The 144,179-nt window shown below is 45.0% G+C and overlaps 1 protein-coding gene across 1 annotated transcript; it reads right to left on the bottom strand.

The window, feature by feature from the left end:
• Nucleotides 1–35,363: 35,363 nt before the first annotated feature.
• On the bottom strand, nt 35,364–107,128 carry LOC309870355 (supervillin-like; the record flags this gene model as incomplete). The annotated part of the gene is made up of 26 exons (XM_082742488.1): nt 107,019–107,128; nt 105,204–105,261; nt 99,459–99,550; nt 92,492–92,549; nt 92,225–92,376; nt 89,247–89,880; nt 76,938–77,018; nt 73,831–74,727; nt 73,578–73,584; nt 71,786–71,833; nt 71,168–71,245; nt 61,799–61,946; nt 57,923–58,012; nt 57,746–57,832; nt 56,151–56,322; nt 53,897–54,069; nt 51,982–52,137; nt 50,550–50,686; nt 49,787–49,934; nt 49,521–49,666; nt 47,825–48,000; nt 45,643–45,787; nt 45,091–45,367; nt 39,003–39,154; nt 36,214–36,319; nt 35,364–35,575 (listed from the first exon to the last, which is right to left on the bottom strand). Exons 1-26 carry the CDS (start codon nt 107,077–107,079, stop codon nt 35,364–35,366), a joined length of 4,491 nt encoding a protein of 1,496 aa, XP_082598614.1. The 5' UTR covers nt 107,080–107,128.
• Between the last annotated feature and the right edge of the window lie 37,051 nt (nt 107,129–144,179).

The following is a 144,179-nucleotide window of genomic DNA, read 5'->3' as shown; positions in this document are numbered from 1 at the left end:
GTGCTGTGCCCACTTTTCCTTACTTCTCTGAAGGGAAAATAGAGTGGTGATTGGAGCTTGGTTTCTGACTTGAAGAAATGGGAGACAAGAGATTTGAAAGAGCAGGGTTCATGCTGACTTGGTGCTCCGTGCCCAGTGAGTGAGGGTTTGAAGCTTGGACTGGGGAGCATTGGTGTTCAGGGGTATATTGTCTGAATTTCCCACACCCAGAGTCACTCAGCTGCTCTGCCTCATCGGACCCGTTCCTGCCTTTTGAAGGGCAGCTTGAAGGTAGCTTGAAACCCGAGTATCTGAGGAATGATCTGGAAGGCACACGTGGGCGGGCCTGTGTAGACAATCCCAGGGAATTCTGTAGCTGATGATGAACACGTTTCTGAGACTGGAGTTTCTCTGAGCTTCTCTGTAAGCAGCACTGAGCTGGGGAGGAAAGCAGTCTCTGGGTCATAGGAGTCACTAGGTCAGCAGGTGTGAGCCCGGCAGGGTGGTCAGACTAGATAGATGGGAGGTTGTGAGGCCTGGCAGTGGGCCTTTGCTTGTGATGGGTGGACCAGCCTGCTCCAAGAATAGGACTCTGCTCCCTGGCCATCCCTCCTGCTGCAGATGTGATACAAAAATTGCTTCCTGTTGGCTTCTCAGGCCTTCATCTCAGCAGGGGCCTGATGGGAAGCAGCTCACAGGCAGTATTATGGACTCTTGCCCTCTGTTCCCCTTGCTTCCTTAGCTGAGGCACTGCAGGTCCTCTGCCTGGCATCTGTGAAGTCAGCCAGCAGCAGCACTTCTTCTAGAGCCACAGCCCTGAGAAATGCTCCCCTTTCCTGTGCTGTGTGCAAGAGGCCAGTTTTCATTTGGAACTGAAAGCTCAGCTCCTGCCATTAGGTTCCAAGCCACACAGCACACCAGTGTCCTTGATGCTCTAGTTCCACATGGGCCTGACGTGCAGGGCTGAGACTGAACATAGGGGGCCTGCTGCTGGTTCCTTCATGAAAACTGCAGCAAAACCTGGTTTGTGATGACGTTCCAGGAAAGAGGGACAGGTGCACCCTTCTGCCCCAGCACAGGAGGATCCTGGATGTCAATCACATCACACAGGTGGCTGGTGCAGGGAGGAGAGATTTCTGTTTCCTGGACCTCTGCCAGAGGGAGATTTGGACCCTGGGATGCTTCTCTGCTCAGCTTTCTCGGATGAGCACATCAGGCAAGGGGAGGAAGTGTGTAGTCACCTGGGATCGAGGAAGGTATCTGCCTTCAGGTTTCATGCACAAGTGGATCCTCTTATGGCTCATTTTCCTGATGGTCTTCAGGGTGCAGTAGGGGGACCCATTGTCCCGGGCATCTTGGCTGTGCAAGAGCTCTGGTCACCTTTTCTCACAGGGCTCTGCACTAGGAAACCATCCGAGTAGGCCTTTGTTTCTCCCTTGCTGAGATGGCCTGGTGACTGTGATAACTGTTCTGGAAATAGAAAGCAGGAGACAGGGCTGGAGGGAAGTGTTGCTTGCTATTCACTTAGGGGTTGGGTAGACATCACTACGAAGGTGATGCTTGGGTCAAGTTCTAAAGAAGGTGAGTGACATCTCATCAGGAGCCTTCTAAATGGAAAGGAAAGCATATTCAAAGGCCCTGGGGCAGGAGTATGCCTGGTATGTCCAGGACCAGCAAGAAGGCCCTGTGGCCACAGGAGACAGCTTAGGACATGGCCAAATGGAGGTGACAGTAGGATGACAAAAATCCATTACAGGGCCATGACCTCATGGGACTCTGTTTCACTGGGCCATCCTGGCTACACTATTGAGAACAGATGACATAGGGTTGAGGATGGGCAAGTGAGGTCAATGATGAAGTGTTCTAGGAACTTAGGCAAGAGATGGGCTTTGGTGTGGACCAGACAGGTGGCCTTGGAAGGAATGGTTAGTCCCATTCACGGTACCTATTGAAGATGGAGCTCACAGGATTTGCCAAAGGGTACGATATTGGGAACAGGAGAAAGGAGGAATTGGGGTAACTCCCAGCTCTTGTTGGTTGTCTTGAGCAAGGTGAAGGAGATTTCTGGGGGAAGGAGGTAGTCCATGTTCCACCTGCTGAGGAAATTGCCTTTCACAGTGGTTCTGCTGATGTTTGTGTCTGGGAGAACTTTGAACCTCTACCCTCTCAACAACATTCAAGCAAGTCTCCCCCACTTTTCTCAAAGTTCTTGGTAAGATACTTGGCTTACTGAAAAGATCTACGTTATTCCCCAGCTCCAGTAGCAGGAAAAAACCTAAAGAGGATTTCCCTCTTATGAAAAAGTCAAAAAGTGGGCATCGCATTCAGCATCTGTTTTGTGGGAAGCCACTACAGAGGCGGCGTGTACCCCAATCAGCTCCTTCCTGGGCACTGCTCTCCGCATCCAGCCACCAGCACTTTGAATTGGGTCTGTGAGCATCTGCTGGGCTTTATCTCCATTTATTTTGGGTTAGGATGTTGTGTGCTGAGGCCTAAGAGTCAAAGAGAAGGAATTTTTGGAGTCTGAGCACGCTCACTCATTTTTCTATAGAAATGAATGGTAATTCCCTTTTCAGTTTACACCATTTCTGCTGTGAAGGGTTTACTAGGAACCTTGTACTTTCAAATAGCCTGGGAGTCTGTACGCCATCCTGCGGGGGTAGCTTTAGTCTCCATGCTGCACAGAACATTCCATGACTTGCGGATTTTATCACTCAAACATGGCACCTTTGACCACCTTCACCCCTTTCCCCCCTTCCCTGAATCTGATGACCACCAATCTGTTGTCAGTATGTATGCGTTCAGTACTTCTTTGATTCCATGTGGAAAGTCCATGAAGGGCCTCGGGTGTTGGTCTTTCTCTATCTGAGTTACTTAGCATAATGCTCCCAAGGTCAATGTTTCCATGTCTGGTTATTGTGAATAATGCTGCAGTGATCATGGGCAGAATCTCTCTTTTTGAGTGAGTGTTTTTGTGTTCTCCAGAGAAATACTCAGTAGAGCAATTACCAGGTCATGTGGTAGTTGTATTAATTTGAATTAATTAATGGATACTGCACCTGTATCCATTCCCACCAACAGTGCACAGGGTCCCCTTGTCTACACCCTCTTGACCACACCTGGTGTCTGTCTCTGGGATGATTGTTGTTCTAACAGTTGTGAGGTGACAGCTGATTGCGGTTTTGACTCATGTTTCCCTGATGACAATTAGCAATGTTGAACAACTTTTCCCGTGTCTGTTGGCCACCTGAGTGCCGTTTTTGGAAAGTATCTATTCACATTTCTCCCCAGTTTTTATTCAGTTTTTGTTTAGATTTGAAGGAGTGTTTTGTGTATTTTGGATATTAGCCTCTTCTCACACGTAGGATTTGCAGATACTTTTTCTCAGTGGGTAGGTTGCCTTTTAAGGGTTTGATAGTTTCTTTTGTCATGCAGAAATTTCAGTTTTATGTCCTTACACTTGTTTATTTTTACTTTTGGCTTTTGGTGTCTGATGTAAAAACTCTTCACTAAAACCAATATGGAGAAACTTACTACTTGTGTTTTCTTCTTGGAGGTTTACGGATTCAGCTCTTATGTTCAGGTCATTCATTCATTCATAATTTTTGTGTGTGGTTTAAGACAGTGATCCAGTCACATTCTTCTGCATTTAGTGTCCACTTTTCCCTGTACCATTTACTGAAGACACACTCCTTTCCCCACTGTATATTTTCTGCTGCTATGTCATAAGTTAAGACCATACATGTGTGGATTAGTTTCTGAGATTTCTTTCCTGGTCTGTCTTTCTTTTCTTTTCTTTCTTTCTCTCTCTCTCTCTCTCCCTTTCCTGGTTTCTTTCTTCCTTTCTATCTTTCTTTACCTTTCTTTTCTTCTTTCATCTCACAGTTTATTTGTAGGGAAATTATTTTTCCTGTCAGAATATATGCAGTGTGGACTTCATTGGTGACATCTTCACACTCTTTCTTAGGACTTTTCTCTGATGTCTGTGTTTTTGTAACTGACTAGCTGGCTCTATAGCTTTCAACAGGTTGAACATTGGAGCAGAACTACTTAAGTAGTATTCTATTCTTCCATCAGACACCAGATTGTGTCTGGTTGTCTCCTTTTGTGATGTTCTCAGTTGTGATGATGGATATCTATATTTCCTTTTCTGTGGTAGGTTTAGTAAAGTGAATTTAATGTCTCTTAAAAATGTGATTCTAAATCATCCTTATTCTATAATATATTTATAGAAAACAGTGTGTTTAAGGAAATGCATTTATTGGAAGCAACGGTTGGCACAGGACATAAATGTTACTAATTCCCATTCAGAGTTAATAATTCTATCACAGTTAAAATTAATTATTTTTATTAAAATATAATGTATTATTTGTCCCTGGGGTACAGGTCTGTGAATCGTCAGGCTTACACAGTTCACAGCACTCACCATAGCACATACCCTCCCCAACCACCCTCTCCATATAAATATACTTTTAATATACTAATGAATAAACTTTGCCAAAAGTACTATGATTATCAGCTTCTGAGCTTTCTGTTGTGTTCCATTGACCTGTGTGTCTGTTTTTATGCCAATCCCATACTGTTTTGATGACAACAGCTTTGTAATGTAGCTCGAAATTGGAGTGTGGTGACTCTAGGTCGCTCAATCGCTTGTTTGTCTTCTTTCTTTCTTCCCTTCTCCCTTTCTTTCTTCAGTAAGATTATTTATTTATTTGTTTTTACTTAGTTTACTTATTCATTATTAATATTTTTCTTTCATTTCTTTTTTATTGTGATCATATAATGTGACATTTGTTTCAGGGGTACAGGTTTGAAGTCCTTCAGTTTTACACAACACACAGTGTTCACCACAGCACATACCTTCCCCAGTGCCCATCCCCCAGCCACCCCATTCCCCCAACCCACCTCCCCTTCAGAAACCCTCAGTTTGCTTCCTGAGATTAAGTGTCTCTTATGCTTTGCCTCCCTCTCTGGTTTCATCTTGCGTCCTTTTCTCCTCTGTTCCCCCTATGATCCTCTGCCTTGTTTCCTAAATTCCACATATCAGAGGGATCATATGATAATTGTCCTCCTATGATTGACTTATTTTGCTTAGCATAATTACCCTCTACTTTCATCGATGTCATTGCAAATGGCAAGATTTTATGTTTTTTTTTTTAAGATTTTATTTATTTATTTGACAGAAAGAGTGATCACAAGCAGGCAGAGAGGCAGGCAGAGGGAGAGGGGGACGAGCAGAGAGCCCGATGTGGGGCTCAATCCCAGGATCATGAGATCATGACCTGAGCCAAAGGCAGAGGCTTAACCCACTGAGCCACCCAGGTGCTCCAAGATTTCTTTTTTTGATGGTCGCATATCATTCAGTGCTATACCATCCATCTGTCGATGGATGTCTGGGTTCTTTGCATACTTTGGCTTTTGTGGCATTGCTCTATAGATACTAGGGTGCAGGTGCCCCTTCAGAGCACTACATTTGTATCTTTGGGGTAAATACCCAGGAGTGCATTTGAAGGGTTGTAAGGTTGCTCTATTTTCAACTTCTTGAGGAACCTCCACACTATCTTCCAGGGTGGCTTCACCAGCTTGCATTCCCACCAATACTGTAAAAGGGTTCCTGTTTCTCCACATCGTCACCAACATCTGTCATTTCCTGACTTGTTCATTTTAGGCATTTTGACTGGGGTAAGGTGTATCTCATTATGGATTTGATTTGTATTTCTCTAATGTCATGGGATATTGAACACTTTTTTATGTGTCTGCTGGCCATTTGGATGTCTTTTTGGAGAAATATCTGTTCATGTCTTTGGCCTATGTCTTGATTGGATTATTTGTTCTGTGGTTGTTGAGTTTGGTAAGTTCTTTCTAGATTTTGGATACTAGCCCTTTATCTGATATGTCATTTGAAAATATCTTCTGTCGTTCTGTTTATTGTCTTTTGGTTTTGTTGACTGTTTCCTTTGCTGTGCAAAAGCTTTCAATCTTGATGAAATCCCAACAGTTCATTTTTGCTTTGGTTTCCCTCGCCTTTGAAGATGTGTCTAGCAAGAAGTTGCTCTGGCTGAGGTCAAAGAGGTTGCTGCCTGTGTTCTCCTCAAGGATTTGGATGAATTCCTGTCTCACCTTGAGATCTTTAATCTATTTTGTGTCTATTTTTTGTGTATGGTATAAGGAAATGGCCCAGTTTAATTCTTTTGCACGGGACTGCTCCATGTTCCCAGCACCATTTATTGAAGACACTTTTTCCCCCCACTGGAGAATCTATCTTGCTTTGAGGAAGATTAGTTGACCCTAGAGTTGAGGGTCCATTTCTGGTTTCTCTATTCTGTTCCATTGATCTATGTGTCTGTTTTTGTGCCAGTACCATACTGTCTTGAGGATTGAAGCTGTATAATAGATCTTGAAGTCTGGAATTGTGATACCGCCAGCTTTGGTTTTCAACATCTGTTTGGCTATTCTATGTCTTTTCTGCTTCCATAGAATATTGGGGATTATTTATTCAAGTTCTGTGAAAAATGTGGATGGTACTTTGATAGGGATTGCATTGAATCTGTTGATTGTTCTAGGGGGCATAGACATTTTCACAATATTTCTTCTTCCAATCCATGAGAATGGAACATCCCCCCCCCCCTTTTTTTTGGTCTTTCTCCATTTCTTTCATGACTATTCTATAGTTTTTTTGAGTACAGATCCTTTCCCTCTTTGGTTTGATGGGTTCCTAAGTATCTTGTGGTTTGGGGTGCAATTATACATGGGAAGGACTCCTTAATTTCTCTTTCTTCTGTTATATTGTTGCTGTGGGCAAATGCCAGTGATTTCAGTGCATTGATTTTATATCTTGTCACTTTATAGAATTTCTGGATGAGTTCTAGCAATTTTGGGGTGGAGTCTTTTGGGTTTTCCACAGAAAGTGTCCTATTGTCTGCAGATGGTGATAGTTTGACTTCTTTGCCAGTTTGGATGCCTTTTATTTCTTTGTTGTTGTCTGATGGCTGAGGCTAGAAATTCTAGTACTATGTTGAACAATAGTGATGAGAAAATGGGCATTCCTGTTGTGTTCCTGACCTGAAGGGAAAAGCTCTCAGTTTTTCCCCATTGGGAATGATATTCTTTGTGGGGTTCTCATAGATGGCCTTTATGTTGTGGAGGTATGTACCCTCTATCCCTCCCTGATGAAGAGTTTTGAACAAGAAAGGATGTTATAATTTGTCAAATGCTTTTTCTGCATCTATTGGGAGGATGCTATGGTTCTTGATCTTTCTTCTATTAAGATAGTGTATTACATTGATTGATTTCCGGTTGTCGAACCACCCTTACAGCCCAAGAAAAATTCGATATGGTCATGGTGAATCATCCTTTTAATGTACTGTTGGATCCTATTGGCTAGTATCCTAGTGAAAATTTTTACATCCATATTTATGAGGGATGGTGGTCAGTAATTCTCCTTTTCGGTGGGGTCTTTGTCTGGTTTTGGGATCAAGGTAATGCTGGCCTCATCAAAAGGGTTTGGAAGTTATCCTTCCAGTTCTATTTTTTGGAAAAGCTTCAAAAGAAGAGGTATTAAATCTTCTTTAACTGTTTGGTACAATTCCCCTGGGCTCTTGTTTCCTGGGGGATTTTTTTTTTAAAAGATTTTATTTATTTATTTGACAGAGAGAAATCACAAGTACACTGAGAGGCAGGCAGAGAGAGAGAGAGAAGGAAGCAGGCTCCCTGCTGAGCAGAGAGCCCGATGCGGGACTCGATCCCAGGACCCTGAGATCATGACCTGAGCCGAAGGCAACGGCTTAACCCACTGAGCCACCCAGGCGCCCTCCTGGGGGATTTTTGATGATTGCTTCAATTTCCTTGCTGATTATGGGTCTCTTCAGGTTTCCTTTTCTTCCCGGTTCAGTTTTAGTCATTTCTGGGTTTCTGGGGATGCATCCACTTCTTCAAGAGTGCCTGATTTTTTGACATAGACTTGCCATCCTATGTTCTTATGTTTGTTTGTATTTCTTTGGTGTTGGGTGTGATTTCTCTTCATTCATTTGATATTTTATTGATTTGGGTCCTTTCTCTTTTCTTTTGGAGAAGTCTGGCCAAGGGTGTATCAATCTTATTAATTCTTTCAAAGAACCAGCTTCTAGTTTTGTTTATCTGTTCTACAATTCTCTTGGTTCCTACTTCATTGATTTCTGCTCTAATCTTTATTATTTCTCTTCTCCTTCTAGGTTTAGCTTTCTATGCTGTTCTTTCTACAGTTCCTTTGGGTGTAGGTTGTTGTGTATTTGTCTTTTGTTGCTTCTTGAGAAAGACTTGTAATGCTATATACTCCCCTCTTATATCTGCCTTTCCTGCATCCCAGATATCGAACAGTTGTGTTTTCTCATTTGTTTCTGTGATTTTTAAAAATTCTTCTTGAATTGACTGGCGGACCCATTCATTCTTTAGTAGGATGCTCTTTAACCTCCATATATTTGAGTTCCTTCCAACTTTCCTCTGAGACTGAGTTCCATTTTCAAAGCATTGTAGTCTGAAAATATGCAGGGAATGATCCCTATCTCTTGGTACTGTTTGAGATCTGATTTGTGACCCAGTATGTGATCTATTCTGGAGAACATTCCATGTGCACTATAGAAGAATGTGTATTCTGTTGCTTTGGGATGGAATGTTTTACATACATCTGCGAAGTCCATCTGGTCCCTTATGTCATTCAAAACCTTTATTTCCTTGTTGATCCTTTGCTTAGATAATCTGTCCATTTCAGTGAAATGTGTGTTAAAGTCCCTACTATTGTTGTATTATTGTCCACATGTTTCTTTGATTCTGTTATTCATTGAGGTTTGGTGATGGTAAATATCTTTTCATGGAACCATTGGCCATCAGTATTTCTTCCTTGGAGAAGTGTCTGTTCATGTCTTCTATTTTTTAACTGGATTGTTTGTTTTTTTGGGTGTTGAATTGTATCCATTCTATACATTTTGGACACTATTTCTTTATTGCATAGAATATTTGCCAATATCTTCTCCCTTTCAGTAACTTGTCATCTTATTATAATTACTTCTTCATAGTTCTTCTGCTGAGCAGAAACTTTTTATTTTGATATGTCCCAGTAGTTTATTTTTGCTTTTATTTCCTTTGCCTCAGGAGACAGTCTAGAAAAATGTTGCTTTGGTCCATGTCAAGAAGTTACTGTCTATGCCTTCTTATAAGATTTTTATGGTTTCAGATCTTCCACTGAGATCCTGAAACTTTTAAGTTTATTTGTCTGTATGGTGTAAGGAAGCAGAGTAATTTCATTCTTTTGTGCATAGCTGTCCAGTTTTCCCAACACCGTTTGATGTAGAGACTGTCCTTTTTCTTTTCGATCTTGCCTACTTTGTGGAAGATTAATTGGCCACAATATTGTGGCTTTATATTTGTGCTTCTATCCTGGTCCTTTTGTCGCTGTGTGTATTTTTGTGCCAGTACCATACTGTTAGGATAACTACAGCTTTGTAGTATAACTTGAAATCTGGAATTGTGGCTCCTCCAGCTTTGTTTTTCTTTCTCAAGATTGTATTGGCTGTTCAGTATCTTTGGTGGTTCCATTCAAATTTTTAGGAGTGTTTCCTTAAGTCCTTTTTGTTTAACTTAAATTCAGCATATAATAACATGTCGCCAACATATAGCACATCATTAGTTTCAGATGTAGTGTTCAATAATAGATCCGGTGTGTATAACACCCAGTGCTCGTTGCACCATGTGCCCTCCTTAATGCCCATCACCCAGTTACCCCATCCCCCATCCACCTCGCCTCCAGCAACCCTCAGTTTGTTTCTCTAAGAGGAGTGTCTTATGGTTTTTTTCCCTCTCTAGTGACTTCCCATTCAGTTTTCCCTTCCTTCCCCTCTGATCCTGTGTGGTGTTTCTTCTATTTTACATGTACCGATTGTCTTTCTCTGATAGACTAATTTCGCTCAGGATAATACCCTCCAGTTCCATCCAGGTGGATGTGATGCTAAGTCTTTATCCTCTCAGATGGCTGAATAATATTCCATTGTAGATATGAGCCACATCTTCTTTATCCATTCATCTCTCTGTGGAATCTGGGCTCTTTTCTTAGTTTCACTGGAGTGGATATCGCTGCTTTGAACATTGCGGGAGAGGTGTGACTACTTTTCACTCAATCTGTATCTTTGCGGTAAATACCTAGTAGTGCAATTGCTGGGTCATAGGGCAGCTGTATTTTTAAGTTATTGAAGAAACTTGATGACATTTGGCAGAGTGGCTGTCTGAGCTTGCATTCCCACCAGCAGTGTAAGAGTGTTCCCCATTTGCCACATCGTCGCCAACATTTGTTATTGCCTGCCTTGATAATTTTAACCACGCCAACTGTTTTAAGGTGGTATCTCATTGTGGTTTTGATTTGTATTTCCATGATGGCTTTTGATGTGGAGCACTTTTTTGTGTGTCTCTTGGGTGCTTGTATGTCCTTTTGGTAGAAAGTTGTGTTCATGTTTACACCTATGCCTTAAGCTGGATAGAATTAGTCCCAGAAGCATGGAAGATGTGATCTGCTTAGTTGTGGAGACCTTCAAGGACATTTGAATTAAGCACAATTGATTCAAGGACAATTAATTCAAGGACATTTGAATTAAGGGTAGAGTTAAGGACAGTATCAGGCTCAGGCTTTGCATTCAGTATAGTATGAAAGTATAAATAAATAATTGGTTCTTCTCTGTAAAATACTCTAAGAAATGGTTCAAGATTTCATTCAGATTTCTCCTGTTCTAAATCCATTCTAGGGTCCCAAAAGGTATGATTGATAACTTTGTTGTAGGAACACCTGCTTTGGCCAGATTCTCTGGGGGAATTCGAGGCAGTCCTCTGTACATGGTCCTTTAAAAAAGCCAACCTAGGTTTAGGGTTGTGGCCTAGGATCATGGCAAATTCAGTCTGCCAACTGTATGGCAAGACTCCCAGAGCGCTGTGTTGAGGGCTTAGGTCAGGGGGAGTGTCAGGCTCCAGGCTGGTATGGAGTAGCCTCAGGTGTGCATGCTGATTCCTCATGCTCTGAATCACTTCCAGAGTTCCAAACGACATGGTTTCCTTCTGGGTGGCACGCAGAGTCTTCTGAATTGCTCAGGTGTCCACAGTACCTGGCGCTTTGGCAGAGGTCTCTGGGGACGCACCCCTCCAAGCCCAACCTAGGGTCAAGGTTGGGGTCACATTTAGGGTCAGGTTTTATGGTCACATGTTAGGATCAGGGGTTAGGGGTAGGGGTAGGTTTAGGAGTTTGCTAGGGTAAATTTACTTGCCTTTTAATACAAGATGTCCATGTTTAAATAAGACATTTTAGAGTATTTTACAGTGAGTAAAGGTTAGCATGTAACCCAGATAGTTAGGGAGAAGAACTAAATGTTCGAAAGCAACTCTTAAGACAATATTTCTTGCCATTTATATGGCAAGATAATTGAATATAGATAATTGAAAATAGAGTTGCTTGTCACTTTTTTCACATATGGGTTCACTGGCCCTGTCTTTCTAGTCTTGGCTGAAAAACATCTTCTTAATAGGCTTCCTTAATGGTTCTCTCTGAATAGCATGGCTCTCTTAGCCCTTAGCCTGCATTCCTTCCTATCGTTAATCTATTCATTATATCCCACGCTAGGACTAAACCTGTACATTTGCACTGAGTAGATACTCCAGAGTTTATTTATTAATTGAAAAAGTGTGATTTTCTTTTTAATCAAAAATATCCATGTTTTATTAGTGAATTTTTACTGTTTCAGAATATATTTGGAGAAATCTGTTGCTCCATGAATACACATCTGTCAAGGCTGTGGCATCCTTATGCTCTGTGTCATGCTTCCCTGAGCTAGCTGGGGCACTCATGGCCCATGCATGAAGCTCAGCTTCAAACCTTAGGGGTGAGTTCTGTGAAGGGCCTGGGGAGGCATCTGGGGGACTTGTGCTGCTGGACACCACCGTGTCATCTGGGGCCAGATGGGATGTGAGCACCCCCTATTTCACTAGCTTTTCCCATCTTCGTCTACCCTGTGTCATCATGTGGGTTTCTACCCACCATATCTTTGCAACAGACTCTGAGATGGCCTATGGCTTGGGACTCCATTGACACCACAGAGTCCTGTTATAACCAGTTCAGAGGGTTTTGTGGCACTGACGTGACATTTGTTTGCAGAATATGCTCCACGAAGAGTCCCATGAGATTCTGGGAGTCCAGGAAAGATAAATGGGTGACTGTGGCTCTAGCTAAAGCCACTATGGGGATCATGCTGGAGGCCACCAACATCGCAGGCTGGCTCTTTTGCTGATTTGCAATATGACTTGGGAGAGTCACTTCCTTGGAGTTTCAGGCTCATCATTTCTAAAACAAGGAAATGTTTTTAGATTAACTGACTCATTCAAGACTATGGAATGAACTCCTTGGAAGTTCTTGGCAGTCTCCAAGATGGATTCTATCTCAGGAGTTCTGACTCCCAACCTCCCTGCTCCCACTGACTTCCCCATTGGACATAATAGCTGTTCCATGGAAATTCTGCAGGGCAGCATTGGACTGGCAGGTAGTTCAGGGTGCGCCCCCCAGGCCGTCTGATGTGGCTGAGGGGTCGTGAGCAATTCTGAACCCAAACCAAAGTTTTGGCTGTGCTGTCTTACTTGCACGAAATCGCAGTGCCTGGATCACGGCTTCACTGCAACAGCTGAGCTGGCTTAATGAGGACTTTGCCCAGGACACTAGTCCCATGACACTGTGAGGGCACTCGGAGTCCACAGTTAAGTCATGCAATGCGACAAGTAATTCTACATTGGGGTAGATGATGCAGAGTATAGTTTCACAGCAAACATGAAAAAAAATTTCAGTGACAGAATAGTATGTAGTTAAATGTACCGTATGGTATTGCAGTGACGGCTAAAGTGAACGAAGAGGACTGAAAGGGGGGTGGGAGTTCCAAGAAGCAGGTTGAGGTGGTCAGCGGGGAGGGGCTGTCTCGTGGAGGAAGGGACCAGGAGGCTAGTCATGGGTTCCAGCAGTGGAGCTTCAGGGTGTGTGCTCTGCCTGACCCACGACTCCTAAGGCCACTGGGGGGCATTCTAGCTCCAGAGGATCTACAGACTGCATATTGGCCTGAGCAGAGCCTCAGTGTTATGTCTTCTTGGTTCTTGGGTGTGGCTCTACTGTGCTTCTTTGAAGCTGTTGGTGCTTTTATGTTCCTCTGAGCTGCACTATTTTGTGTGGGTTCAGTACTGTTAGTTGACATGAGTTCTTCCTGAAACCAAGTGGAGTAGAAGTCATCCTTGTTTCCTAAGTAGACCTGAATAGTTTCCACAGGACTGGCCTTTTCCCAGGCCACTGGGGCTTCATCTGCTCGCCAACTCCAAGACTTTAGAAAACATTTTTCTATTTTTAACAGATTGAAAGAATGAGTTTGGGTTTTAAAGAATTCAGCAAAGTCCCACTTTTCATAATCTATAAAATGATGTGTAAACATTGAATGGACAAGGTCTGACAGAACGAAGGAAGAATTGGCTTTGTACTGGGGTTTGTGCCGCTCTTTACTCACTGTTGCTCCCGTGTGGCCACTCTCCAGATAGCACATGGCCAAATGTTTTCCAGTTTACCAGACTGTAAGGGCATTAGGACAGAAGAGGGTTGGTCCCTGAATTCCTTAGCTCGTTAAAAACCGTCCTCTAATTTATGAGCGATCTTCTAAATCAAGTGTATCTTAACTAGATATTAGAGTTAGGCTCAAGGTCACATTGCATACATCAACTATGGACAGCTTTTCGGATGTCAATCTTAACTGCCTAAGGTGTTTTATAAAATGGGAAAGGATATAGTCACCAAAGCACTGAGCACATTACCTGTCGCAGGAAATAGGTAAGGAAACATAATTATTGTTTCATCTCAGCTGAGGCAAGGGGCTGGTCCTACAGGTACCTGGCAGGTAGCACAGGTACCCGATACCACACCCAGCTCAGCACATCCTCTGCTGTGGTCAAGGGCAGCAAACAGATGGACCAGGTGCAACTGTGACTCCCTCCTGTCAGGCATGGCTTGCTTCCGACAGGTAGAGAAGTGGACCAGCTCACATACACATGACATGTTCTTTGGTCCTTGCTATCAGACTCCCTTTTCTTTCACCCTGGTCCTGAACCTTTAGCTCCTGTGAGAACTTGGGTTTACAGGTTTCTGGTGACATTTCAAAGCGTAGATCTGTGTTGCCTTTGTTCCCTGTCCTTGGATCAAAGATGAAGGCAGAAAAAGTCATCATACTCTGAAAGCAACATAAAGACATATCAAGTGTACTCTGTCCCCGGCACCTCGACATGAAAGCAACGGCAAACTATGGACTTCATGTTCTACCCAGTGAGCTTTAGGGACTCCTGTATGCATGTAAAATGTAATTGTACTGAAAACACATCGTTACCAATCTTTAGCCTTGCAGAAGACAGTTTAGGGTCACTGCACCTTGCCTACCTTTTCATTTCCGCTTTGGCCAATGCCTGGTCACACTGACACATGTAGCCGTACAAGGGCACATCTGTGACATCCTCTTGGTGCAATCCCAGTCCCCCCCACCCCTTGGTCTGGCCAACTCTGCACACCCCCAGTCGTCCTGAGCCTCCCCTGGAGTGACACAGCTGTGATCATCCTCCTGGATCATTCCAGGTCTCCCTGCCCCCAGGTCTGGCCAATGCTGCACACTCCCAGGCCTTCCGAGTGTCCCCTGTCATGGCATCTGTCACACAAGACTGTCATTTATTTTCTCTCGGTCTGTGCTTTCTGCATGAGGTAGATCTCTCTCACAGATGCCTGTCTGCATGACAGGTGGAGGAATGCTTTCGGGATCTTTTGTCCTGGAAGAGCAGGCATCCTTCAAAACCCTGATGGCCAGGGGGAGTCTCTGTCCCTCTGTGTGTCCCCAGCCTCTGTGGAACATAGCGTCCAGGATGAGGGATTTGGGAGTCCTCACAGATGAAGTTTGTTCTCTGAAGGTGGCCTCCTTCTGAGATCATCATGGAACCCCATTATGTGGCCGTTCCTGTGGGACAGGAAGCACAGAAAGTACTGTACTGTGTTCTCCTTGCACACTGTGGCTAACATAGAGGAAATATACACTCACACTCACAAGTTCACACTTACACCTCCGTTTCTGAGCATCACGATCATGTAAAATACACTGAATTCCCACGGGCAGCAGACATGTGGACGTGCCACTCAAGGTATAAATACAGGAGGATGGAGATGGAGTTCTGGCTAAAAGAATGGAAGTCCTTGCCTCTGGGGATGAAGAAATTTGATTTTACCCAGAAGGCGCTACATTCCACTCAAAGAAGTGACGTGACTATAGGATCTTTGGGATCAGCACAGACTTTTCTGTAAAATCTTATGTAAAGATTTTCAGGTCAGTGTTGCAATCCATGTGGTCTCTCTGACAGTGACTCCACTCTTATATTGAGGCTTTAAAGCAGTCACATACCGTCCACACCAAATGTTCCAGCCTCATTTGATTGACCGAATACAGGGGGTGGTCCCATTTGGCCCTTGGGAGTAGTTTCCCACACCCCAGATTTGCAGCATGGTGGATGGTGGGGGGAGAGGGCTCTTCTTTTCCCGTGGCAGTTGGGAGTACACTGGGATCTCTCCTGGCAGACCCGGCCCCTCCACTTGAAGGGAAAAAAAGATGATTGTGGGATTGGCTAACAATTAAGTCCGCAGGAATTCCCCCACATTTCTCTGTAGGCCTCACTTGCCAAAAGATGTTTGTCTGTGGTTGAATTCCATGTAGGTATTGCTTCGCTAAGTATGCCCTTATTGTCTCGCGGGTATATCTGTGGGTTATATACCACACAGATGGTCATCTTGTTCAGGCCAAGACCATGAGCACATTGAGGGTTCTCCAGAGTTAGCAGAGATTCTAGCATGTGTGGGCCTCAGGACAATTCCAGTTCAGCCCTCAGCAATGTTATGGAGCCCCTGGCTTCCTGGGTCCTCGTTGGCTCTGGCACAGGCTTGGCCTAGGCCACTTCTGTAGTTGTGATGGAAAACCCCTGGTCTGGGTGGTCCACCCCATGCCTGGCTCTGCAGGCTGACACCCGAGGTCCTCCCACCTCATTGGCTTGGACCAGGTCACATGCCCGTGGATGAGCCAATCCCTGGAGCCAGGGAGTGGAGCAGTGGAGACTGGCACATGTTGTTAGGACCTCTGTTGTAATGATTTTTCTAATGGCTGGGGTGGTAAGATCTTCTAGGATGCATCTGTTAATAAAATGATTATTAATTTCTGATAATACATGGGTCCAAGATGCTGGCTTAGCACCTCGCACCTCAGTCCCAGCACCTCAGTACTACTTTACTACACTGCAGAGGCGATGGCTGAGAATGAGCAAGGTGGTTGGAAACTGGTCTGGAGTGCACAAGGGAAGGGGGTGTGTGTGTAGGGGATTGGGGATAATAGCTCTGGCCAAGCTGTATCTCCAACTTACCTAGGTTCAAGAAGGTGCAGGGAATCCGTGGTGTTTCACCTTCCATCATTTTGCAGATGAAGAATATGGCTTTTCCGTGGACTATGGCAAGACTTCTTCCAAGTATCTCTAGTTGATACAGAAGTCGGGGAGAGCAGAACCCTCCATCTGCTAGGATAGGCGTGAGAGGCTTTGTGCTCTCTAGAAGGGGTCTGGCTTTTGAGGGCTCACTGTGAGCCTGCATGCAGGACTAATGAGGGCATTTCATGGTTTAGTTCTAAGGATGGAGTATTGGAAGAATGTGGTGTCCCATGTAATACTGGGAAGAGGACAGGTCTGCAGTTCACTGTAGAGTTACTTCATGGGAGTGGTGGTGATCTGCAGTATCTGCCTCATGAGATGTCTGTCCTTTATTGAGTTCTGGGTGTGCTTTCTGGAACTGTGTTCTAATGGCTGGGATTTCCAAGGAGTGGGATTTTTTGGCATCACTGTAAGAGTTGGTCCACCAGGAGTGGGCAAGTCCCTTTCTGCTGCTGAGAATTGTGTCTCTAGCGGTTGGAGTGTGTATTACAAACCCTAGAGGTCAATGGTGAGGTGGTTACAGTGGTGAGCCTGCTATTGTTATTGATGATTTTTTTTTAAAGGTTTTATTTATTTATTTGACAGAGAGAAATCACAAGTAGACGGAGAGGCAGGTAGAGAGAGAGAGGAAGGGAAGCAGGCTCCCTGCCGAGCAGAGAGCCCGATGCGGGACTCGATCCCAGGACCCTGAGATCATGACCTGAGCCGAAGGCAGTGGCTTAACCCACTGAGCCACCCAGGCGCCCCTGTTATTGATGATTTTTAAGGGTGAATTCCATAGGATGAGATGTTAGATCTTATGGTTAGGGATCCTCATTAAGTACCCAGAAAGGTGCTTTTTCAGAATTTCATATTAGATATCTTTTTTATTACTTCTAATAGTCTTCCTCGTACTTGGTGTTCCAATGAGCAGTGCATTACAACATTGCCTGCATTTTACCCGTGTGTTAATGGGGATTTGAGAAAAGAAAATGTGTTAGTGATTCTACAGATTGTACACTGGAACAGCCAAATAGTGAAATTTTTTTTTTTTTTCATTTTTGACACAAGGTAGGATGTATCCTGCTGGGATTCTTAATTTAAACCAGGAGAGAGGATCCTCTTTTGGTACTAGTTTTGAGTACAATAGGCCTTCCTAGGGAACATTATCAGATTCTGTTGGAAATTTGGTCTTTTTATTGTGGAAGAATCAGGAGTCAACCAATTTTTGTCTCCTGTTTCATTTTCTTTCTTTCTTTCTTTCTTTCTTTCTTTCTTTCTTTCTTTCTTTCTTTCTTTCTTTTTTTTTTTAAAGATTTTATTTATTTATTTGACAGACAGAGATCACAAGTAGGCAGAGAGGCAGGCAGAGAGAGAGAGAAGGGGGGGGAAGCAGGCTTCCTGCGGTGCAGGGAGCCCGATGCGGGGCTCGATCCCAGGACCCTGAGATCATGACCCGAGCTGAAGGCAGCAGCCCAAACCACTGAGCCACCCAGGCGCCCCTCCTGTTTCATTTTCCATGAACATTTCCATGATATTTGGTTTCACACCTCTACCATTATGAAGTCATCCCAGCATTGGCACCAGTTCACCCTTCTCTGCCAAGGGGATGTTTGGGCCAAGATGAAAGCCGTTTCTGGGTGACTGGTAAACTCTAGTACCAGAATTCTGTCAGTAGGGAATTACTGGAATCCTAAGTTCCAAACCAGCTCCTGACAGCAAACGAAATATATTTCAGATTTAGACATATCAGAGAGAAATTTTGTGTTTACAGTGAAAACTGAAGAAAATGTGTCATCACTAAACCTAATGTTAACTCCTACCATTGATGCTGAAACCTAACCTGACTCTATAACCCAAGCTGGAACCCTGAATCCTAAAACTGAAATTGAGCCCAAAGCCTGGACTCTGAATCTGAGTCCTGGATCCAAGCCCTGAGCCACAAACCCTAACCCTAAACTAGAACTCTGAGTCATGAACCCTGATCTGAAATCCCAGCATGAAGCCAACCCCCAAATTTGACCTTGAACTTTTTACCATAAGCCCTGATACTTAGACCCTAAATCATAAACCTAAAGCTCTAAACACTAACTGTTCCCTTGCTCCTCACTCTAAATCCTCACCCTAATCTTAAACCCTCTCCCTGATCTAGAATTCTGACTGAAACCTGAACCTGAGCCCAAATTCCAACCCTTCACCACACTTTGCTTATGCATTCGTCATTGATAGATATTTACAGTTTCTACCTTTTGATTTTTGTGAACATTGTTTAGGTTGAGGGCTAGGGTTAGGGTCTTGGATTGGGGTGAGGGCCAGGCTTGAGAGCAAGTTTAGGTCTGATTGTGGGTTTGCTTCAGGGCCAGTGTCATGTTCGGTGTCACTGTTTGAGGGACTGTTGTCATTCCATATTGTTTCCAAGTCACTGTTCCTTAGCAATTTTTGGAAAAGCTGGGGGTATATTGGGCTCCATGCAGCTTGAATTTCCGGAATGAAGTGGCTTCAGCTGGACCCTGGGAGGGAGCAGGTGCTTCCATTGAAGGGTGAGCTCCCCTAGTCCTGCACTGCCCCCCCTCGCCAGCAGAGGGCGCAAGACCCCAGCTCCTGCCCTGAGCCTGACCTGGGCAGCTGCACTAGGGACAGGAGCCCAGCCTCATCAGGGCCTGCTGGGAGACTTCTGGAGGCACTGGAGTCGCTCCCACCCTGACAGAGGCCACTCCCGCCCTGACAGGACTCGCTGTGGAGGATGTGGGGTCGCGTCCACACTTACAGCAGTGCAGCCTCCTCAGGACCAGCCTCTGGAGGAGAAGGTGAGGAGAAGCCACCTGAGCGGAGACAGGGAAGGGGGTGTGTGGTCTCAGGCTCCCAGGGAAGAAGGGCAATCTGTGTACACAATGGGGCTTCCATGGTTATGTGTGCGGTGACGTGGCCTCCCGCAGTGCTATGTGCGGCTGCGGGTTCTCCCCTTTCTAGGCTTGGATGTGCGCCCCGGGTCCCACCTCTGTGTTTGGGCACATGCGGATTTGGTTCCTGGGGTTCCTCAGACTACAGTCAGGGAGCGGCCTCAGTGCTCGTCGCCCCCCACCCTGCCTTGGCCCTGCGGGGTCCTTCCCATGTCCACACCCGCTTCAGGGTTGGTCCAGAGTCTGGAAGTTCAGGAGCGACAGCGTGGACTCTGTAGACAGCTTTGGGGAGAGGATGTATATTCCCGGTGTCGGTTCCTCCCTGAGCACAGAGTGTTTCCCCAACTCCGTGTGTCTCCCTCCATGTCTGTCATCAGTGTTTCACGGCTGTCAGAAGACAGGTCTGTCACCTCTTCGTTCAGGGAACTCCTGGCTTTTTGGTCTTTTGGATGCAGTCGTAAATGAGATTGTTCTCCGTAGTCTCTTTCTGATGGTTCCTTTGGAGCATGTAGAAATGCATGTGATTAGTGTATATTGATTTTGTTCCTTGCAAGTGTCTGGAATTTATGAGTTCTGTTTGCCTTGAACTCAAACTGCCAGTTATTTGACCAGCCAGATGGGTTTATTTGGGAAGAGCAGAGAACGGCAGTCTGGGCTGAGCTAGCTCCGGTTCCATCACAGGCAAGTGCAAGAAACAAAGGAGAGGAAAGTTATTTCATGGAGAAGGAGGAAGAAGTTGGGAGGGGTGCTTGGAAGGAAAGTCCACTGAAGAGAGGCGGGGGTTCGGGGTGATGGAGGATTCTCCCCGGCTGAGCTGCAGGGATGGTGATTTCTGGTAGATGAACCTCCAGCTTCCCCTGTGGGGCCTGGAAGGGATGAGTCTCTCCTGTGGGGGATTCTGATGTGGGGTCTGTGATGGGCATTGAGCGGCAAGTGCCCCCTTCCACCCTCCCCTTCTGGAGTGCCTAGTCCGCTTTACTGAGGCTTCCCTTCATGCTAACATGTGGCCTCCTCCAAGGGTGAGTGGCCTCTGCACGGTGGGTGACCTGGATCTGGGAGGGCTTGGCCTTCATCCCGAAGTCCGATGTCCTCTCTGCTTCTGTGACTTTGTGCTAACATGGATGTTTGGGAGAGTCATTTACTCTGCGGTGAGTTCAGAGTGCAGGCATCTTGTCACAGCTGCACACATGCACTTTATAATTTTACCTCTTACACTTAAGCCTTTACCTTATTTTGAGTTAATGTTTATATGTGGTATTAGGTAAGGGTCCAGTTCCATTCCTCTGTGCGTGGATAGTCAGTTGTCTGGCACCCTTTGTTGAAAAGACAATTCTGTCCCCCCAGTGCAATGTTGACCACCCTTGTCAAAATTCAGAGGACCACAGGTGAAGGGGTTTATTTCTGGGCTCTCTATTAACTCCTACTGATCTGTATGCATACTTATTTTTTAAGATTTATTTATTTATTTGACAGGCAGACATTGATCACAAATAGGCGAAGAGGCAGGCAGAGAGAGAGGAAGAAGCAGTCTCCCTGTTGAGCAGAGATTCCCAATTCAGGGCTCCATCCCGGGACCCTGGGATCATGACCCCACTAAAGGCAGAGGCTTTAACTCACTGAGCCACCCAGGCGCCCCTGTATGCATACTTTAAAAATTTTTTTAAATTTATTTAAAAATTTTCAAATTTAAATTTAATTTATTAACATATATGTAGTATTCTTTTCAAGGGCTATGCATACCTTTAGGACAGGATCACAATGTTTTAGTTACTGTCGCTTTGTATTAAGATTCAAACATTGGAAGTATGACCTTTCGCCTTTGATTTTCTTTTTCAAGATTGTTTCGGCTGTCCTGTGGTCCCTGAAAATTCCATATGACTGTTAGGATTAGCTTGTGTGTTTCTTCCAAAAGGCCTTTGTGAAATGTCTTGGGAACACACTGAATCTCCACATTGCGTTGTGTACTGTTGCCATCTTACCAATAGTATGTCTTTTATCACCGTGGGGAGTCCTCAGACCGATGTAGGGTTCTGTTACTTTCTCTCAGCAAAGTTTCGTACTTTCCAGTGTACAAGACATGCACGTTGATTACCTCTATTCCTAAGCATTTTGTCAATGTTGGTGTTTCCTAAAATGGAATGGTTTCCTTAAATTCCATTTTGGATGATTCATTGCGTGTGTATACAAATGAGAGATTTTTGTGTATTGATATTTTGTCCTGGAACTTTGTAGAATTAGGGTATAAATTACAAAGGTGGTGGGTCGTGCACAGAGCATTAAAGTTCTGGACAGTCATTGCCTTGGGGTCCATCTCGTGGGTCTTGCTGGCATCTGGGAGTGGTTATGCTGGAGGGGTCATTGTGGTGCCAGTCAGGTCTTTGACTCTTTGACTTAAGAGATGAGCCTGAAGGAGGGAGGTCATCGGTTAGGAAGGTCAGAGTGCAGGTGGGTAAAGGCCTCTTTAGCTCAGAGAGCGGGAAGCTTCAGGCCCCTGCAACACACCTTGCCCTGTTCATTGCTTCCAGGTTCCTGGTCGTGAGTTCTGGCCTTCTAATGAACTGGTGAGGTAGTAAGTAACACGTTTCCCTGAGTTCCATGAGCCGCTATTAGAGCAGACTGCGAGCAGACTCTTAGAACCTGAGTAGGAGATTGTGGGGACCTCCGATCTGTAGCCCATAGCTCAGAAAAATGTGTGACCTCTCTGCCCAGCCACTGTCTGACCCCTAAGGTAACAGCATAGGGATCCAGTGACCCCACACAGCAAAGAACACAGACTTGACAAAGATTGCTCAGAAAAGTCACTGAGCCAACAGTAGCAACTACAACGAGCAGCCAGAAGGAGGCCTCGTGTAAGGAGGGTCTGATTTCAGAATGCTTCCATGAAAATATTCATCGTCACACCCTGAACTCATCAGTAGGGCCAAGTCCTCAAGCTGGGGTTCTGGTAGCTTCCAGGTAGCTTCAGGTTGCTTCCCAGGAGAGGGCAGATTTAACCAAGGTCCGGAAGATGGGATGGGCTTCCTGACTCCCCATCACCACCCCCTACCCAGGGCTGCAAGAGAGGACAGTTTCCTTCAGCCTCTCTTAAGGTCCCTGGTGGGGTCTGGAAATTGACAAAGAGAGGTGAACAGAGGAAAGCAGGCAAAGCGTATTGATTTTTTCTGGTGGGAACCTCATATGAACATGGAGACCAGCAGAGGTGACTGGAGCAGGCGGCTCTTCTCCCCTTTAGACAAAGAAGCCATGGATGTGGGAAGAACTGAGAGAGACAGGGGTTGGGACTAGGGCTGGTAAATGATGAAGAGGTAACTAGGAAGATAAAGGTTCAGTTAAGCAGGTTTGTTCCTACAGCCTTTGGGGCCCTGATATCTTCCTTGACTCTGGTGAGAAGCATGTCCTCCCTGCGGTCTGGGCAGAGCAAGTGCCACATGGGAGTTTTCTGACCTGCTTCAGGGAAGAAGGGCTGATGGCTGGGGATCCAAGGAACCTTTCTGCTTCTGCTCAATGCAAAATTCTTTCCGTTTCTGTGTTGCCAAGGTGCCATATTTGGGGTAGTGTGTCCTGACCCTCACCGGCCTGGCACTGTGCTCCTTCTCCTCCTCGTATCCAGGACATTGGATGTGCTGCTTTGGAGATGTCCCAACCCTGGGGCCGTCCCTTGTCCAGGGAGCACCTGCCTGCAGGGTTGGGGGGGTGCCTACGACTTCCCACATGGGTGCCCGGTTGCTATGGGTGGCCACCCCTCCTTGGGGAGATAGTGTGAGAGTGTGCCGATCTTACTTCAAGAAACTGTCTTCATTCCTGCAATGTCTACCCGGTGGTGGGGTCATATAGGAGTTCTAATGTTAGTGTCTTGGGGAAGCTCCATTTCTTCCCACCATGGCTGTACTAACCAAAGTCAATTCTCGATGATTTTACCTAAAGCCAGAGATTTTTCTAGAACCTCACCAGCAGAGAACATGAGTACATTTTCAAGACCTTGCTAATTATACTAACCACAGGAACAAACTGATAACTCAGAAACTATTGAAATGAAGAACTGGGTCTCCTTCTCCCATGTCTGGCTAGTGCGCTGCGCTCTGGCTCGATCCCACCTCAGGCAGCTGGAAGGTTGACCTCCCAGGTCGGCTGCCACTGAGATGGCTACTGTTTCCAGAAATTCTTCGGGGTGTGGTCGGTGTTGCACACCTGTGCACGGATCATGTTGGCGACCTCTGACAGTGGAGCCACAGGTCCTCCAGACATGGTCCCTCCCCTGTCCCCCAGTGGAGCCATCACACTGAGGGTTTAATGGGACAGGAGCTGCCCCCAGGGAAAACCACCCGAGATTCCCACTGTCCCTACCTGACCTCCAGATGCTACTCAGTTACTCCTGAGCTTCTGGTGTCTTCCTGGGACCCTGACCTGGCTGTTTTCAGACAGCTCATCCAGTGGTACCCTCACTTTCTGGGATGGGGATTTGCTGGAGTCTGCAGTGTGTCAGGCTGCCTCACCTGGATCGCTTCTTAAAGGTACATCGTCTGCGCCATCTGAGGACCCAAGACGGTGGGTCTGTGGCCTGGAGGGTTTCTGAGCAGAGCTGGTGGGATGGGAGGGCTGTAAGGCCCAAGTCAGGTTTCCAGAAAGCTGTTTGTGGTCCCTGGCATCCTAGCAGTTTTGAATCAAGCCCTGAGATCTTTAAAATGTCAGCAGTATCACAGCGTGGGCCAGAAAATCAGGTCTCCGAGCGCCTAACCCCACCTAAACTATTGCCACTTTTTGCACTTGAGCTGAGGACAGAGGATTTGGAGTCGGGGTTTGAGGGGAGATTGTGGGCCAGATTCTGTGTTTGGGGACACAGGCCATCCAGAAAGCTTGTGCTGAGCCTGAGGAGGGGGCCTGTGTGGAGACCCCAGCTGTAGACACTGCTGTCTGCCGATGCCCCCTCAACCTGCCCCAGGGCACCTGCTGCTGGGGGAGCACCTGGCCCTCTCTCTGCGTCAGTGGTGCCACCTCCCCTAACAGTCACCGGCAGCCCGCAGCCTAGGAGAGTGGATACTGCAATGATGTCCAGCCCTGGGGACAGATCCCCTGTGTGTGGGACATGGTCTCCCAGCAGGGCTGAGTGCCAGGCCCCCACGGTGCTCGCTCTCCTCCTGGGGGCTCAAGGTGGCACATCCCCAGTCAGGCTCCCTGGGCCCAACTCCTCCCCTTCTCAGAGACCACCCCTGGCCCAGGCTCCACACGCTGGGACTGCATCAGGTCATCTAGACCTTCTGGACTCGTGCTCCCATGGCCGTGACATGGGCACAGGCTGGCCTCACAGACTCGTCAGAGAGGACCCAGTGCAGGAAGATGCAGGCCACTGCAAGGGAGATGCCAAGTGACCCCGAGGGAGCACACAGGCCTGCACAAAGCATGGGGCTCTTGGAGCCCAGTGTGCGATGTGGGCACCCAGCCAAGGGGCACAGGAAATCCTGGCGAGGGTGTCCCGGTGGGGGGAGATAGACCACCAGAAGCTCACAGGAGAGGCAGGAGACAAGGAACATGACAGAACAGAGCTTCCCAAGGAGGTCGGTGGAAGGATCAGAGGCTCGCAGAGACCCTGGGAACACTCGGAGGCGCTGGAGATGTTGGTTGAAACACTGTCATTTGGTCAGAAACATTGTGTCACAAACCCACAGTCATCGCTGGATGATTTACTCTTTGTTGCTTGTAGGAATCAGGGAGTATAGAGCCATTAGCACTCATGGTGCATGAAGTCTAGGATGTATTTACTTTTCATCAATCTTGGGGACTAGATTTTCCTAGAGGAAGTGCTAAGCATGGGTCTCTCCATTGTTTTCTTTGTGCAATGGGCCTCTGTTTTAGGAGCAGATTCCTGGTGCTCATCACCACGGCTAGCCCTGAGGCCTGCCCCATCACCTCCCCCAGTGGACATGACCACGTGGGCTGGGGTGCTCCCTGATGAAGCCCCAGTGCTCCTGTGGCCCCCAGATCCTCTGCTGGATGCAGGAGGGCATGAGAGAGGGAGGGGGAGAAGGGAGGGAAAGGAGATGGAGCGGGACAACAGGGAGGGGGAGAGGAGGAAGGCAAGGGAGGGGTGGCCGAGATGGGAGGGGGGCAGCGAGGGGGAGGGCAGAAGTGGAGAGGAGGAGGAAGGTAGGGTGGGGAGGAGGAGGCTTGAGAGGGTTAGAGGAGCACAAGGGAGGAGTGTCAGAGGGAGGGAGGGAGCATGAGAGGGAGGGGGGCAGGGTGGGTGATGCAGTGGGGAAAGGGGTGGAGGGGAAGGAGCAGGGGGTGGGGGGATGACGAATGGGAGGGTGAGTAAGTGGTGGGGGGAGGGAAACCCCGAAGCCAGGTGCACACATCAGGAACCATTATTTAGGGTGAGGTCGGAGGGCATCACAGCCCGGGCCCGGGATGGTGGCACTGGGCACGTCCATCTGTCCTCTCGGTGCTGGGCTTCCTTCTCCTTGGCCCTTTGTCACCCTGGATCCTCTCCACTTCCTCAACAACTCCGATGTTCCCAGGAGCAGGGTGGCAGGAGGGGGTCCCAGGAGGTGCTTTCTAGATCTCGTGCCCCCGATGACTCTGGGACAGTAGCTACAGGACATTCTGCCATAAGGACTGGGACTGAGGATCCCACCAAGTCCTAGGGCGTTAGCGCTGTTCCATTCCCGGTCTTTCCCCCACCATTGCGCTGAACACTCCCGAAGGTACATCCGTGAATGACCGCGCCAGAGTGGCCGGTGAGTACCAGGCCGGGCATGACTAGGTGTGGCTGCACCTGCTGCCCAGGATAGGTGCTGCTCACTGTTCCCAGTCACCCTTCTCTCCAGGGGACCTGCATCGACCTCCCGATCTTCACCTTCTCCCCAGGGAGAGAGAAAGCAGCTCAGGGGTGCAAGCATCTGGGCTGGAAGAGAAATGGCCAGGGCTTTGGGTTCAGGGTCTCCTTTGGGGAAGGAGATATCCTGCAGCAATGTTCTGTCATGTGTGGGTAAACACTGGGAGTGTAATTATACTCATGACGCGTTTAATTGAAAACAAGTATTTTATTTTTAAAACGAATGATAAATAGTATACAGAACATGTAAAGACAAAATCAAAATCAGTATGTAGCAGAAAGGAAAAATGTACACGTTGGGCACAAAACGTTCCTGCAGGTTGCCAGGGTCGGGGGATAGAACAAAGAGTAACTGTTTGTGGAGCAAGGCTGTGGGCACCAGAAGGGGCTCTGGGCGCTCCTCAGGAGGAGGAATAGGGGGAGGAGCAGGGGCGGATTCCAGAGCAGAGGCACAGGTGTTGTCAGGGGCAGGATCCATAGCAAAGGCAGGCCCCAGGACAGGGGCAGACCCCAGCTCTTCCCGGACAGAGTCAGCCTCGCTGTGGGCAGGTTCCCAGTCACCTGCTGGCTCCGGGTCTCCTCCTGAAGTCCCTGCAGGCACCATCCCCGCCTCTGGAGCTGTGGATGCAGGTGGGGCCGGCTCTGGCTCCTCCGACGGAGAGCCTATGACAGGAGGAAAGCGCACCAGCATGCCTGTCTCTCCATGTGCTTTTGCAGAGACAGAGCTCAGCCCAGGGCCTCCTGGAGAAGCCGCAGCCACGGAGGAACCCTCACCGGGACATCTCCCTGACTGCGGTCCGCCCGCTGCGAGCTCTGAGCCCAGGCCTGGCTCCTGGCCCCACACCAGCCTCTGGGGTCTCCTGCCCTTGGGGCCCGGCACCGACCCACCCGCAGACACCCACGTGCCCCAGCCCCGGCCTTCTCACCCTCAGGCTTGGCCTGCATGGGCTCTGGCTCCTGGACCACACGGTGGTGTAGGCACGCAGGCAGTGTCAGCGGCCTTCCTCCGGAGTCCCCAGTCCCTGCTTCTGCAGAGCCCGGTACGGTCACTCTCCTGGTCAGGGAGATGGAGCGGGTGTCCGCCAGCCTCCTTCCTATTTCATCGTCACTAGTGCTCTGCACAGACAGACCCCGGGAGCCAGCCCCGACCGTTAGAGCCCTGCCCAGCCGTCCTCACTGTCTTCCTGCCCACCCCCCTGCCGCTCCCAGATCAGACCCAGACTGTGTGTGCACAGCGCCACACCTGGCACAGGGACCTATACCTGCAGGACACGGGGTGCACCCTGGGGGGAAGCTACTGTCCCTACTCTCACAGGAGGCAGCCTCCCACGCCCACAACCCACCCAGCCAGCCTCGACCTGGGTGTGACCATGAACTGCCCACCGGGCATCTGACCCCTTGTCAGCCTGTTCTTGAATGGGGTGGGCGCACCTCACTAGAGCCTTTATACACACACACACACACACACACACCCACACACACACACACACAAGCATGGGGAGGGACCTAGCGCTGCACAGGTTGAATCAGAGCATGTGGGGCTGGGGGCTGGCTCTGGGCCTCATGGTGTTACCTTTCTCTTCCTTTGGCCAAATGGCCAGAGCCATCGGGGAGCCTTAAGACAACATCCCCAGTGAGGGAAAGCATGTGCAGGGCATGATTTCTTCAGCTTGCAGCCTCCACATGTAGGAACACAACAGAACATGTTGCTTATTCAAAGATCCGCAACAAAATGAGCTGGGCGGGGGGCTGTCTCTGTGTGTGGGTGCCTGGTTACCTGGGTCCCCAATTGTGTTGGGCTCTATTGTGAGGAAAGTGAGGTCACCACTGCCTGGGGTCTGCTTACCAACCACTTCCTCCCACACAAGAGCCCCGCCCGGTGGGTCCCCCTCCCCCGCGTGCTCAATGCTCAGCCTCTGCTCCATGCCCCGTCCATACAGTGACAGCCACACAGCCCACCCACAGCACCTGCGAGGCCTGGGGGCAGCCAGTGTCCCCACTGTGAGGATACAGGGCTGGGTTCGGACTGGGTTCCTGCTCATGCCCAGGGCTATGAGTCTGGACAGACCCTGTGCTTCTCAGGGCCTCCCCTGCTCCCCGACTGCCCAGTGGGGGCTTCTGGTTTCTACTCCTAGGGACGCATTCAGGGGTAGGACCTCCAAATATGTTCTGTACCTGCTCTCACAAGAGGCTGGTACGCACCCGTGGGATGCAGGGATGAGCAGGGGGCTGGGCGGGGCATAGAACACAGCTCAGAGGGGCCTGGATCTGCTCTGGGGACCAGGCAAAGCCACCCTCCTCCTGCCTGTCTCCCAGCCCTGTGGGAAGGTTGCAGTGAACTGATTCCGACCTTGTCCTCTCGTGAGTCAGACTTCCAGGGAGGGACTCCCATTCGGTTTAGGCTCAGGTCCCAGGGCCTCTTCGGCACCCATGTGCTGGGCAGTCCCCACAGTGGTTCTTGGCAATTCCCGAATCCTGGTCCCACATCCCTGTGGAATTCTCTGCCCTCCGGGGGGATGGCCTGTGTGACGGCGCTCTCAGGACTAGACTAGGGCGAAATCATGGGCTATTGTTCCCAAGCCAGTTGAAGAAAGTCTTTGACTTCTCCTTGTTCCCTCTCTTGTGTTCTTTCTCTTGTCTCTGCCTTCTCTGTGTGTCTCCCTCCGTCTCTCTCCCAAGAACAGGATCTGGGAGTTCTGTGGGTGATGTAAGAAACCTCAGAAGACTCCCTTGTCCCTGTTTCTCTCTCCTGTCATGTGCTTCGTTCCTTCCTAAGGCCTCCTCACCCTGACCAGAGCCCTGACTCTGGAACCTCTTCCAAATGGGGACACTGAGGCTGCCACAGTATGCAGGGGGGCGGTTCCTGAGCTTGGTCCCCAGACCAGCGGTTCAGTGCTCTGCCTCATTCTGCCAAGCCAGGTCATCAGGCGGCCGAGTCCCCAGGCTGTCCTGTGCTCAGAAGGACCTCCAGGGAGTACAAAGCATTTTCCCAGGACTGGGAGCACAGTGGGTCAGGGATGGAGACCCAAGGCCAACAGACTTTTCTACAAGCCTGCGGGACCCTAGGACATGCCATCTCTGCAGCCCAATTGACAGAAGAGTAAACTGAGGCCCTTTGTGCTGAAGCCCCATCTGGACTTGGGCATGGGGGCGTTATCTCTTCCTACTTCCAGTGGCCCAGGTGGTGATGGACGCCAGAACCCAGACCCTTCTCCCAGTGTCCTGGCACCCCCTGGCCCTTTGGGGAACCCCCAACCATCAATCTGGCCTGTCTCCCCTCCCCATGCTATGGATCTGGGTTCTTGCCAGTGGTCCTGATGCCCCTGTCTTCCGGCTCGGCTCTCTCTGACCTCTTTTTCCTTGCCTCCTTGTCACCCACCTCACTCCCAGGATGTCTTCCCATCTGATCCCCATCTGGTCAGTCTGAGTGGTGTGTGTGTGTGTGTGTGTGTGTGTGTATGTCCGTCCGTCCGTGCAGGTGTACATTTCTCCACCTGTCTGGGGATGTTGAAGTTCATGTCCCCACATGGGACAGGGTGGGTAGCTATCCTCAAGAATCTGTGGGGCTCTCACCCCCAATGCAAACCTCATGGGGGGGGGGTTGGGGCTGCCCATGGCTGGAGAGCATCCCCGCTCCTTGGACTCTTTACCCCTCATTTGTCCTAGGCATGTCCCTGCCTCTCTTGACCCCACGTTCCCAACTCTCCCTAAGGGCTGGACATGGAAATGCTTGAACTTGGCCACTCCTCCAGGGGTAGGTGGAGGACAGGTGCACCAGGCCTCCCTCCCGAGAGGGCCAGTTGAGCACAGGGGCCCTGCACACAGTACCTGTACCATGAGCCAGCCCTGCTGTGCACATGAAAGAGACCCATGTCCTCACCTGACCGGGCCCCCACATTTCCTCATCACCACCAGCTCTGTGGCCCCAAAGTCCTCTGAGCCCCCGAATCATGCTCATCCTGGGCAGCAAGGCTCCGTGTACAAGGTCAAGGTACAAGACATCTGGGTATGCAAAGGTCACTGAATATCCCTCATCCAGGGGCCAGAAATGCATACTCAGTCCCAGGGTCCAGCTAAGTGCAGGCCTGTCCGCAGCCAGTCTTCCCTCCAGCCCCAGGAAATCCAGGAAAGCCAGCCCTATGGGGCCTGGTTTCGGGTCCTGGAGCCCCACAGTGAGGAAAGCTGATGCGGGACCGGAGCTGGGAGAGGACAGGGGGACTGTCCCTTGGGGCTATGGCTCCCTGGTCCCGCAGACTCTGTTGTGTGCTGGCCCCTAGGGCACCCAAACGCCAGCTCCCAGGTAGGCTCTGGGGAGGGAGACCAGAGTGTGGCTCGTACTATGTCATATGTGTCTCTCTATCCTATAGCTACAGCCTAGCCCACCAGCTGCACTCCATCTCGGCAGTGCAGCAACACTGAGTGGGCCAATTGCTGTCCATCCATGTACACGGACAACATGCTAAGGAAGCACCAGAGGTGATCCTGGGTAAAGGGCCTCTGGCCAGCGGGACTGGTGGCTTCAGCACCCTCCAGCAGGCCCCCTTTCCCTGGATGGGAATCCTCCTGGCGTCTCTGTCCTCAGAGCTCCCTTCCTGCTGGTTTCAGGCCCAAGGAAGGGACTGTGGTGTGTCTTAGAAGGCTCCACCCCAGCCTCCCTCCTGCACACATCTCTGCTCCCCCAGAAGCAGGGGCTGCTGCTCCCACATGCCCTACACAAGGCTGGTTTAAGGCACTCGTTCTCTCCAAGGCCCAGCTCCTCTGGCTCTGTCACATACATGTTGGCCATGGCTGCCTGGCTGGGCCAGAAGTCCCAGGAAAGCTCTCCTTCCCCAGGATTAGGGTTCATATTCATGGCCAGAGAAAGAAATCCCATCTGTCCTCTGCCAGAGAGGGTGAATTCCTAGGCCGGTTGGCCCTCAGGTGCCTGAGGACATGGGTGTCCCCTGGAGAGAACGGTGATGGGAGGCCCATCTGGGTGAGCAGCGCCCAGCCCAGGCCGCAGGTGCACCCATCTCCTAGCCATGCTCGTACTCAGACTCACCCCAGGAAACTCTGGCATGATTTTTCACAGATGTATTTTCAGGAGTGTTCGCCACTGTCCCCAGCAGTGCGGGAGAGAGAAGGGAATGCACCCATACTAATGCCCAAGGAGATGGGGGTGTGTGTGTGTGATCAGTCAGTTAAGCCGCTGAATCTTGATTTTGGCTCAGGATGTGATCTCATGGTGAGGGACTGAGCCCCATGTAGGGTCTGTGTTCAGTGCAGTGTGAGCTCACAGTTCTCTCTTCCCCCCTCCTGCCTCTCCCACCAGTCTCGTGCCACACGGTCGCTCTCTCTAAGATAAATTAATGAAGTCTTTATAAAAATGGAATCATACAGAGTGTACTTTTAAAAAATCATAAGGAATCCTAACATTGATTTTGCCATTTTAAACATTTTCAGTATAAAGTCCGGTTTTGTTAAGTATATTTACACTGCTGTGAAACGTGTCTTGAGAATATTTCATCTTGCACATCTGAAATTCTGAACCCATTAGTATATGCTTTTCATGTAGAAAGCATTTTTCTTTATTTATTATGTTCAGTTAGGCATCATCCAGTACAACTTTTGTTTTTGATGTAATGTTCAATGATTCATTAGTTGCATGTAACGCCCAGTGCTAATCACAACACGTGCCCTCCTTAATACCTATCACCCTGTTACCCCGTCCTACTCCCGTCTGTAGCCCTCACTTTGGTGCCCAGAGTCCAGACTCTCTCATGGTTTGTCTCCCTCTCTGATTTCTTCCCATTCATTTCCCCCTCCCTTCCCCTGTGGTCCTCCACACTATTTCTTACATTCCACATATGAACAAAACCATCTCCGCCAGACTTATTTCATTCAGCATAATCCCCTCCAGTTCCATCCATGTCAGAACAAATGGTAGGTATTCATCCTTTCTAATGGCTGAGGAATATTCCATTGTATAGATGAACTACATCTTCTTTACCCACTCATGTGTTGAAGGTCATCTTGACTCCTTCCATAGTTTGGCTATTGTGGACATTGCTGCTGTGAACATTGGGGAGCAGGTGTCCCTCCTTTTCACTATGTGTGTGTCTTTGGGGTAAATACCCAGTAGTGAAGTTGCTGGGTAGAAGGGTAATTCTATTTTTCACATCTTGAGGGACCTCCATACTGTTTGTCAGAGTGGCTGCACCAGCTTGCTCTCATCCTCGCCAACATCTGTCATTTCCTGACGTGTTCATTTTTGGCCATTCTAACTGGTGGAAGGTGGTATCTTGTTGTGGCTTTGACTTGTGTTTCCCTGAGGCAAGTGATGTTGAACATTTTGTCATGTGTCTGTTAGCTGTTTGCATGTCTTGGAGAAATGTCTGTTCATGTCTCTGCCCATTTCTTGATGGGGTTATTTGTTTTTTGGGTGTTGAGTTTGAGAAGTTCTTTATAGATCTTGGATATCAGCCCTTTCTGTGACATGTCATTTGCAAACATCTTCTCCCATTCCGTGGGTTGCCTCTTTATTTTGTTGACTGTTTCCTTTGATGTGCAGAAGCTTTTTATCTTACTGAAGTCCCAATAGTGCATTTTTGCTTCTGTTTCCCTTGCCTTTGGTGATGTGTCTAGGAAGAAGTTGCTGTGGGTGGTCCAAGAGGTGACTGCCTATGTTCTTCTCTCGGATTTTGATAGATTCCTGTCTCACATTGAGGTCTTTCATCCATTTTGAGTTTGTAAGAGAATGGTTGAGTTTCCATCTTCTGCATGTGGCTGTCCAATTTTCCCAGCACCATCAATTGGAGAGACTGTCTTTTTCCATTGGGTATTCATTCCTGCTTTGTCAAAGATGAGTTGACCATAGAGTTGAGGGTCCATTTCTGCGGTCTCTATTCTTATACATTGATCTACGTGTCTGTTTTTGTGCAAATACCATGCTGTCACAGTTTTGTAATATAGTTTGAGGTCAGGCATTGTGATGCCCCCAGCTTTGGTTTTCTTGATCAACCTTTCCTTGGATGTATGGGGCCTTTTCTGGTTCTATACAAGTTTTAGGATTGTTCCAATTCTATGGAAAAAATGCCTATGGTATTTTAATAGGGAGGGCATTGAATGTGTAGATTGCTCTGGGCAGCACAGACATTTTAGCCATGTTTATTTTTCAGATCCATGAGCATGGAATAGTTTTCCATCTTTTTGTGTCTTTCTCCTTTTCTTTCATAAATGTTCTGTAGTTTCTAGAGTATAGATCCTTAACCTTTTGGTTAGGGTTATTTGAAGTTATCTTACAGTTATTTGAAGTTATCTTACAGTTTTGGGTGCTATTTTAAGTGGAATTGATTCCCTAATTTCTCTTTCTATAGTTAAATTGCTAGTGTATAGAAAAGCAACTGACTTCTGTGCATTGGTTTCATATCCTGCCACAATACTGAACTGTTTATGAGTTCTAGTAATTTGGTGGTGGAGTATTTTGCATTTTCCACATAAAGTATCATGGCATCTGTGAAGAGGCAGAGTTTGACTTCTTTGCCAATTTGAATGCCTTTTATTTCTTTTCGTAGTCTGATTACTGATGCTGGGACTTCCAGTACTATGTTGAACAATATTGGTGAGAGTGGGCTTCCCTCTTGTGTTTCTGACCTGAAGGAAAGAGCTCTCAGCTCTTCCCCATTGAGAATGGTATTCACTGTGAGCTTTTCATAGATGGTTATGAAACTGAGGACTGTCTCCTCTATCTCTATACTCTGAAGACTTTTAATCAGGAAAGGGGCTGTATTTTGTGAAGTGCTTTTTCTGCATCTCTTGAGAGGATGCTATGGTTCTTGTCTTCTCTTTCATTAATGTGCTCTATCGTGTCGATTGATTTGCGAAAGTTGAACCACCCTGACATGTAAGGAATAAATTCCACCTGGTCGCAATGGATAATCCTTTTTATGTACTGTTGGATCCTATTGGCTAGGATCTTGTTGAGTATTTTGGCAATCATGTTCGTCAGGGATATTGCTCTGTAATCCTCCCTTTTGATGGGGTCTTTGCCTGGTTTTGGTCTCATAGAACGAGTCTGGAAATTTCCCCTCTGTTTCTATTTTTTGAAAGGGCTTCAAAGGAATAGGTATTATTTCTTCTTTGAATGACAGCCTTGCTGGATAAGGCATCCTTGGCTGCATGTTCTTCTCACTGAGTATCCTGAATATGTCTTCCTAGCCCTTTCTGGCTTGTCAGGTCTCTGAGAACAAGTCTGACATTATTCTGATGTTCCTCCTTCCATACATAAGAAGCCTCTTCCCGTGGCTGCTTTCTGGATTGCTTTCCTGGTTCTAAGATGTGCAAGTTTTCCATTTGGAATTCTCATAGTATATTTATAGAAGATTTTGTATTTTCTATGTGCACCCTCATATTATCTGTGAATAGCCATAATTACCCCCTCAATTCTTACTCTTTTTGTTTCTCTTGCCTTATAACACTGGATAGATGCTCCAGTGCAATGTTAACTTATGTAGTATTGTTTGAAGATTTTAATATACCTTTCTCCATATCTGATAGAAGAAGCAATGAAACATTGGTAACAAATGTAACCTAGTTGACATATCTGGAACATTACATGTTAAGTAGAGAATACATTCTTTTCCAGTGGTCCTAGGATATTGTCCCAAGTAGATGAAATGTTGGGCCATGAATCAAGTCTACACGTTTTAAAACCTGAAACTAAGTAGACTGGATTTTTAGACCACAGGGGAATTGAGACATAGTCATAAGGAAAGAAAAACAGGAATTCCCTCAATGTTTAAAAATTAAATTTGCTACATATCCTAAGGCTCAGACAGGGATCACAAGGGAGATTCTCAACATTTCCTGCATCAGAGCTCACAGACAAGGCCTCGCTATATGTGAAGAGCAGTAAAAGGAGCTAGACAGTTCAGCCTTAATTAAGTCAGGGTTCTGCCTGCCTGAGCCACACGTGGCAGCCTTGACCTGTGGTCCCCCCACACTGTTTGGAACGTCAGAGGCAGCTGACAAGGTTCATAACTACCCCCTGCTGAAGTCCCTTTAAGTATACCTGGGCATCTAGGGGCTTCTATGGGTGGGTCTCCCCTCCGGCCTCAGCCCATGTCCCACAGGGAAGCCCCTTCTGGAGAGGCCCTCATGCACAACACTCACTGTTCTTTGATTTTATTTGCTGCAGTCCTTCCAACCTCCTTCGTGTGGGCTTGGGCTTTGCATCCGTGCCACCAGTAAATGAGGGCTTTGTTTACGTTGAGGACAACCATGGAAGTCCTGGACCTCAGGCTACTACAGTGACAGGCCACTTCCAGCAAGTTTCCTTCCATGGGCACTTCTCCTTGCACACAGTACAGCCTCCACTCGCCTGCAGGGGGCACCAGCGGCACAGAGTTAGGCCGGGTGCTGCCGGCACAGCTGCCCTCCTTCCGCAGTCACCAGCCAACACAACCCCCCAGTCCGGCCCAGCCTGTGGGGAGCAGCAGCCAGCCTCCTGGTGGCCCAGAAGGGACAACTTTTTGGAGTTAGAAGCGGTTTATGATGTAGAAAGACCATTTTTACAAAATTTGTAAATACCCAAGTAAATCCTATAACCGGCATCGACACTAAGCCCTTTCTTTGTGGGAGGGGCAGGGATGTTGGCTAACCCAAATCTCAGCTTATAATGGACAACCCACTTAACTTTCTTCTCAAGAAGAGACAGAGTCATTGTGAGAATTCAGTTTAAGGTGGAATCATCTTCCAGCCTCCTACATGCAAAGCCGTATCCTGATGAAACTCCACAGGACTGCGCGTGGGGGGTGGTGGGGGGGGTGGGGGGTGGTGGGGAGGGTTGGGTTTCCACTATGAGCTCCCCATACAGCTCATTTGCAAGGCCAACGTTAGGAGGCTTTCAGGAGTAAAGACACACCTATATAAAAGGAAATTAACTCTGGCCCCACTTTTATATAAAAATATCTTTCAGGAGAGGGAGAAAATACTAATTCCTACAGTAAAGTGACTTACTTTGTGCATTTTCTTCCTCCTCCTCCCGTCTCCCAGAGTGCACGACCATCCCCCCTTGGAAACACTGCAGAAAGCAGGGGGGCTCCTTTCCCTGCAGAACCTGGACCTTCCAAGGTAAACATACTCCAATAAGTAACACGTACTGGGTTTTCAGAGTCTTAAAAATAATACAGGCCTATGGTAGAAAATCTGGAAAATATCAAGAAGTGCAAACAAAAGCCAGTGATAATACTATTATCTGTCTCCAGATAACCACCATAGAAATTTTACAGCCTAGCTTTCCTTTCCAAGTATTTTTCAGATATATGTTTTTCCCAAGCAAAAATAGGACTGTTGTTTTATCACTTTATATTGATTTTCTTCGCTTGATGTTTTTCGGTCACCAAAGGCTCTTGAAACGTGAGTTTTGACGTTTTAATGGTATTCCATGGTGGAGATGTAACATGACTGATTTAAACACATTTTAAACAAAATCTGCTTCTCAGTAAGGAAAACGACTGATCACTTAGTAATTCGGAAGGGAAAGAACAGTCTCTTTTGCCACTGTGCCCAGAATCCACTCACGGAGCCATGTGCCTGCTGACCCCAGACCGCAGCCTGCCCCTCGCCTGTGAACCACCATGTTCCAGCAGGTGGTAGCTGCTTAGTAAACCTGTGGGTTGACTCCACCCACTCTCACTTCTGCTAGACCGTTTGCTTTAATGGGAGACTGCTGGCTGAGCCTGGCAGTTGGGGCACACTGAAAGGTAGGAAGCATTTCCCCACCAACTGTTAACCTGCAAATCTCAGGGCCTGTTCTGCGTAATTAAGTGCCATTTTGCAGTAGTGTTTCATAGGTCCGAAATGTTCTTATATCAACTGGCTTGACCCAAAAAAAAAAAAAAAAAAAAAAAAAGCAATGCTCAAACTCGAGAGGTTAAAGCTCAAAATTCTAAAGGGGATTTTATAGGCATGATTAAAACCTGGCCTTTACGAAAATTAAAAAGGCAGTTGAGATGATCCATAATTAAGAATAAATTAAAATACAGTGGTCTCTAACAATTATTTACAATTATTATATGGTCTACAGGAGGAAAGGTATATCTTTTAGGGAAGAGAAGTGACTCTTAGGAAAAGCTAAGTGAGTGTTAATCTATTTTGGAGAAAATTCCTGTTCTCTTCCCTTTTTTTTTTTTTTTTAAATTTTTATTTGTTTAGTGTTCCAAGATGCATTGTTTATGTACCACACCCAGTGTTCCATGCAATACATGCCTTCCTTAATACCTACCACAGGCTCACCCAACCCCCCACTCCTCCCCTCCAAAACCCTCAGTTTATTTCTCAGAGTCCACAGACTCTCGTGCTTCGTCCCCCCAACCCTGCCCACCGATTCCCCCAATTCACTTTTCTTTCCTTCTCCTAATGTCCTCCATGTTATTCCTTATGTTCCACAAGTAAGTGAAACCATATGATAATTGACTTTCTGTGCTTGACTTATTTCACTCAGCATAATCTTCTCCAGTCCCAGCCAAGTTGATAAAACTTCATCTTTCTCTTCCCTTGTGCTATCATTAACTACTCATTTAAGACCGTGAAGATATTTGTACATGGTATCATGTTCTCTCAAGACCCCATGGTCAACTCTTAATTCCTAAAGGATGGGACCTGATGCAAAGATAATCTGAACATCAAAAAGAACTGTTTACAAAGTCTTGGCACTGGTATTACACAGGCCCTGAGGCTATAATGGTGGGGAAGAACAGCAGGCACTGTCTCTTCCATGCTTGTAGGAAAAGGCAGATAATAAATAAGTAAACACAGTGTGTTCAAAATGTAAACGAAATGACAAATTGATTATGTGGTTTTAAGTAGTGGTAATAATACAAGTGCTATAAAACATAGTAACAGGACAGAGAATGGGAAGGGATTTGGATAAAATAGGTGACATCTGAACAGATCTCAATCTTCTGAGGTTGAAAGTTACTATGGAAATAGAGGAGATTGTGGGAAGGGGAAACTGTGCAAAGGCCCTGGGGTAGGGAATGGCAAAAAAAGGCTAGAGCAGCCCTGGCCATGGTGAGGGTGAGGGGTGATGTGGGAGAGGTGTGTAGGACCAGACACGAAGGTGCTAGCAAACCACCAGGAGAATGCTTTGACTGCAGTCCATTTGTGATGGAGGAAAAGGGAATGACATGATCTGACGTGATCCAAAACATCACTCAGGCTGCTGTGAGGAATGCAGATGATGGCAATACTAATTTTCATGTTAATCTCTGATATTTCCTTAGGATAGATCTGTGTAAGTGGAAAAAGTGATCAAAGTTTATGAGAATTTTAAGGTCCCTGAGCCAACCTGCTTTCAGGATGGCTGTTTCAAGCTATCCTTCCCAATGGAAGCATCCTGCTGAATCCTTACCTGCCCTGGATCCATTCTTCACAAAATCTCTACCAGTTTTAGAAGTGGAAAATAGTATCTCTTTGTTCTGTTTACAATTCCTTGAGTATTAGTTAAGTGGAAACTTAAAAAAAAACCAAACCCACCACTCACTGGCACTCTGTACTTGATTTGTGGATTTACTGTTTGCAGATAGATCTCGTATAAGAGCACATGACTGCTGGCCAGGCGGTGGAGACATGATTACGGAAGCCCAGACTGGAATCTAGGGGAGCTGGCCAGGACTAAACGTCGCTTGTGTGATGCTGTCTTTGTTCACTGGACTGGCTCTTCAGGGGGCCAGACCACACCCCCTGGAGTTCCCCAGGAAGGCCAAGACTCTCCTCCATGGGAGCAGCCACTTTCTAGAACTTACCTGGGCACCCCTCTCCTCATCCAGCTCCACAGTCATCAGAGCTGACGTGCCCTTCTCACTCACGGTCGACTGCCGGCCTTGCCAGAAGAAGTAGACACATTTCTCCTTGCCAGCCACCCGCACTGAGTGTTCTCCCTTTTGTCGACTTCCCGCTGCAAACATACAGAAACCAAGAGGGTGAGGTAAACAGCTGAGAAGCCAAAAGAAGAGCAAATATATGGCTTTCTTCTCCAGGCTCCGTGAGGACAAACTGTGAAGAAATAGCTTTTGGCCACGGGGCTGAGGAGAAAAACCATCTTTCTTCTAGTTAACTGATCCCAAACCTCCAAACTGGAGAAAAAAATGATCTTGCCTTCTTGATACCCTGAGAAAAACACCTGTCATCCTACAGGAAGGCAGATCACTCCAAGTGTGTGACAGAAAAAAATGGCGGCTGCCAGAGCAGGCCTCCCAAAGACACAAATGCGTTTTCCATATCATGCCATTTTTTTGGCATAAGATTAGCCAGTAGAGAAAAGATATTAAAAACAACAGCTGGGCCAGCTTTAAGCACAAAGGGAAAAACTTAGTCTGTGAAAATGATTCAAGTTAAAAAAAAAAAAACACTCTGAATTTTCCAAGTTCTGTCAGAAATGGAAGAGCTCTATTGCTGACATATCACTTCCATAAACGAATCTGGGATTTCAATTCTATCTGTCCCCAGGATGGCAGCCAGGATGGAGTGCCTGCTGTCCTTACTGTCCGCCACCTCCCAGGCACATTGGTCAACATTACCAGCACCCAGGACACAGATCTCATGAAAGAGCAGGTGTGGAAAGTTCACTGGTCAAGTGGTCATTTTAAAATGGCCATATTTCAGACCTCGCCTCGCTACTTTTAGGTTTATACTGCACTCCAGACTCCTCTCATTCATTCATTCATTCATTCATTCAGCAGATAGTCACTGAGCACCTGCAGAGGGCCGGGGCCTCTTCACAATACCAGGATAAGCAAGACACACAACCCCCTGCTTTCATTCTGACCAACAGATGAGCAAGACAGTTTCACAGAGTCCCAAGTGCTCTGAAGAAGACAGACAAGGGTATGTGACCCAGGGCAGGGTGAATACCGATGGGATTCCCTATTGAGGAAGGCCCCTCTGAGAAGGTGACCGATGACAAGATGACAGGACCTGCAGGCAGACCATTCTGGAATGAATGAGGTCAGGAGACTAAGCTGTTACCTCAAAATGCCTGCCTGGGTGGTCCCAGATAGTGGTGGTCCACAGGGGAGAAAACAGTTATAGCCCCCACGCTTGTTGAAAATTAAAGATGATAACTGGATTCTCTGTTTCTGTATGAACTCAATTTTTCTCACCTCTGAACCCATTTATAACATCACAGCTGTCTTGGAGTTTGAAGGTAAGAAGAAAGCTCATTTATCTTAAGTTCTTAAGAGACCAGGGCCATATTTATTTGATTTTTTGGCCCTTGAGCAAAGCACTCTATAAACCATTTTCTTAAATGATTATAATACTCCTTATAGCACTTTGCCTAAGCATGGCTTTTAGTGCCATCTTTTGTGGACCTGAACTGGTCAAGCCCATGTATTTCTTTTTCTTTTTTTTTTGAAATTCGAATTGTTCATGATTCTTTTTTTTTTTTTTCAGCGTAACAGTATTCATTGTTTTTGCACCAGACCCAGTGCTCCATGCAATCCGTGCCCTCTCTAATACCCACCACTGGTTCCCTCAACCTCCCACCCCCCCACCCCTTCAAAACCCTCAGATTATTCTTCAGAGTCCATAGTCTCTCATGGTTCACCTCCCCTTCCAATTTCCCCCAACTCCCTTCTCCTCTCCATCTCCCCTTGTCCTCCATGCTATTTGTTATGCTCCACAAATAAGTGAAACCATATGATAATTGACTCTCTCTGCTTGACTTATTTCACTCAGTATAATCTCTTCCAGCCCCGTCCGTGTAGCAACAAAAGTTGGGTATTCATCCTTTCTAATGGAGGCATAATACTCCATAGTGTATATGGACCACATCTTCCTTATCTATACTGCAATCTATACTTTTAATCTATACTTTAGCAATCTATACTTTTAATGCCATTCTGATCAAAATTCCACCAGTATTTTTCAAAGAGCTGGAGCAAATAATCCTAAAATTTGTATGGAATCAGAAGAGACCCTGAATTGCTAAAGAAATGTTGAAAAACAAAAATAAAACTGGCAGCATCACGTTACCTGATTTCAAGCTTTACTACAAAGCTGTGATTACCAAGACAGCATGGTACTGGCATAAAAACAGACACACAGACCAGTGGAACAGAGTAGAGAGCCCAGATATGGACCCTCAACTCTATCGTCAAATAATCTTCGACAAAACAGGAAAAAATATACAGTGGAAAAAAGACAGTCTCTTCAATAAATGGTGCTGGGAAAACTGGACAGCTCTATGTAGAAGAATGAAACGCGACCATTCTCTTACACCATTCACAAAGATAAACTCAAAATGGATAAAAGACCTCAACGTGAGACAGGAATCCATCAGAATCCTAGAGGAGAAAGTAGGCAGTCACCTCTTTGATATCAGCCAGAGCAACTTCTATCAAGATATGTCTCCAAAGGCAAAGGAAACAAAAGCGAAGATGAACTTTTGGGACTTCATCAAGATCCAAAGCTTCTGCACAGCAAAGGAAACAGTCAACAAAACAAAGAGACAACCCACGGAATGGGAGAAGATATTTGCAAATGACAGTATAGACAAAAGGTTGATATCCAGGATCTATAAACAACTCCTGAAACTCAACACACACAAAACAGAAAATCATATTAAAAAATGGGCAGAAGATATGAACAGACACTTCTCCGATGAAGACATACAAATGGCTATCAGACACATGAAAAAATGTTCATCATCACTAGCCCTCAGGGAGATTCAAATTAAAACCACATTGAGATACCACCTTACACCAGTTAGAATGGCCAAAATTAGCAAGACAGGAAACGTGTGTTGGAGAGGATGTGGAGAAAGGGGAACCCTCTTACACTGTTGGTGGGAATGCAAGTTGGTGCAGACACTTTGAAAAACAGTGTGGAGATTCCTCAAGAAATTAAAAATAGAACTTCCCTATGACCCTGCAATTGCACTACTGGGCATTTACCCCAAAGATACAGATGTAGTGAAAAGAAGGGCCATCTGTACCCCCATGTTTATAGCAGCAATGGCCACGGTCGCCAAACTGTGGGAAGAACCAAGATGCCCTGCAACGGACAAATGGATAAGCCCATGTATTTCTAAGTGAACAAAATAAAAGAGAAACTATCAATGAAGAGGTCAGGCATTTTCACAGTTAGTTTGGAAGGCACTCCTTTGAAATTTCTGCTACTTTAGATAGGAACAAAACTTTGCCTTTGATTAGCAATCTCACCCTTCAAAGCAGTGAAAATTAGTCCTGTCAGCTGGGGAAAGATATGCTTAAAACAAGTCACAGAAGTTGAGACATATCTTGAAATTTGTTACCACTTAAATACATTGTGTAAGTATATACTCAGTTTCAGGAAGAATCAGTGTTTTACCACCTACCATCTTAGTGTGGACTGCAGTACCCACACCTAAAACAGAAGTATTTTCTTAAAATGGTTCATAATGTGTTCAGTACTTTTCCTTGGAGTTTTTGTCAAAATACCCAAATTTCATCCTATACACAACTTAATTTTTAGTTCATTTATTTTTAATTTTAGCCAAGTAGAGACTCAGCTTTCAGCAGTAAGACATGACGGACTATAACCTTTATAGCCTTGATCAGATGGCCGATTTAAAGTGTTCACTGTCCCAAGCCTCAAAATACTTCCCAGAGTCAATTTGTGACCAGGAGTTTCATTTAGGAGTAATGGAAGACACAAAGAACATCAAGGACTTCTCCTGATCAGGTGGTCTTGAGGCAGAGTCCTATTTACTGCTCACCTACTTACAGTAGCTCGGCCTATATCATGCTCCCGAGTTGCCTGACCTGGTTCTGGGTTAGGACCGACCCCACCAAAGCCTTCGGTCTCCCTTCCCTGGAGCACACAGTTCACTCCCCCAAGGAGCTTCTCTGTGGGCCCGTGCAGGCTGGCTGGCGTCCGCGAGGAGGACAGCTGTCCTGCCTCTACAGCCTCTGGCTTCTGCTGACCCTGCCCCAGAAGAGCTTTCCAAGCTCCAAGTTCAGTCCTGTTTGCAGGTGTGGCCCTTGTGGGGTACGAGTGATGAGGGGCTGGACCACAGTCCCCCAGGGGCCACTGTTAATGTCACTGGGCTATGCTTCTCTGCTCCCAGAGGGACCATCTGGAAATCTGAATGCTCTCTGCTCTGACTTAATGCTCTGCAGCTGGACTTGTTCAGAGTTGTGGCGGTGGAGATGCTGCCGGAGCTGGCTGGGAGATGTGCGTGGAGTATACTGGGAGGAAATACAGAAGAAAGTATCTGCCTGCGCCAAGTCATTATTTCTTAGGGGCCTCCAAGAGAATAGGCTGTGAAGGCCTCCTAACTCTTAGATTCACCTGATTCACAATGATCTTGCTTTTGTTGCTCAGGACATCGGTGATGATTATTCCTGTGCCGGGCCCATGCTAAGCATCATCTGTGCCAGATTATAATAATCTGTGAGCTGGGTACGACCTCTGTTTTCTAGGTGAGAACATTGATGCTCGGACAGGCTAAGTCACTTTACCCACCTTGCAGAGCTGGTATGTGGGGCCTGAGAGAAGATGCGGAGCTGGGCTGTGTGGCCCCTGGGCCTGTGGCCTTTCTTTCAAGCCCCAGGTCCTCCTTACACATGGGAAAGGCAGTTTTAGGGTCCTAACCTGCTCTCGACTTGCTGTGTGACTTTGGGCAGGTGACTTAAGCGTGTGTCCTCTTTCTCACTGAGTGATCGGCATAACAACAGGGTACATCGCATGAAGCCTGGGGAGGCACTCAGCCAGGGTGCGCAGCAAAGCCACCAGTGCTGTGCCTCGTGAACCAGGTGGGCCTCCAGGACCGGGGCATACCTAGACAGCTCTGGGCACAGCCTCCTGTCCCACCAGGCGATGCCCAGCCAGGGGCCTCCCACAGAGCTGGCCTCGGGGAACCCAGCTCTCCTCCCATGGCATGGCACAGCTGCTTCTCCCCACACTGGCCTTACAGTTATTTATGCCATATGTGTTTAGAAGGTAGGGCCTGACGTCTTTACTTCCCCTTAAAATGTATGTCTTATACCCAGAAGAGAGATTAGGTGCTCAGTAAATGCCATCAGCGATTAACAGACTGAATTAGGAAAGAAATAAATGGGTTTTGAGTCTACGGGGGTCTGATCAGCAGACCACAGCCTCCACCCCCCTGGGGCCCTGGGGGAGCCACATCTGGACAGCAGAGAGGCTGTCTGAGAGGTGAGTGAACTCTCGAGAGCTGAATCTCAAGACCACAAAGCTGTGACAAACTCCTAAACGGTGCTGAGAATGGGCTACTTCTTGGCAGGGAATAGGGATTCTCCCTCCAAAGTCCACTGACTCTCCCCGCTCACTGCCTCTCGTGCGAAGCATACGACTGAGTGTTTTCCTCGAGTGTTTCACTGACAGGAACTGTGAGCAGCTGGACTATGTATTTCTTCTACCAGATCCCCAGAGCGCGCTGGTGCTCTCATCCTCAGAGGAAATAGCTCCTTTTAGTTCTCATCAATCTCTGGTGCGTTCCCACACCATGTGGTTCTAGTTCTAAGCCATCCGGATACGCTTCACAAGACTTTAGGCAGCAGACAGCCACATGGTATCATTTGGAGGCAAATCACCACTTTCCTAGAGAACATCTGGGGACAGAGCTGGGGAAGGAGTGAGGGGAGCAGAGAAACCGTAATGCGCGTGTTTAACTTCTCAAGGGAACCATGACATTCACTAGCAACACTGGCTCATTGGGACCCGGCTTCAACGTTGACCAAATGGTCCTCAGAGCAAACCATCAGACTGGCGCACTGTCCGCGTGGCTGAGGGAAAGGCAGCGCACACGGGGACGGGGCTCCAAGACAGGCTCGCTGCCACCCCCAAGCTCCCCAGGTCGGCGCACAGAAAATGGAAGTGCTCACTAACCTGCGGTGCTCACCATGTACTTCCACTTGACCACATAGGCGTCCCCCTCGTGGAACTGCCCGATGCTCTGTTTGGGAAGCCTGCTGTAGTCGAACTCCAGGATGTGCCAGACATCCACAGACACGCTGGCGATCTCAAACTGCCTCCTGTCGTCCCCTTCCACCAGGCCATAGCCACGACCCACGTTCACCCCGTCCAGCACCGTGCCCGCTGTCGCCTGGGGCACCGGCACCATCAGCGCCACATCATACGGCTTGGCTTCGGCCCTAGGATCTTCCTACGAGGGAACGGAAGGATGCTGGTTCAGTGGCCTGTTTCTAAAGCCACTTCTTGTGACACTCACTGCTGTTCCCCTATTAGTGGGACAGTGCAAAAGGCTTTGCAGCTCTGTCTCGGCATTTCACTGCATTTTAGGGTAGGGCTGTGGGAGTCCTAAATAGCCCCCCACAACACTGATCTCCCAGAAACCCTAGGAAGGCTTTTAGCATCCAGGCCTCTTCTGCTGGGACCTCGAACAAAGCCTGAGGTTTGAGACTTGCTTCCCAAAACTACCTTTGGCTGGGCAAGTTCACTGGCGCTCTTCTCATTAGGTCTCTTCAGTTCAGTCCAGTCAAGGAACTTCTCCTTGAACAAAATTGTCTCATTGTGTTCTGTAAGTCTCCCGAATATTGCCCAATCAGGTCGCCCCTGTCCTTTCCTGCAAGGGTGGGTGGGAGGGGGAGGGGGAGGAGACAGGAAAAGAACAGAGATTAAGCCACGTGTAAACAAAGGAAAGAGACTGAAAACAGATGCACGTGGCTACCGAAAACAACTCAGAATACATTAGTGGTATGGAGAATGAGTGGTTCGTGTGCTCAGGTAAGTGGTATTTTAGTATTTCAGCCTGAGGCCTGGCAAGACTTTGTGTGCGTGGAGTTGAGATGCCTAAGTGGGATGTGAACCCCGTCAGGAGTGGACTTTTCTAGCAAATGGTATAACCCCGTCAGGAGTGGACTTTTCTAGCAAATGGTATCTGGGACCCGCTGAGGGCGGTGCACTAGCCTGGGAGCCAGGAGAAGGCAGGAGCCACATGCCCCCAGAGTCCCCAGCAGATGCTCACCATGTGTCTGTCACTTTAATGGGTAGATGGGAGGGAGGCCCTGAATTCTCTATTAAGTCATGTTACGATGAAGCTCTCTGGCATCCAGGAACAGATGAAATTCTCCCGTTACTAAAAGGAGCATACTTTCATAGATCATTAAAAGAATTTCTGCATATTTATTTCTAATCCACCAGACAAGACAGTGGCCCGGGGGAGCATAAGTGCACAGAAAAGGAAGTGGCACAGCCCAACCTGGAGGCCTGGTCCTACCTAGGATCACAGAGCTTGAAATGGCTCCAAACACTGGTAACTCAGAAACAAAGTCAAGGACATGGTGGCTGAAGAGGGCTCAAGAGAGCACTGTTCATCCTTCCACATCAGTCTTTGGTTGTGAACAGAGACTGGGACGCTACACCCCACGAGACTGCTGAGCAGCGCTCACTGGGGCCCGTGCTCCGTCACTTCCTGTTTCGTTAGGACTCGGCTTCTGACGTCACAGCTAGGGCCCATCAAGGAGGCTGCCGCCCCCTAGGGAGGCTGCTGGGGGACAGCACGGTACACACATGCTCCCACCGCGTACTCTCGCAGGACTCTGGGAACCAGGTACCAGCAACTCTGGAAAATGCAGGGCTCCCTTGTGAGGCTGGGGTCTTTTACGGCAAATGTCTGAATGATCACCCTTCATATAAATTTTACTCTGCAGAGTTCACTAGGATGCCTATCGGCAGAGTGCTTGCTTTCAGCTTTAGACAATGATTTTTTATGCTGGGAGTCAAGCAAGCACGAGAGGCAGTGGTGGCAGGGGGGCAGGAGCGCGCGAGCACTTTCCTCCGTGCTGACTTCCATGTTCAAAGTGGGCTAAGTCTGGACACCTCAGTGCTTCAGGCCCCTCATCGGGTAGGAGGGGCTCTGGGCTTACTCTTGGCTGCCCCTTAGGAGAGGCCGCAAGGAGGCTCTTAAGACACACGGACTCACAAGCCCTACCCCACATGAACTGAGAATACATCCCAGGGGCCAGCGCTGGGGCTGGGCCTGGCACATGCATTTTTTTGAAAGCTTCTCAGGTGATTCTGCTCTGGGATGTGCTGAGAAGCCCCAGGTTAGGTGCTCGCTCATCTACTCCCAGTCGGAAATATTAAAGTTACAATGATTTCAATACAGTATCCTCCCTCTCACTCCCTGTCCCCCAAAAGGCACAGACGTCATCTACTGCCAAAGAAATGGTAAATCCTGGACTTTGAGAGCTATGCTGAGGAGGCGTGAAATGAGAAGAAAATATGTCGCTTTTGCCCCTTCGGATCAATGGCGTTATTGCAGGTCCTGGAGCCTTTTCAGATCCGCATGTAATTTGTTTCAACAATTGCTACTCATCGGCCAGGACAGCTCCTGGGAGGCCGCAGGTGGGAACAATTTGTTCACCTCAAGAAAGGAGAGACTGAACACAGCATCGGGAAGATGACGGCATCCGTATTTCCACATCAGTTAGGCAAAAGCTAAAGAAATACTCTTTTTGTGAGTATTCAGGGTACTGCCTGCAGTCAGTGATGAAAAGGAAACCCTAGGAAGAGTGACAGCAGGGGAGCGTGGGGGGAACTCAGGCCCGCTGAGGGAACCTGCTTGATCTCCCACACCACTGGCGGCTGACGGAAATACCTGGGAATAAGCGGGTTGCATTCTCCAGGATCCAACGGGTTGATGTCACAGTTCTCATAGTCAAAGGTTCCGTTCCATAAGTGCTTTGCCAGCTGAAAAGCTATTTTCCGTTGTGCTAATGTGACTTCTTTTCCGTGCCACACGTACACTTCACTACCGAAGTCGAACACCAGTACCTGGAAAGGCCGCAGAGAGCAACAGGCTAACTTCAGAGCCCTGCTCCGGTTGAATGAGGTGTGCACTGACCAAGTCTGATGGGGCGACAGCTGGCACTGCCCTGCCACGCTGGCCCCTGGCCTGTGGCTCTGATTTCCGTCTTGTGCTGAACTCACCAGCTTCCATGGCAAGTTATTTAACTGCATTTTCCTACCTGCCTTCTTTCCCTTCTTTCTTCCCTGTCCCCCTGCTCTTTCATTCCCTGAGCATATACAGTGGCCACTTCTTAAATGCTAGGCCCTGAGGACCACTGAGGCGGACTCCCCTCTGTACAGTTCCAGCACCCTCCAGGGCAGAGACCATACCGTACTGACATTTACAGGACCTTAGGAAGTGTTTGCTGAGTGAATACATGAATGTAATGCCATTTCTTATTTCCGTACCTCTGGTTTATCTGACTCTTTCATTCTAGAATAATTTCTTCCTTCCTGTCCGGCAATCCAAATCCTACTCAGCTCCCAGCGAGGCTCAACTGCACCTTCCCTTTAAAATTACTCCTGATTATTTCTTCTCTGTGATTTTGCTTTTCCATTTAAATGCCCACAGGTGTCATACAATTGACCTAGCTCTGGAAGATCTTCTTTCTAATACTCCTCTACCCAATGAAATTTAAGGATCTTTCGTGTCTTCCACTTTTCGTGTCTTACCAGACGATGGTAATGACAGTGTATGTGATTAGTAAATACTTACTGATATAGGAGGAAAAAGCTAGTATATTACTTGGTAAACCCAAATTATATAAACATGTATCTATTATTCCTGAAACTTTGTTTATAGAAAATCAAGAGATAGGGCTAAGTAGTATTTTTATCTTATTCCCTGGTTATACTGATAAATACTTGCACACAGTGCCATATAAGTGTAAGACAGAAGGCACAATGACTTGATTTACATGTACTGTGAAATGATTACCACAATTTAGTTCAGTTGACATCCACTACCTCATACAGATAAGAAAAAGAATACAATAAAAATCCTCCCAAAAAATAAAGAAAAAAAATTTACATTTTGCCTAAAACAGAAGGCCTTCAATGACCCATGACTCCTCTGAACAATGTTCTGAATTCTGGGGGCACCTGGCTGGCTCAGTCATTGAACGTCAGCTCAGGTCGTGATCCCAGCATTCTGGGATCAAGTCCCGCATCGGGCTCCCTGCTCGGCAGGAAGCCTGTTTCTCCCTTTCCCTCTGCCCCTGCTTGTGTTCCTCTCTCACTGTGTCTTTCTATGTCAAATAAATAAATAAAATCTTTTAAAAAATCTTAAAAAAAAAATCTTAAAAAAATATTTTTTGAATTCTATCCTCATATTTAAGATGGAGTGATGGTTTGCATTCACAAGTAAATATCCTGTAAAAATACGTCACTGTTCCACACCAGGCACGAACGCCAGCCAGCGTTTCTCTGGCACGTGGGGTGGGTGTTACTGGGCAACCCCGTGCCAAGTGCTCTCTCTTGGCGAGGACGGTGCCCACGCACTGTACCTCTTTGGACTGCAGAAGGGAGCACTTGGGAATCTTCCCCCAGTAGTCGTCATCAGGGACAAGTTTGTCGTCCATCAGACGGTAAATGCAGTTCGTTTCAATTATGGCTGTTTCATAAAGTTCATCTTCTTTTGGGTCTCCAGCAGCTTTGGGATGAGAACAAGAAGACAGGATGACATTTTACACTGAAAAGTGGCCAGTTTAGAAGAAGGAAGTAGGGGATTAGAAAAGCCTCATGAGGCTCTGAAAATACAGTAAATTCTCACACTGGTAACTGGTTTGGCCGCCCAGAAGCTTCCAGAAGTCTTTGGCTGCATGAGTGTGTGTATTAATTCCTTCTTCAATAGTCTGGACGTAAGTAGCTCTACAACCAAGTTCCCTCTTCGTCTGAATTAAACTTGCCAGTTCTGAGGCCTGGAAAAAGGGAGGAGCACAATTACCTAGATAGACAAGCCTGTGTGAGGCAGAGTGGTGCATACTGAAGCTGGAGGCAAAAATGGCAGGTCTGCAGGGGAGACCATGTGACCACAGGGGCTGCAGGCACGGGGTCTTGGGTATTTTCAGCAAGGTCAGGAGAATGGAACTCAAGGACCAGGGGGCACAACTCTCTAGAGCAACCATTCTTTATTTTTAAATACAATAGGTCACTCATGAAGTTTTGGAAAAATACCCATTCTCTGGGCTTTTGCCCATGAGGTTTTTTATTCAATAAGCCGGTAGCAGCATTTCATAGGTACCTGGGATAAACAGCTTTGAAGGGATGTGCCGTTCCTTTTTCACACAGGAGTGGAATAGGAGTTAAAAACTGGTGGGATAGGTCATAATCCTTCTAAAACTTCCCACTCAAGCACCTAATGAATGCGTGTTTGAGAGACATTCAGCAAAAGAAATACTGCCTCTCTCCCTTCTCACTTGCATGAAACATTTGGCATTTGAGAAGCCCTGTAAAGACCTAGCAACTGGTAGAACATTCTATCAGTGCGTAAAGGAGGTGTTTAACTCAACATTTCTTATTTTTCAGATACCAACCTTTGCCTTTTCTATGACATTTGCAAACTCTCCTACCCACACAAAACAGTAATGGGGAGAGAGCAGGAGGAAGCAGTCCCCACTGTTGAGGGACGAAGCTCGAGGTTCAACCAGTCTGGTCTGCACATGTCTTCTTCCTGTAAGGCAGGAGGCAAAGAGTCGCCATCTTGCCAGAGAGGAGAACTCTCCAAGCCACAGGAAGGGCCAGGAAGCACCCCTGCTACAGACTCTTACAGTTCTAAAGATTCTCGTCTACCAACACGGGCTCCATGACAAACAGTGATAGAACGGGGTTTCTAGTGAAGGCCTTCTAGATTACTCTCCCGTGTTAGTGCTTTCTTACATGTCATCATGTGTCTTAGGACTGCCACTGGGGTCCTTTTACAGCATGTGTGTGGATTCATTAAGTTCCTTCCTCCAGGAAAGTTAGTAAACGTGCTCCTTTTTCCCGTTCAACTTCTCCCCTGACCCCTTTCTCTGTGCCCAGCCCACCTCCTGCATTTCATAGCCCCTGCCAGCCACACTGCAGGCGAGGGCCTGCCTTCCCAAGCATCATCTTCCTGAGGTTTGCACGCTAAACCCAGGGCAGTCTTAGAGGCAATCAGCTTGGAGGGAAGAACTGCTTTGTGCTGCTTTCCACAACTTCTCCTAAAAGACTATTGATTTAGGCCTTTCCATGGTCACACTGATAGTGTCATCTCTGGGTCAGAACTTGGGGACTAGACATTGGTTATTTGCACTTGTCACTAGTCCTTCGAATGCACTAAAAAGGCCAGTGGTCACGAAGAAACACACGGGACACCCTCCGTGAAGGATATTCCACCAGCCTCCTCTTCATTATTACTCTAGGATTGCCACTCGGAGGCAGCCAAGGCTCTCCTCACAGCCCATGGTCTCTCTGGTCGTCTCCCTTGCTCTTGACAAAGGGGGTGCTGGAGTGGAAAACTAGGTTGGCTTCAGTTGCCTCTGCTTTCCCTGGATTCCCTCTCCAAGAACTTGCATCTCTGCCTCTGGCCCACACTAAACTTGCTCACCTCAGCGAGGAGAACTGAGTGGAGACAGCCCCCACGAAGACTTCGGGGACTGCTGGAACTACAGGACAGCATGGTGATGGGGCTCAGAGGGCAAGGGGAGGCGGCCGCAGAAGCTGAGCTTCTGGAATGGGAGAGACCTGGATGCAAATCCACCTCTGCCACTCAAACAGCCGCTGTGACCTCAGGTGCATCACTAACCACACCAAGCCTCAGTGAGCATCACATCTGCCACCTCATGGGATTTTGTGAAGCTTAGATGACTGGAGGTAGCACAGTGCTCTGCCCACAGTAGGTTCTCAAAGAGCATGCACTCCCTCCCCCTGAAGGTCAGGCCTCTCGGTGTTACCAGACTCAAACCCCTGCTCTATGCGTGGTTCCTCCTCACGGCTCCTAAGTACCTTTAATCTGTAGGAGCATCAGCTTCTTGTAGGGCACCGCACTGTTGTTGGAATTCTGTTCGGTCAGATTGACGCTCCGCAGGCTGATGTTGCTGAAGTTTTCTTTACTGGCTAAACCTGCCAGAGTGACTTCGGAGAAGTTGGAGTTGGCAGACACTGGAAGGGTTGAATAAGGAAACAGTGGGGAAGGGGGAGCAAGACGGGCCGGTGAAATGACATTTGCCACCAGAGATTCATCATCAACTAGCTTTTTCTCAGAAGGTTAATCCTGAGGGGGAGACCATCCTCAGGTTTAGGTGACGAGGCGGTACAGGGCTGAACTCCTGTACTCAGGATTCAATTCTGTCCCCAAAGTACCAGCTGCTTGCGGACACACGTCACATCTCACCTTGCCGGGGGGACAAGAATCGAGGGACAGTGTGGACCAGCTCTTTTGCTACAAAATCAGGAGCTGGACTCCCATGTCCCAATTCCACTGAAAGTGAATATAATCCCTAACAATGTTTGGATGTTAATGTCAACACACTCACAAGGAAGGCTATGAGGTATCTTTCAACAAAGTCTTTACATGTAGAAAAGCAGGCACTCTTGTAGGGATGGGTTAGTCCTAATCTTTTTCCTGGAGGCAAAGTGATCAACTAGATAATCCCTTAAAGTCTTCTGCCCTCAGAATTAAGACCATTGTAAGAAGATGCTGGGTTTTCCATGTACACCAACGAATGTGTACATGTCAGTCATCACAAAGCCATCTCCAAGCCCCCAAAAGTGGAGATAGAGGAAAAATACCTAAAATTTGTGCCAAGAAAACTTTATTTCTTCAACTGTTTTTTAAGAAATGTCTAGGCTGAAAGAAATTGAGAAAATTATTTTGCCGGGATTAAGGTCTTATACTACTTGACAATTCGTATGGCACAGAGGTTTTGAAATATCTTCTTAGTCAATCAGTTATAATGAAAAGACCAAATACTTCATGTAAATACTATATTTCTAAGAAAAACTTTCAGAAGTAGGTTTACAAGTGCTAAAGGAAAATACAAATTATAGCCAGACTATTCAATCTGCAAATGGTGTATACTCAAATTACGTCCACAAAGAAAACCACTGTTCCAGAACAAGGGACCCTACCTCATCAGGCTGAGGAGAGCAGAGCAGCTGAGCCAGAAGTGGGACACAGGGCACAGAGCTACTGCCTCACTCATATTCACCACCTCTACCCCAAAGCCCCAACAGTACCCAATCCACATCCCCAATTTCCAAGGCTCCTATTAAATGAAATTTGGAAAGCATTGGTTTATACATTAATTAGTAATATGAAAATCTAGGATTAGGAAAAGCAGCCATTTGGGACATTTTCTCATGAGAAATTTTCTCATTTTCTCATGAGAGATCTAATGATTTGCTCTCAAACAAGATTAAGTGGGGAATTACTGTGTTTGGGCTCTACGGAGCTGAAAATGGGTTGAACTACAAAACCCTTCTCCTCCAAAACTCAGCAAAACAGGATAACTTAAATACAGGGCGCCTGGGTGGCTCAGTGGGTTAAGCATCCACCTTTGGCTCAGGTCATGATCTCAGGGTCCTGGGATCGAGCCCCGCACCGAGCTCCCTGCTCAGCGGGGAGCCTGCTTTTCTCTCTCCCTCTGCCAGAGTACTCTCTCTGTCCCATAAATAAATAAAAACTTTTTTAAAAAATAAGAAAATGAGTTAATGTAGTGAACAGACACTCCACGCTCTAAGAAGTTCTGCAAAAAGCCTTTCCATTTTGAGGCAGGTGTGCACGTACGTCTGTGCAATCATTTTTATTTGATGAGTGTCTTTTGAGCACATGACTGACCCCAGCAAGGCAGAAAAAGATTAAAATCACCTAATCGCCAGACGCCCACAGAGAGGTGGAGCAGTGGTTCCACATACTCACTTTTTTCTACTTTCATGCGCTTCGACTCCATGAAGGCAACGTTTAGTCTCTGCTCCGTGTATTCCTGAAGGAGGTCTTCTCTGGCTGCCAGCATTTTCAAGGGGTTTTTGGAAGCCTGGACCCGACGCTTGGGCCTCACTGCACGCTTGTGCTCGGCCACAGAGGAGGTCAACCTGGGAAGCAAAGTGGAGTTGTGGCCTTGGTCTGCTTATTGTCCACGCCGGGGTTATCTGGGGCTCTCCAATGTGAAATAAGTCTCTTATCATTTTATTTTCTGATTTCATTGTCTTACAAGTCCTCCTCCTGCCCGTCACTCCCGGACATGTACACATAGAATCTTGGAGATGGGGGATTCAGGCCCATTTAGTCCAAGATCCTGGAGGCTCCGGGCCCCACACACCACAGCACACCCTGTGGTCTCTGCCTGGCCGTGCATCTGAAGCTTTGTGGGGCAGCTCATTCCACTACTAGAATGCTCTGAAGGGTAGAAAGTTCGTTCCTACCCTCATCACACCCATGGACTGGAGTATTAGGCACGTCTACTCCTGTCACTGGCGAGCCCTTCAGGAATTTACAGCCAGTCACTGCTTCTCGATTTCTCTTTCCTCCAGACTAAACTTTGTTTTCTGTGAAAAAACTGGTTTTCAGCTGCCTTCGGAACTCCCCCACAACCAGCCTCCTCTCAACTCTTTGCGCCTTTCTGAAAAGTAACCACCCTTTGAAGACTCTATTGAAATAAGACAGGCCCAAGAAGCCAGCAACAACGGCCACTCACTCACACGACTCTCTGGGGGCAGACCAGACACGGGGAGGGGGGCGATCCGGTCACACGGTCTCCTGACAGATTCCACTCCTACCCTCAGTTTCCAACTGCACATCCTCTGTGCTCTGATACATAATTCTGTCCTCTGTGTGACAGTGTGTGTATAAACACAGCTATAGCTATACCGAGATAGATACAACGATTTAAGCAATGACATTTGGGTTGGGAGAAGAGGACAAATGTGCAAATACATAAAATTCCATTTAAAAAGTTGGGAAATGGAAAGCTGTTCATTTTTTAAGATAGAAAATTGAGAAAAACTGAACACCACCCCCTCCCGAAATATGCAAAAAATGTATTTGGAGCAGCTTACAGGAAAATGTATGATGACCCCACAGTCTTCTGGAAGAGGGAGTCACTCAGATAAATTTGTGGGGAGGAAAAAAATGTGATCTGTGGCTGTGGGTGTAGCCTGCCCAGCATATATTCTCTCTGGCTTCCGGTAAGAAAACCTTGACACTGGCTCTGGCTCTGAGGGGCAGGCGTCCAGAAACCGGCTCTTGCCAATCCTCACCTTCCATCCCCTTGGCTATGATTGCTTTAGGACAGGGCTCGGACCCTAGAAAATCCAGCCTGGAACTTGGGTTGGAGGGAACTGCTGAGGAGAGAAGCTGCCGTACTAGAGTGGCCAAGCCAGTGGCTGAAACAGCCACACCAGATGGTGGCCATCGTCTGCCACGTGGTTACAGCTTGGCAACAGCAAAGCAGCCCCAAGAAACACCAGCAAGAGAGAGACCTCGTTCTGAGGAGCCTCTGGAACCTTGTTCACACTCACACTTTCCGGTAAGTGGACCTATAAATCCCTCCACACCTTTCTTTTGTCAAAGTCCATTTGACTTGGATTTCCTTCTGGCACCTGCAACCAAAGGAATCCCAAAACCACAATGGCTTTCCTGAGGTGGTTTAGTCATGATCCTGTGTGGAGAGCGACCCTTGGTCATCCCTGAGAAGACTCTCAGATCTATTCATTTCATAGATTAGTGGAGGGTAAGTAACCTGCTTTATGTATTTTCTAGTCCATTCTGTGAGTCTGAGCCCATGTAATCCAAATATTTTTCAAGGTTACAAGTATGAGTTCAATGTCAAATCAAAGACAGCATTGAGATTGCTGGCCAAATTTATGTGTGTCTAAAAATCTGCAAAACAATATTCAATTATGTGACAAACGCAGTGACCTTACTTTTATGGGTGGGGGCAAACACCCACGGCACACACGGTCTTCACCGACCTCCTGCCCGAGCGCATATCCGTTCTGGAGCGCGCATGTCACCTACTCTAAGTGCCTGGCTCTAGAGAATAACCCTGTGTCTGTGAGGAAGGTCTGTGGCAGAAGGAGGTGGCAGCGAGAGAAGATCCTCATGGAGGTACCGTGCGAAGGCTGACGACAGAATCATCCCTTCTCCGTGGGTGAAAGAAACAGAAATCACTCACTTAGGGGCATAAGGATCAAAAATGACATCGAAATCCTCATCCAGCTCCACAGGGCTTCGCGGGATGGTGTCATCCATGCTGCGGTAAAATCTGGCAAAGGTCTCGTCATCGTCCAGCTTCATGACCTCCTTCACAGATTTCCCAGTGACCGTGAGTACGGTCTCTCCGCCAACTATGACAGACGAAGCGAATACATGACCTTGGATTGGTGTCAAAACACTACCCCAACTACGCTTCACGAGGTCTTCAAAATATTTCCCCCGAATGCCAAGAGCAGAGAGAACGTGGTAGTTTCTGGGCCTTCCTGACGTCTCATGGAAGGACTGTCCATTGCAAAAACCTTGCACCCGGCAGGTGTTAGGACAGGAGGCGATAAAGGCCCACCGAGCATTTCTGAACCATGGGAGGCAGAAATGGCCTCGGCCTCATTCTAGATCAGAAATCAGTAAAAACTTTTTCTGGAAAAGGTCACATGGCAAACACTATAGGCTGTGCGTGGCAGGTCATAGGGCCTATATGGCAAGCACTCACCTCTGCTACTGGGCAAAAGGGACTCTTCACAATACATTAACAAGGGAGCATGACTTCGTTCCAAACAAACGTCATTAACAAAAACAGGTGGAGGGCTGGATTCGTTTCCTGACCCCCTGAGCTAGATCACCATTATACATATGTAATAGGCTTCAAATTGTTTGAACTCCTTGCCTTGCCAGTCGTTATAACCTTACACTTTGATGTTGCTGGTATAAAGCATTTGTCTACATTATCCCCAACCTGTTAGGAGGTCACGGTCAACAGTAGCGACTCCAAGTGCTTAGTATGTGATTGGTTTCAGGTACTGGACGTTTTTATTGAGATGACGCTAGTTCTGCATATTATTCCTTTACTTCATATACTTTAAGGACTTTTATACTGACATATATTTCAACATGTATTCAAAAATCACTTGCAATATGTCATCTGCTACCTTATTAGAAACTGACAGATAGGGGTGCCTGTGTGGCTCAGGTCATGAGCCCAGGGTCTTGAGATAGAGCCCTGCATTGGGCTCCGTGCTTCTGCCTCTATCTCTTCCCTGGCTCACGCTCTCTTCCTTACTCTCTACCTCAAATAAATAAATAAAATCCTCAAAAAAAAAAAAAAAAAAACCTGACATATACAATTTAAACTTCATCCAGTGTGTGATCATGTCAATTTTGTGTAATATCTGCTTTCAAGCATAAAAGCAAAATTACTGTGTTTCCAGTCCTGACTGGGTGACATCCCAAGGCCTGAGTGGGATTCAGGAACTCATCTTACTGGAGATCCCCGAACTAGTACAGTAAGAAGTGAATCAGACCCAGGTAATCCAATCATTTCTGACTTCCTTTTTCAAACCAATGGTAATGAAGATAATACTTTCACTATGACTTGGTGAAGTCAAACAGAAAGGAGACAATTTAGCTGAGGAGAAAAAGCAATCAGAATCACGATTTAGAGACTGAGAGAGAAGTGGGGTTTTCTGTTTAGGTTCCCTTAGCTATTCATTGGACTATGAATGACAGCCGAGCTACAAGCTCAAAACCCCAAGCCTCGCTCTGGCTTCCGGTATGTACCTTTGTTATTCAGCCTCCTCAGAAAGGTTTCCAGCCTGTAAAGCTTCAGGTCCGATTCCAACTGCATGTCTGGTCTGGCTTCGATATCTAGGTAGGTGGAAACCATCCATGAGACAGCGCCATGGGGACTCTTCTGGTCTTAGACCCATGGGCATATCAGGTGCCTCGGTGACTTACCTTCCAAGGGCTTAGAAACTGGTGTGGTGCCCCTTGTTTTACTACAGATGGGAGACGCCACTGGGGTTATGGCCGTGGGTGATGCCAAACCTGCAGAACATCAAAGGAGCTAGTTAGTATCTCAGGATCATTTCTGGAAATTCCAGGGACCCTGCCGGATCTCCAATAGTCGCATTGTAGGCTTTACAACTTACAGACCTCACACACAGGCACACATGTGCACACGTATGTACATTCAGCAGGTATCATTGCTACGTAGGACAGCTGCAGATATGAACAGAGTTTTAGAGTTTCTAAGCCCTACAGTAGCTGAGAAGCTGCCACTCCAAAAGGAACAATGAAGACAGGTGAGAAAACGTGCCTGGAACACGTAAGTGGAATAGAAGAGTACATAAGGCATCAGATTATACTAAAACACAAGGAGTTGTGAGTCCTGAAGGCCCTTTAGGTGGTGGAGGTAGTTCAAGAGAAAGTATATTTGCACCACATCCCCCAGAGGCAGCGGAGAATGGGCCGTGTCATACCAGCTGCCAAGCGGCCCCTGGCACTGGGGTCTTCCTGCAGGATGACCCAAGGTAGGGCAGTTTGGCCTTTGGGGGCATCAGTCAGAGAGTGACTTTACTGAACAATAACCTAAGGAATACAAACCTTTTAGAAGAAGGACACAGAAGAGGATACATTTAAATTGATTTATGACCGCTGAAGGGTCATTTCTATCTCGGGTGTGGCTGGGAACTAGCTAAATGCTTTCACATACATTTATCAAGGAGCAGAGGTGGGGGTGGGGGATATGCCTGGGCAGTGCAGTCGATTAAGAGTCTGCCTTTCGGCTCAGGTCATGATCCCAGGGTATTGGAATCAAATCCTGAGTCAGGTTCCTTGCTCAGTAAGGAGCCTGCTTCTCCCTCTGCCTGCTGCTACCCCTGCTTGCATACTCTCTCTGCCTGTCTCTCTCTAATAAATAAAATATTAAAAAAAAAAAAAGCAGAGTGGGGAATTTTTTTTTTTTTAAAGTGTAAGTGTTAGGGACATATGAAAGAAAGGCATTCCGCATAGAGAGGGTTTCTGGTTGGAACAAGAAACCTTAATAAGGACAAAGATGAGTACCTTTTTCCTCACCTAAGAAAAGGGATTGCAAAGGAAAGTAATTAGTGCATTTACAAAGAATAAAATGAGATGTTAATGTTCTTTGTATTCATTTGTAATAAATGTGAAATCATTAGATGACACTGTCCCTTTAAGCATCCCTCAAAGAACAGCATTTGAGGAATATGTAACTCACTATAGCTGACTAGGAAAAATAAATGAATGAATTGCTCTCCTCCTGTTCGCTGGAGAGGGATGTATAATAACATAAAACTTTTAAAGAAAAAATACAGAAATGTGGCTTAAAACTTCAGTTTTAGGTGATATTCTAGAAGTACTTCTTAATAGGTACATACATTTGCTTGATGATGTCCATAAAAAATCCAAACATTTGTTTCAATGACCAAGCCTGAAAAAGGTTTATGTAAGAAAGCCAACTTTCTTGAAAGATAATAAAGTAAAATTTGGTAACACAGCCTGTACAGGTGCCGTAAACCATCACCTACTAAAAGGATGCAAGGGAGACAACAGAAGAGTTTCCAAGCTCTGAAGCGCAGAGAACTTGGCCCTCCAGACTGTAGGGCCGCCCCCTGCTGCCCATTCAGCCAGCAGCATGTACAAGAGCTCCCAGAGGTGGGACGTTCCCTTTCCCAACTACTGGCAAAGGTTTCTCCCTAACTCAACACTGTTAAACAAAGCACTCCCCGCACCCCTTCTCAGTGAATTCTACCTGCAATAACCAGCCACCTACTCTCTTCAGAGACATCTTCCCAGCTCTCTTATTCAAAGGCATATTTTGAGAACTTTCAGGAGAATTGTCAAATGCCACAAGAACTAGAGCACTAATCCTTAGGTATAGTCTAGGAACATCAAAACATCTTAACGAAGTAAGAGAAGGGAAGGAAAATCAGGGTTAATATGTAGCAACACGCTGAGCTGAGAAGTCTCTGTGGCTGTGGCGTAGGGACTGTTATCCTGCAGTGAGGATATTACTGCAAATCAGAAAGAGCTGATGATTCCAGTGAAACATGTAACAGCAGAGGGTAAAAATATTAGAAAAACAGGATACAGTTTTTTTCCTTACATGAAAAGTATAAGACATTTATTTCCTGAGCCAGCCATATAGCACCTGTTAAATAAAGACCCTGGATTTGTTCAAGAAATGTGAAAGCAAACTCCTGCACTAAGGGATACAAACGTCTCTGACCTTGTTCTCCAAATCTACTTCCTCTGACATCCCTGTGGACAAGGACAGTGTATTTGGTAATAAGGGCCTGGTTACAAATAAATGGTAATTTTTAGGACGGAAGAAGAAGAAAGAAACCAAAGTTCAAAGTTATTGGGATAAAAGTCCAAGCTAAAAGTTGGAAGATGGGAACTCTGGTTCAAGTTCCCAGCTTGAGTTCTTAACCATCATGGGCCTCAGGGTCTGCTTTTGTTAACACAGGAACAGGGCTCGGGCCAAAGTTGTTTAACATGTGTACACAGGTCTCTGATCTGAGGAAGAAAATACGCAGTTACCACCTCATTCAGTGGGAGCAAATTACCTTCTGTTTTCCTACACCAAGATTTGAGTTAATCACAATTCAGGGCTTCCCCGCCCTTCCTTCTGCAAATATTTATTATGTGCCTACAATGAGTTAGGCACTATTTATAAGTGAGGATCCTGGAAGTTTTCCAGGGAAGAGAAGCATGAACTAAGAAAGTTGATAACAACATACATTAACTCTAAGTGCGTGTGAGCACTTATATCACGAAGTCAGGAAATTTGTTTTCAAACAATACCTTAGGAAATGAAAGTTTAGGCATATAGGTGATGAACGGACCCCAGATTTTAGGCATTTCCCACAGGATATGGAGGCTCAAAGCTTTACTGATCACGTGAGGTAAAAAGTGACTTCACTGACCGTGTGAGGCATTGGTCAATTTCATAAATCTTCCAATACCGACTTCAAATCAGTTTTAAGAGCTCAGCAGCAAAGAAGTGACTGTCTGCAGGGAATCCTACTTCCTCAGGATGGCATACGTCTTTTAAAGATCTATTAAAACCTCTCCAGAAATAGGGTTTTGTAAGCCAACAAACTCTAGTTCGATGGAAAGGGACCTAGGAACTCCTCTAAAAAGAGAAGATGCAAACTCCCTCTTCACTGACCAAGGCTTATTTGGGTCAACTGACTGCCAGGTGGCAAGAAAATGAAAATAATTTTAAAGCAATTATGGGAAAGGACTAAGATTTTTTAGAAGATTTGCCATTGCTTTTGAAACCTGTGCTCAACTTCCAAATGGCTAAACTCTGGGTGGCTCAGTTGGTTAAGCGACTGCTTTCGGCTCAGGTCGTGATCCTGGAGTCCTGGGATCAAGTTCCTCCTCAGGCTCTCTGCTCAGTGGGGAGCCTATTTCTCCCTCTGACCTTCCCCCTTCTCATGTGCTCTCTCATTCTCTCACTCTCAAATAAATAAAATATTTAAAAAAAAAAAAGGCGCCAACTGGCTAAATTCTGAAATGTGACTAATTGAATTATACTTCTTACATGAAGATGATGCCATTTAGGAAGAAAGGGTTTTCAGTAGGAAGAGCTCCCCAATCTACGCCCCCCAAAATCTGTACAACTTCAATAAGAGTAAAAACTAAAAGAGACCATGGCTTGATTTTTTAAATTGGGTTATCACAGGCCATCCTCCCTTCCGTGGGCAACTGAATCTGTGTGTGTGTCCCCCCACCCCCCGGCATGCACACATGCACACGCACATACACACACACACACACACACACACACACACAGACTCTGACCTTTCTTCACCATCCTGCCAGCCACTGTAAACTGGGTGGAGTCGTTGGCCGCCCCTTTGCCTTTCGTCTTCCAGGCTTCTTCTCTCACAGAGATGAGATGCTTCCTCTCTTCGATAGTCATCTGGCTCTCTCGACTTTCTGTGACCCGCTGTTTACAAAGCATGCCAGGGAGAAAAGAGGACAGGGAAATGACAGAGCTGTGAATTTCAGCATGTAGCATATTGTGAGCTGAAGAGCAGGCAAACAAACAGGAGGGCTACACTGCCCAAAAAATGTCTGTAACTGTTCTAGCGGGAAGTAGTTGGAGCGCCCTTACTCCCAGCTTGGGTGAGAGATCACCAAGAGCAACACTGAAACTTTAGGTTAAAACTTTGATTTTTTTTCCCCACTTATTCGTTTGGACTACTGGACCACCCAAATGACACCCTGTAAAAATAAACAAAAATAGAGACTCTCTTCCAGGCCATCAATTTAAAAGTTGCTCGACTGTACCGAGTTAGCTAAACTCCATTGATTAGGAAATTTCATCCATCTGTTCTCACAAAAGACATGGTCAATCCAGAAAAATCTTACCCACTTCAGTTCACAAGGATCACGGTCAAGTATAAAAGAGAGAAAGCTGAGTAGGAATCAGGTGTGCTACAAGAAGGTTTTCTGGAACTCAGCAGGTTTCCTAGACAACTCTGGTAGATGGGCAGTCAGGGAAGCAGGTCAGCCCCCAAAAGGGACTTCTGGGTCCCAATGTGTCTGATGACGGAGGATGAATGGTGCTATGGACATAACCTACATTCAGACCAACATTTTCACCTAAAAACTACTTTCAAAAGCTTCTAGTTGGGGTTCTGGAGATACCTGCTTCTTCAGTTTCTAAGGCCTTGGTGAACTCATTTGGCCTGAGAGAAAAAGGCGTAGGGAACTGAGGGAGGCCGGGAGAGGGGAGGAAAGAGGACAGGACTGGGCTGAGGTGAGAGGAGGAGGAACAAGAAGAGGTGGCAGAAAACTACGGAAAGAACCTAGATGTCCATCAACAGATGCATGGATAAAGATGTGGTGCATACACACACACACACACACACACACACACACACACACACAGGAATACTATGCAGCCATCAAAAGAAATGAAATCTTGCCATTTGCGACAACATGGATGGAACTAGAGCGTATCATGCTTAGCGAAATAAGTCAATCAGAGAAAGACAACTATCATATGATCCCTCTGATATGAGGAAGTTGAGAGGCAACATGGGGGGTTTGGAGGGTAGGAAAGAATAAATGAAACAAGATGGGATCGGAAGGGAGACAAACCATAAGAGACTCTCAATCTCACAAAACAAACTGAGGGTTGCTGGAGGGAGGGATAGTGTGGCTGCGTTATGGACATTGGGGAGGGTATGTGCTATGGTAAGTGCTGTGAAGTGTGTAAACCTGGCGATTCACAGACCTGTACCCCTGGAGTTAATGATACATTATATGTTAATTTAAAAAACTGGAAAAAAAAAAAAAGACGAAGAAGAAGAAGAAGAGGTGGCAGAGGGGAAGGAGCGTGCCAGGGACAGAGTGTGGATAACGGTGGTGGGCGACACCAGGGCGGGCGGTCCTCAATGCTGATAGGACAGTTTGCTTTCCCTCGGCCTCCATGCTGTCTCTCCTCTCACTACTGACCCCTCTCAGAGTTACTTGGAATTAGGGTCAAAGTAGGCACAGATCATGAGGGGGAAATGAAAGAGAAGGGCTTTTTAATTTGGGGGCCATTTTTTTGTTTTGGTAAAATTTAAGATTTGCCAAGTGGCAGGGAGCACAGGACAGGGAGAGATGCAGGGGCAGGAGCTGTGGGAGCGAGTGTAGGGGAAGGAAGAGAGGAAAAAGCCTCCCTCCGGAGCACGAGCTTCCCTCGCTCGCTCCGTGGTCCACTGTCTAGGTTGCTCCTGTGACAGGGGCTCCAACGCTGGTGTGGCCTCCTGGCTATGTGCTTCGGCTCGAACCTCAGCCCCTTCTAAGACCTGAGGTGCACTGTTCCTGCTGCGGCTTTGCTTTCAAACTATGGATGACCTTGCCTTAACCTCTTTTGGCAGGTTCCCCAGCTCTTATTCTCTTGTTAGTTTTTCCTTGGATAAGAAGCAACAAGGTCAAGGTGATCATAGACCTTCCACGGACTGAAGTCAGAAAACCAGGAGAGCCTTGAGGATACTTCCCTTAACTGACCAACAGGAAAAACAAACAAACAAACAAACAAACAACCTCTAGATTCATTCAGCAAGAAAGCAGAAATCAGCAAGGTTCATCCACGATGGAGGGTAATACAGGAGCGGGGTCCTTCCCTCGTTTCCAAGAGAGAAGTGCATAAAACCGTATCTGCAACGGCCACGTTCAGGTTCGGCCATGAACAAGGACTTCTCCCTCATCTAGTTCATGAATCCTCTACAGAGTTCTTCTACAGAGCAATCACAGCCAAAATGGACTTTGAGATCTTCGATGATGAAATTAATTTAAGTAAAAGCCCTTTTCCTGAAGAGAGAGCGGGGGCTAGAAGGGGCATGGCTGGAGGGGAACGGGCACAGCTGGAAATGGGCTGTGGATTGAACACTGCATCAAGGTTACATTTCCTCATCTCCATCACTGTATTGTGATGAGACCGAACATTTGTGTGCCCCAGATTTCCTATGCTGAAACTTCATCCCCAGGGTGATGTCTTAGGAGGTGAGGCCTTTGGGAGGCGTTCAGTCAGGAAGGTGGAACCCTCCTGAAGAGGACTGACACCCTTATAAAGGACACCTCAGAGAGCCCCTGTGCCCGTCCTACTGTGGGAGGAGGGTCACCATGTGAGGCTGCAGTGAGGAGATGGTCCTCTACAAACAGCAAGTGGGCTCTCAGCAGACAGGGAACACACTGGCACCCTCATCTCGAATTTCCGGCCTCCAGAACCGTGAGAAAGCAATTTCTATGGTTTATAAGCCACTCAGTCTATAGCGTTCTATTAGGGAGCCCCAATTTTGTAGATCATGTATGTGTACATGAGACAGGAGGGGACGGGTGGAGGGAAGAGATGAGATGGGGCACGGGTGGCAAGCAAATGCCAACAGTTGGTGGCTCTGGTAAAGGCGATATGAGAGAGCCCTATCACGGCGCCTTTTTTGTAAGTCTTAAATTTTATCAAAATACAATATTATCCCAAGGTTAAAAACCCTTTCCCTGCACTTTTCCACATATGGCTGGTGAGATGACCCTCATTCCAAGTAACTCTCCGAATCCAATACCCTTATTAAATAAACTCCGAGGTTGACTTGCCAGGAAGACCTCATCAAAATTCAAAAAGGATAATACGTTTTCTTTGAAAATGAAGTTTCAGGAGGGAATTTTAATCAAATCAATGTAGCACTTGGCTTAAAATATTCTGAAAAAACATATGAAGTGCCAAGAAAGTTTGCTCCTCCGAAGAGCCAGACATCATCATTCTGCTGAACTTGGGAACATGTATCCAAAGTCCCGGGTGTGGCGGTGGGGTGTGGTTCATGACTCAAAAAAATGGCATCCCCGAGTCCACAACTCCATTTCCCAAAGCAATCAGATATCCCTGGAGCTCCTACAAGAACATGGAAGCTACCAGCCCAGGAATGATACAGCTGTTAGAGGCTTTAAAGCTTCCAGTAGTTTGCCAGATCTTTGTCAAGGAGTGTTTTTTTTTTAACTCCTCTCTCAATGATACTATTGAACATAAAACTTTTTGCCTCTCTTTCTTAACATGGCTACTTAGTGAAGTTGGCTTAGGGCCCTTAATTGCTGACTTCAGATGGATCTATAATGTGGGTAAGAAATATACAGCTTTCAATCCACAGAGACGATTAATACAATTTCTCACAAGATACATATTTAAATTTCATTATTGTCTTGTTTTTCCTTTCTAAGTTGTTCTTTCCTTGTTTAGAGAAGGACATGGTATACATTATAGTAAGTATTGTGCCATTTTCCAGGCTCGTCTAGATTTAGCTGGTGATGGTTTAGGATTGACTGGAATAGTAAGAGAGTTAGGGCAGAATGTGAATGGAAGCCCTACCCAGTCTGTCCTCCATTCTTTCAAATGCAGATCCCATGAATGTGGCAGAGAGATGGAAACAGCGAGGGGAGAGAATAACCATATATGTGTGTGCATGCACGTGTGTGTGTGTGTGTGTGTGTGTGTGTGTAGAAGGCAGTGAAACAAGTAAAGTAGCTGGGGAAGAAGGCAGGTCTTAGGGACAGACAGAGAATTAATAGAACACAGTTTGAAATTAGGCAAAGGGTCAATCTGCAAGAATGTTTTCAGCTTACTGCCTTGTTACGGATGCATTTGCCTCTGTACACCTACCGGGAATACACAACGTAAATCTTCCCACATGTTGTTGACACAGAGAGGTAATACAAGAAGAGAGAGCAAATCTAACATGTTCTACTAGGATTAGTACAAATTTAAACTGGAGGGCTTCATGAATAGAAAATACTGTGATCTGGCTTTTAAATTTTTATCTTATGCACATCTAGTTAGGCTAAAGAAATTATAAGAGCACAGATTAAGTAGTAAAAATAAAGTGACAAATCAGTACTGTTAGCTTTTTTGTGTGTAAGAATTCTATGTACTGTTAAAGAATTGTGGCTTTGCACCAGCTCCCCCTGACCCTGCCAGTGATTTTAGTCCCTCATCAGTACACGCAGCCTTTGATGGCCTGAACAAAACATGGAGAAAGATCTCAACTAGGCTTAAGCCTCAAACTAACCATGGTCTTGCTACCATCTACCAGCAGCTAAGATAAAGGGAGGAGAATACAGGGAAATATTCTTCTGGTGCAGTTGTGAGGCATGTGAGGAAGAAGGAAATGTGTGTTAAAGCCCAACAAAGAGACAAATGGGCCATTTAGAAAGAATGTGTGTGCTGTTGTAATGCTGTTTTCTTTTCTGAGCCTCTGCATAAGTGAACACAGATACCAGGACCGCAGGAGGTAAGGAGTCTCTGAGACACTGATGAACTCCAACTACAAAGGCTGGTACATAAAATGTTTATCTGGGAAAGCTGTCACGATATAAAAATACAGAATTTTAGGGCTATTTTAATTTTGAAGCAATTAAATATAAATTACTTCTGGTGAGTGGTATTTTTCTTTAAACTTAAATATGTATGGAGAAGTAGTCCATGTTCATGGATTGGAAACTATAACATTGTCAAGATGCCAGTTCTTTCCAACTCTATCTACAGATCTGATGCAATTTCAACCAAAATCTCAGCAAGCTACTTTGCAGATATTGATGAACTAATTCTAAAGTTTATATGGAGAGGGGGAAAGACCCAGAATAGCCAATATAATATTGAAGGAGAAGAATGAAATTGGAGGACTGGCACTACCCTACTTTAAGACTTACCACAGAGCTATAATAATCAAGACAGTGTGGTACTACTGGGGAAAAAAACAAACAAACAAAAAAAACAGATCAATAGATCAATAGAACAAAACAGAGAGCCCAGAAATACACTCATACAAATAAACTAACTTTGAAAGGTCCAGGGCAATACAGTGAACATCAGAAAGTCTTTTCAACAAATGGTGCTGGAACAACTAGATACCCACTTGCCAAGGGAAAAAAAAAAAAAAAAAGAATCTAGACACAGAATTTACACCTTCCCCTAAAAATTAACTCAAGATGGATCATAAGTCTAAATGTAAAATGCCAAACTAAAATTTATAGAAGATAGCATGGCATAAAAATCTAGATTACCTTGAATGCAATAACTTTTTAGATACAACACTAATGAGAGAAAGAACCAATAAACTGAAATTCATTGAAATAAAAAAAGCCTTTGCTCTATGAAAGCACTGTCAAGAGATTGAGAAGACAAGCCCCAGACTGAGAGAAAATATTTGCCAAAGACACATCTGAAAGAGAAATGCTATCCAAAATATATAAAGAACTCTTAAAACTCAACAATAAGAAAATAAACAACCAATTGAAAAATGGGCTAAGATCTGAATGGACATCTTACCAAAGATTTTTATTTAATAACATAATTTTATTTATATTTAATTACAAGCACATGAACAGGTGGTCCACATTGTATGTCATTAGAGAATTGCAAATTCTGACAACAATGAGATTATCACTATACACCCATTAGAATAGCCAAAATCCAGAACACTGACAACACCAAATGCTGGTGAGGCTGTTCAACAACAGGCAGTCTTATTTTTTGCTGGTGGGAACGCAAACTTTTGGTGCAGCCACTTCGCAAGACAGTTTGGCAGTTTCTTACAAAATTAAACATACCCTTACCATGTGGTCCAGAACTGTGCTGCTTGATCGCCAAATGAGTTGAAAATGTTTACACAAAAACCTGCATGTGGGTATTATAGCAACTTTAGGTATAACTGCTAAAACTTGGAAACAACTGAGATGCCCTTCAGTAAGCAAATGGATAAATCAACTAATTGGAATGAGAGAAGATCAACATGGCCCCTTGCACGAGAATGACATGCATATTCATGGAGTGTTCCATATTTTTTTTTTAAAGATCCTATTTATTTATTTGACAGACAGAGATCACAAGTAGGCAGAAAAGCAGGCAGAGAGAGAGAAGAGGAAGCAGGCAGAGACAGAAGAGGAAGCAGGCTCCCTGCTGAGCAGAGAGCCCAATGCGGGGCTCCATCCCAGCACCCTGGGATCATGACCTGAGCCAAACGCAGAGGCTTTAACCCACTGAGCCACCCCGGTGCTCCAAGTGTTCCATATTTTTAAAACAAATGCACACACACAAACAAACTGATATAACCAGAAAGAGAATATTATTCAGCACTAAAAAGAAAGACGCTATCAAGCCGTGAAAAGGCATGGAGGAACCTTAACGGCACAGGACACAGTGAAAGAAGCTGATCTGAAAAGGCTACATGCTGCGTGATCCCAACTCTACAACTTTCTGGAAAAAATAATTATGCCTCCCTCATAATTACCCTCCCGAATACCCAACTTTTTTATTAACTTGGATGGGACTGGAAGAGATTATGCTGAGTGAAATAAGTCAAGCAGAGAGAGTCAATTATCATAGGGTTTCACTTACTTGTGGAGCATAAGGAATTACACAGAGGACATTGGGAGAAGGAGAGGAGAAGTGATTTGGGAGAAATCAGAGGGGGAGATGAACCATGAGAGACTGTGGACTCTGAGGAACAAACTGAGGGTTTTGGAGGGGAGATGGTGGGGGGTTGGGTGAGCCTGGTGTTGGGTATTAAGGAGGGCACGTATTGCATGAAGCACTGGGCATGGTGCATAAAAAATGAATCTTGGAACACTGAAAAAATAAAATTAAATTAAGAAAAAAAGATTGCCAAGGATTTGAGGGAGGGAGGTATAAATAGATGGAGGGCAGGGGGTTTTTAGGGCAGTGAAATTAGTCTATATGATACTATAATGATGGACAAGTATTATCATATGTTTGTCAAAATCCAGAGAACATGCACCGGGAAGGAGCCCAAGTGTGAACTATGGACATTGGGCTCTAATGATGTGTCAGTGCAGGTTCAACATATTTAATAAATGCACCACTCTGGTGTGGGAACTTGATGGTGGGGAAAGCTCTGTGTGTGTGTGTGCACGCACGCGCGTGCGTGTATGTGCCGACGGGGGCACAGAAGGTATATGGGAAATCTCTATACTTTTGGCTCATGTTTGCTGTGAACCTAAAACTACTTTAAAAAATAAAGTTGATTTAGGGGCGCGTGGGTGGTTCAGTAGGTTAAAGCCTCTGCCTTCAGCTCAGGTCATGATCTCAGGGTCCTGGGATCAAGTCCCACATCAGGCTCTCTGCTCAGTAGGGAGCCTGCTTCCCCTCTCTCCCCGCCGGTCTCTCTGCCTACTTGTGATCTCTCTCGGTCAAATAAATAAATAAAAATGTTTAAAAAAATAAAGTTGATTTTAAAAAGTGTGTATATGTGTCTAAATATAATAAATATAATTTGTATTTAAAGAGTTCAATAATGTATCTTTTCTTTTCCAGCTTAATATGACTTATTTAAAAGAAACAACCCCTCTCCCTTGTCCCAATCATAGAACAGCAGGTTTGCTCCAGATTTCATCCTGTTTTTTGGGGGTGGACATCCTGTCTGTGTGGGGCTGGGATCTCACAGACCAGCATTCTTAACTTCAGAGGAACCCAGGAGTGAGGAAGAGGCTGCCTTAGGGGGATTTCCACTGCGAAGATAAAAGATGAAGCAGGAGGGCCCGGCAGATACCTCGCTGGGACAGCACTCTGTCAATTTCATATCTGATATAAGGTCTCACTGCCTCTTTGTCAAAGACCTATTTTGTCACCACTCGTCCTAACAGAACACTATAATCATGAAATTTTTAGTTAGAACACACCTTAGAGGTAAGAAAGACCCAGTTCTGGGGCACCTGGGTGGCTCAGTCACCTAAGCCTCTGCCTTCGGCTTGGGTCATGATCCTGGGATCGAGCCCCACATCAGGCTCTCTGCTCAGTGGGGATTCTGCTTCTCCCTCTGCCTCCCTCTCTGCCTACTTGTGATCTTTCTCTCATAAATAAATAAAATCTAAAAAAAAAAAAAAAAAGAAAACCCACTTCTGATGAGAAGACAAAGGCCCTCCGAGGGAAATGACTAGGTTAAGGTCCTTAAGACGGAGGGAGGATAGAATCTGGGATTCATGACAGTGTGAATGCAGGCACTTCTCCCAGACACTCTGACCCCAGGGACATTACAAAGGGAATAAAAAACAATCTCTGGTACTCTGGGCTTTAAAAGTGATAGTGTGTTTTGCACGAACAGAAAGATTCCACCCAAGTCAGATCTCCTTTCTGGGGTGGGTTTCAAAGGAGGTACAGTGGAGATGGAGCAAGAGGGCTGTGGGCTCTCATCTCAGTAAATTACTGCGAGGAGGTCCTGTCAGCCCAGCCTCTTCCCTGCTCTACCTTCCCCTCTGGCCCATCCACACCCACCTACTTCCACCGCAACTCCGTGTCTTCCTTTATCAGGCCTAGCAAGATAGCACTGTTCCCAACTGGGAGCAGAAAGCTTCGGCACAGTCCTTGGGCTTCTGACTTACCTTGGACATTAAAAGGGGAAATTCTTCTCTTAAACCGGTTTCACAATTCCAAGGTCAAAGAATGCCATCAAGTCTGCCTAAAAGTCTGACCCATGGATGTGATGTGTGTGACTAACTCTAATTATACAAGAACTGATCTCTCTCTCTCTCTCTCTCTCTCTCTCTCACTCACTCACACACACACACACACACTGAAATGCAGCGAAGAAGTTCCATCCCCAAATGAAACAAGCTCTTCCCTACTGCTCAGAAATTGCAATGAGGCTTAAAAATGCATAGGCTTTTCCTCACCTGATTAACAGATACAAAAGACAGGTGTTTATGGGCAGCAGGTATAGTAGGAGAATAAGTAGAAGCATATACAGGTTCCTATAGAGCAAAGCAAGAGGATTAGAGGTGAAAAGAGAAGGTTTATCAGAGCTGGGAGGGGAGGAGTAGAGACAAAAAGGAAGTATCTCAACCAGGATGTTAATTTACTCATTGCAATTTCAGTTCTCTTTTCAAGACAGTCCCTTCTATTTGTTTGTTTTCTTAGAGGGCTAACAGAAACCCATACCAGCACAGTAAATACAATCGAGTCAGTTCTGTGCAGTAATTACGTGAGTTAATGACAAGATTACTGCAGTCTCTACCATATTCAGTTACAGAGAGGGGAACCCCAAAGTTCATCGACAGGTTCAGCATTTACCATAAAATCTCTTACTTAAAGTCTTTAAGGTTTGTCATTATACAATTAAAAAAAAATTAAATAGGATAGCTGTCTTCTCTGGATAGAGGTGGCATCTTCCCTGGGAGCAAGAAACCAAACAGTGAGAGCTTAAAAAGGAAACACCAGTGATGAAAATTATACATGGCGAGGTCGAATTGTGGCTAGAATCTAGAAGACACCTACATTAGAGTCAGGCTTACCCAAAGCAGATTAGAAATGGCACTATCATCTGCAAATCCTCCTTCTTCCTACAGGTTAAAACAAACAGGAAACATTGCAGAGTGCTGGAAGAGTAGGGTAGGGTTAGGGTGTCACAAGCACTCTCAAGGAATTGGTGCCTGGGCTCACTTGGATGCATGCACAAACATGCTCACACAGTCGGTGACACAAACACCAGGGAAACTCCTATCCCATCAGTGAGATGATAATCTTTCATTTGCAGATCATACCCTCCGCCTTTCTCTCCCTCCTCCCTTAGCTCTTTGAGGCGACTTCTTTCTCCTGAACTGTAATTTGGAATTTCAATGTCAGCAGACAATTAGACCATGAATGTGGCAGATCTACCTTCGTTCAATTTTCAAGAACATGCTTCGGGACATCACAGATCTTAGCTTGATTCACTGACCTGATACTACTGAGCACAGCTGGATATTAACTCCACATCTGTGACTCAGACACAGAACTTGTAATGGCACATTCTATAAAGGGATTTTATTTCCTGGAAAAAAGTCTGATATATTGGATGATTATCTTAAACTGTAAGGGAGTCATGACATACCTTGATGTCAAACATGCCAAAATGAGGTGGAAATTTAAAATAATCACTTGGTTAAAAATAAATAAATAAATAAATAAATAAATAAATAAATAAATGCAATTGAGTGGTAACGGAGAGACTCCCGCTTTGAAAACTTTGTTCCATTTTTCTCGCTCTTTGGATGGAACAAGTTAGCCTGGAGGGACCGGTCTACGGATAACACTCAAGTGCACACATTCCGGACAGTGTGGACCTGGCCAAATCCACAAACCACATGGCTTTCCCATCTTCAGAACTAATTATACTTGCTATAAAAGCAGACATGCTTAAGTCAGGTTAGCCCTGCCCTGGACTAAGCCAAGAACAGGAGAAAGAAGAGAGAAGAAAAGAAGAGCAGCAACGGGAGAGAAAGGGAGAGAGAGAGAGGAGAGAGGAAGAACCCAGAATGGTGATTACAGGAAAAGAGGGAGTCCAGTAAACAAATGATTTGTGCTCTGAAGCTCCAATGCGGGGGGGGGGGGGGGGGGGGTCAGAATAAATCTGGAAAGCAGGGAACTGCTGTTAAGTGAGGTGTTCTCTGAAACACAACCAGTCTTTTTATAGGGAATGGGAAGCTCTTAGTTCCCCAAATCTATTCATGGGCCAAGAGAGATTTTCTTCCCAGGAAGGATCCAGAACGGGATGCCGGCTAGAGCATCAGGAATTTGTTTTGTCTGGGGACCAACTCTCTGACAGAAACAAGACCCTTATAGATTTTTCAAGGCATCGTTCATTGGTTTCTAATGCGGCCACTAGACAATCTAAAATTACTTGTGCTGCTCACATTTTATTTTTACTGGACAGCGAGGATTTTCATAGGGGCCACAGGCGTGATTTATAGGGAGTCCCGTCTATTTCCTGCCTCCTCTGCATTTCCCCAGGCTGCAGCTCACAGGGTTGTGCTTACAACATACAAAAGCGGGAGGAGGGCGGACGGGCCACCACAGTTCTGTGCCTTTGATGAATTCACAAACTATGCTGGAAGTGAAGCTCTGACTGTATAACCAGCTCTCTTCTTCTCTGGGTGGAAAAAATGGAAGGTTCTAGAACTTGCTCCCCTTAGCAGAGCTCTCCATCAGCAAGTCTAGATCCAACCCAGGCAGTCAGATCCCATCTGCATGCACCACATGGCATGAATATCTTTCTTTCTCCGGGCAGCATTCAGACACCCAGGAGCAGAGGCGTCTCTCGAGCACCGTTTGGCTGTGGGGGGACCGTATGAAGACAGATTAGGTTTAAGGCACCTCACATCTGAGCCCAGCGAAGGTGTGACCGAAAAATATTGCCAGCCCTTAGGATGAAAAGAAGCCGAGGGCTTATCAGGGGCCATGTGAAAACCACTTGACCTCAACAGAACCTGAGATTTCCCAATGTCTGTTACAAAAGCCCAAAATAGATCGGCTTATTTTAACTTCAAAGAGCTTACTGTCTCAGGCCCTGGCGAACTACAGTTCGGGTTTCTTGCTGGCATGGACAGACTCCAGAAACGCATTTCGGAGCTGGGCGACAGAGACCTTCGTGTCCAGCACGCCGACTTCTGGGGGGGGCCCTTCAGCTTTGGAACTCTGTGGCTCCGGTTCTTGCCTGGACGCGGGGTCCTTACCCTTCAGGGCCTGCAGCGGAGGGGGGCCCGTGTAGTCAGACAGGGAGCGGGTGAGGACCTTGCGTTTCTTCACCAAGGCTTCCTGTCTGTGGCCTGTCACCCTGGCATCTTGTGACATGGGCTGGCTCTGAACGTACAAGACCATCTCCTGTCTGCTTATCCTCTCAGCGGGCAGTTGCTGAGAGGGAGGCGGGTGTGACAGGCTCTCTGGTTCCTTCTGATGTTCTGAGGGCACTGGGCTCCCAGCAGGCTTGCCGACATCGTCGTTTCCAGAGGGGTCTTTGTGGCTTCGCATAAGCCCGTGGTCCTCCAACGCCAAAAGTGATTTCCTGCTTTTCTCGAGAGCTTCAGTGAAGAGCATATCTTCCTCGGCTTTTGATTCACAAATATGGAGAACAGGGGTATCCCTTCTCTCGCTTTCTAGAACCTTCAAGGTGGGAGGCTTTCTGACATTCTGGGCGGCGGACCCCCCCCAGCTGCATTCAGACACGTTTTCTGGGATCTCTGAGGTCACCAGCGTGGCCGTGTAAATGAGGTCTGCCGGCTGGACGTAGCCTCGGATCGGCTGTCCCGCGGAGCTGGCTGCCTTGCTCAAGACCCTATCAAAGGCCGAATTTTCTGACTGAAAGGACGAGCAATGGATGGGCACTGGCTGATGTCTCCTCTGAGTGAAGGGCTCGGAGGCCACCTCAGGGCTGCTGCGAGCACTCTCCTCTTTCACCATTTTTTCTCTAACCTTAACTCTTTAAGAAAGAAAAAGGATTTAAGTTTACAAAGTGCAGTAACCACTTCATGGGGAGAAAGCATGCGTGGATCCCAGACTACCCGTGAGTGGAAATCCACCCAAAGGCAGAACCGCCAGTGACAATGCACTTCTGGTGGTTCACGTCAGAAACTCATGGCCGGCCCGGTGAAGGATTTCGAGTTTCCAGATGTGAGTAGGCCAGTGTGGCACCAAACTCACTCTGCCCTCCATAAAGCTGAGACGGCTCAGATGCCGTCCTGGGGGAGAATGGCTGCCTTCTGACTAAACAAATGACCAGAAGCCACAGAAAAATCCATTAATATACACCAGCAGTATGCATGAGGGCACATTGAGGCTGTTGGTGGGAATCTGTGAACACTACACATACAGGCCCAGTGTGTGGACTCTGGGCAGGGGGAGTTTCCAAGTATGCATACACCTATGGACCAAATGGAATAATTTCACTGTCTCCTGGAAATGTAAGAACATTTGTGATTTTTAAAAATTTTTTAAATGGAGCTCAAGACACAACACACAATCACCCCTTTCAAGCACTCAGCTAAACGTTCCCAAGCGTTTTCATGCAATGCAGACTGTATTCATTCATTCCTAAGACATGTGACCAGTTTGGACATCATTACCACTAAGCATTGTAGCACCAAGAAGACTGTTAGAGAAAAGATATTTGTTGAGAGAACAGACTGAACGTTTTCTCCCCTTTGGAATTGCTAGTAGGCCCTTAGCTAAAAACTAAAGTGAAAAGAGTTCGCTGTCCTTTCTAGAGCTATTTAAGTATCTGAGAGCTAAAGTGAAATCCAGTTGAAAAGCTACAAAATCTTATTCTATTGCTGCAGAAGCAAAGTAGCCAACAACTCTGGCTGGGGCACCTAGGAGACCTCGGTTCAAAACTGGCTCAGCCAGTTCTAGCTGTGTGGTCTGAGGCAACTTACCTGGCTCAGTTCTTTGCTTTTAAATGGAAATCCTAGTGACAAAATGTAATGTGATGTTGGCAAAGCACTTGGATAGTTTAGTACTAAGTACTCTTAGCGAAGAGTAACCATTTAATAGTGTTAGCTAGTACTTCTCTCTGCTTTCTGAAATGCCACATAGCGAGAGAGGAGAAACCACGGAAGCTGTTCAAGAATGGATTATTAATTGGCAATAATCCTTAGAAAGTAAAACACATTTTTGGAGCGGGAAAAGTGATTTCCTGGGGGACTATAAACACTCATGTACTGAAGATCAGTCAGCAAAAATACTTATTTATACTTTTGGAAGAGAATATTTCCTTAAATGACAAACGTACCCTGCTAAATTTGATATCAACTCCTACGTGTATTTCAACAACAGATGCAGGATATCTACATATATTTCGTTAACAAAAAATTAAACACACACAAAAGGCAATTACCATGAACAATCCAGGAAGGGGGGAAAAAAAGCATTCTAAGTAAATTTTTTTTTTTCCCCAGAGACTAGCCAGTGTTGGAGGTTTTCATATTTATAAGCTTTGTTAATCAAAAGAAGACTGAAATGTGGTTCAGGTTCTCCTGTGGAATGTGTCCTTCTAATCAGAGACAATCTGAATGTTGTCCTCCGCTGAGAACAAAGTGACTGTTAGAAACTCAGTATATGGGTGCTTTGTCCTGCCAGAGACTTATTCATTCTCCCTCCTTCCGCCTCTCCCTGCCCCCAACCTTAAAAATGAAATGATAGGGGGGTTTTTGTCTGCCTTTAAAAGCACATGCCCTAAGGGCAGCTGATAAAAATTAACTATTGGTTTAGAGGCCAGGAGATGTGAAAAGGAGAAGGCTGAAAGCACTCGCCCAGATGGGGCACTCCCTGGTTAGTTAGTGAGAATCAAGAGGAGAGAAACCAGGAGGAGCCTCACTACTGCCCCCACTTGGCGGTATGCAGGTTGGTGAGAAAGGAGAAAAGCAAGAAGTGTCATCAAGAAGATTTTCAAAAAGAGGAAAAAATGAGGAGGGGGAAATACGATTAGCAGGGATTAGGGCAATGGGAGGAGAAAAGCAAACGTTCAGAAAGAAACTTCCAGCAGCCCCTGTGAACACATCATTGTCAAACGCACTGCCATGAACAGAGGGCAAGAAGAGAGTTAGCGTTGGGTAATGTGTGGAACAGCAAGGCAAGTCAGCAGGGAAGAAGCACTCACTACGAGGAAGCCAAGAGGTTCAGCTCGGCATATACCTGGAAGGCCAGTTGATAAGAGAAGGTGTGTCCCCTTCGGAATCTTTCTGGAGAAACCACTCATGTTTGGGTTTCCCGGTACTATTGTGTACAAAAGACAAAACTTCAGATAATTTCTACTTGAACGTCAACACAGGTACAGACAATTATAATCTGAAGCCCAAAGGCTGATTTCCGTTAAGCCAAGACTAATCCTGGCTTTTGGAAAATGTATAAGCGCGTTTTGTCACAGGGCTTACATTCATGTCACGAGACTCACAAGGACATGTGGCCCGTTACTAAACTTAAGAGATAGAAATAAATCTATCCAAAGCCACCACATAAAGTGTTTTCCAAGTAACCTGAAAGTATTAGGAGTCTGTTATATTCACACTCTCCCCACAAATACCAGACAATTTTCTTGTAAGAAGTAGGATTAAATGTCAACTCATCCTCTATTAAGTTTTGCCAACGGACATTGGTAAATAACCAAATACAAAGATAGCGTCTGTGCAAAACACATACCAAATAAAGGAAATCAATAAAAAGAAATTCAATGAGATCATATCTTTAATTGCTCTTATACATTTTCCTTTTCCATTTGTCGCTGAATAATTCAACCAACGTAACAATGACATAACCAATACCAATTCAGGGCAATTCGATAAATGTTGAGTTCCTACTATGTATGAAACCCTGAACTAGACTCTGAGAAGTAACAAAGGAGACTCGGGCATCACCCCAGCCATTAAAAAACTTATACTATGGCAGGCCAGATAACGTAGGATTTATACATTCATCCCTCCACACACGATCGGATATTACGCAAAGTTGGATGTGAGGAAGCAATTATGCTAGGCTGAAGATATTTTAGAACAGGCCAGAAAAAGCCTGTGGCAACCACGTAAAGCAGGACACAGGAGAAACAACCCACTAATGTGTATCATTTTGCAATGCAGAAAGAGAATGTTTACCAGCTCAGAACCATACTACCTTATATGTAAGAGTTTTTCAATATAAGGCTAGAAACACATTTTAGCTCAAAGCAGTATCCCAAAAAAAAAAAAAAAAATAGAACGATAACTGCAATAAAATAATCTGAATTTTCTAAAAATCATTTTAGTTCAAGTTTTAGCTGAAGCTGATAGGTAAGAGCCAGTCTGTAACCAGTGCCCTACCTTTTGCTGTGACCACTGAAATCTGTCACATTCTAGCCTTGATCATCCACCCGCCTTTCTACACGGGAACCTGTCCGCCCACCTCCCTACCCCAGCATCACAGCAATTCAGTCTGGTGAACAAAAAATTCAGATGGACGGAAAGCAGTTTTATTTCCAACCATAAAAGGTCTAATTTCTCAACACCCATTTCAGCCTAGGACTAGTTAGCAAAGGAGGGGATTCCTCTAGCCCGGGATACAGTGGAAGGAGAGGAAGCAGCTGGTACTTGCTACTGAAAACCACCCAGTTCACCCACCTCACAAAATTATTTTAAGACTCAAATGCAGGGGCACCTGGGGGCCTCAGTGGGTTAAAGCCTCTGCCTTCAGCTCAGGTCATGATCTCGGGGTCCTGGGATCGAGCCCCCCACATTGGGCTCTCTGTTCAGCAGGGAGCCTGCTTCCCTCTCTCTCTCTGCCTGCTTGTGATCTCTGTCTGTCAAATAATAAATAAAAATTTAAAATAAAATCAGCTCTGTATGAATTATCTTATATGTTTAAATCTCAACCAAGTAAGAGGGATTTGTTTTCTAAGATGGTATTATAAATGGTCGACATTATGAACACTTCTCCTATGATTTAAAAAAAATAACTTCATCAAATTCTTATAGGACTTGTTTGAAATCAACAAAAAATACTCACGGAGTTTGATTTTTATATATTCAAAAATCTAAACCTGTAGTGCAGAAGATAGATGATTGGTTGGCGGGACCTGGTGGCGGCAGCAAGGGTTGACCACAAAGGCATACAAAGGAATCTTTGGGCTGATGGAACAGGTGTGTATCTTGACTGTAGTGATAGCTACATGACTTGATGTATTTGACAGAATTCACAGAATTTCACTAGCACAGGTGAATTGTACTGTGCATAAGTTATACTTCAATATAAATATCTTAAAAACTTAAGACTTCTAAAAATTGTAATTCTGGGGGCACATGGGTGGCTTCGTGGGTTAAGCCTCTGCCTTTGGCTCAGGTCATGATCTCAGGTTCCTGGGATCGAGCCCCACCTCGGGCTCTCTGCTCAGCCGGGAGCCTGCTTCCCCTCCTCTCTCTGCCTGCTTCTCTGCCTACTTGTGATCTCTCTCTCTCTGTTAAATAAAAAAAGAAAATCTTTTTTAAAAATTGTAATTCAGTGTACCTTCATAACTGATCTAGACAACAGTCACACTAAGGGATTTACTTGGACATAGATGTTTAGTGCAGTTAATGGAATTTTTAAATTCAAGTATCTCTTTTCACTCTTTAAAAGCAAAAACTCGTAAAAATACATAAATAACAAACGAAAATGTGGGTCAAACACAGTCAATGCCATAAAATCCATTTGAATCTTTTTCTTTCTCTCCTTCAAATTCTCCCCCCAAAGCCCAAAGACACTGAAAAACCCAAGGAGAGAGCAGAAAACAACCCAGAGAGGTCGCTCTTAAGTGTTGACATGGGTGAGAAACCAAATTCTACCTTTTGCATTAAATGCGTGGGTCCCCAAATGGTGGGTCAAGGTCTAAAAATGATCTCGCCAATTCACAGGCACTCCAGAACAGTGGGATATAATGGAACTTTGTGGACCAAGTTCTCCATACACTCTGACTCTGAGACTGATAGGTGGCTAAGGGATGTCCAAACTCCGATTAAAACATCTATCATTTTGTAAGAGTACAAAATTTATTTCTGGGGCCTAGGAGCCATTGTTTTTGGAGAAACAGTATAATAGCAGGTAAGCTTTTAAAAACAGAGCTCTTAAAAAAGAGATCACATCTGAATAATGGCAAATAATGCCTTGGGTTCATTTTCTTTCTTTAAATATTAAATTGATGCTGCTATTTATTGCAACGTGCCTTACTGTTATGCATAACTATTTTTAATAATTAAACCTTAGTTTAAAAAAAAAGAACCAGGGACGGCTGGGTGGCTCAGTTGGTTGGATGACTGCCTTCGGCTCAGGTCATGATCTCAGGGTCCTGGGATCAAGCCCTGCCTCTGGCTCTCTGTTCAGCAGGGAGCCTGCTTTCCTTCCTCTCTCTGCCTGCCTCTCTGCCTACTTGTGATCTCTGTCTGTCAAATAAATAAATAAAATCTTAAAAAAAAAAAAAAAAAGAACCAAGTGGGAAGGGTTGGTTTGGTACGACAGAACAAGCTGAGTGCCTGATACCATAGGGCTATGGCAGATAAATTAGGTCCTTGCAAAGAGAGTCAACGATTGATGGTGGACAGCGGCACAGCAGGGATAGAAACCCTTTCTCTCAGCTAGAGCAATGGTTACATGTTTCACAAAACTCCCTAACCTGCATTCTTAAAATACGTGCATTTGGATGTGAATCATGCCTCAATTAACAAATATACCACTGCTGGATTAAAGTGAGGATTTCTTGGGGCGCCTGTGTAGTTAAGTGTCTGACTTTTGATTTCAGCTCAAGTCATGATCTCAGCGTCCGGAGATCCAGCCCCGTGTTGGGCTCACACTCTGGGTATGGAGGTGCTTGGGATTCTCTCTCCTTCTCCCTCTCCCCACCCAAGGGAAGCAGGCAGGCAGGCAGGGAGAGAGAGACAGAGAGAGAGAGAGAGGAAGGAAGGAAAGAGAGGGACACAAATAATGAGGGCTTCTTGAGTAACGAAAGTCTAGAAATACAGTCTTCTTGGAGCGGAAGCAGGATAAACGTGTGAAATAACCAATTTCTTCCAGGTTCCCTCTGAACTAATCTCAGTACTGAATGGCTAAATGCTAAGCCTCAGATGAGAAAGCACAAAGACAGAAAGTGTGTGTATACAGATAGAACTGTCTAGAAAAGTACTGGAGCCTCAGGAAGGTGCCACAGGGGCCCTCCCAAAGTGGCTCCGGCTTCTAGCTCCCAACTGGATTTGGATCTCCACATCTCCGGCTTGGATGTTAACCAGCCCCACTAGAACAAAGTGATCCGGGAACTTGGCTGCGTTAGTCGTGAGACTAACCTAGACTCAGCCATTCAGGACTGGAGACCGAGTTCAGAAGATCCCCAAATCAGCCCCCCCCTCAACCAGGATGCTCATTCATAGTTTCATAATATTTATGAGCACATGGACTCAGGCTCACATCCAAGCACTCTAACTTCAGACAGAGTGGAAAGAGACTCGCCACACGTACGTGCCAATCAGAGTGTGTTCTGCTGACCGGTGTCCCTGGCCCATGATGAGATCAAAGACCCACACCAGAGTGGAGATGAACAATGTCCCTAAGCCCACTGTTGAGTTCAGCTGACATTTTGCTCATAGCATGATGTTCTTGATGAAGGAAAGGACCCATGATTCACATCCAGCTGCAACCCTCACGGGCAATGGGCTGATAAACTGTTTGCAGACCGGCTCTTTCAAGTAGCACTGTTACAGTTTGGTAACACTTCCAAGAAAATCCAGAAAACAACAGAATGTTCACCCAAAAATGACTGACTGAGCTACTTGGTATGAACTAGATACTGGTGGGAGTGGGGAAGGAAACAGAAAATGACCCAAGGCAAGTACCCTCTGCAGAAGGCCTGTACTTGAAGAAATGCTATCATTGGGATCATCCTTCCCAGTCTCACACGTTGGCATAACACCAAATCCACGTCACCGTGTTCGGCCACCTTGACCAGCATCCCTACATCTGGGGAGGTCAGCCCCATGTGCTAGGAAGGCATTTGAATGTCCCTCTTCCCAAGACAGGAGGTACAGGTGAAATGGCATGTGTGACACACCTCATGAACTCGTGATCTCTTTCCCCTCTCCCCTTCGAGCAGAATCCTCATCAATGAGAGGCCCGGTTGGTAACCTAGGGCTCCCAATCCCAAGCCAAACTTTAGCCTTATAACTGCGTAGGGGAAAAAACCATCTGATAATGAGAAGAACGGATTGGTGTGACAGACTAAGCACCAGAGAATGTGCAAGAGACCAAAAATGATTCTAGTTTCTCTTAAGACGGGGCGGAGGGGGGGTTCCTTGACCTTGGAAAGGTCAAGAAAGCAGGGTGGACAGGAAAGTAGACCCTCTGGATAGGTTCTCATTGGTCAACAGCTCAGTTAGAAGGAAATACCCAGATGTTATCTGAGCATTGCAGAACAGGGCTAGACCAGTACTATTGGGCTATTAACAGTTCACTTTCAGTCCTGTACCCCAAGATTGGACCAGTCATTTTGGCAGTCACATAAAGAATTTGCTATCAACTAAAACTGCTAGGTCTGTTTCCCATGAACTGCTGTTAAATCAGGTTTCCCCAATCCTGAACTTGTACACAGATTTTCTCCACCATCTAGGTAGAAGACGTTATTAAATTTCATCTTGTTACTTTCTAACCCTAGTGCAGGTACATGTGCTCTCTTCTCTCTCATCTCCCTTCCTGCTCCAACCCTCCTCCCACCCTCTACCTCACCATCACCAAACTGATCAACCTATCACTAATATCCTCTCTAATGAAATGCCAAACAGGACCAAGTTAATGATGAAGGCCAACTTGGAAGCACAGACTTCACTATCTCAGGCTGGGTAAGTGCTGCCAACATGTCCATGGTCTTCCTGATTGGAATCAACTCACCTTCAGATCAACCTTCCACACTCCTCCAGAGCAATCTTTCTAAAACACAGAATCAATCATCCTTGCTTTAAAATGCTTCAGAGGGCACCTGGGTGGCTCAGTTGGTTAAGGAACTGCCTTCAGCTCAGGTCATGATCCCAAAGTTCCGGGATCAAGTCTCACATAGGGCTCCCAGCTCCTCTGCTACTCCCTCTGTCCTTCTCGGGGCGCATGGGTGGCTCAGTGAGTTAAAGCCTCTGCCTTCGGCTCAGGTCATGATCCCAGGGTCCTGGTCCTGGTCTCTGCTCAGCAGGGAGCCTGCTTCCTCCTCTCTCTCTGCCTGCTAGTGATCTCTGTCTCCCTCTGACCTTCTCGCCTCTCATGCTCTCTCTCACTCTCTCTCAAATAAATAAATAAAATCTTTACAAAATAAATAAATAAAATTCAGAAACTTCCCATTGTTCACAAGGCAAAGGCTAAATGCCTTGATATGTCATCTGAGGCGCTCTACGACTGCTCGGCACTCTGTGACTGCTCGGCTCTACGACTCCCTCCGGCACTCAGCCTCATCCCACCTCCTCCTCAGTCTTCACTGGGCATTGGTGCCTTCGTGCTGGGAGGAGGTACCACCACATCCTTAAGGACTTGGTTCCACTGTGACCATTTCTCCATGGAGGAAAGGTTAATACTCCATCTTCATACTCCCCTGGCACCCAACCTTGATCTCTAGAAACTTATTTACCCTATCATGTTATAGTTATTTCCTACACTTTTTTTTTATACCCAGCTACAAGCACAGTGCCTCGCAGACCAGAGACCCAATATAATTTTCTTCAGTGATTAGCTAAACTATGTCAGAGCTGAAACTAATCCATAAATCAATACCTATGAGGTATGCATAGATATATGGATGCCTACTGTATTCGAACTCTCCTAAATTACAAGTTTTCATTTTGCTTATAAGGGCCAAGTTGTTAAGGACCTTATATAAATCCACATATGCTGTTTCTCTAATACCTCTAGTCTTCTTTCCTAAAGATCTCTAATCTTCAAAGGGCAAAACCAGCAAACCCTCTTTTTCAGTGTTGGATAATAGAACTGACGTAAGTAAGAGGAGCAGAGCACAACAGGAAGAACAGGCAGATGCAAGGGAACTTGCCTGAATGAATGAATGGGTGATGGATGATGGCCTCAATGTTGTCAAAGCAGCCTTATGGTCTTAAATCAATTCTTTAATCTTTAGTTTTTTCACATATAAAATCCATTTTTAAATAATCTCCAGGATTATTTTTGTTTCTAAGAATTTAACATTCTTTAACATTGAGATCTGTTCTTGTGAGGGCTTGGGGAGAGCCAGCTCTCCATAAGGCAGAGGTCACTCCCCTGGGAGAGGACCACAGGGTCACTGGGGACAAGAGAACAGTGAGAGGCTGACCCTTGGGTATAATAGAACTTTCTAACGATGTGGCAATTGGTTAGCAGAGAATTATGATACCAGGAAACAAGAACTCAACCCTAAGTCATCACAGAGGTCAGGAGCTGCTCTTGGTCTCTATCCCTAAGTCTGTAATGATGGGCTTTAACTCCCTGTAACTCCTAAGAGTCAACAGACTTAAAAGTGCTTCCTGCTGTCACAGTGAAGTCAAATTCAGCCCAGGAGAATGAGTTTCACCCTGTGGGTGCCCAGCTCTAATTATGTAACAGCTTCTAATTATAAAACAGTATTCAGCTGAAGAAGAATGCTTATTAACTAGGCATCCTATTAAAATGAAGAGTTTATATGCTTCAAGTTGCTTGTTTGGAAAACGTGCTAAGGATTGCCTTGTGGGTCCGTGCAGGCATGCGAACATGCGAGGGCACGCACACACAGCTCAGTTCCTTACACTCTGGCAGGTGTTTAAATTTTTGGACATACTAGCTAGGGTTCTTGGTGATCTATTCATATTTAGTTCAGTGAACAGAAATTGTTAATTTGCCAGTGAGAACAGAAGAAAAAGGAAAAAAAAACCATGGGAATGAACTAACCATATTTTAACAGGCAAAAGCTAGTAGAGCAGGTGACAAGATATTTGGGGGTACAGGGGCTAAAAGGTGAAAAGAGTTCCGTCCCATTACAAGATCTGTGAGCGTACAGGGAAGTCTCTTCTTTAGAGACCTAGGTTTTCCAGGACACCTAGGTGTCTCCAGACCTAGGTTCTCCAGAAGTGGAGAGATGAAACACAGAGGGCGTTTTCTAGAGTGGATCACCACTGGGAAATTTTCCTCTGCCCAATACACAGGTCACTGAGAACAGGGAGTCACAGTGGACGCTCAGGAAAACAGCAGGTGTAACTCAGGTCCTGAGATTCTCCACTCACAGAAGTAACAAATATGGTGCATTTTCTCTTCTTTCTTTCTTTCTTTTTTTAATTAACTAAGAAATACAAATTCTGCATTCAGGATTTCCATTAGTAACAGCTCAGATTTTTAAAAATCTGAATAACCCACAGGCCCCAGATCTCTTTGAGTTTTATCCTAAAATTCACAATGGCTTAATTAACAAAGAATGGTTCCTATCAGCAAAACTCCCTCTCTAGAAAACACAATTCTGAAATTCTAAATTGAAGGGGCTTGGCAGAAATTGGGGGTTGGGGTTAAGAGGTATCTTAGGCTCTCTTCTGTGAATATATATATTCTCCATTTCTTTCAGAAGGACGTGCTCTCCTGAACTTCCAAGCAGCTACAGGATTTCTTGAGCTAAAGACCCTGTGACATATGTATTTTCTTAATCATACAAATGTTCAAATAAACATTAACAAATTCTAATAAATTTAAATGTACTGTTCAGCCCTCAAGACTGTTAGGAGCTTAGAATGCTCTTAATGGTTCCATCTGTACATGTGTTCGTGTATATGAACACACACAAAAACTGTGCATTTGATGTCTGGCTCAGAGGTGGATTTTTAGGATACCATAGGAAGTCTTTGATGGTATATTCATGAGTGACATTTGTATTTAATTAATGATAAAAAAAAAACAGCCTCTTGCTAGTGAGCACAAAATAAAATGATGACATGGGAATGAGTTAGTTCAGACATTAATAGCCCCAATACTTGGCAGAGCAAGGTGATGAGAGAGTATAGTACAGCAGTGAGAAAAATAGTGCATCTCAATGCTAGGATATATCCACAAAAATATGCGGAATAAAATAATTATCTGTAGATGGTTTTCTTAGTTACCCCTTCATCTCCCTCAACATTTCTGTTACTTATTTCCATACTGGATGACAAGCATTTTCATTTATGGTTATTAAGACACTGAGATTTCCTTGGTTATTGTTATAATTCACAAAGTATTTTTTGTCTTTCTTCTCCCCAAATGGAAATCAGACAACAATGGTTTTCTGACACCCAAATATCTGGGCTCTAAAGAAAGGATATCTAAGCAGAATATTAATTCATTTAAATCCATCTTTGCAAGATGAATTGCTGTAGTCATTACAAAATAAATCCTTTTTAAAAAAAACATACAGTGCTATATTAGTTTCGGCTATACAATACCATGATTCAATGGTTCCATACATGACTCAGTGCTCATCATGGTAAGTGTACTCTTAATCTCCTTCACCTGTTTCACCCATCCCCCCACGCCCTCCCCTCTGGTAAACATCAGTTTATTCTCTTATCATTTCTATAGTTAAAGACTCTGTTTCTTGGTTTGACCATCCCCTCTCTTTTTTCCTTTGCTCTTTTGTTTTAAGTTCCACATATGAGTGAAATCATAAGATGTTTGCCTTTCTCTGACTTATTCACTTAGCATTATACTCCCTAGCTCCATCCGTGTTGTTGCAAATGGTAAGATTTCATTCCTTTTTTATGACTGAATAGCATAAATAGATAGATCGATTGATCGATCGATCACATTTTCTTTATCCATTCTTCTATCAATAGACACTTGGGCTGCTTCCATAATCTGGCTATTGTAAATAATGCTGCTATAAAAAAAAATAATGCTGCTATAAATGTAGGGATATACACATTCCTCTGAGTTAGTGTTTTTGTATTTTGGGGGGTAAATATCCAGTAGTACAATTACTGGACTGTAGAGTATTTGTAACTTTCTGAAGAACCTCCATGCTGTTTCTTGTATCTTTGTTTATCTTTTACTGTCATACTTGTCATACATTATGTTCCATCCCTTTTAATGTAAATATATCTCAGTATTTTCCATATATATATATATATATATATATATGAAATGATTTGTGCTTCTCTGCCTCTAAATCACAGAATTTTAAGTCTTGAATGGCTTTTAAAAAAACATATGCCTTTTTTAAATTAAAAAAATATATAAAGCATGTACTTTTTTTTAAAATTGAAAAATACATAAACAAAGCATGTGCCTCAAGAATTCCTTTATAATTTCTTAATCCTTTTAATCCTCTCTTTGTGAAAGTCAAGTAAGTGCTAAGAGGCTGGGGTTAGGCTTATGGAAACTTCCAAGTAATATGCCTCTTCAAATAATTGAGAAAGAAATACCTCTTAAGATTTTACATTATAGACTTTTTAAATACTAAGATTTTAACACAAAACAATTAAATATCCTAGCTTTTGACCTGGAGCACACAACCAAAGTTTAGTTATTATTAAAACTGATTCAGGATCTCACTGAGGATCTATCATATGAGATCTAGACAACTACCAGATGCCATGTTAACAACCCAAGTTTTCATAATATAGCAATCAGAAATTTGGCTCTGAATTTTCTCCAAACCCATGTAAGCGTAAATCTCGAATTTCCTTTTTAAATTAGACCGTTAAATTGCTTTGACCCGTTTACAAAGCACATGAAGAGTTCACTTTGATAGACACTAAGGCAAGAACACATTTTCTGCTACTAAATGAAGGTTTCTCAAACAACAGACTTTCATTTCAAAATAAGAGAAAACAGGTCACAGTCCCCAAATTTCAAAAAGCCCAAAGGCTATGGGTTGTCTGGGTGGCTCAGTGGATTAAGCCTCTGCCTTCAGCCCAGGTCATGATCTCAGGGTCCTGGGATGGAGCCCCACATCGGGCTTTCTGCTGAGCAGGGAGCCTGCTTCCCTTTCTCTCTCTGCCTGTCTCTCTGCCTACTTGTGATCTTTCTCTCTCTCTCTCTGTGTCAAATAAATAAATAAATAAATAAGCCCAAAGGCTAAAACCCCGTATCAGTTTTTACAGTACTGACTTCTCTAAGAAGTTAACTTCTCTAAATATTTTAGTGTGAATGATCAACTACGTAGGGGAAGTTCTTTGACTCCATAAACATCAGTAAGTAAAATGATCTGTTTTAGCTGTATTATTGCCACTTAGAGAGGACCACATTTACTGCTCTGTCCCAGTGTGAAATATATAGGAGTATTTCCCAATACTTCTTCCTCCCCCACCCCTTTTTTTTCCCCTCAAAATAAATTTGCTTGATCCTCACCTCTCCTCAATTTACCTGGGAAGCTAATGCCTATTTGGACCGAAAAACACACATAAAAGTCTACCTAGACAATTGTCCCAAACTTTAAACTAGGATGTTTAAGTAAAGTGCCTTTTGAATATGGTCATCACACTTACTGAATTTAAATATTTAAATTTTGCTTAAATTTGAATATTTAAATTTTACTTAGATTTAAATATTTGTATTTTACTTCAATTTAAATATTTAAATCTTACTCAACTTTAGAAATTTCAATTTGATTTAAATTTGGAAACTTAAATCAAATTTAATTTAAATTTGGATATTTAAGTTTAGGAACAAATATTCTCTTCTGGCATTTGATTTTCTCATTTTACCCTTTTTCTGATTTTCCCAAATGGGCGCTGTTGTCTTTGTGTATGACAATTACTCTTAATGACTGATCTTTTTAATGAAGTGCTCTTCAACACAGCTGTTTCTCAGCATGTTGATATACTTGCATAGCTATAGGAGACGATTATATTCAAGCTATACTGCAGTCATTCGTCATACCCTAAACTGAGACCCTTCCACTGTGTTAGTGGTGGTCCTTTTGCTTTGTGATTTTACATGACAGCAACAAAAACAATCACTAAGAAGTCTGAGGTATAATGGGGCACCTGGGTGGCTCAGTCGTTAAGTGTCTGCCTTTGGCTCAGGTCATGATCCCAGGGTCCTGGGATCGAGCCTGGCATCAGGCACCCCCCTTGGTAGGAAGCCTGCTTCTTCCTCTCTCATTCCCCCTGATTGTGTTCCCTCATTATGTCTCTCTCTGTCAAATAAAACCTTAAAAAAAAAAAAAAGGTTTTGGATATAATTCTAGAGAAACACATAAAGGAAAAGACAATTATTAAAAGCATGTAAGAAACCCATAAAAAGAAGGATCCGTAAGTGAGACTCCCATGAAAGTGTCCCCATGACACCTGTTCAGTTGATCATTTTTGTAAAAAAGAACTGAAGCTTCTTGCTTGGGCAGAACCTATTTTGATACTGCAGAAATTTAGAAAACCCTATCTTACCTATTTCTGCCACCAGCGGAACCCTCAATAGAAGACCAAGAACACCCAGACCCTGACGCAGGGGAGGCAAAGCAAAGATGATAACACAGCCCAGAGCAGGCTCAATGCTTACCTGGCTCGGGCCTCAGGAGGGAGTGGCGGGTCACCAGCAGAGTGGCTCGGGGAGGCCGGTGGCTGAGGCGAGGAGAGGGACACGCTGTGCATTTGCTTTGGGGACCTTGGCACTTCACTAAAGGCACAGTCTCGCCCAGGGAACGGGAAGGATGAGGAACTCTCAACCGTGGGGGCCAGGTCACGGGCCTGCCCGGTGGTGCTGGGCTCCTGACCCCGTCTTTGGTTTTCCACGTTGAGCAGCACCTCGGTGTCTGAAAGCCCATCGCCCCCAGAGAGAGCATAGTCCTTGGAGTACAGAGAGCATGACTCTTTGCCTGGCTCGGCCTGTCTGTCACCTTTCCCTCCCCTCTTGTCAGCAGCATCGGCGTCCTTCCTGGACTTGGTGTATCGGGACGGCGATTCCGAGTCCGCTTCGGAATCCAGCGCTATCCCGTACTTCTCAGCCAGCTGCCGTCTCCTTTCCGCTTTGTACCGTGCGATTCTCTCTGCTTTGGACTCCAGAGCCTGGGTGTCCATGAGACCTGAACCACAGGAGGGCTCAGCATGGATGCCCGAGGTTTCGGTGCAAAGTTTGGAACGGGTCTGTTTTTCCACCGAGGAATCTGAAGTGTCCTCCTCTTCATTGGACCGGCCTACAAGGGACCACACGGGGGACACGAACAGAGTTCAAGAACAGAGGCTCATTGACTGCACTCTTTTCTGTGCACAGAAGTGAATTTTTCCAACTGCAGCCACATGCTTGGTACAGAAAATGTCTAACATTGAAAACATAGGAAGGTAAAACTCCCAATCACCAATAATCATTAATACATAATAATAAATAATAAGTTGATAATTTGCCAAACATTTCTATATATTCCTTCTAGTCTTTTTTTTTAAATTGATTTCTTTTCTCCCACATAAAATAATTTATGTTTTATATACCACTGATGTACTGTATAAAACATTTTCTTATATTTGGAAGTCTTTTCTTGAAGACATTCTTTAAAGCTTTGTAATATTCTATTCAACAGGCATTCCATAGCTAATTTAACCCTTCTCATATTCCTGGGCATTTGCATTGTTGCCAATATTTTTTTCATTGTTTCTAACTTTTAATCAGTCTGATTTTCTGACTACTATCACAACAGATAATGGTTAATTGCTTTATCAAAAAGTGTATCATTTTAGGGACACCTGGGTGGCTCAGTTGGTTGGATGACTTCCTTTGGCTTAGGTCATGATCCCGGAGTCCCGGAATCGAGTCCCACATCGGGCTCCCAGCTCCATGGGGAGTCTGCTTTGCTCTCTGACCTTCTCCTCACTCATGCTCTCTCTCACTGTCTCTCTCTCAAATAAATAAATAAAATCTTTAAAAAAAAAAAGTGTATCATTTTAAGAGACTTGCTAGACTGTCAAGTTGATTTCTATAAAGTTTGCGTCAATTTATACTTGAACCTGCACTATATGTTCGCTTGCAAACATTAAATGTTCATTTAAAAAATTTCCTTTGATTACTAGAAAAAGAGAATTTGTGCTTTTTTCAATTATTAGCATTTGTATTACTTTTTTCTTTTCTGGAATATCTGATGAAGCTTATTTAAGCTCTATAGTGTCACTTTTATTGGTTTGCATGCATTTTTTTTTTGAGACCCTGAACCTTCATCTCATTCATGAGTATTTCAAACTTGTTTAATATTCTGTGACATCCACATGGAAGATTTTCTTTGGTGTCAATTGACCTGGTCATTTGTGATTTCTCAAGCTGTTTCTGTGTCCTTTCCCATTCAATGTGCATGAAATATTCACCTGTTTTCATGTTTTTAATTATTTTCTTAAAGTTAATCATGTGATTAATTGGGACTTATTTTTGTGTTTCGTGTAAGCGAGAAGAGGTCTATGACCCCTTCCCTACTGCACAATAACCTATTTTCCCAGTACCATTTTATTAAACAAGTCTCCCCTTTCTCATGAATATGTGATGCTTAAATTATAATACATAGATTCACATTTTACATACATGAGGGTTTATTTCTGGCTACAAATTTTTATACTCTATTCTTGATTCTCAAGTAATTTTTAAAAATCTTACTTCTCTAGCTTTCTTGCCATAGAAGATCAGGAACTCTAGGTAAGTGACATGATCACATCACAAAGTGAGATCAACAGCCATAAGGAAGAAACCAGAAAACACTGGCCATAAAAAGCAGCAGCATGGAGCTGCGGAGCCAGGGATGGGTTGAGAAGAACAGCCCCGTATGGTCATCCACTTCCAAGCCCAAGTTGAATATTTCATATTCCTAACGTTGACAGTTACCAAAAAAAGTTAAGTCACATTTGAAATATGGTTTAATGTGAAATACACATGCAATACATTTAAAATGACATGGAAATTATTTACATTAAAATAATTTAAGTAGAATGTTTGTTGCATTAACACATAGACTAAGAACCCTAACCACTCAAAGGTCCAGGTTCATTTTAAATTGCTCCCTGCTGTGAGCGACCAGGCTCTGTGCTGGGCACCTGGGTATTCTGTTTAAAGGAGTCTCATTGAGTCCTCTAAGGCTCTGTGCTGGGCACCTGGGTATTCTATTTAAAGGAGTCTCATTGAGTCCTCTAAGAACTCTTACTGAGAAGAGGCCAGCAGGTCCTGTGCCAGCACCCTGAGAGGGCCAGCAGGGAGATGCTGTTCCTGCCCTCTAGGGGTCCCAGGCAGGGAGGAGGAGTGAAATGTCGTCATCAATTTCCCAACAGTGTGCCAAGAGGAACCATTTCTTCCTGCTATGATCCCAGAGGAGCACACCTATGAGATGGGGCAGAGTTGACATATGTGTCATTGTAGGTTTCACAAATAATGTGTATTTAATAAGTACACCTCCACAATTCACTTTTGTGGACTATCTCATTTTCCTCCAATGCCACTGGGTAAAGAAGGCAGCATGAACCATCTCCGGCAGCCTGCAGGACGGTAGGCCACCAGACAAGCACGCTCACCGGTGTGGGGGCTGGCCGGGTCTGTGGCGCGCATGTATCTGGGCGTGTCTTCCTCCAGCAGGCGATGAGTCACTAAGCCCGTGCAGCTCTGCAGCAGGATAGGCTGCGTGTCCGTTTCAATTCCTTCGAGGCGCCGGGCAATTCTTTCTTTTCTGTGCAGGGCACCAAAGACAGGCCTTGTGAGCCATGGAAAGCGGTTCTCAGGGAAAGTGAATACTGCTTCACCAAGTTCTTCTACTTACTAACGAGGTGCAATCAATTTCTTACCTTTTCATTTCTAAAAATTCTTTCCTCTTTGGTTCAAAGATTTTTCTTAATTCTGCAACTAAAATAAAACAGAAGAATAAAAAGATACTTCAGTGTTCAGTATCATGCGTTCATTCATTCCTTCATGAGACATATATCTATTGAACTTCTATATTATCGAACTTATATGTTAATATTGAACTTACATATTATGTATTATTGAACTTATGTATATATAACTTATGTTATAGTATGTTCAATAACATATGTTCTTGAACTTATGTTTCTGTTCTTAGGTCCCATGCAGTGTTTTCCTGGAGACTGTCTTCTAGTGTGAAAGGGCAGATGCCACAAGGGATGTGTAAACACACACACACACACACACACACATCACATCACAGGCTGCGCTAAGAAGTAAAACCATGAGTTCTGTTTCATCCAGGGGAGTCAGAGAAGGCCTGAACATCAAGATCTCTCCAGCAAGCAGATATCTCACTATCTGTCTTTGATTCTTACTACGTTCAACAAAGTATTCCGAGTTTTTCTGCTATAGGAAACTTCTAACGTTGGCAGAAGCAGAGACCAGAACTAGAACCCCCACACGCCCATCAACAAGCCACAACCCCCATGTTTCCCCACACTCCTATTTCACCCTATCATTGAACCTGTAAAAATCTGTGACTTGCTGATCGTGTTTCCAGCCATCCCTAATGGAGCTTTATGGACATTTACCGCGGTTTAGGTTAACACAGTTCTAAGCATCCCCTTACCGGCTTTCGCTGCCAGGAAATGTTAACATTTGTTTCCCCGCTCTAATTTGGATGGATAAACTAACAACCCTAATTCTCCTGGTAACACCGGATGGATGGACAAATGTCTGGCTGACGCTGGGAGGGTCTCATGTGATACTGATGCCAAATAACTGTTTCTTTGGAGAAATGGCCCAATTTGGTGGAGAATAAAGTTCTCTCTTCTCACTTCCTCCTCAACCACGTGAATTCTCAAAGGCTCATCTGAGTGGCTCCTGTTGGGGACCCGGGAATACCAGGCAGAAGTGTCATTAACAGCCCTGGGGGTCCAAGGAACTTTGAAAGGTTGAGTCAAAGAAGAAACTCAATGGAGGCATACAAGAATGCTGGAATATTTTTAATTTCTTTTTTAAGATTTATTTGTTTATTTGAGAGAGAAAGAGAGAGAAGAACACAAGCAGGGGGAGCAGCAGGCAAAGAAGCAGGCTCCCCATCCAGCAGGGAGCCCGATGAGGGACTTGATCCCAGGACCCTGGGATCATGACCTAAGCTGAAGGCTGATGCTTAATTGAGCCACCCAGGTGTCCCTTTTTCAATTTTCTTTTTTATTTTAAAGTAAATTCTACATCTTGGGCCACCTGGGTGACTCAATTAGCTAAGAGTCCCACTCTTGACTTTGGCTTAGGTCATGATCTCAGGATTGTAAGATCCGGCCCTAGGTCAAGCTCCACACTAGACATAGAACCTGCTTAAGATTCTCCCTCTCTCTCTGCCCTTCCTCTCCCCAACTCTCTAAAATAATAACAATAAAATAAAGTTAACTCTGTGTCCAACGTGGGGCTCAAACTCATGGCCTTGAGATCGAGGGTCACATGCTCTTCTGACTAAGCTAGCTAGGTGCCCCTCAATTCTGGAATTCAACTTCCAACTGCTTTCATTTCTATTTTATTTTTTTAAAGCTGTAATATTTAGTAATGAGTCAGAACCACACACACATACATACATACACACACACTCCCCTTTTATATTGCCCTTTGACCGTCTTTGGAGACACAAGCCTTGTTTTTATTTATTTTTAATTGATAGCTGCCTTACAATTTTAGTTTGACTTCTGTTGAGATAGTTACACGCAACTAATGAATCATTGAACACTACACCAAAAACTAATGATGTACTATATGTTGGTGAATTGAATTAAAAAAAAGATAGTTGGCTTTAAAAAAGTCTCTCCCTCAGGTGGCTTTCCCAGGAACCAGAGAAGCTGGAGGCAGAGGTATACTTGCTCTGTACTGTCAATTACAGCTCTATTTGGAAGACAAGGGTATAATGGTAATGGTGCATCTGCCATGTTACCTTTCGAGGAAGCTTGACTAATACTAGCTCCCCAGTTAATCAAATTAGCTCCAGCAAGATTATGGTGATAAAACTTTAATGACTGGTAGTGCATATTTTGAAAATATTTCCAAGAATGAGATAAACCAAAGAGTATCAATTAACTATTTAAACCCTAAGAAGAGGAAGGGGTCATATTTTTCCTAAGAGTGTGCCAGAAGCTACTGGAACCAAATTCCAAGTGCTCTGAAAGGTAGGGTGCTTGGGATGGGGAGCTCCAGCCCCACGCCGGGTGTAGAGATTACTTTAAAATTAAATAAATAAATGTACCAGCAAGTTTATTCATTCTTAGTGGAGACCCACAGTGAATCTTTCAGGGGAAAAAAAAAAATCCCTTAAACAAACAAATTACCTCTCAGTCAATTCTTTTGTAACCAATTTATTTTTCAGTTACCAAGATTTGCTTCATTCCTATAGACATAAGATTACAGGGGGAAAAATGATGTGGAAGACAAAAGAAGTCATAGAGAAGCTTCCTTTCCCAAGTCTATAATTTAAAAGTAAAATTAGGAAAACATGCAATATAATTACTCTAGCATCTCTAGTCCATGGGAAAACACTTTAGTTGTGTAAAATAGAATAAGTTTTTATTTGAATTGCTGATGTGTGCATATTTTTTTGGACCCTTTCCAGGAAAAAAAAAACAAAAACAACCACCTCTTCTGGGCTCTTACAGTCCTCCTTAGGCCCTTTGGTTGGAAGTTTTGGTCAGGTTTATCATAAAGCATAAAAGGGGCTGATACTAAGAAATCACAGAAGTCATCCCAGCTGTGGAAATCTATGTTGCCCTCCATTCTTTCAGTCATAAAGCACTACCACAGTTATGGTCTGGAAGATAGTGTTGAATACAATTAGTTACTGTTCATGATCTACCAAAAGCAGTCTTGTCTTTACTATGATTATATAATTTCAGACTTATAGAAAAATCGACACATGCTTCATAATGTGTTTACAGTTTACTAAATTTATTTTTATCCTTTTCCATAGGCATATTTACATGTGTTATGTGTGTATAGACATGCATGAATGTACACATATGTGCATACAATTTTTTAAAGACTTATTTATTTTAGAGAAAGTATGAGGGTACGAGTCGGGGGGCGGGGCTGGAGGGAGATAGAGAGAGAGAATCCCAATCAGGCTCCACACCCTGTGCAGAGCTGGCCATGGGACTCCATCCCATGACTCTGCGATCATGACCCGAGCCAAATCCAAGTGTCAGATGCTCAACCGACTGAGCTACCCAGGCCTACCCACATATTAATTTTTCTGAACTATTCAAGAGTAAGTTGCAGCATGATATCCCTTTATCTCTAAATTTATCAGTATATATTTCCTAAAAACAGGAAATAAGAATGTGTTTTTAATTGGATAAAGCTGAGACGCCTGGGTGGCTCCATTAAAAGCAGCTGTCTTCAGCTCGGGTTGTGATTCCGGGGTGCTAGGATCGAGCTCTGCATGGGGCTCCTTGCTCAGTGGGAAGCCTGCTTCTCCCTCTCCTTCTGCCACTCCCCCTGCTCGTGCTGTCAAATAAATAAATAAAACATTTAAAAAAAAAACAAAATTGGATTAAGCAGCTATAATTCAGCTGATTGTACACTGTGGTATAATGCATACCACTCATAAATGGTTCAGGTAACAGTAATAGCAATCATTGTATAATACAGATCGAAATAGGTGCTGTTGATCTAACTTCCATTGTAACGAATTTTCTACTTGCCTTCAAGTACATTCAAGTACAATAAAACTGTGACATATACTAAATTATTCCTCATTGCACCTGCTATCTTAGCCTGCTGCCCTCCTCTAAGTAATTCCAAACAGTGCTTCTGTGCCAACAAAGATTCTATTAGTCTATTTCTTTAGTTATTTTTGAAGGGAATCAGACGGTCATTTTCTGAGTCAGGTAACTGAAAGGCAATTGACATCAGGGCTATCATACTTTACAAAGTTATTTAACTTGCTTTATCATAATATATAATGCCAATACCCAGCATAATGTGGTCTACTGGGCAGTTTTCTTGGGCAACACTGTTTCTTTAATTAGCCCTGAGAAACAGGCTTTCTGGTAAAATTATTGTTGAGTTCAGGCGTCCAAACCCAAGTACAGTAGAATCTTCCAAAGAAATATAAGTGGCAGAGGACTGCCAAGAACACCTCCCTCCCACCCTGCACTTGACAAGCTAAGAGCACAGCCCAGACCCAGAAAGTCCTGAAAAGGAATCAGACTTCCCGCACTTTAATTTTCACACTTGGATGGCAGCCACTAATACAAAGACAAGCAGCTTATAAAATCAGAGATTACAAAACTAGAGGACTAAGGGGGCGGGGTGAGGGCTGAGAAGTGTGGGATTTCTTTTTGGGGATAAGGAGAGTGTTCCAAAGCGGACTATGGTGATGGGTGCACAGCTCTGTGGATATGCTAAAAGCCACTGACCTGTATACTTTGGATGGATGGATTATAGATTGCTTGAATTATATTTCAAGAAAGCTATTAAGAAAGTAGACTAATATATTTGGTCCATTTCATAATGCATAAATGGAAAAACTATTTTAATATCATCATCTTTATAGAGGTAAAGATTTTTAACCCTTGGATAACTTGTTTGTGAGAGAGAAAAAGTCAATGATCATTTTAATGCTCAATTTCACAAAGGCAAGAATTCCTCACTAAATGACCAGAAACTTCTATAAATGTATAAAAAGACATAAAACGCTATGCCATGAAAATGGTTGTAATCAACTCCTACTTTCACCATTATATCGCCAAGAGCTGACAGAATCATTAAAATATTTAAGATGGAGAAGTGAGATTAGAGGTCATACGTGGGTCTTTCCAAATTCGGGTCTTTCCCGAATTCATCAATTACAGAACATAAAAGAAGACTCTGCAGAATTTACATGAAATTCAGGAGGGGAGGGGTTCGGATACTCTTTAAGCACATTTTGAAGATCTTGTGAATTTAGAAACATAAATCTCATTAATACATGGTATTACCTCTGATTTGTGAAAAAGTACATTTTCATCAACAATTATGATACATTTTTTTTATGATTTTATTTATTTATTTGAGAGAGAGAGAGGGAGTGAGAGAGCACAAGCAGGGGAAGAGGCAGAGGGAGAAGGAGAAGCAGGCTCCCTGCTGAGCGGGGAGCCCAATATGGGTCTTGATCCCAGGATCTCAGGATCATGACCTGAGCCAAAGGCAGCTGCTTAATTGGCTTAGCCACCCAGCTGCCCCTATGATACATTTTCTAATGAAACTGGTAAATCAACTTAAGTTGTTCTTAAATTTTGGCACATATGGAGTTACAAGCTGTTGAACCTGAAAGGCACCTTGCATCTCATATACCGTTTCTAATTTTTCTGACCCTAATATTGCACGTGCTGTTGCTCATCAAGGAGAAAGGACCACGGCAGACAAAGAGGATGAGTGAAACAGCTTTTGCTACAGAACTTTGCCTAATCAGTCCAATCTTCTAAGTTCCTGCTCAAATCAATCTGTTCACCCTTGAACTTTGCTTGGACCATCTTCCCAGACTGTAAGCTTGGCTCAGATTCACCAGAGCTGCTTTGTCTTTCACGAAGAGTCTAAAAAATTGGAAGGCCCTTTCCATGTCACGCCATCCAGGTGGGAACCCGCAGCATGTCTCCTTCCCATGGAAGCCCTTGAACAGCCAATGGGAGTGAATGAGATGGCAATGCAGCCTAGCAGGTCCCATGAACTATCAGAACAGTCTCTCTCCTATGACATCTCATCTACTTCTGTGTAATTCAACAAAGTATTCTCGTCCGGGGCCTCCGGGACAACATGGAGTAAGTCTGTATTTCAGTTGACAGTTTTCTAAGTGCTTGAAAATTGCAAAATGTCTCTGTTTAAATTGTCTCCACAAGGCCGAATCTCTGGGGTGCTCCAAATACCCATCCTCGTCAGACTATGTCTAAGCACATCACCTATTCAATTCCTTAGGCTGTACACCCATGTATCAGTGGGCCTTTTAAACTAGATTTAGTGTCTATTAAAAGAATATTTTTCCTGGTCTTATCTCTTTTGGGTTTGATCTCATGTTTGTTTATTTGTTTCTTTCAGAGGACAAAATAGAAAAGAAAAAAAATCTGACCCTCCACCAAAACCTGTTTCTTCTGAAGTAATGGTTACACAGTGGGTTTAGCATGAGAGCAGTTTGAGAGCTGGTATGCCCCTCTTCCAGTATTAGAGTTGGGGGACACAAAGATCTGGTTAACATTTCCATCATTTCTCAGGCAAAACACAGGGAGTAGTGGGTTCATGGCAGCTGCGAATGTTTTACTGCACTTGTATCTTTACCAATGAAAAAAACGAATTCACAGAACACATGAGTGCCTACCTGGGGAAAGAGATGCAGGAGCTATGGAGTGTCCTGGAAACCCAGTGTGCTGCCTGGCAGGGAGCTCTAAGATACTCAGTGCAAAGGCACCAGCAAAGCACCAAGAGGCAGAGGGAGTGGACAGAGTGGACGGAGTAGATAAGGGCTTATGAACAGCACTCACTGCCCCTGGAGAAGGTGAGAGGTAGGAGTGATGACGTGGGTGGATTCTATGCTGGCTCTTTCTGTCGCCCTCCCCACCCGGCCTCCAGGGAATTCCCGAAGACGGCTAAAATGACAAGGACGGACACAGAGAAAGGTGCAGATGAAACACGCAAGAAGAGAGGTACCTTCATTAAGGTTAATTCTTGCAACAGGCAGAAAGGAACACAAAGGAGGGTATACACTGGAGCTTTGGAATGAATTCCCCTCAGAGAAAATCAGGTGACACAATACTTATGTGCCCGGGACACTGGTCAACCATTTAGAGAAAATCTCACCTTTTGGAAGTGCAGTTAAAATCTTAGCATCGATTCTTCTTCTGTGGTTAGCAAGCTGTTCTTTCTCTTCAAGCCAGAACTCTTTCTGAAAGCTAAAAATTAAATTATGCCATTAATAATGTTTAAAGTCAATGTGAATCAAGATACATGATGTTAGGGCGCCTGGGTGGCTCAGTGGGTTGGGCCGCTGCCTTTGGCTCAGGTCGTGATCTCAGGGTCCTGGGATCGAGTCCCGCATCGGGCTCTCTGCTCAGCGGGGAGCCTGCTTCCCTTCCTCTCTCTCTGCCTGCCTCTCCGCCTATTTGTGATTTCTGTCAAATAAATAAATAAAATCTTTAAAAAAAAAAAAAAGATACATGATGTTAAGTGAAAAAAAAAGCAAAACAAGAGTTACGTGACTGTTATACATAGTGAAATACATGTATGTGGATTACAAGTAAAGAGTTTTATTTCTGGGAGTTAAATGCTAGCTTTTTTCATTTATTTATAGTCATGTCACTAAAACTTTTTTGTGTAACAGAAGAATTACGTCAGCACAGGCAGGTGGCATGGCGTCAGGGGTAACAACATGGCGGAGCCGCAAGTTGGACGCCTGGGTTGGGACAGCCACTCTCTTCTACAGCCACTCACCAAGAGCTGGGGAAGCTTGGGTTAATTGCTCAACCTTTCTGTGTTCATCTCTTCCTCAGAAAATCAGCAACTTGTCTAGGATATATACATGCTTTCCTCCAGGGCTGAAATTACGGTAAAGTAACAAATGTCTTCAAACAACTAAGAAATCAAAGCATGGTGAGTAGGTCTGAAAGGCTCATGAAGACCTGTCTTGGGATACAGGAGGAAATGAAGGAGGAAAGAATACGGAATTAAGCACAATGTACTTTTCTTCTCTAATGAGGCATATTGTGGGTATAATCTTAATTATCTTCATAAGACTCGGTGAGGCCTGAGCTGCTCAGGGCTATGCTGAGAAAGGTTTAACAGTGGGCTCCTTCCTCTTGCTCTCCCACCTGCTTCCCCTGAGCATGTACTTTGCAGTCTCTGCTGATGATGTCAATACTCCCACTATGGCCGATCTGCAAGCTTCGCATAAGACTTTCTGGAAAGAGACACATGCACTCGCTCTCACAAGGCAGTGCAAGCCAGCCCTGGCACACTGGCACTATCATCATCCCTGGTTTGCAGATTAGGAAGCTGTTACATGGTTTGCCCAAAGACAACACACCAATCTAGGGGGCCCCAGGCGGCATGCACCAACACCACGGGCCTCCGTGGGAGCATGTCTGGGGTTGTGCAAGACCACAGAGCTGCCACCACACAACAGGAAGAAAACTTAGCATGAAAACAAAAGAACTAATTTTCTTCAGTGACAGGATCACCTCCAGAAAGGTGAACGACAGCCTTGCAAAGGCTGAACTTCAGTGCAAAGTTGACCCTCCTGAAGGGCTTGTCCTCCATTTGCATTTCTGCCCTGCAGGGGTGCCTGTCCATAGGGGTCCCAGGGGGAATGGACTGAGGAAAGTTCTGTGCATACCAGGTAAGTGGGACACACAAATTATCTACACCCCATCCATCAATTCAATTTCAAGTAGCTGGCGCAAGATCCAAGACAGGGGACAGATCTATCTGCTAGAACCAAGTTCATCTGAAATCTTTCTTATTGCTGATAAATGTGGTAGGGCTTATATTCATAAATAGGTCTGCCATATATTCATATTATTTCATAAAAAGTCTTGAGAATAAGTAGTCATTATAAATCACACTCCAAATGGTTTAAAGACTCTAGGACACCTGCTTAGGTCAGAAATGTGGACTTGGCACTGACTTCTAAACAGCGATCATGATGCAGTGATAATTTTTTTTTCAGTGTTTTATTCAGATTTACGACTTAGTATATAAACCAACAGAAGCACATAACTGTAGAAGTATAGCCCACTGAAAGAATGGCATGCTATTGTCACCGGTTAATCAGCTACTTGTGTAAACATCTGGATAAAGTTCTGTACTTTCTTCGGGAAACTAAAATCTCAGGAAAAGAATTCTCTACAAAAACAAAAATGGTCCAATCCTGGAAATATTCAGTTTCTCAGGCCACTGATCTTAGGGGACAAAGACTATCTCATATCTTCAAACATAAATATCTGCATGCTTCTATTTACCCCCTTTTTTGTGTGCTTATCAAAAAGCCGCTAATGAAGACTGAGAAATTCCTCCCCAGTTAAACGTTTTTCTGAACTTCTACAGTGGGGTTTCCAAGTCAGCCCCTGACAGCTCCTGCACTTACCTTCTTCAAACAAGCTTTGAGAGTGTCAGTACCCATAAGAAGGGCAGCCTTTTCCCAGTTGGTCAGAAACCAGTGGGAAACCCAAGCACTGTCAGGAAAAGCTCTTGTGGCTCCTAACACAGCTTACTGTAAATGTGATTTACTCTACCCAGGTTCCCTCCTCTCCAGCCTACCTGAGTCCTGCTCTGTTCAAGGTCAGTTCCTCACGGAAGAAAGTCCTTGACCCCGTGCCTGTCCCACCGCACACCAAATCTATATTATGCACCTCTGTTGTTTTCTCTCATGGTATCCTGGTTTCTTACTTGTAGAACGTGTGGCAAGCATCTTATTTCAAATTATTGATTTATAGGGGTGCCTGGGTAGCTCAGTCAGTTAAGCCTCTGACTCTGGGTTTCAGCTCAGATTATGATCTCAGGGTCTACCACATGAGAGCCCATACTCTCTCTCTCTCTCTCTCTCAAAAAAAAAAAAAAAGACTCTGGAACATTTGTGAATGAATAATCCCTTCCCATCATCTTCTAATGGCTAATAAAACACAAATACCCTGGAGCACCTGGGTGGCTCAGTCCTTAAGCATCTGCCTTCAGCTCAGGTCATGATCCCAGGGTTCTGGAATCAAGCCCCACATGGGCTGCCTGCTCAGCAGGAAGCCTGCTTTCCCTCTCTCACTCACCCTGCTTATGTTCCTGCTCTCTGTCAAATAAATAAATAAAATCTTAAAAAAAAAAAAAACCAAAACCCACAAATACCCCCAAAGAGCCCAAACATCACCCTCCTTTAATTTTTTTGAATCAGAGGCACCAAGCAGTGTGACTGGTGGAGCCCAATCCTACCTCACACAATGGGAGCCTCCAAAGCACTAAGCTCCACGCGCTCCGTGGCACTCTCTTCGTGGACCATCACCCCTGGGACACGGGCTCTCTGCCTGACAAGCTCTGTAGGCACGGGTGGGTTGCCACAGCTCAACCAAAAGCATAAGAGTCTATTTCAGAATAAAACATATAATCCTCCATATATAGCTAAGGTAAATGCTACAGTCTTGACTTTTGACTTTTGCCATTAAGCTGCACCTTTTGTAGTTTTTATATATCTTCATCTCCTCTGAAATAGTGCTCTCTCAGGACTAAATTTTTCATACCCTGCCTCCTTCCCTCTGCTTCAATAATCTAAGAAGCATTGCTCCCTGCCTCCACTTTTTTTTTTTTAATGTGTCCCATTAACCTACTTAAATGCCAACAGTAGAAACAAGGGGAAACTTCAGGAGAGTGAGGACAGGATTTTCTGTGGTTACTAGCGTCTGTCTTTGACAAAATGGGGCTACACCATGACTGATCAGTCAGCACCCACGCTGGGAAAGGCTCCCTCCGATCTGTTCACTCTTTTACTGTTGTTCACATTACAATACACAAGAGATCAAAGTCTACTACCTCCTCTTTGTACTTCAGCATCTAGTTGATCTGAATGCTCTGAAGGAGGCAAGTGCCTCCATCTCCAGCCGATTTTACTCTAGTTCCGTGGGCAGAAGGTCGTCATTTGCATGGATCCAGAGGACCTACCGCCCACCATTTTAGAGCGGCTGTGTCCCTCTGAATCTGCTTTCACTGAAACGTCTGACCTTCTAGTTCATGCTGCTGCTATTCTTAAATAAGCAACGCTTTCCTCTTCTTCCTCTTGCACAGCCACTTACTAGCTCTACTACAGCTCTACCAACCTGCCAGGAACATACTGGGAACTAAGGTACTCTGGTCTGAACATCTGTATTCCCCCAAATTTAGATGTTGATATCCTAACCCCCAAATGTGATTCGATGAGGAGGTGGGAACTTTGGAAGGCGATAGGTCATGAGATAAAGACTTCATGAATGAGAACAGTGTCTTTATCTTATAAAAAGAGACTCAGAGACCAACTGTACTTCAATTAAAATAAAACAACTCTTCTGAGAGACCCAGCGATCTCTCTAGCCCATTCCACCAATGAGGACACAAGAAGTTGGCTGTCTCCAACCTTAAAGAGGGCCCTCACCCCATTATGCTGGCCCTCTGATCTCAGACTTCCAGTCTCCAGAACTGTGAGAAAGAAATTTGTGCTGTTTATAAGCCATCCAGTCTAGAGTATTTTGCTATAGTAGCTGGAACTCACGAAAAGTATAAGCCTTAGATTCTATCAAAAACATGGCAAAGATGAGAAATACGGGAAGCTGTGTGAAGCCCCAGAAATGTAAGATTTCCTGAGTTCAATAAGACAGACAACCTTACCGATGACCCTGGCTCATTACTGCTCTAGATGGCCTGATACTAAGACATGGAACAAATCCACCAAGGCTTTATCTCATCTAATGTGCTCACAAGATCGATTTTGCCATTTTCAGGGCAGGGCAGGACCAGGCTCAGCCTGATGAGAACAGTTGTTTATTCAATGCCATTGAAATGCAAACCCTTTATAGCAAAGAAACAATGTCATACATGATACATTAGGACCGAAAGCGTCTGAGTGGAATGAGGGGTAAATCAGGGTTGGGTCCTTCTACCATCACCAAGTGTAGGCTGGGATTGATGCCTACATGTCTTAGGAACAATAACTTTGTGTCTCCATTTGAAAATCTCAAATTCTATCAGGGACAGTGATCGACTAAGAAACATCTGGGACACAGCTATCTGATTTGGCACAAACTTTAATTTTTACGAGAGCTTAAATGAATGATTGTGTACCACAGCATCTCAGCATGTTAGGTATATTGAATCAGTGCCCATAACACCTTACAGTCAAGGGAAATGAAATGCAAAATGATTAAAAGACCTCACTGGGGGACACCTGGGTGGCTCAGTCGGTTAAGCGTCTACATTTGACTTGGGTCATGATCTCAGGGTCCTGGGATCGAGTCCTGCATTGGGGGTCCCCCTGCTCTGTGGAAAACCTACTCTCCCTCCCCCTCTCCCTCTGCCTCTGCCTGCTGCTCCCCCTGCTTATGCTCACTGGCTCTGTCCAATTAAAAAAATTTTTTTAAATCTTAAGGAAAAAAATAAAAGACCTCACTGGACAGATGGATTGGTTGGGGGTGGGGAGAGAAGGAGGGAAGAAGGGAGGATGGAAAGAAAGAACAAGGCTAAAGTTTCTCTTAAAAAATCAAAAGCTCTCTTACCCGATGGACAGACTGCAAAAGAACATCCCACACTTAGAGTCAGGTACAAGAAAGTAAAGATAATAGCCCTTCACAGGTTCAAAATTTTATCTGATCTGCAAATAGATCATGTTCCCATAAACAGCATTAATGAATACAAAAAGAATCTTTTTTGGATGAACGTACTATTAGGTCAGTTTGCTTCAGACATTTTAATAAATCAAACTCTGGGGAGAAAACATACCGCCAAACATTCAAACTCATGAATTAGGAATTTAGGAGAATAATTCTAAAAGCTACCACAGATCTTCAAAATTTAAGATTCCTTGAGCGAAGATCACTTTACCTTGAAACTCTTCTTTGACTTGGTAATCCAACGAAGCTTAAGTTTTTCTGGTTGAAATCTAAGGGGAAAGAAATGATGTAACATTGAAATAGCTATACAGTAAGTTTAAAAAAAAAAAAAAAACCCTCCAATGGAAAACAAAATTCTCCAAAGCCCCTTTGAACATATCACTTAAGGAAAAGGAAACCATTAACCAGACAAGACATAAGAATACAAAAATGACACCTTTTAGGAATCAAATTCCACAACATGCATTTTACACAGGCAAAGCTTCCTCCCCTCTGAAATTTAGCTGACATAACTCTGCAGGTGGGGAGGGAGGAATCTGACATAGTTCAATGCTATCATTGAAATTTGTTATAGCTATAAGAATACTCAAAGCAATTAAATACTGAATAGCACAGTTATGTACTCAGGGGAAAAGAAGACAAAAAAAATTAAACAATTTCAGTCCAGATAAACAGAAATGATGAAACTCATCACTGCCTGATATATTCAAGATGCTTTTAAAAGAATGTGTGCATGGAGGGGTTGGTGAAGAGCCAGGGAACAGGTCCACTGTTTTTATTGCCTTCCTTAAGATCTAAATAATAACAAATCATCAAATTAACTATTTCTTTCTTTATTTTTGAAGACGGGATATGTATTATGTAAAGACAGGGGGTAACAATCCCATGCAGCAAAAAGACACATCCGGCTGGACCAGTTAATCAAAACCAGGCAGAGACAAATTTATACCAGTCTGATGGCAAGTAAGGTTTTACAACTTTTGGCACAGTAATTGTTTGTCCACCAAGAAAACCACAAGCAGACCACTTACACAGACTTCTAAGCAAGTGCCTTTTACTGTTTAATATTTGGGGGCAGAAGCCTGAGGAAAAGGAGGTACAAAATGCACCAGATGCTGACATGTCATTAGCCAGCAAAACCCATCCAGGAGCCTCCTGGCATTTGGAAATTCTGACCAACTAGAGAAATACAGTAAAATGAAAGGTATACGTCCAATTAAAGACCTGAGCTTTTTTCCTAATTATACAAATATCGTGTTATATATTAAAATTTAAAAAAAAAGAGAGAGAGAGAGAGAGAGCTCAGTTCAAAAAGCTAGCAAATGTTGTAGAAGAAAATTGGCGAAGCTAAGGCCTGTTCGAATCACCTCCTAAGAGTGCATCTGTGCTGAAAAAGACTTTGACACAGAGTGCCAGAACTTCACATGGGACAGTCAAAATAACTTCAGCATTTCAGCCCTATTCAATCAGTGATCGGAATCTGCGGGGCCACTCCGGGGGTTCCATGGAAAGCATGCATTTTCCTCTGCACTCAAAGGAAGCCACTACAAAAACAACATTTTGTTCCAAACAGTATCACATGAAGATTTCATAAAAAAGACAAACACCCCTGTCTACTGGAAATAATTTAGTATATATAGCCCTCGCTTTAGAAAACTATTTTAGCTAATGCACAGCACATCCAGAACAGGATTCAAAGTTTGGGCATTGGAACTGAATCTGCAATTTTTCCTGCATAAAGGCTTTTGTGGTTCAGCAGTATCTCTAACTTACAATAGGAGAAAAAAAAAAAAAAAAAGGAAAGAAAGAAAAAACAAAAAGCAACAACAACAACCAAACAAAAACCACCTCACATATTTCAGCCACAAAATAAGCTAATTTATAAATGCAATTAGATCTTTCAAGCGTCCTTTGAGGAAACGATAATGGGACACAGGAGAATACAAGGAAAGAAATGGAGGATACGAGGCATTCATCCTGTTACAAAATAAACCCACAAGTGCAATTCCTATTTTTCCTGCCTTACCTTGTTTCTCAGGGAACCTGAGAGCTCCCAGGCAGCCGGCAAGCTCTGGGTTTCTGAACATGTTGCACACAGAACGTTTAGTCACACAGTGCGATGCAGAGCCCAGTGCAACCGGCGGCGCGGCCTGCCGCCCGTCTAAGCAAAACTGGGTTGAGATTTTTCACAGCACAGGGCTGGAGCAATCAGGCCCTCGTGTCCTTGAAAGTATAGTAAACGCAGAGCAGGAGGCTGCAGGCTGGAACAGCTCAGACCCCGTAATCAGATTACAGGCAGAAATCAGGCCTGTGGCTGCCGAACCAGGCTGCTCTCCACCGATGGGCCATTCCTGATGTTGCCACTTCAAAGCAGGGGCCAAAGCCCAGCTTATGCTCCCGCCACACACACAATACTGCAGCCTAACCCCCACCACGGGGGAGTCCAAAACAACTCCTCCTCGCCCTAAAAATAAACAAAAAGGAGCCATACAGAGACTCCTGATGTACTGGGAAGCGGGGAAGCCGCCTAACGATTCCCAGGCTGCTCCGAGTCTGGCTTTGGCGAAGTTAAATGAAATATTTCACCTAACGGGGAGCCAAAACCCCATCGTTAAGAGTTAAGATTTATGAACAACATATGAGCGAAATTGTGGGAAAAGAAAAGGCAGATATTACTGGAGGCTCAAAAATTTTAATTTGAGACAGAGGCTCTCCGGTTAGGCCTTACCTCTTGGGTTGCCCCCTTTTTATTCCGTTATTTCTTAGAGGGACTTCATTTTTATAAAGCAGGTCCGGGTTTACTACAAGATGGAGGGGAAGGCTCCCTAAAAATCCTCTGTGCTCTGCCTACTCGCCCCCCCACCTGCTCCCCCCACAACTACTGCTCTTCTTCCATCTCCCTTGTTGCGCCTCTCCTAGAATGTCACATAGCTGGAGTCACATAGCATGTGGCCTTTTCCGATGGGCTTCTTTCACTGGTAATATGCACCAAAGGGTCCTCCATGTCTTTTCCTGGCTTGACAGCTCATGCCTTGTCAGTGGTGAATAATATTCCACTGTCTGCGCAGACCATAGTCTGTTTACCACTGCCGAATGCTTGCTTCCTTGTTTGGGCAACTATGAAGGAAGCCGCCATAAACATCCATGTGCAGGTTTCTGCAGGGACAGAAGTCTTCAGCTCCTCTGGGTAAAGACCAGCTCCTTTGGGTCAAGTCAGGATGCGTGATAGCCGCATCATATGGCAAATAAGTTTAGTTATGCAAGGAAGGGCCAAACGGTCTTGGAAAGTGGCTGTATCATTTTGCATTCTCACCAGCAATGTATGAAAGTTCATGCTGTTCCACATCTTTGCCAGCATTTGGTGACGTCCATGTTGGGGACTTTTGTCATTCTGATAGATGCACAGTGGTACTTTATGGTTCTGAGTTTCCCTGATGACTTATGACATGGAACATCTTGTCTTACGCTTATTTGCCATCTGTGTATCTTCTCTGGCGAGGTGTCTACTAAGAGCTTTGGCCCATTTTTTTACTCCGTTGTTTCCATTGTTGAGTTTTAAGAATTCTTTGTATATTTTGGATAATAGTCCTTTATCAGATGTGTCTTTTGCAAATATTTTTGCCCAGCCTGTGGGTTTTCTAATTCTCTTGAAATCATCTTTTGCAGGAGTTTTATAATTTTAAGAAGGAACCAACTTGTCATTTCTTTCTTCCATGGATTGTGCCTTTGGTGTCTTACCTAAAACGGCATCACTGGGGGTGCTTGGGTGGCTCAGTCTGTTAAAAGTCTGACTCTTGATTTCCGCTCAGGTCATGATCTCAGGGCTGTGAGATCAAGCACCACGTTGAGCTCCATGCCGAGTGTAGAGCCTGCTTGAAATTCTCTCTCCCTCTCCCTCCACCACTTCACCCCTTCTCCCTGCTCATGCTCTTTCTCTCTAAAAAGTAAATAAATAAAAATAAAGAGGCATTGCCATTCCCAAGGTCATCTGGGCCTTCTCCTATGTCCTCACCTAGGTAGTGTACAGTTTTGTGTTTTACATTCAGGTTTAGGATCCATTTGGAACTAAGTTTTGTGAAGGGTATAAGGTCTGTGTCTAGATTCATTTTTTTTTTTCATGTAGCCATCGAGTTGTTCCGGCAGCATTTGTGGAAGAGACTATCTTTGCTCCCTTGCATTGCCTGAGGGTCTCTACTCCCTATAGAGAGCTTCCTGTACTGGCCTGTCTGTGTCTCTCATCTTTGGAGCGGTGGTTTGCCCTGGGACCGCCTAAGGATCCAAGAAGAGTTGTTGATCTCGGTCCTTGCAGCTTCTTTCTTGTTGTTGGGATAAAGCGGGACTTCCCAAGCTTTTTACATTCAAGACTGGAAACCCTGGAGTCCCCCCGCTTATGTTTAACTACAACATGAAGGCAGTGAGGCCAAGCAGTAACAATGTAATTCCAAGAAAAATATGCAATGATTGGAGGTTGGCAATTTTATAGCTAAAAGGAGCATTAAAGGGAACCTTAAAAAATGGTCTCATTTACAAGATGAGGAAACAAGGCTAGAGGAGTAACTTGCTCATGTGCAGACACTCGGTTCGTGATGGAGCCATAGGATCTGGGGAAGGTGGTGGGCTCCAGACCATGATTCGCCCCATTCACCCACAGGGAGGCAGGGACTGTGAGTATGTCCATCTTTGAGCTGGGGCACAGCAGGCTCCCAGAGAATGTGTGCTGAGTGCCCATATGAAATCATGCAATAATCTTTCCTGAAGGCTCGAGGTCACACTCTGAAATGACTTCCATTGACTTTATGTCCTGATTTCAAACCAAATGGACTTAAACGGATCTCCAAACTACAAACATAACTTGAAAAGGAAGAAATTAACCAAAGTGCTCCCACAGAAGGTACCCCAGCACTGGTTACTCCGTGGGTCCGCGATGGCATCTGACGTTCTCTCTATACAGCTGGTCACTACAACTCTGATGAAGCTGGGGAGAAATAGGGCAAATGGGGCAGTTTACAAAAACTCAGCAAGGAACAACATACGGAGCTGTTGGCAACTGTAGTGGACATTTTATTGTCAGGTCCAGACTAACTGGGAAAGAAGAAGGAAGTGTCAGAAGGCGAAGAGAAAGGGAGGAAATTGCCCAAGCAACGGATGCTTGAAATGAATAATTACAGGAGATGAAATAATATTTATATTTACAAATAATCTTTATAAAGAATTTAGTTTATAAAACACAGTGTCACCTGCTCATAACCATTTCTATTCCTGAAAACTACTCTTCTTGGAGAATAGTTCAATAGAATTATCCTAAGTATATCTAAATGTTTATTTTTAATTGTTACTGAGAAACATCTCTAGTTTGAGTTTTTAAGATGAATTCTGATAGCAACTAAAAAGAATTTGGATATTCTCTATAAGCTGGTAATGGAATCTAACCAGAACTATTTGCATTGCTCACCCATTATGGAAAAAAAGCAAACAGATTTAAATATGGCTTCACTGTTGAAAAGAAAAAGCATAGCGTTCTTTAATAAATTACGGATATATAAGTTAATTTCTTATTTAATTATCCCAACCCCATGAGATCATAAAGATGAAAGAAATCTGTATTTTATCAGTAGAAAATATGAGGCTTTTAAGTCTACTCTCCAATAATTAGAAATAATAACAATAAATAATTTTATTTTAAGGTGGCTCATTCACACTGAAGAGCGACCAAAGCAGACAGACATTTCCTCACATCGTTCTGTAGGTTAGCATGTTTTATTTCTCTGCAGAGAAAATTCTAAGTTGTGGTTGTGATGTTCTTAAATTTCAGGGAGAAGATAGTTCAATTTAAAGCAGAGATACTGTCGTACTCGCTGTCCAACATCACTTAACCACCAGCTCAGTGCAAAGAAAGGAGATACACTAGAGGCACAAAATTCTCTGCTACTGTGTCCAGTTAGAAACACAGATCTTTTCCATTTTCAAAGCACCATAGCCTTCTCAATGCTCAGAACTAATGTTTCATGGAAGTATTTTATGGAATGTTTTTGAACTTTCGATCTTGAAATTAAAAAGAAAGCAAAGGTTTACATTTCCTCTAGATGGGCACACAAAAAAATGCTTCAGTGGAAGGAACATAAATGTGTGAATGGGAGGGCAAGAGGAAGGTCACTGTCATGGGCATGTCAATGTCATGATCTGTGGGTGGTGGATGACCAAGAAGGATCTATGAATGGACCACGGAGATGCTGACATCCCAAAGTGAAATCACTCGGACAACCGCATCAGGTCGTGGTAAATCCAAAGCCATGGACTTTGGGAAAACGAGAGGAAGGGGCCTTTCTGATCACCTGGTCTTCATTTTACTAAGAGTTGGACAACCTCCCCCAACAAGGTCACAGAGCATATGGCGTGGCAGTGCCAGGCTAGAAATAAACTCACATTCTCTCGCTCTCCCCAGGACAACTCCCACATTCCTGATCAGTCTGGACACAAACTAACAGGGGCCATTGCTGTATATGTGTCCTGGCTTGTTGTCATAGGGTCCCCAGCCCTCTGACCTGTGTTGGTTTCATCGGTAAAGAGGACAATCTGGCCCTGGAAGGAGTCAAGTCAACTTCTTACAAATCTCATAGGACTCCTTCATCTGGTTTTTGTTCCCGAGATGCTCCTCAAACCAAAGATGGTTCTACATGTTCCTCAAACCCTCAGTGACTTTAGACAGAAGTGAATAGGACATATCTAAGGTCCTCAGGCAAAGACAGAAATCGGGGCCTTTTGGTGGGGGAGGGGAATTATGGAAAAAAGAAAGCAATTTACAATTCTTCCTTCCCTTTCCAAGGTCTCCACCTTATCGGAGATAGACAAGATAAGGATGTTACTATCAACTTTTAAGAATGTATAAAGCAATGGCTCAGTAATTCCACTTCTAGAAAGGTACTAAGGAAATTACTTTGAATGAGTACAAGGATGTTTACCACAGTTTTGTTTATAAATGTATAAAAATGGAAAGAGTCTACATAAAGAAACATACAGAAGAATGGGAAAATTATACATGAAAACCAGGTTGGAAACTTACTTGATGATTTGAAAAAATTTTCATGATGTATTAGAGATAGACACCCACCTTATCAGAAAGACAGTAAGTAAACAGACCAAAACATTATTATCTCGCTACCCAGACATAACTCTGTTCATGTTTTTCCTCCTTTATTCGAAGTTCCAACAATAAGCATGAATTACTTCTACGGTTACCAAAACAGTTAACTACAAATAAAGACAAAGGTAATAGATTCTTTTAAAATCCCAAGGTTTAGATTTGGCCTAAACATCCAGGAGAAAACCATGAATGGAATTGTGTCTGTTGGCCTATACACAACATCAACCAACCTTTCTCCCCTGAACGTACGCATTTCTTGGCTATAGGGGCATTGGCCCAGAAAATCACCAAAGCTCTTGATAACGTGCAGCCCAGTGTTTCTCAAACTCCACCCTGCGTGGGCCACAATCACCTGGAAGTTCTGGGCTAACTTCCCCTGCCAACCAAGAGTGAACTCACCTGTTAAATCCCTTCCATAGATTTTCTTCTCTCTCAGCATCTCTCTATTACCAAGTACACTTTTCCTGCTCAAAAGCCATGTCTTTTGGAACTACCACGCTTGTGGGGCAACACCTGAGACACATTCCTAGCACAGTGCCTGGCTCAGAACAATGAACTATTAAATACTGGAGGAATGAGTGAAAGAAGCAAGCAAGCAGACCAGCAGTGGGCTCACTTCCGCTCTTCCTCATTCCTAGATTCTGGCTCATTCTCAGCCAACTCTATTTCTTTTCTAGGAGGCATAAAGCAGAAGTACTACCACTCCTTCCTAAACTTGACACAGGATCCTAGGAATGTTTTCTTGTCTTTCCTACACGGTGAAGCAAGGATATGGCACCTAAGTATTTGTGTACAGGGAGAAACAGGAAGAAATGCTAAAGATGTGCCAGGGGTATGAATTAATGGGAAAAATGGGAGTGGATTTCTGCAGTCCGGCTGTGGACAATGTCAGTGTGAGTCCAGGTAAGAAGGGTCACTTCCTGAAGGGGCAAGGTCAACAGGTAAGGCATCAGATGACAAAGGGTCAAGGTATTAACTCCTCAGGGACTGTGGTTCATAGCTGTTCACAGGATTGCACTGAGGCTTTATGGAGGGGCCACTGTCTGTGACCCGACTCCTGTCTGCTGTCTGGCTGACATTTATGTACCCATGCCACGTGAGAGGAAGCTGTCCTCTGGGAGTCATCATCATAGAGGAGAAAATGGGAACAAAGCCAAATGAAAAGGAAAACAGCCTAATACCTGCACATTTTCTACCACATCTACTGTGATGATTTAAAGAAGAGCATAGAACTGGGTCCCTTACTGACCTTTCACCAAGAGGGGGGACACAATGCTAAGTGCTCTGGAGCATTAAAATTCATTCAGTTCTCTCCAGCATCTTCAGAGAGATGCTGCTACCATCCCCATTGGCAGATGGGAAAACGGAGATACTGGGTGTTCTAGGATAAATCCTTGGGCTGCTTAAAATGTAGCTCTAAAGGCAGAAAGACCACTTCCTGATCAATTAAAATGAAATCAAAGAGGTAAATATGAAGGTGAGGCCATGATTAAATCAGGAATATACAGCTGACCGTTGAACCACGCAGGGGCTGGGACACCACCCCCTGCACCGTTGAAAATCGGAGTAGAATTTTGACTCTCCCAAAGCTGAACTGAAAATAGCCCGTTGATCGAAAGCCTTACCAAGAGCATACAGTCGATTAACGATATTTAGTATGTGTATTATAACCTGTATTCTTATAATCAACTAAGTAAAGACAATGCTCTTAAAATCTTAAGGAAAATAAAAAATACATTTACAATTGCCGTCCTGTATTTATTAGAAAAAAAAAATCCACAGAGACATCAACCTGCTCTTGTTGAAACCCGTGTTGTTCGAGGGCCAACTGTGTGGGGAACAGCTCTGAGAACCGGAGGGCATCCTCCAATCCCTGCGTGGATCTTCATATGGGAAAGAGATGCGGGTGTGTGTGACACTCCCTCCTCCCAGGCCTGCCGCCTCCTCACTGGGCTCCCTGGATAGTGCCTGAAGCCTCCCAGTCCATAGGAAAGAGAGAGGACATTGACACGTGCAACACCTGACTACATCCTGTTGTGAGTTACTGATACATTTCAATGATTTTAACAAGTGCCGCAGAACCATTGTAATGAAATCTACTATAAGCTACTACAGGCCACGACTGAAAATTCCAAAGCGAGGGCTGTGTTTTTATAGCCTAGTAAAGTAGGGGTATTTTGTATGCTAGAAGCAGCTGGAAATGGTATTCACATTTTCTGGGGTGGATTTTATTTCTGTGTGCAGACTCTGAATGTGGGCAGAACTGCCTGGGGAGGGAGTCCCACCAGTAGGAAGCCTGGTGAGTCCTTTTTGCTTCCCTTTTATCACAAACTGGTTTATTCAGATATTCCAGATTCCTTATTTAGAGTAATTCTCCTCCCGTGTGCGTTGTAAATGTTTTGTGAATTTGGGTTTGTGGTAATAATTAGAAGTCTCAAATAAAATTTTGTGTTACAGGATTTGTTATGGTAATTTTAAACAGGCCAAGTATGTAGCCATGAAAAGACATAAGTACTATCAATGATAAGAAATATTGTAACTCAGACATTTCTGTATTAGATGTGTTGAAAGAACCATGCCCATCTTGCCATAGGAAAGATCTTAAAAAAAAAAAAAAAAAAAAAAGGCTTACTGCAAACCCTAAGGACTTATTAATGTCTTTAAATGTCCAAAAGAAGAATTTTAACATATGAAGTGAAAATTATCTCTAATCATTTTAGCTTCTGGCCAGTTCTGAATCTGTAGCTAATGATTCTTGGGGAAAATAACCCAGGTAGCTTGCAGAAGGAGAGGACAGTCAACCATTTCTCAGAGCAGGAAAAAAAACAAAACAAAACAAAACAAAGGTCACTTTCACATTAAAATATACACTGAAATATACCTACAATGGACTACTATTCAGCCTTAAGGATTGGCATTCTGACACTTATAACAATATGGATGAACCCTGAAGACATTATGTTCAATGACTAAGCCAGAGACACAAAGGACAAATACTGCGTGATTGAGGAGTGAAATTCACAGCGACAGAAAGCAGAACAGTAGTTACCAGGAGCTGGGGAGCAGGGGGAATGGGGAGCTACTGCAGAATGGGAACAGAGTTTTAGTTGGAGGACATGAGAAAGTTCTGGAAGGTGGATGTTGAGGTCGGTTGGAAACTAATGTAAATGTACTTAATGCATTTAAAAATGGTTACAATGGTATTATATTTTAGCACATTTTTTTAAAAAATAAAGTACACTAAAGGTAAAGCACAAAGTGACACAAGTTACAGGCATGTGCTGGGAATCCGGGCACAGGTCTCCTGACAGGCGCTGGACCAAAGGCAGATGCTGGCTTGCACGCGCCCACTACTCCCTTCCAGGCCAAGGAGGCGCCAAGAACATTTCTGACCTATTCGATGACCAATACACTAAGGGTCCTTCAACAATGATCTCACAAATAAGTATATACTTAGATATTTAGTGTGTAAAATCTGAAATGGCATGGGGTGCAGAACATTGTTCTTGAGAGCTGCAGGGGTCCAAGCCCCACTGGGCTCGTTCACAGAGGGCAGAACCCCAGCTGAGGAGAAGGGGGGCTAGCATAATTCCACTTGTCCAGAGAGCGTGCACAAGGCTTCTGCCAACTCCAGTCATTCAATACTCACTATTTGATGGTTTTAACATGAACAGAAAGCAAGGAAATACTGAATCATCAGATATGAGAATGTTTTATGAGTCTAAAAATCCAGATGGTAGACCAGTAAATGTATAATATTACTGTTGATACCTCATAGATTATAGCCTTTCCACAGCTATGCTTGAACGATTGGAAAGGGCTTTGAATAAAATAATTTCTGGCCTTCCTTGTCCTCAGAAAAGCATCTTCATAAGAAGGAGAGGACAGTCAACCACCACCTCACAAAACTAATTTGTACGGAAACTTAAGAAAAATCCAGCAACCTGCCTCCCCAGCATCTCCACTGTTTGTGAGAGATGTAGGTTAGCTGGTACCCAGGACCTTCACTAGAGTCTCAGAGCTGGTCCCCCGTGCATTTGCTGACTGATGAGGGGTTGGGGGGTGGATGTTGCTAAGATTAGACATGTTCTCAAGAGCTTTCTCCATGTGCAGGGATCTCCAGGAAAGCAGTCTGTACTCAAAGACCGAATAGCACAGGAAGGTTATGACATGGAAGTTGAAGATACATTCTACTCTACTTGAAATGATGAAAGATAAACGCACACTTATGAGTCATTTTAACATCTGATAAAAAGGCAAATGATAGCAAAGTTTGGTGCCCCTCAGAGTCACGTGGGGTGCTTGTTAAAAATGAATGTCCCCCTACCCGAGATAAGGATATGCTCCCAAAAGTAAGAAATCATGAGTATAAGCCATTTAAGATGATGTCTGGGAAGAAGCAGGAAAATCAAACCAAATGGATGAGTTTAATTAAGGAAGGCTTCCTGGAGGAGGTGATGGTGAGCCTAGTGGGGAATGGAGGAAAGGATGGGTAGGAAGAAAGGCTCATGTGAGTGTGACAGATTGGAGGAGAGCAATGCTTTACTAAAGGAGGTGTGAGCTGGAACGGGGGTCCACATTCAGGAGAAATGGGAGAGGCCAGGCCATGCAAAAGTGGGAAGGCAGGTATCTACCAGAACACGAAGATTCACCTGCTATGAAGAAAATGAAACCCAGTACTGAAGTCCAAACGGAAGAAGGAATTTCAGATTCTCTCATGCCTTGACATCACACTCAAACAGTGTACTGTATGGTTTTTAGGCGGCAAGAAAAGTTTTCAGGAGCACAGATGTACTAGCCCAGTCGCTTTCTCTATATGGCTTGCATGCCTCTTACCCTTAAAAAGGATGGCAGACAGCAAAATAAAAAAGCTTTAAAAGGGCAGCCTCTTTGATAAACTCATTACTGTGATCCCTCCACAGGTCACAGCCCCAGCCACGGCTGGCCACATCGCTGCTGGGCTTTGGTCTCTGTCACCAGACACGACTGGCTGACCAGCACATCAGACACCCGAAGCCAGTGAGACAGACTGACTGCCCGGGATGTAAGTTACAGGGCAGTTCAGTGTTAAGAGTAAGATGTCATCTGAAAGCTGATATTTCTCGTTATCTGCCTGGAATTTCCAGTTAGATGCTCAGCCACGGACCTGAACCCAATATGTAAAAGACGAATGTCAGAGATTTTGCCCCTCCCTCCTCACTCCTTGCCCCAGACCTCTTCTTGCAGAAGCTGTTCCTTCCTACCCAACAGGATTCACTGAGCAACTACCAGAGGTCAGGAACCAGGGGGGCTGGAACACTGAAAGGACTGCCCGCCCCCGAGGAGTTCACAGTCTAGTTGAAGAGACTGACTACAGGATGCAGAACTGGTTTTGACCCCTTCGGTCCTCTTATACCTTGTTCTCCCTGACCCTTTTGAAGTTTCCCTACCTCTTCTGTTATTCCTGTCAAGTGCATCTGTTTGTCTTCCCCATACACAATCGGTTCTTCCCGGGGATCATGAGAGACTGTGCCCTCCAGCCCCAGAACGACCAGGGGCCCAGCAGCGTGGGGCAGTCAGGACAACCGCAAGTCCCCACTTCCCAGAACAGAGAACACGCCGTGCTTCCTTCACATTTGGACCTTCAAACACCCAGCGACAGCAGCAGAGGCATTTTAACTGTGGACAATGTGGAAGTTAAGTATGTAAACTGTGGAGTCCTAGTCATGTAAATCACGTGATGTTTTACACTCATATTGATCTGGAGTCAAGCAGTCATCATTGCTCCATTGTAGCTAATCACTCATTAAAGTAATTATGGAATCATCAAAACAACTGATGAAAACCATATAATTCATGGGAGTCTGTGACCCTTCCCCTTAAAAAGGCAGCTCTTTTAACTTCCCAGGAACAGGGACTATACCTTTAAACCAAATCATTGCTTATCAGTAAAGTTTTATATACATATATATATATATTTATACTTATATTTATATTTATATTTAAAAACAAAACTGGAAAACTCAGTGCCCACCTAATAGAATCCTAACTTCCTCATTCCAGACACCTCGAAGTAAAAAATTCAAGCAATAGTTCTGGAATTTACAATGCGGTAGACTTTGTGTCTTCTCATTCCGGGACTCCAAGTTTATTCTAACAAGAAGTCTCTTCCATCCCCTGACATCTTTGTGATGCAGAAAGAAAATGTACCCCGCCTCCAGAGAGTTCTCTGCTCTTTCCTGTCCTGCACACAATATTTTTCTCTTTATAATTCGACGTGCAGCAATGTTCCCTCCAGCCAACATACTTTGCACAGAGTTTCAGGAGTTTTCTAAAGTCCTAAGGGAGCTCGGCACCGAGCTAACAAATTCCTTTTTGTACAGGTCAAAGGTACATGTGTTAAGAACCAGTAACCCCAAGTTACAGCCCATGCCATGGGGTGCCATTAGCCAAGTTGGTCAACGAAGATGGAAACAGATATTTAAAACAAACAAAAAAAGGATTTCTTTAACAGGAGGGGTAAGACCCACCCTTTCCCTGAATGATAAGTAGCCGACAGGAGTCAATCAAAGGAAACAATGAGGTGAAAACAGGGCCCAGCAGGAGGGCACCTGTCCACTCCCCTAGGGTCCACCCTAACCCTGGGGATGGGGGGCTGTCTGGTGGCAAAAAGAATTGGATAGCTTTGCTGCTAGGAGATTTCTGGGGTAAGAGGAGAGCCTCACGGTGACCTGGCACTTGGAAGGAGCTGCACTTGCTCTTTCCATCTCAGTAGGCTGTCCAGAGCCTGCCCCAGAAATGAAGAAGAAATCACTTAGACAAGGGGGTGCCAGGGTAGCTTAGTCAGTCGGGCAGCCAGCTCTTGATCTCAACTCAGGTCAGGTCTCAGGGTCCTAGGATCGAGCCCTATGTCAGCCTCCATGGTCGGCAGAAGTCTGAAATTCTCTCTCCCTCTGTCCCTGCACACTAATAAATAAATAAATCTTGGAAGGGAGGGAGGGAGGAGGGAATCACTTAGAGAAGTGACATGAACTTGAAGTGTCCCCGTGCCATGGAATTAATTCAGGCTCCTTCTCCGTGTGTTCTGTGTCTCACGTGCGGCTTTGGTTCATGAGCCATGACTGATCATTGCAAGAATTTGAGAAGTCCAAACAAAAATTTTGGTCCAGAGAAGTGCCATTCTCCCTAGTTTCCAGCCACTGCATCAATTTTGAAAAAACACAGACAAGAAAAGAGGAATTCTGCCTTAAAGACTCACTCGCGAAGATATTTCCCTCAGATGCAAGGTTTTTGGCTATTAACCACCAACACCGAGGAGACCTTATTGCTGAAGAGAACAATAAAGCAGATGCCATAATGTAATGAATGTAATTTCAGAAGAGAAGTTTAGGGGTGCCTGGGTGGCTCAATGGGTTAAAGCCTCTGCCTTCGGCTCAGGTCATGATCTCAGGGTCCTGGGATCAAGCCCCGCATCAGGCTCTCTGCTCAGCGGGGAGCCTGCTTCCTCCTTTCTCTCTGCCTGCCTCTCTGACTTCTTGTGATCTCTGTCTGTCAAGTAAATAAATAAAATCTTCAAAAAAGAAAAAAAGAAGAAGAAGAGAAGTTTAAAATGGAGAGGTCATTTTACCCTACATTTTAGAGAAAACAATGGAAGTGACTTGCCCAAGGTCACTTAGCCCATCCATGACAGCCTTTGAGCCTGGGTCCCCTGGCTCCTGGACTCCGTTCTCTCCACTGTCCCACCTTGCCATCTGGTGACATTTCCTCCCTACCACACACAGGACCTCACCACCAGCAAGACTCTACTAGAAAACCCAATGAAGATACCAAGAGTCTCCAAAATAGCTTGGGTTAACAGGAAACCAACATTTCCTGATTGAGTCCACACTCCACAGAGTAAGTCCTAACACAGTACAAGCTACACAGTGAGTAAAACCCTAGCAAAAGGAGATCCTTTGGGAAGCCACCTCCTGTTTTCCACCCATAGCATAAAGTATGTCTGCCAAGGACAGTGTATATTCCTGTCATCACAGTGGACTAGAATTAATTGAGCAGTACTAGGCCATGTCTCCAGGGTCTGGGTTCTCTGGCTCCTTGCAGAACACCAGCCCGCTGCCCCCAGCTCTGCCAGCCTGTCCCCAGACGCCAGCCCTCTTGGCCCGCCAGCCTACCTAATAAGGCAACATGCAAGTTGACTGGCTGGCTTGTAGGTCACGCACTGTTTACTGTGCAAACTCTGGGCTCACAAGCAAAAGGAGCGCCTACCTTTTGGCAGACAAAGGGTTACCCTTTGCCAAAACCTCTTAAAAGGCAGCACTGTTGGGCCATTTACATAATAATACATACTGGTCTGCAAACCAGGACTCTAAAACCCTGGGTGGCTGCTGAGTTAAAGGACCTTACCTCCAGCAGGCTGGAGTAGTTAGGCTTCAGGGGAAACTTCCCTGCCTTGGCCTCCCCCAATCCCCCTTCCCACATCCCTCAGAGAACTCACACTCAATCTTCGGAGCAACTTATTCAGCATGCATCCTGACTCCCTGAGGCGCCCATCTTCAAAAATAGCCACCAACGGTCTCCAAATAGATGACACGTCCTGGGTACTTAAAAGGGAGTCACCGGGTCAAGTGCGGGAAGGATCCTTAGCATTCCACAAAATATGCGCCGGCAAAAACCAAACTTCTATCTTTTCAAATAAGGAGGCTGCGCTGTGGGCCAGACCGTGCCTGAACACAAACACCCATTATTTTTCCTGCTGTTAAGGTCTGGGCTCAGACTTTTCCCACCCCCGGCTCCCGAGACTTCTCCGCTACATATAAGGGCAAGGATACACCCGTGATGAACTGCGGCCCGTTCATCACGGCACAAATTTCCTTCAGCTCTTTGCCATCAGTCTCGGTGTCCTTCAGAAGCCATCCCGCCCCCGGTCCACCAAACTGGGTATGTCCCAGCAGAACTCGGAGCACTATATCAAGTCTCAGCGGCCGAGCTGTTAGCGAGTACCTGACCTGGAGCAAGGCCAGGAAGGGTCAGGGAGCACCAGAGGGCCAACCCTGAGGAAGGCATTCAGCAAAAGTGTCAGTCGCCTGTGAAGTCCAGTACACAGCCCAAATCTGTACTTACGGCCAATGGAAACCAATCTGGAGGCCCCGTCCGTCCCTCTTCCCTTCCCCCTGTGCTAGCACCCAGTGCTAACTTTTTTGTGTAAACACAGGCTTCCTTCAGAATCTCTCAGAGCCCTAACAGCTACCATGAAGCAGTCTTCCTTTCTTCTCAGAGGAAAGGAGTTTAGAGGATCTGAAACAACTGTCAGGAAAAACAGATGCCTACGCTTTGCTGATAGGTTGGGGAATCCAGAGTTTACCTATTCAGTCCCTAGGGGAATCTCTATCTAGACAGAAATTCCTGTCTAGATATTCATAACAGAGAGAACAAGGGATGTGGGACCCTCAAAACCAAAAGCTTGTCCTTTAGCTTCGTGGAAAGCTGCCTTGGAAAACTAAAAACAAACACCCGCTCCTTCACACCAACCCCCATATTGTCCTAACAGGGCTTTGCACTCACAGCTTCAACCCTACAGAAATGGGCTTGCTCTCTCCTTTATGGCCTCTAAATTAGGCAAAGCAGGAGAGGAACCACAGGGGTGTGGGGTGGGCAAGGTGGGCGGTGGGGGTGGGCAGAGTCCCAGAGGGCGGTGGGGAGGAGTATGGAGCTGCTCTGGGTCCCTGTGGCCCCTCAGCAGGCAGGGGGAGTTCCCAGGCCCTCCCTGGCAGGCACCCACCAGCCTGGCTGGCTTCTGTGTTTATTTTACTCCCAAACAGCTAATTTCCCATTGTTCAAGGCCAAGTTAGAGAGCACTGAAGCATTATTATTCCCCTTTCTCCAACGGCCAGCCAGCTCCAGGTGGCTGTTTGATTCCTAATGAGCAGGGCCAGGGAGCCTAGGCCAGGAAAAGGAGAGAAGACCCAGAGCTCCTGGCTACCAACCCCAGCCAGAGCAACCAGGATCGCCTGAGCAGGAGGAGGAGGCAGCAGCTGCCAAAGGGAAGGAAAGGCCTGGCATCACATGGTGACCTGGATCTACCTTGGATTTCCTATGTGGCCAAACCTCAGGATTCTAAAGACTTCTGAAGACAGGAAAAAGAAGAATAAGTTCATTTCTCCAATAATCGTCAGTGACTACTGAGCTAATATTAAATTTATTCTAATTAAATGTTGTTTAAAAAAAAAGTTCTCTCTTTCAGTCCCTGTGACTCTCTCCTTAACAATAAAGATAGAGCTGTGCTCACCCTCCCACTGGCATTTCCATCTTAAGCAAGGTTGTCCAACAGGTTTCCAGGACAAGAGATGTATTCATGGACCTGATCATAGCAAACCAGCAGCTGCCCATCAGTCTGAAGGTATATGCATGTCGTCAACATCCAGTCAGCAGAGCTAGACACACTCCACTGTCCCCCTGAAATCAGAACTCTGCCATCTGCATGCGAACAGTGGGTTTTATCAGATCTTTGCCTGTTCCAAAGAGGAGTGTTCTCTTTAATATGTACATTCTACCTTTTTTGGCTATTTGGCCTTAGAAGCTATTGGACTGGGTGGCAGAAAGTGACTTTAATGGTATTAAGGACTAAATCTTCATTTGCTACCTATTTATAGAATCCTTTGTTTTTAAGCATGTTGTCAGGCTAATTTTATGGATATATTTTTAACCCGGACACATGCTTACCCTGTGTTAAGCTTAAAATATGTTGATACAGCTTGAAACTGCCTCCTGTAATACTGATTTAACTTAGTTCCAGCTCTCCACGTCTAAAGGGTATTAGCTTAAGAACCCACTTTTCTTTCAAAAAGAATTAAAAACGCCAATCCTAAACTGCACTATGTCGTCCCCTAGTGGCAGAAAGGAGTTGATGCATCTTCCAAAGTAGATTTTAGGAACACCGTCTTAAAGGGAAAGCCTGAAGTCAGGACCTTTGTGCTTAGGCAGATAGCTTTAGTATCTCTGAGATATATATACAGGAGCCGAAATGTTAGCAAATGACTGCATTCATTTACTCCACAAATATGCACTACATGCCCCTGTCCTGGGACTTGGGAAACAGAATCAGTAAAGGTGTAAGAGAAAATTCCATTCCGGTAATCAACGACCAAGTATAATGTAATGTCCCACATGCCCAGTGCCTTTAAACGTATGTCACAGGGGTTAAGTATAGATACTCTGGAAGCAGGAGTGATTTTGTATTGCTGGTCTCGCTCCTCAACACCTTGTCTGTCACTGTCCCCTCCCTTTCCCTTCCTCTGGGCAGACCCCGGAGCTGGCTGCCAGTGCCCCCAGCAAGCAATCCACTAAATAAAGTGACCCATGAAATCCAAACTAATGAGATTTTTAGTATCAGCTACATAAAAGGGCTTTGGTGGTTTTCAACCCTCCGTATTCTGAACTAAAATACCAAGAGTTATCAAAGTCGGGCAGTCTCATAAAAAAGGAACAGGTCTCTCTTTAGCCATATACACTGACGCAAGAACACACCACGATACTATATTCTTTCGTGTATAAACATTACAGTGCTGTGAACGTTTTATTCAGAAGCTCACATCTGACGACGCCATCATAAATTCCACAGCCATAGAACGCTATTGTCTTACACTCCCGTTCCCCATCTGTTTTCAAGGCTGGCAGTGGTGCAACTGGGATCATTCCTGTGTGAGTCCTTACGGAACGTCAGGTGCTAGAAGCACCAGGCAGCACACGGCCCCATGACGCCAGCTCAGAGCACCAGCCTCAGCTTCGGGATGCTCCGTGCCCAGCGGGGCTCTGACCCACCCCTCTTGGGGAAGCCCAAGTGCCCTGGGTGGTTGCTGTCTGCTCTGGGCTCAGACCAAGGAAGGACAGCGGTTGGGATCGTTCACAAGACAAAGGACAAGAGCGCCTCTCGGGAGAACATTTCAGGAGCACAAACACAAAAACTGAACACATGCAGGTTCTCATTTCTGCTTAAAACAGCACCTCGCCTGCCCAGGTGCTGTTCAGTCTCTTGCTGCTGAGATTTCTCCACTCCAAGGTGAGCGCTCCATGAGGGAGACTTAAATGACCGCAGCCACAGGTGTCCGTTAGTTATGGAGGAAAGGGGAGGCAGCACATTACAACGCGTATTGTGTGATCCAAACACACAACACACACAAACAACTTCTGTTAAAATATGCGAAGTGAGCTTTGTGAGGGGAAAGGTTAAATTGGAAAAGAAAGCCTCACTGATTTTTAAGCAGAATCAGTGGGACTGGTCGCTGTTAAGTATAAAGAAAATTCAAATAATTTCCCCCACATGTTTCTATCCACTCCTGTTCCACCTCATTTTTTAGAGCCAGAGAAAGGGCGGTGGCGATATGTTTAATTTCAAAAGTCACCAACAATGGTGCCCAGGCTGAACACACCTCAGAGGTCATGGCCCTAATCTCTGGCTTACTCTTAAAACTTTTGACAGCAGTCTTGTTAATATTTGGAGAGTTAGAGGGCACCTGTGAAAAGAAGAGGGGGTCTATAATTTTACACCCAAACTGTACAGTCATGTTTTATTAAAATTCATACAATGTTTTATACAAATTTCACACTACTTTCATAGTGCAAACAAGACACAAATTGTCCCAGAGTCCTCTGCAGACTCCGACAGGAGCAGACCTTTGGGTAAGTGCCTGAAGCTTGCCCTAAAACCTTCACATGAAGGATAGAAGAATATTCTCGTAAGGATATAAGCCAGTGTCCCTGAAGTTCCCAGAATACTGCAGCTGGGAACTAGAAGGGGCCAATTCTCATTCTCCATCTGTTGTCCAGGAAGATTCTAAGCCAAGGGACCTGGTTAGCTTTCCATCAGACTCGGGTCCTCAGAAACCAGGTCGTTTTCACTAAACTCTGATCAGGTTGGTTATCAAAATCCAAAAATGTCAAAATACCTGCTACTCCTGACTTGCCTGCTCCTCCATTATCTCACACAGGAATTCACGGTGCTTGGGCAGTTTACCTCTAGCCCACACCCTCTAAGGAAAAGAATGTTATTATTATAGAAGTGCCCAAATTAGCAACACATTTTATAATTACAAAAACAGAATTTCTATAATTATAAATATACATAATATAGCATATTTTGAATGTGTCAGATTTTATTAAGAAAATTTAACACTATATGCATATTAAGCTATAGTCAATACACAAATCTCATAATTTTTTTAAAAAATGCAGCTTTGTTTTTTGAAGATTTTGGTTTTCATTTGAGAGAGTGCAAGAGAGAACACAAGTTGGGGGTAGAGGGACAAGCAAACTCCCCACTAAGCTGGGAGCCCAGTGTGGGGCTCACTCGATCCCAGGACCCTGAGATCATGAGCTGAGCTGAAGGCAGAGCCCCACAGGCACCCCAAGACAGTATGTTGTTAAATGTACAGACTCCAATTCCTATTCTTGGAGATTCAATAAGCCCTTTTATTCTATTCACCCAGTTCTAAAGAGTTTGATTGTCTGATTCCCAAGCCCTTGACAAGATGCCCAGAAGCTTCCAGAAGGTTAAGAATGCTAAGAAAAGAGAGGAGGAAGAGCTGGTCTGGGGGTGAAGGACTCCTTAGGGGGTGGAGGACATATCCTTAGGTCTGCCTTTGCTACCTGACATCTGTTAAGGGGGGAAGCAAAAGTCCAAGCTAGACTGGCCTCCTTCATGGAATTCGGGGTTCTTGCAGATGGGGCCCTGGAAGCGGCCACCTCTGTGTTTCCAGGATGGCACAGGTGTGCACAGCCACCTCGGGGAGCAGCAAAAGGAGGTTCACATGGAGAGCTGTGTTCCCAGCAAGCCTGCCAAAGCCCAGGTACAGGGCCCCATGGGACACAGCATGGAGAACGCACCTGGATTCCAGCCTTGTGCACACTGGGGGCCAAGTGTCCTGACAGCAACGACACTTTTTACATTGGGTCAGCTATTTGGTTGAGTAGCTAAGAAAAGTCATTTCATTCATCCTGCTAATTCGTTTCTTGACGGGAAAAGAACTAATAAGATAAACACAGAACAAAACACACTTTGGGCAGGCAAATCTTTTAAACCCAGTTTGCAAGACATAAATATGTATTATAGGGAAGAAGTCTACAGCTCATCCTTGTTCTTGATTTCTACCTGTTTCTACCCCACGGGCTGGCTCCACACCTACTGTCACACACTTTCTTCAAATGCCCTCTTGCCCGTGATCATGCTTCATTTTCTGTGGCCCTCGCCACGCACCCAGGGGAACCAGGCCACCAGGCGCATAGAGGAAGCGACCCCTTCAGGAAGCTGTCCTCACCCACTGGGGTTTGTGGCCTCTGGGGGAAGAGCTGCTGTCCTTCTAGCCTCTGGGCTCCTCACTCCCCAGGCCGGGCTCCGAGACCATTCCAGCAGCTCTTTCCTGCAGTGGTGCCTTCCCTGGTTCTCACATCTGAGAACACTGTGCCCCATGCCCCTTCCCCTTGGGGGACCTCCCCATCCAGTGAGAGCTCGGCTGCGCCAGGCAGACCCAGGTTTGGGAAATGATGCCCATAATTAGTGAGGCATGGGGTATACAGCCCACAAGGCATCCAGCCAGAGGGGTCAGCCTACCCTCTGTTGCACTCTCCCCTTTCCTGCCTTCTTACTGTGCAGACCAAGTTCTGGCCCAGTGCCAAGTATAGGCAGAAGTTTTCCAAATCAAACATGAATCAACACTAGGTCTTTCCAGATCTACAGTCCTTAATGGCATACAACATGCTTTCAGTATCTCATTTAATCTTTACTTCACAAACACAGACATTGCAGAAGTGTTTTATAACCTATAAAGCCATTTAGGCAACGTGGCATCACGGGGTCCTGCTGGCATGCAGGGGAGAATCCCAGTCCCCGTCTCACAGATGAGGAAACTGACCTCCAACAGGGCTAAAGCAGAGTTAGGGAGCGGTGGGGAAAGCACACAGTTAACCTGTGGGTCCCTTACAAGGGTGTGAGACCTAGGAAGGGCTCTCTGTCAGAAAGCTACACAAAGCCCTGGATTCCTGCTGGAGGCTTTGAAGGCGAATGTGATCATCCTAAACCACAAATTCAAGTGCACAGTCCTGGCTGATCCCAGTTCTGGCTCCCTTTCCCTCCCTCCTTCTCTGCTCTCTAATTTCAGTGGAGACTTGCAGATATTATGAAAAGGATTATCCCATGTTGTAAAGCTCAGCAGCAACTACCTCTCGGGTGAGCTACAGGAGATGTGTGTCTGGGGCTATTGGGAGAAGTGCCTCCATTTCTTCTTACGAATCATGTAAAAAGCCTGTTAGGTTTTATTCAAAACTGCTCTTCTTAAGTCTTGGCGATCCTGGCTCTTCTGGACTCTGCCTAAGCGTGAAGAGTGAGGAAGAAAAGATTCAAACAAGATTCTCGCTACATTCTTCGGGTGACAGATTTGGAACATGAGCTAATGCATAGACCAGCCCAGCCAAAGCGGAACAAAAACAATGCTATCTACAGCTGCCCTGGGGCATCTTTCTGAGCACCAAAGAGCCTCTCCCCACTCCCTCCAGGGGCAGCTCCAATTTTTTTTTTTTTTTTTAACTGATGCAAGGGTGTGGATAATCTTTGTAAGCCAATATATCATTTGGTTTAGCTTTAGAAATATTTGATCATGCTGATTTGGCAAAGAAAAAAAAGCGCTCTCTAGCATAATAGTTCATCTCTGTAGTAACTAGTTTGAGCAAGTCAGTAACTAGTTTGAGACGGGGACAGAAGGCCAGTCTCAGGGGGAATGAGAGGCTGATCCTGACCCTGGGGCTTAATACTGGACTCCTGAGCCGGACTTTGGCCTTCAGGCAAATTCACAGGCTAAGAGCTACTGCTTCCTGTGGCCTGGAAAATTTAGCACAGGTTCTTGAGTCACGAGACACTTTTTCTTTAATATTTTTCTCCAGTTTTTGTCCGCTCTTTCTCATATGTTTTAAAGTTTTTTTTGTAGTCTTCCAGTGGGAAGCACAAAAACCAGAATCAATTCCTAGATGGTCACATAAACCAGATCTGGGCTCCTCATGAGCTGCGAGAACCAAAGCCGATGGGACAAATGCAATTTACAGAAAACATGAACGATGCCCGTGAGGCTACGTATATTAACTAGAGTTTTGCCCTAGTCTGTGTGGTTCGTATTCCGAATGCCAATCCTTCCGAACGGACAACATGCACATAGAGAGATATACAGTGTCCATGTAGCCCACTAACAAATGGAGAAAATACACTACAAAGTAGCAAAGAAAAAGATGCCCTAGTATTTAGCACTTTGGGCGAGATAAGATTACAAAAAATCTAATGGGATTCTCATCATTAGTTATATATGACACAGACTGGGAATTTGGAGGCCAGGTTCACTGGGGACCTTGCAGTAGAATTAGTCATCTTTAGGGTTGGAAAGGGCTTTGGAAATCCTCTGGTTTAGGAGTTTTCCGTTGTAGTCAAGTGCCAGCCTCTCTCAAGGAGCCTGAAACCCTCTCTGTGCCCCAGCCATACCCCAGACCATGGGAACCAGGATCCAACTCCCATCCTAGGGGATCTTGCAAGAGCTCCCCAGAGTGAGATTCAGGGGGCAGTCCGAGGCGAGAACCACAGCTCTCTGCACCTTCCACCTGAAGAAGGAACACGCAGATGGGCCAAGGTGGCGGCAGCAGCAGAAAGGCAAGACTGTGAGAACTCAGCTGTCTCTTTCCTAAACACGTGGCAAAGTGGTGTATTTAAATAACCATTACTAGAGAACATGTAATTCAAATGTTACCAGTCCCTGACCTTGGGGCAGAAGGATTCCACTCAAACTCACGGAATAGAATCGGGATAAAAAGTCGGCCAAGAAAGTTCTCAGTGAACCAGGGAAAGGAGAAAGGGAGACAAGAAAGGTCATTGTCACTAAAGTCCCTCTGCTGCATAGAGAGCCCGCTCAAGGCTCCATGCTAGGGGATCCCTTTGGTAGGAGAAGGTAGTTAGAAGGACGGCGGGACCCAAGCTATATTGGTAGATACTATGATTAAGTGACAGTTCACTTCTACCATTCGAGGGCAAGCAGCGCCTGTCTAGAAATCAGATACAACCACGGGACTCAGGCACTCCCCCATACACCCTCCAGTGTTTCTTTCTTCAAAACCCTCTTTCCTGGCTTCCAAAGCTCTTGGTCATTCATCTCCATTATTCATGTGCTAACTTGAAAGTTTTATATTCTGTTGTGCTTCTCATCCTCTGTATCTCTGAAACATGTTACTACAATTATACCAGTTTGTCATCCAAGGAAAACAGCTCACAATACCAGCGTAAACAAGTTTCCAGAGAAAAGACAGTAAAAAAAAAAAAAAAAAAAATACCCGGAGTTTTAACTGTTCACTTTGTTTTCCAAAATACCACACGCCATGTTTTAATCTAAAAACACATTCGCTCATCAAATTCACTGAAGCCCAGACTTAGAGCTGAAAAGGATGATGAAGATAGAAATGTCCTCTTTCACTTGTGAGAAAGATGCTTCCTAATCGGTACCCGGGAGCACTTCGATCTAATGTATTTCTCTGAAAGAGGAAATGTGTTCAGGCGGGTGAGCTATGCCCCCTTCAGCCCAGCGCCCCGGCAACATCGGGCCCCAGTTTCAGGAGCGGTGAAGCCCGAGGTACCAGCTACAGCTAAATCATGCAGGTCTTACCTTAGGCCCATTTCAGGATCGAACTGTGGCTTTCAGCTCTGATACCCTTGCAGACAACTAATGACCGGCCCTAGACTATACTTAACACAAACAGCTGCCCAGAGGTCAGTGGCCGGGGCTCTTCAGAGAGACACGGAGTTCAAACCCCAGCACTGGGTTTTTTAGCTCTGTGGCTCTGAGGCCAATTATGCCCCACTTAATAAAATTTAAAAAATAATAATAAAATAAATAGTCGGTCAAAACAAAATGGAGGTTAGAAGATCATTCTAAATCTGAGGACACTCCCATCTATAATAAAGCTCTCTGCTCCAGCAGGTTTTTGTTTGTTTATTTGTTTTAAGATTTTATTCCTTTATTTGAGAGAGAGGGAGTGAGAAAGCACAAGCAGAGGAGCAGCAGAGGGAGAGGGAGAAGCAGGATCTGCACTGAGCAGGGAACTGACACAGAGCTCAATCCCAGGACCCGAACCCCGAGATTGTGACCTGAGCCAAACACAGACCCTTAACCAACTGAGCCCCCCAGGCGCCCCTCAAGCAGGCTTCTATAGATTCCACTCATTGGCCCATCACCTGCGGGTCCCACCACACCCACTTCCCTCTTGCTTTTGCTCTCCGTCTGTTCGTCTGCCTGGCACCCCCTCCCAGCACACAGACACACAGATCCCTTCCGAACTCATCACCTGACTGTTCTGCGCTCTTGGATCATCCTCCAGTTTTGCTCTCCTGACTGTTTCTCTTTTGACCAGTCTGCTGCCTGCTAGGATCCCTGTAAATTCCCCTTCGATCAAATCACTGCGTGTTCACTATCTTTGTGGGCGATTGGGTAGCGTTCTTTCAAAACACCACGCCCTGGGTGATTAGGTTATATTTCCATCTTTTTGCTATTAGCCAACCTAAACCAGTATCCATGCCAATGCGGTTTTGACTCTTTTGCAGTAATTCACAGTCAAGAAGAATGTGTTGGGATGTTTCATGAAGTGCCCCCTGCTGTGGTCCATCTTTCAGTCACTGGCCTGCCTGTCCCCCCACACCCTCCGCTCGCTGCCCCGGGGCAGGCACGTTCTGGGCTCCACAAGCCAGAAAGACTATACTCTCCCACCAAGGGGTTGGTGCAACGTAAGTGCTCCCCAGCAGAAAGATTTTTGGAAGAACTCACAAACATCTCCATTCAGAATACAATATAAATGTGTGTTGGCTCCTAACTCCTGAGCAAATACCTGTACACTGTGTGAACTTGTGAACTGTGCTTTTCATGGCTTTGCAATGTCATGTTTAAAGTTGAAAACTGTCAAGTTCAAAAGACGACTAAATCTAATGTTAAAAAAGAAAGAGGGAAGAAATACAAAAAACCTCTTTAAGATCATTCCATCCCCACTAAGATGATGAGGAAGGACTTCTGAAGCCCTGGAGGCTCAGAGCTCCTTCTTCTCCTCCACGGATGCACCCTCTGTTTTTGGAGTTAAATGAAAGCAAGTGTGGAACAGGACACAGCTGATGCCCTGAAGAGCACTTGGTCCCAGGTGAGGGTGTAATGCTGGGAGCCCCACAAACTCATCCTCTTACCCAATACACACAGTGGAAATGCAAAGAATCCTTCTTTCTTCCTTTAAAGAACCTAAGAGTGGAGGAGACAAGTGAGCACTTCTGCTTCCTGAAAGACATTTGAAACATAGCAATTTATCCTTCACAGAAAGAGTTCTGTGGTACATGGTGTGAAGCAAACACGCAGCTTTTAGAACAAAAAAAGGGGGGGGGCACCTGGGTAGCTCAGTGGGTTAAGCCTCTGTCTTCAGCTCAGGTCATGATCTCAGGTCCTGGGATCGAGACCCACATCAGGCTCTCTGCTCAGCGGGGAGCCTGCTTAACTTCCTCTCTCTGGCTGCCTCTCTGCCTACTTGTGATCTCTCTGTCAAATAAATAAAATCTTAACAAAAAAAAAAAAGAACAAAAACATGAGGGACACCAGGGTGGCTCAGTCAGTTGGGCACCCAACTCTTAGATTTTGGCTCGGGTCATGATCTCAGGGTCACGGGATGAACCCCACCAGGCTCTGTGCTGAGCGTGGAGCTTGCTTAAGATTCTCTCTCTTCCTCACATGCACACCAACCCCCCCCAACACTTGAATGCTCTAAAAAATAATAATAAAGTAAAAATTGACAAAAAAGAAAAGAAAAATCATCCAGCAAGCAAATGCTTGAAATCCCAAACACAAGTAAAGCAGCTCTGGCTCCAGACTAAAAACATAATTTATGGCTAGACAGTTCATGTAATTTCTTCACCTGTAGGTTTGAAACATACTACATATTCACATTTAATAGTGCAGCTGGCTGGAGCAGGAGGAAGGCAGTGGAATGACAGAGGATGGCCGAAGGGAGCCTTCCTCCTCACCATACTCGAAAGACCTTACTTAATCCAAGTGCCCACCTAAGGCTGCTCAGGCCACATTTTGAACAAAACGTATATTGAAAGGCACATTTAATGGGCACCTGGGGCATATGTTTTCAAATGACCTAACTGTTATTTTTGGATTTTTACTCAATGCATATAAAAAGTATACTGCTAATAGACATAATACATAAAGCCAGAACTTGATCTGCGAAGGTGACTTAGGTACTGAGCCCACAATACAGTCTTTTAAGACCCAGCTTACTTGTATGATTTCTTGATTCATGTGAATCCTCCAAAGTAGGAGAAGGTTCCCAGGGAACCATTCCAGCCCTCTCCCTTGTTTCCTAGTGGCCAGCAATTAACGTTTTTTGTCTGTCCTTACAGAGTCTCTTTATGCAAGAAAACCTCAATGAATGCCTCTCTTCCCTTTTATAGCCCAATGCGGAGTACCTTGAGCGCTGTTCCCTAGACATCGGTCCCTACGGGGACACAGACAGCACCTTCCCCCATGGCCCTCATCTGTCACAGGTGCACAGTATTCCTTAATTTATCCCCCAGCCCCCTGGTGACGGGCAAGTTTCTAGTCTGCTGTGGGACACAAAGCTACAGTGTACAAAGCTACCATGGGAGTGGTAGGTCTATCTGAAGGTGGCTGCAACGGCCACATTGCTCCCCTCAGTTATGCTGCCACTGTCATTCCCTCCAGCAATGGTTCTCAGCTCCCAGCTCACAATGGACTTCTGGATTCTCCCTCTTCTGAGGCCTCCTGCTCACAGCACATTTTGATTTCCCTTACTCTGAATGCACTGGAGCATTTTTTCACATGTGTAAGATCGATTTAAATGTCCTTTCTCTTTTGGGTGTGCAATCCATTTAGATAGTTTGCCAATTTTCCTACAGTGATTTTTGTTTTGTGTTTTGTTTTCTTAGGATTTCTAGAAGTTTACATATTAATATATTAACCATGTATCCTGGGATATGAGTCACAGGTAGTTTTTTAGTTTTTCCTTTCTCTTTCATGGCATTTTTTTTCCTCCCCCAGTGGGAAAGTGATAGTGTTCTGTAAATACAGTTAATTTTTATCAATCTTTTATTTCATGGGTTCTGCACAGTCAGTCAGCAGGAAATGTCTGCCAAACACAGAGCTCTGAAGAAATTTTTCCTGTTTCATTCTGGTACTTAATTTTTTTTTAAAATGTACACCTATAGAAAGTAGAGACAATGCTACAAGGAACTCCCCCATGCCCACCACTAGATTCAATTATAAAGTTTTTGCCATACTTGCTGCTTCTAGTCCTTCTCTCTCTTACAACATTACTTTAAAGCAAACCCAAGATTTCAAATCATTTTACCTCTGTATACTTCAATATGTATTTAAAAATAGCATAGAGGAGTGCCTGGTGGCTCAGTTGTTAAGTGTCTGTCTGCCTTTGGCTCAGGTCATGATCCCAGGGTCCTGGGAATGAGCCCTACATCGGGCTCCCTGCTCAGTGGGGAGCCTGCTTTTCCCTTCCCCACTTCCCCCTGCTTGTTACCTCTCTGTCTCCTTCTGTCAAATAAATAAAGAAAATCTTTTTAAAAATTAAAAAATTTAGAAAAACAGCATAGATATTTTTTTTCATAGCTACCATGCTGTCATATGTAACAAAATTAACAAGCTATTTGATATCATCTAATACTTGATCGACATTTAATTTTCTCCAGTTGCCTCAATAATGTCTTTATAGAGTTCGTTTGTTAGAATCAGGATGTATTCGTGGTTTAGTTTTTCTTTGAATATGTAGCTATTTAACTATGTGATCTATTAAAAATTTATCCTGGTATATGATACAACTTACTTATTTTTCTACTTGGTTATACAGTTGCCTGAACATTTAGTGGTCTAATTTTCCCCATTAATTTTAAATCACACTTCTCCCAATTTATTTCCATATATATTTTGGACTATTTCTAGACTTCTAATCTGTTCCACTGTTCTGTTTATTCATACTTTAGGACGACCTTTTCATTACTAAGGCTTTACAATGTACTAAGTGCTAGATCTTATTTATTTAGCCACATGAAATTTAGAATCCACTTATCTACTTTTTAAAAAATATTATCAGTGGGTATTTTATTGGTAATGTTAAACTGAGGAAGAATTGATATATTCATGATCTTGAATTTTTCCATTTTAGAACATGAGGTATTCTTTTCTTTTTTCCTTTTTTTTTTTTTTCCAAATTCTTTAGGGACGTTTAACAGGTTTCTACACATAGATTTCACATATTTCATTTTAAATTATTTCTTACTACTTTATCATTTTGTTACTTTAGTAAAGGTGGTCTTCTCTTTCCCTAAGTCTTTCAGTAGGCTGTTTGAAGTTTCAGCTTTTAACACTGTCAACTTTCCGCCCCCCACCTCAAAAGATGCGCAGTAGCCCACGTTCACCTGTGCCGTGCTCCAGGCCGCATCCCCGAAGCAGAGCTGGGAGCAAGCAAAATCAGACCACAGCCTTCCTGCCCTACCTTCCCACCCCATTCATGCACTAGGCTCAAGGAGCTGGAGATTTGGAACAGCAAGAAGATGTGACAAAGCACACTTTGGGAGCTGTGGAACTCCTGGACTTTTGTCAAGCTTTTATAGAACAAATAATTTGTGACTGTACTGCAAGAGAGGTTTGGATTTCTAAGGAAGATCATAAAAGGCCCTCAGTGATTATGCCTTGCAGCCCAGCAGGACTGGCTCTCTCCCGGGAGAGAGACCTGGAGATCGCCAAGGGGAGGACTGCCATCACCTCTGCTGCAAATCCCTCTCTCACTGGGGACACCGTGCTGTGCCCACGTTCCTGCTGACCCTCCTGACCTTCAGCATGATGAACCAGTGAGGACAAAGCAAGCTCAGCACTACGAAGTGGTGGCAAGCCTCCCCCGCTCTCATTTCCTCCCTGCGGCCCCTAGTGGATGGCAGTGAGTGCTCCCACCGTGTCTCCTCCACTCTGACACATGCCTACGTCCAATCCACCCCTCCGGTGATTCTGCCCACACCACTCTGGCCCCTTTCCTTCTCTTCCTACGGCAGTCAGTGGGCTTCAAGACTTGTATAATCCCAGCTTCTTCACTACCTCGTGCCTCCTGCTCCATCCCGAACCCCCTCAAGTTTCCTGTGGCCAAGAAACTCACAGCATCCAGCTGTCCTTCAAGGCTCTCCTTGCCTGAAAGACATCCATTCATTCCACCTTTGTCTGCCCTTCCCTCCTGCCCACCCACCTCCGTCCTTCCACTTATCAATATCCCAACCATCTTTTACTCCTGTCCAGTCTCCCAGACTCCTTCTTGCTCCTCAACTCCGATATCTGATGACGCGCTCCACCAAACTGTGAACGTCTGTGTGTGTACTCACCTCCGAGCTTCTGGTCTGCCTGGGCTCTGCAGCACCCAAAGCACTGCTTGCTTTTCCCCATTTCCTAGTTGCATCCATGACCAGAGCGATAGACTATTTTAGATTTGCTATGCACATCGATCTACTCTACTCTGCCCTTTCAACAAGTAACATCTTGGCTTTCTTTTTGCCTTCATGGATAATAGTAACGCTTCTACAACACCCACAACATGCCTGAGAGGAGTGCTGCCTTTTCCTTCCTCAGGTCAGCGACTGCGCTGATTGCAATCTTTACCATTCAAAGGACCCCACCCCCCAATGCCTCTCCTAAGTCCCTCTTAATGTAATTCTTGGTTTACTTTTGTTTGATGGGAAGAGACCTGGTTCACAGTCTTGAGCACATTGTGCCTTCAAATTATTGTCCCAAAGCGCTCAGAAGCCCCTCGTTTTAAAAGCCTTCACCGTTTCAAATGCACAGGACCGACCGTGGTACAGGCATGGCCCTGGTTCATCTCAGATAGGAACGACAGCCGGGAGAACCACCCGTAAAGTGACAAGTGGTTCACTCATCCCCAGCTCCTCCCGAGCCAGGACAGGATGCGATAAGTGCCTCTTTTTAGCTCTGGCAGGCGTGTCCCAATGACATATGATGGGGCTCAAATGCCACCCCTTGTTTAAGATAAAAATTACTTGACATTTTACAACATCCTGGGATATTCTGGAGGGGAAGGGGGAACAGACCAATGCCAAAGGTAGAGAAGTTCTTGAATTCAAGAGGCACCCAGGAGGTGGGGCTGACTCCTGTGAGATGTGGCTACAAAGCGGACAGGTCCCCAGCTCTGCAGTATCCCACAGCTGTGGGAAAGAAGGATCTCGAAGGACAGCAACAACCTGGAGAACACCTAGTCTGAATCACCCAGAGCTCAGTGGATTCTTCAAGGTGACTAGAGCCAGCTGGTTCCCTGGGACCCCAACACCATAACCTTGGTGTTCAAGGTTATGGAAAAAGGGGCCATGCCTGCAACAAGAGAGAGAATATATATATATATATATAGAATATATATAATTCCAGACATGAAGCTACAGGAGATACAGAATGCCAGAGTGGGAGGGGTGAGCTGTGGAATGATGTCAAACCCGTTAGCAAAATGTTGCCTCGTTTTTCATAGAAATACTCTATCTGCCCGAGGGGACGGCCCAGATGTTGGTGGGACTCACCTCCCCAGCTATCTCAGGAAATATCAATTCTCAGCCCTATTCCCATTACAAGTAAGAAGAGAATGTGTCTGGACTTGGGAGGCATGTGTGTGCCAGCAGGGCGCTGAGGTCATCCGAGCAAAGGTCCTGGGAATCCGGAGAAACCCGGGCAGTTACAACTGGCCACAGGTTCTTAATGGCCAATGGAAATTTAATCCCCTCATTCTAGTTACTCTCAGGGAAAACTTTTTAGAGTGTTCTGCTGTCCTTTTACCCCTCTTCTAGCTTCTCGGGTATTGCAAATGACATCAAGTGACAGAATGACTAAGCAGTCTTTACATCCACGCATGATGGCAGTGATGGGACTGGCACTGATCTCTACTCTGGGCTGGGCAGAATGATAGCTGAATCATTTACAAACTGATACTTGATCTCCTTACTGTGAGAAATCAGGGTTTCAGAGTAGTGCCGTCTTCCCCTAAGTGTTCTGCCCATGTACACTGCAGTTAACATTAATAAATTATTATTATTATTATAAATATTAACAAATGATTTATACTTCAAAGAAATAGCTCTGGAGGCACCTGGAGGGATCAATAGGTTAGGCATCTGCCTTCACCTTAGGTCATGATCTTAGGGTCCTGGGATTGAGGCCTGCATCAGGCTCCCTGCTCGGTGGGGAGCCTGCTTCTCCCTCTCCCTCTGCTGCTTCCACCCGCTCGTGCTCTCTCTCTGGCTCTCTCTCTCACATAAATAAAATATAAAGAAAGAAAAGAAAACAAAATGAAACAGCTCTGGAGCTTTGGATCTGGTAAAAATAAGAGGATATCATGAGTTCTCTTGCTCTTAAGTATGATTTTTCTAAGAAATGTTACATTGTTTAAAAAGCATAGGAACTTAGCAAATGTAAATTCGATTTTCAAAATATCCTTAGATCCTCCCAAGTATTCTTTTCCTGGTCACATATGTCCTGACTGTAGAGCTCATTAGAACAATGTCCACAAAGCCCCAGTGAGGGTTAATAATAATAATCTCTGAAACAACACTGCCCCCAGCAAATGTTGCTTTAAGAGGTTTGACAGTTTACATGTATCGGCCCATTTAGTCCTCAGAACAATTCTATGTACTATTATCGTGCCCATTCTACAGATAAGGAAATGGAGACAGAAGTTGAGTTTCCTGCCTGTGTTAACACAAATAGTAACGGACAGTGTTAGAATTTGAACCCACTGAGTCCAGCTCCAGGGTCCCCAGGGAAAGCCTGAAGTCACACACCAAGTTTGAACTTAAATAAGTGAATCAGAGTAGCAAATCCTTTAAGGCAAAAAGACAACGTCTCTGTAAGAAACACAATAATTTTCAATTGCTACTATGAAAATGATATCCCAATGATCTTTCCTCATTTGCTTTAAATTTAATTAAACAGTTTTCTAGACATTTGCTACCTTGTTTTTAAACCTTTTAGAAACATCCTAATTCTCTCAGTTATTTAAAAAAACAAAAACAAAAACAAAAACCCCAAACCTCGCCGGTTTTTAACATAGTTTCCCATCAATACACAAAAATTCAACACAGAACTGGATTCATGATGGATTTTACTTCAATTTTATTGGCAGTCCCTTCTGTGTTTAATTACCCATTTCATTAAAAGCTAAAACCTGGTTGCCCCTCACTTGTCACCTGCAGTACAAAAATGGAACTGCTTAAAACAAAACACTTAATTACTTTCCTTTGGGAGAAGGCTTGAATGAATCAGAAGTGTTACAAAGCAAATTTTCACTAAGGAGCTTGGCAGATGAGAATATCAAACAGGCTTTCAGCTCCTACTGCTTTTGGCTACTTCCTGTGTTTGGGTGTGTCTGGGGGTGTGTCTGGGGGTGTGTGCAAATGTATGTTCCTTCAATTTCTTCATTGCACAACTATTTACTGAACACTGGTTATGTACCAATTACTGGAGCAGTGATGGTTACAAGTCCTAAATATCACACATACCAATATAAGTATCAGTACAAAAATACTTCCGAAATCCTGTTTAGGGGCATGTGGGTGGCTCAGTCAACTAAGCGTCTGCCTTCGCCCCAGGTCATGAGGGGTCCTGGGATCCAGTCCCAAATCAGGGTCCTTGCTCAGTGGGGAGCCTGCCTCTCCCTCTGTCTGCCGTTCCCCCTGCTTGTGCTCTCTCTCTCTCTGACAAATAAATAAATAAAATCTTTTTTAAAAAGAAGAAGAAATGAGTAAGGGAGATAAGAAAAAAATGCATAAAAATAGTATTTGAAAAAAATCCTGTTTAGATACACTTAAAAATATCTACCACCTTGAAATATCCAATTTTCAGAATAATTAAGAGTTCACCATGCTTCAAACTTCCTCACCTTCATTTCTACAACTCTGAACTGAAGTTGATGCTTTTCCTACACAATTGCAAGAACTCACATTAATAGCCCACCTAAATAACATATATGTAAAGAAGACCAAATTTAGTTTTTAAATACTTATCAACTCAAGTTTCTTTCAACATATAACTGAGTGGCTTATGAAATCATTGCTCCTAGAGGTAATTCTATTTCTAGCTTTGGGATAAAAACCTGTAAACCTGTTCTGTAACTCTGGCACTCGGGCAATTAGGATACAGACATGCAAGTTGTTCCAAAATCAAATAAAATCGACAATAAAATGACATGGAGGACAAAACCCAGATAAATAATACCTCACACAGAAAACTTGTTAATTTGACATTAGGATTTACTATACTGCATCCATATTTTCTAGGTAAAGTATATGGCTGGTCATTATCTTAACAACAACAGGTTTCAATTTCAAAAATATATGAATTCTTTTGCCCAATCCTAACGGGACAGAGTAGAGACTGTAGCCAGAGTCCACTCCAGCAAAGCTGTTCTGCCCGGGCCCAGGTCCACACAGAGGCCAGTGTTGGGTGGTTCTAGAATATTCTCTTGAGTGCCCAAGTTTCCTACAGGTAGGGCCAGGTGTGTGTGTGGGGGGGGTGTTCTTCATGCTATGACCTGGTTATTTAAATCTAAGTCAACTAGAAAACCAGCAAATCACATTAAGAAATTCTGTCTACTTCATTAAAAAACTCCATAAAGTATATGAAAGGAAACCACGTCTGGAGAAGGTCCTTGGAAGGATCCTCCCAGGTGACCATGACAGGCTTCTGTGTACCCTCCAAGGTATACAGTCTACTTATTGCTGGTGGTTTTATACTTCAAAGAAGGATTAGACTTTTCTCAAGTTCATCTCTGTGTGGCCCTTCCCAAGGAGGGAAGATTTAGAAGACAGATGCCTCCTTGAATATTCCACAGTGGGGCTATGTTGAGGTTTTCAAGTCCTAAAACACAGCCAATGTCATGGGCCCTAAGGAACTGTCCTAGGAACAGCTAATCACATGACCCAGTAACTGTGGGGTAAGACCACTTCCAAGCATCTCGCACAAGCAGAAGGGAGAGGCGTGTTCTTACAAGAGGCTGGTGAACCCAGTCCTCTTCGGGGTGGGAGGATGCTAAATAAATTTGATTTTACACAAAGCTCTACAATCAGCCAAAAGCCCAACAGCTGCACACAGTTCATTTTAAGAATCAAGACCTCAACACAGGATTCTTAGGGAAGGGAAGATTTACGGTAGAGTTTGTCGACTTCAAGTTTTCCTTCATGTCCATACTGCTGTGGAAAAGAAAACACTGTTTCTTTCTTACTACAACAGGCTGTTTGCAACTCCTTAACAAAACAAGACCCTGCTGTAGAGAGGCCTCTGGAGCCTCAGGCGGAATGCTTCTGGATTAGTGGCCGCACAAAGCCAAAGTCAGAGCTCAGTCAGACCCAAGCCTTCCTCGGCTCCACTTCTCACACAGACCCCATACCTGGTGCAGTCTGGAGCTTCTCAACCACTGACAAAATCCAAATGTCTTCATTTTACTCATGTGTGACTGTCCATGAGAATCTCCAGGTGCTTTCAGAGGCCACAGGTCTCTGCCTCAAACCCCCACTGCTCCTGTTTCCCAGGTAGAGGAGTGGCCTTTCAGCAGACACTGAAGTGCAGAGCACTGGTGTGGCTTTCAAGCTCCTGAAGACTCCAGAAGCACATGGCAGTGGACCTGTGCCCAAGGCAGCCACTCAAGATCCACATGGCCTTGCCGTCACCTGAGTAGCCCACAATGGCAACGGTCAAATCCCCCAGCGGAAAGAGAAACAGAGGAGGAGCAATGGCCATGGCCTCCAGAATCTAAACAGAACCTCGAAGAATGATCCTCTTTGATCTCCTCAGGAGGACAGACAGAAGACATGAAGCTGCAAAACATACTTTTTTTTTTTTTCCAGTTATCCAATGTTTAAGTTCTTTCCTACACCTCATTTGCTCAAGGATGTATATTTATGGAGATCTGCAATACCAGAGAAGAAATGTTTTCAAAGGGAGGGTGAGTCACAGTCAAAGCCTGTGTGAGAAAAACAAGGAATTCTGTAGAATTTGTCAGGCTGTCAGACTTAAGGACTCTGCTGCCAGAATGATTTTGGTCAGTGAAAACGAAAACTAACCAGACGTATGACAAATGTTTACAATCAGGGTCAAGAGTGTTTACTCGTCAGCAGTTAGCTTTTATTTTTATTTATTTTTTTTTTTTTTAAGATTTATTTATTTATTTGACAGAGAGAGATTACAAGTAGGCAGAGAGGCAGGCAGAGAGAGAGAGGAGGAAGCAGGCTCCCTGCTGAGCAGAGAGCCCGATGCGGGACTCGATCCCAGGACCCTGAGATCATGACCTGAGCCGAAGGCAGCGGCTTAACCCACTGAGCCACCCAGGCGCCCCAGCAGTTAGCTTTTAAAACACCAGAGCTTTGACCAAAGATGAACCAAATGCAGCCGAAGCTGGGAGATTTAATGCTCCTGGGAAGAGTCGAGAACTCCCAGTGAACTGCTGACAGAGCCCACCGGTTAATCCACAGGCCTCACCATGACTGCAGCCAAGTGGGCTCATCTTCTTGCGGGATGAGATCTATTTTTAAAGGCCAGCACATTGACACATACGCTATGATATGGTTTCCCTTAGAAAGTCAAAACTGCCAAATAAGGACCACATTGCTAATTTTACATTTGAGTTAACGAACACAGAAGCAGAAATGGAGATCTGATTTTTCACTTTTGCTCTACTAAAATTAAACTACAATGTCCAGCACTCACTTTCTCCTTATTGCTAGCGGCATATTACATACTGAAACAGGTAAGAAGGGGAAAAAAAATGTAAGCAGATATTTTTTGGTTGTTATTCACACATATCCACATGTAGACGTACAAGATACGCACAAGCAAAGATAGCGTGAAGGAGAGATAACCAGTTTGCTCTAGCAAGAAACAAGTCTCTTTCCACAAAAGAGAAGAATGCCTAAAGATCAGATTCCATGTTGCAGAATATAGTAATTTTTAAAAAATTAAAATTTTTTAATTAAAGGATCATTTTAAAAGATCATTTATAGTACTACTCGCATGACAAAAGGTATCAGAACTGTATAAAGGGAGATTTTAGGTTTCTATAAATATGTCCTATATATAAACTTACAGATATCCATGGCCATGTTGCTTAGGTCTTGACTTAGCTGAAGATAAGGGAAGCAGCAAGAGAAAAGAAAACAGAAGAAAAACAGGAAGCAGAAAGAGGAAAAGAAAGGAAGGGAAGAGGGAGAGAAAGACAGAAGAGGAGGGGGAGGGAAAGGAAGAGGAAAGGGGAGAAGAGGAGGAAAGGAAGACAGAGGAGGAAGCAGAGAAGGCTGACTCGCCTTATATTACCCCTAAATGCGCCCCCACCCCTGTAACAAACCAAAAAAGGTTTGGTAACGAGGAGCGTCAACTCTGTTGGTTATTTTAAAAACATCTATTCAGCTCAACAGCTGAGCTGCATTGTTTTTGCTATATGGTCACCTAATCTAATTAGCCACATTTATTCATGCACACTGGAGGCAAGGGTTACTGGGGCGGTGTGAACTGTCCCAGCCTCTGCATTCTGGGTATTTAATAAAGGATCACTGCATTCTTTTCGGGCAGAAAGTTAAGTTTTCGGTGAGCTGCACGGGTCGAGGAAAGCATCTTTCTAGTCTAGACTATAGACGGAGAGCAGTGGCGCGCGCAATGATCTGACCAGCTGGTGTCATTCTACGCGTGAGGACACCAAGTCCTTCTCTGGGCTTGCCTAGCCCAGCCAGTGGCTGTGGGGAGCTGAAAGACTCTCCCCCCGAGGAAGGCAGTAAGCTCCCGGGAGCTGGAAGGCTCGGAGGGCTGTGGAGGAGAAGACTTCCACCCTTGGGAGCGGGGTGTGCAGAAGCACAGGGTGAAGAACAGGACCCCCGGGAACAGGGGGGATATCCCCGCTGTCTGAGCCCGGGGTGCAAAAGGAAGGGTCACGGTCTCCTGAGTAATTCATGGGGCCTCCAAAGACACCCCCCAGCAACTCCCCTGGACTGTGGGCTCCCAGGCAGGGGTGAGGGCCACCACCCTGGATGTCAGCGGGCCCCTTCTCAACCCTAACACATCCCATCGCCCTGCGTTTCCTTCAGTGCCCACGACTTCCTGTTCTCCTCTGCTTTTGGGCTCATTTTAATAGTAAAGATTCTGAGGAAAAGCTGCGCACACACATACACACACACATACTCTCAAGCCCCAGAGGCTTGAGAGAAGCCACCGGAGACAGGGTGGGTCAACACCTCATCGTTTCGATGTGAAAAGTGACTGGGGCAGGTTGCCAGGGCTCTCCCTATGCCCCCCAGCACACTGCCCGACACTGCCTTCTCCACTCTCCGAGGTTCGCCAGCCACGGACACTTGGGGGAAATCTGCAGGATTGTTAGTCACCCCAGCAAGTACCCAAAAATAACCAGGATGAAGGAATGGGTGTTCCGTATGCTTGTGAAGCCGAGCCCGTCACGTGAGCCCCATCACAGGAAAGTCTCCTCGTTTCCAGCCCAGGTTCCCAAAGGACAGCTTTAGTTTGTAGCCCTAAGTGTCAGAAAACTAAGCACAAAAATAAGTGAAAAATCACATAAACTAATGTCTCACAAAACTGCATCGCTTGACGTCAAGACACAAATTTAGGAAAAAACAATAAAGTGGTTAACAGACGAGCTGGTAACCTATCCGATTAGGACCCCAGCCCCCCACCGGCCCAGACCACTTTGCTTCCCTCCCCGCTGACCATCAGGCAGGCGCTGGCCATGATGCCGGACTGAAGGCTCCAGCTCACGGGACTAGCGGTGGTGAGACTAGAAAGCCCCTATCTTTGGATACACAATCAAAATGCAGAAATGAACAGACTGTGTTCAGGACCACAGAGAATCTACAGAATGGCATACTACATGTGTGTGCGCACGTGTGCTTGTACTGGGGATATCTGTGCACCAGTGAGAGGAAGGGGGAATCCCACTCGCTAAGATTCGGTACAT

Source organism: Mustela nivalis (genome assembly GCF_964662115.1).
Source record: "Mustela nivalis genome assembly, chromosome: 7".
Taxonomy (NCBI): Eukaryota; Metazoa; Chordata; class Mammalia; order Carnivora; family Mustelidae; genus Mustela; species Mustela nivalis.
Note: the sequence above shows the minus strand (reverse complement) of the source record. Positions and strands in the feature narration are given on the sequence as shown.